The sequence below is a fragment of the Salmo salar genome, chromosome 29, assembly GCF_965601325.2.
Source record: "Salmo salar chromosome 29, fSalSal1, whole genome shotgun sequence".
Lineage (NCBI taxonomy): Eukaryota > Metazoa > Chordata > Actinopteri > Salmoniformes > Salmonidae > Salmo > Salmo salar.
Genome location: NC_138319.1, coordinates 44,530,843 through 44,675,021, shown reverse-complemented (window position 1 = coordinate 44,675,021; position 144,179 = coordinate 44,530,843). Strand labels below are relative to the sequence as shown.

Sequence of the window (144,179 nt, the reverse complement as noted above, 5' to 3'; positions counted from 1 at the left end):
TCCATAACAATTTATAATAGAATATCGAGTTTTAAGTTTGCGAAAAAAAGTTCCGTTTACCGAAAAAATAGGTTCCTATGGAAGCGAAATTTTCTAACCCGGGGCTAATTGTTGCCCATCACGAGAGAGGGTATGAGCCAAAATATGGGACCTCTAGCCCCCCGGGAAGTATTTTTAATCATTATTTGAAATTTTCAGAAATTAATCGAAAAAGTCACAGAGTGCCCACTTTTCATTTCGCTACTGTGGGCCTGGTATTTTTTTGGGTTACCAGGACTAATTGGGGCCCGGTACTATTTTGGGTTACCAGGACAAATTTTTTTAAACGGTTTTAAATACATATAGCGTGTATATAGAATTTCCACGCCCGTTGTTTGATAGCAAAAGTACATTTAAAAAGTCACTTGAGGGCGCCATAGATCAATTTATGGAGCTTTCAAATAATTGTCTGAAAAATGACTAAGTCCAAAAGTCTCACAAAATCGGCTATGTTTTTCTTCTCAGAAATTGCACTATGTTTTATGTTTGGGTTACCAGGACCATTTTTTAAAAAAGGTTTAAAATACTTTTAAAGGCCATCACCACCCCCAGGACACATGTTTCAGCACCCCACTGCTGTCCCATGTCACCCTAACCCTAACCCTAACCCTAACCCATAAAGAATGAGTGTTTTATGGAAGTTTTAAGGTTTTGGTGGGGACGTGTCCGTAGCATATGTGCACCTGGTATTACTTTGGGTTACCAGGGGTGAAATTTGAAAACGGTTTTAAATACTTATAAAGGGTATAGGGACCTACATACCCACCATTAGAGCACCATCCTGCGGGCTCAACTCAATGGGTTACAGCAAGAGGGAATTATATAGCTTTTTTTTGTCACCTGGGATAGATCATTTCTGATTTATGAGTGTTTTCATGTGTTTTTGGGTTAGCAGGCCAAATCATGTGATGGTATTATTTTGAGGTCAAAAGTCTTCAGAATGGTTTTAAATACTTTTAAATGGTACACACATAACCTTTCTATCTATGTGAGATACATACTGGAGCCCCATGTCACTGGGATAGATCATTTCTGATTTATGAGTGTTTTCATGTGTGTTTGGGCATTGGCCACACATCTTGTGGGCCTGGTGTTATTTTGGGTTACCAGGCCAAAAAAAAAGGGAGACAGAGCAGCCAACCTCCAGAGAGGCTGACTGCTCTGCCCCCCTTAAGGACAGTGGAACTACGGACCTCCAGGCCTCTAGGCCTTCACTCACTCTCCGGGGAACACCCATCTTTCCGGGCATGAGAGTAGAGCTTACTCCCTCAAACTACTATGCCCGGATAGGGAGCACCCTATAGGCGGTCCCATACCCCCCTCTCACACACCCCCCACCCGGGATGTTCCACAAGAGGGCGCCACTGGACATTTTAAACATCAATGTAAGTTAGTGACAGAGCTTTCTTGAAAAATGACTAAGTCCAAAAATTCTCTGAAATTGCACTATGTCCAGCTGTGGGCCTGGTATTATTTTGGGTTACCAGGTAGTGATAGCCTTCACCCACTCTCCGGGGAACACCCCTCTCTATGGGCATGACCTCCAGTGGGGGATACCCCCCACCACAAGCTCTTACACCATCCGAACCAGGGCACCCACCACCATCCGAACCAGGGCACCCACCACCATCCGAACCAGGGCACCCACCACCATCCGAACCAGGGCACCCACCACCATCCGAACCAGGGCACCCACCACCATCCGAACCAGGGCACCCACCCTTAAGCACCCTTCCTCGGACACTAAAGCATATAGCCCCGCTGTTACGAACCGCGTGCACCTGGTGATCCAAAACTTGCCTTTGTGCACCTGGTACCCCAAAACGGCCTATGTGCACCTGGTCACCCTGCAGCTTACCACTCAGAGACTAAGTCCACACCAGGATTACCAGGTGCTGGTGGTACTTTGCACCCGGGTACCCACCTTCTTTAGTCTGCTTGCCCACTCTCTCTCTGGGCCTCCGGACTCTGCCTCCTGGCCCTTCTCTGTGCACCTGGTTACCCTGCAGCTTACCACTCAGAGACTAAGTCCACACCAGGATTACCAGGTGCTGGTGGTACTTTGCACCCGGGTACCCACCTTCTTTAATATGCTTGCCCACTCTCTCTCTGGGCCTCCAGACTCTGCCTCCTGGCCCTTCTCTGTGCGCTTGGTAACCAGTTAGAAATAAGGGGGGAGGTGGAGGAAGACGCCTTCCGTCCCAAAAAAGCTTGGTTCGAAGGCTACATACCCGCCGGAGATCCCTTACCCCTTGTTACTGGGGCCGACGACCATCTTTCTGGGGAGATCGGCATAAATCGAGCCCAGCCCCATTTCACACCCTAGCCCGACCTACCCAGCCCTGCCCTTAGAACCAATCTTTACCCCGATGTTACGGATCTGACTCATCAACTTTCCTTAACATGCATTGTTCTAACATGCCAGAGGATGTTGCCCTTGGAGACCTGCTGCGGATATGGGTACGGCCCGACGTGAGATTTACACCCTCTCTTACGGATTTTCAAGGGCCAGCAAGAGCTCACCGGACGCCGCCGGAACTGCGACTCTTTCCAGGGCTTGGGCCCCTCTCTCGGGTTTCCCGCCCAGCTTCCGTGCTCACCGCGGTGATCGGACAACCGATTTGCACGTCAGGACCGCCCAGGCATAGTTCATCATCTTTCGGGTCCTATCGCACACGCTCACGCTCCACCTCCCCGACAGAGCGGGCGAGACGGGCCGGTGGTGCGCCCAACCTCGTAGGGCCGGGATCACACCTCAGCCAGCGCGCGCCGGCCTTCACTTTCATTGCGCCACGGGGTGTGTCGGAGAAAACACTCTGACTTGCGCGTGCGTTAGTCTCCTTGGTCCGTGTTTCAAGGGTCGGGAGTTGGGGAGGTTGCCCTCCTTTCCTCCGCCCTTCGCCAGAGCGAGAGGTCATAGTTCAAAGACAGGTAGGTTTAACTTTATGGGGGCCTCCGGGTGCTCCTCTGCCGCCGTCGCCGAAGCGCCGGTGGGGCCGGGGAGACATTAAACCCCCACCTGCGCCGGGGCGCAGAGCGGTTGACTGGGTTCCCAGTGCCGCGCGAGGATACTGGGTGATACTCAAGCCGCTTAAAAATGTGAGACCATTTCGGGAAGTCCCGGTTCACCGGACACCCCCAGTCCCCCTCGGTAGCGGCCTACACACCCACCCATCGGTGCGTCATCTAGCCGTGCCTAACAGGGAAAGGGGATGGAGCCAGTCGGGCGCATCCCAGGCAAAAAGGAACTGCGGGGAACCGGGCTAGGACCAGTTCACCCGCGCCGAGGGAAGGGAGAGGCGGGAGGCGTGAGCCCCCTACCCTACCCGACCCACAGCAGAGTTTGGTTTGTGTCGGGAGTGGGTAATTTGCACCCCTGCTGCCTTCCTTGGATGTGGTAGCCATTTCTCAGGATCCCTCTCCGGAATCGAACCCATAACTGATTTAATGAGCCATTCGCAGTTTCACTGTACCGGCCGTGTGTACTTAGACTTGCATGGCTTAATCTTTGAGACAAGCATATGCTACTGGCAGGATCAACCAGGTAGCCACTCACAACATAGAGGTTGTACCCGGGCACACTAAGCGGAGAACAGCCAGGGACCACTCCTATCCCGTGAGGGGAGGAGGCCCTAGGTCAATCCACCGTGCGCCCAGCGGGAGGCCCTGAACTGCCCGTGGCCGGAGCCACAGGTGCCGGGGCACCGCTTAATCAGGTATCTTGTCTTAGCTGGAGGGTTTATTCAGAACGCCATCAACGTGGATAAAAGACAGAGTTTGAGAAATACATGTGTTCCTGGCGCCGGTACGGTATGGGTGAACGTCATCCGCAGGCATCGCTACCTGGGTAGTCCACTCCCCACCAATGTAGGGCCACTGAGACAGATGGGCCGGCTAGATCTCGCACGAACGGAGCGCGGCTGAAGCTTGACATTAAGACAGGGATAACCGTCTCCGACAGGGGCTCCCCCGATAGAGGCAATTCCACGTGGGGCGGGAGGAACCGTCCGTCTGAACACCGACCAATGGCTGGCCGACAGGGGCCCTCCCAGGTGGAAACAGATTGCAAATCGGTCAGAAGATGTAAAACAGGCTCGACAACAGAGGACAACCATGGATACGCAACGTGTTGGAAGCTAGGGACGGACACATTCATGGGACAAGAACCATGGTCATGGAGTACCCAAACCCACAAGGTGATAGCTGGGATAGAGCACCTGTCCAGGACAGAGCTCAATATCCTCCCACCACCAAGCTGGGAAAATCGGATCAATACTTAGGACCAATCGGGCGCCGGAGGGATATGGTCCAAAGTACCCACGGTTCTGAGGGGCTTGTAACCCTCAAAAGTGTCCATAAAGCACTCCCTATTCGGCCTGAGTAGTAACGACCAATCAGGCGCAGAAGGGATATGGACCAAAGGAACCATGGTTCTGAGGGACAAGCAACCCTCAAAAATGTCCATAAAGCACTCCCTATTCGGCCAGAGTAGCAACCACCTATGGGTCGCCGAGGGAATGTGGTTCTCCAGGTGTCAAAAACCAGGTAACTCAAATCGCGCCGGCACCTGCTGCCCCACACGGCCACGAGTGTGTAAAAATAACTCACTCACACGGTTTCAAGGCTTTTCCCATGTCACGGTAGGACACTTTAAACTTGAATAAATCGAAAAGTACAACTCCAATCAGGATGGGGGTTTTTTTGCACGAAAGGGCACACGTAGACGAACATGTCCATCTAATTTAAACCGTTTTTCCATAACAATTTATAATAGAAAATCGAGTTTTAAGTTTGCGAAAAAAAGTTCCGTTTACCGAAAAAATAGGTTCCTATGGAAGCGAAATTTTCTAACCCGGGGCTAATTGTTGCCCATCACGAGAGAGGGTATGAGCCAAAATTTGGGAACTCTAGCCCCTCAGGAAGTATTTTTAATCATTATTTGAAAATTTCAGATTTTGGTCAAAAAAGTTACAAAGTGCCAACTTTTCAGTTCGCTTCAGAGACTAAGTCCAAACGTGCACCTGTTTTTTTTTTGGGTTACCAGGACCATTTTGGAAAAACGGTTTTAAATACTTATAGAGGGTATAGGGACCTCCATACCCACCCTTAGAGCACCATCCTAAGGGCCCAACTCAATGAGATACAGCAAGAGGGAATTATATAGCTTTTCAAAAAATCTTCAGAAAATCGGCTATGTTTTTCTTCTCAGAAATTGCACTATGTTTTGGTGGGGACGTGTCCGTAGCATTTGGGTAACCAGGGGTGACATTTTTAAAAGGGTCTAAATTACTTTTAAAGGCCATCACCACCCCCAGGATACATGTTTCAGCAACCCACTGCTGTCCCATGTCAGTGGGATGAAGAATGAGTGTTTTATGGAAGTTTTAAGGTTTTGGTGGGGACGTGTCCGTAGCATATGTGCACCTGGTATTACTTTGGGTTACCAGGGGTGACATTTTTAAAGGGTATACAGACCTATATGCCCACTCTGAGACCACCATAGGGGGGTTAGGGAGACCCCATAGGGGGGACCCCCACCCCCCACCAAGGTCACCTGGTAACCCAATACAATTCAATGACAGAGTCATACTTCTCTCTCATTGCACTAAGTCCAGCATGTGTACCTGGTGATTGAACTGGTTACCAAGGCTTACTCTCTCTACCCTGCCTGCCCACCTGCCTGCCCTCTATCTCGGCCTGTCTCTTCAGCTCAGTGCACCTGGTACCCCATAACACCCTGGTATTTCAGACCCTCAGGCCTCCATACATTCTCAACCGTGACCAAATGACACACAAAGACATGGGTGAATTTCAAATAAATGTTCTTTATTTATCAGTGAATCATGGGTTGATTTGTCCCTCAATTAGTGACCGCGCTCGGCTGGCGTTACGAGGCAAATCATGGTACCGGTAGTACCGTGCCTGCGTTTCCAGAGAATGACACATATGGTCAGCCACAGTTCCCCGGTCTGTAACCGAGCCTTGATTAAAGTTCAATGTAGCAACGCTTCGTCGAATTGTACCGAAGGTGACTTTACTTCCAATGCCAAACTCTGCAAATATCTGGCCCACATACTCACAGAGATTGCCGTACGGTTGACCGCAGGACGTGAAAAAGAAGAGTGTTGTGTCTGAGGTGATTCCACTCAGATTAGGCCTGATCTGATGGAATCGTTTAAGCCAAGTGTATTCCTGCTCAGATAGAACAACTCTGCACTCACCGAAGCTATAGTTCGTTTTGTGGCTTGAAATGCACATCTGATAACCCCCACTTTCCGGGGTTACTTCAGTAAATTCCCTCTCACTGAAGGTGGTGACTGGGGATCGTCGAGTGCCATTAAAGATGGCCAACCGGCTGGACATGAGAGCCGCAAACCTACGTCTATCAGCGCAGGTGGCTCGGACCTCCAGCCTACTGAGAACCGAAGGAATAGCTTGATTACTTAGCTCAACAAACCGGCTTAACTCCGCAGCGCTGAGCACCTCGTCCCTGCACCGTCTGCGGAATTTTGCCCTGTGTGTTGCCTGGCTCTGCCGCGAATCCCTGTCCATCTTTGCCAAGCAGAGTAACACCTTTCGAATTCCACTGGCTTTAGCCTGCAGACCTTTTGGCCGGAACTGAATAAGATAATTCAGGAAACTTCGAACATCAGCTCGGTACATTTTTAACGTGGATGGTGCCAAACAACGGTCTTCACATTCACCATACCACTCATACACACGTCTGTAGTTATCCAGAGAACACAGTCCTTCATCGGCCTTGCCCTCTGACATAAAGCGGAGGAATTGTCGTACTCTGGATAGACTGGTGCGACTATTGTCAATTCGTTTAACTGAAGGGTTTTTACCAATAGCAAAGTGTTCATATTCAGTCAAAATTCCATTCCTCCAACCTTCAATTCTGGAGGACACACCGCCGCCTTCATCACTCTCGCTCTCCGTGGAAGTCACCATGACGCAGCCTTGCTCCCTCGGTTCCGAGCATGGTTCACCACCGATCTGACTGGTTGACTGCACCGGCGCAGTCGCCGCCGCCTGCTCACTCTCGTCCCACAGCTGCTGATCCACCACCGCGGACTGCTCACCCTTGTCTACCAGCTGCTGCTCCACGGACAACTCACTTTCAACACAATGCAAATACCCAGGGTTCTCCCAGGGCTCCAGCCGCGGTGCAACACCGTTGTTAGGCTGCATACAATGCCATGATTCGGGCTGCTGTCTCTCAGTTGAATGCCGGCTAGATTGCATAGCACGCTTCCATTCTATAGTAGCAGGCTTAAGTGCATGGACAGACTTGAAATGTCGGTCTATCCGCACGATATTCTGCTTGGAGCAAAGCCCACAATCACGTTTTAGTCTGCTGTTCATAGCTTCTCTCTCCTGCCTTCCTGCGTGCGTGTATGTCTCTTTGTTTGCTCCACCAAACAACAACCTAACCCTAACCCCTAAACCCTAAACCCTAACCCTAACCCTAACCCCTGGTAGTTATAAAAAAATAAAAAATAAATATATATATATATAGAGAGAGAGATATATACCCTTAACCTAACCTTAACCCTAACCCTAACCCTTACCCTAACCCTTAACCTAACCCTTAACACTAACCTTAACCACTCTAAACACCTACTCTAACCTTAAACCTAACCTTAACCATCCCTTAACCTAACCTTAACCCTAACCTTAACCACTCTAAACACCTACTCTAACCTTAACCCTAACCTTAACCATCCCTTACCCGACGGACGGACGGTTCTAAGCCCAACCAACGCAACCCAGGGCACTTCTACCAGTGGGCAACTATGGGGTCTACAACTTTGGCCGGGTGCGCCTCGACCCCTCTGGCTGACGCGTCAGAGCAGTGGAGTGCACCCATGACGGTTTCCACGTGTCAGAGATGGAAGTGGATCAACCCGACCAAATAAATAGAAACCTAACCCTAACCCTAACCCCTAACCCTAACCCTAACCCTAACCCCACCTGCTCCAATATCCAATGATAGGCGTGGCGCGAATTACAAATTCCTCAAAAATACAAAAACTTCAATTTTTCAAACATATGACTATTTCACAGCATTTTAAAGACAAGACTCTCCTTTATCTAACCACACTGTCCGATTTCAAAAAGGCTTTACAGCAAAAGCAAAACATTAGATTATGTCAGCAGAGTACCAAGCCAGAAATAATCAGACACCCATTTTTCAAGCTAGCATATAATGTCACAAAAACCCAGAAGACAGCTAAATGCAGCACTAACCTTTGATGATCTTCATCAGATGACACACCTAGGACATTATGTTATACAATACATGCATGTTTTGTTCAATCAAGTTCATATTTATATCAAAAAACAGCTTTTTACATTAGCATGTGACGTTCAGAACTAGCATACCCCCCGCAAACTTCCGGGGAATTTGCTAACAATTTACTAAATCACTCACGATAAACGTTCACAAAAAGCATAACAATTATTTAAAGAATTATAGATACAGAACTCCTCTATGCACTCGATATGTCCGATTTTAAAATAGCTTTTTGGTGAAAGCACATTTTGCAATATTCTAAGTACATAGCCCAGCCATCACGGGCTAGCTATTTAGACACCCGGCAAGTTTAGCACTCACCAATATCAGATTTACTATTATAAAAGTTTGATTACCTTTTATTGTCTTCGTCAGAATGCACTCCCAGGACTGCTACTTCAAAAACAAATGTTGGTTTGGTCCAAAATAATCCATCGTTATATCTGAATAGCGACGTTTTGTTTGTGCGTCCCAGACACTATCCGGAATGGTAAATCAGGGTCGCGCGAATGGCGCAATTCGTGACAAAAAAATTCTAAATATTCCATTACCGTACTTCGAAGCATGTCAACCGCTGTTTAAAATCAATTTTTATGCAATTTATCTCGTAAAAAAGCGATAATATTCCGACCGGAATCTCCTTTTCGGCAAACAGATGAAAAATCACAAAGACGGGGGCGGCCAGGGCACGCGCCTAAGCCCACAGTCCCTTGATCGGCCACTTGAGAAAGGCGATAATGTGTTTAAGCCTGGGGCTGGGATGACGACATTCAGGTTTTTCCCGGGCTCTGGCGCCTATGGAAGACGTAGGAAGTGTCACGTTAGAGCAGAGATCCTTTGTAAAAGATAGAGATGGCAAAGAAGTTCAAGAAATGGTCAGACAGGCCACTTCCTGTAAAGGAATCTCTCAGGTTTTGACCTGCCATTTGAGTTCTGTTATACTCACAGACACCATTCAAACAGTTTTAGAAACTTTGGAGTGTTTTCTATCCAAAGCCAATAATTGTATGCATATTCTAGTTACTGGGCAGGAGTAGTAACCAGATTAAATCGGGTACGTTTTTTATCCAGCCGTGAAAATACTGCCCCCTAGCCATAACAGGTTAACCCGACGGACGGACGGTTCTAAGCCCAACCAACGCAACCCAGGGTACTTCTACCAGTGGGCAACCATGGGGTCTACAACTTTGGCCGGGTGCGCCCGGACCCCTCTGGCCCCTCTCCAATGCTGTGGAGTGCACCCATTCCCTTTCCCCCCCCTTCGGCTTCCACGTGTCAGAGATGGAAGTGGATCAACCGACTCAAAACTAGAACCCTAACCCTAACCCTAAACCCCAACCCCAACCCCTAACCCTAACCCCTAACCCCAACCCTAACCCCAACCCCAACCCTAACCCTAACCCTAACCCTAACCCTAACCCCTAACCCTAACCCCCCCTAACCCTAACCCCTAACCCCAACCCTAACCTAACCCTACCCTAACCCCTAACCCTAACCCCCCTAACCCTAACCCCTAACCCTAACCTAACCTAACCCTACCCTAACCCTACCCTAACCCTAACCCACACAGACAAGGAGCAAAGACCAACAGAACAACAGTATAGCCCACCGCTCTCTTTCACTATAATGGAAGCCTATGGACAATCGCTAACACAGACACACACCTTCAAAGGTAAGTACTTTAACACCTCCAAACAGGACCCCCTTACAGGAGCACCTACCTAGGAAGGTGGACGTCTGCCCTAAACACCCCTTGGACCCTGGGAAGGCCCACACTCAATATCGAAATGAACCTACTACAACCAAAGCTAATCGCTCCCAACACCCCATACAAGTCAATGGGAGAGAGAAAAGACAGCTAACTACTCATCTTCATTCACTTGCCATGACCACAAAACACCTCAGAAAGATCTCTACAGGGGCTGGCTCCAACCCCCCAAGTGTTCACCCTTGCTTCTGATACCTCCTGGACCTGCCACCCTCAGAAAATTAATATGGCACTTAAAACCAGAGAGGATGAGCCTACCGCTCCTTAACGCTAACACACAGATCTATGGCAGAACAACGGTCAGGACTACCATCTTTGGAGGACCAGTTGAGAGACTTCTACACCACCTAGGAACCTCATCAATGACTCTTTCTAATCCCACAGACTTTGACTCTTACCTCCAACACCTCCCATAGCGGAAACAGCACCCCAAAAGAGAAAGGTCACCGGGCCCAATGCAATTCTCCATTGTAATGGCCTTCACCATTGTAATCAATGGAGCTAACTCTCTACCCCAGAGCACTTGACCTCTAGATGACATGGACATCCCATGCAGGCCACCACAGGTACTGCGATCTGATTGGACGGAATAGCCATACCCTCACATGCACAATGCATGCTCGCATCATGCTCCAATGAGCATCCTCGACACCTCCTGGACCACACCCCTTTCCTCTATAAAAGAAGGGCATCATCTCAGACTCAGCACCACTTGGTAGAAGCACTTCAAGGAGACAACTTCATCCAGATACTAGCAAAGAGCAAGAGACCCACTGTAGAAGGTTCACCACACTATGACTAGATCTACCAGACCTCCACCCCCACTAACACTACACCTGCACCACACACACCTTTTTCCAGTCCGGAACGGGTAGCTCCCTAGTACCGACTAGGTCGGGGGTCGGCAACCCGCGACACTAGAGCCGCATGCGGCTCTTTAGCGCCGCCCTAGTGGCTCCCTGGAGCTTTTTCAAAAATATGAAAATGGAAAAAGATGGTGTGAATATATTTTTTGTTTTAATATAATTTATTATCCAATGCTGTAAAAATGTGTATAATAAATATTTAATTTCAACATTTCTGTCAACGAAGATTTACGTCATAGCCTGCGACACACGTTTCTTTCAGCTCGGCGTAGTGCCAGACAGGTGGCTGTTGCAAACAAACCGGCGGGTGTGTCATGGGCCATGGATCCCAAAGGGAAAAAGAGAAAGATGGCTGAGGAGAACAGAGGATTCCACAGTTCTTGGACCGAATCATTTGCTTTCATTGCCAATGCGGAAGGATTGCCTGCATGTTTGCTTTGTAATGAGAAGTTGTCAAATAACAAAAAGAGTAACGTGGAAAGACATTTCCATTCTTCCTGACAGTTATAGGAACATGAAGAAATATGCATTTGGAGTATTATCCATCTTTGGATCAACATACCTGTGCGAGCAGATATTCTCAAACATGAACTACATAAAATCCAAATACCGCACCCGCCTCACAGATGAGAGCTTGCAGTCCTGCGTGATTAAAGTTACATCTTACATGCCCGATGTTGAGAAGCTGTCCAGTGATGTCCGAAAACAGAAGTCACATTAAACGGGTAAGAACACAATCCTGTCATAGGCACATATTTAGTAACAAAGTGGCTGTTTTTATAAAGTGATTTCTGATTTTTGTCAGTATATATTTGGAATGACACATAGGGATATTATTGTGTTTTGTTGCTCAGGTCCGAGGATGGCTGCATTGTATTGTGCGTGTCAAAAGAGAAGAGGGTGCTGCTGCATTTTACCCTTGCACATTTGCAGAAAACTAAAGAGAAGAGGTTAACCTGTTAGGGCTAGGGGGCAGTATTGACACGGCTGGATAAAAAACATACCCGATTTAATCTGGTTACCACTCCTACCCAGTAACTAGAATATGCATATACTTATTACATATGGATAGAAAACACCCTAAAGTTTCTAAAACTGTTTGAATGGTGTCTGTGTATAACAGAACTCAAATGGCAGGTCAAAACCTGAGAGATTCCTTTACAGGAAGTGGCCTGTCTGACCATTTCTGGAACTTCTTTGCCATCTCTATCTTTTACTAAGGATCTCTGCTCTAACGTGACACTTCCAATTACAGGAGGCCTATTATGCACGTTGCACATTTTGTTGTTGTTTTTTCGAATCCTAAAATAAAAATGACATCAAATCTGATTTCTGTATTGTATTTCTATAATTTCATCAATGCAACGAAACATAATACATTAATATTATAATAGAAGTTAAACTTAAAGCACCATCATACAGCAGAGTAGTCACGTGGTGCGTCATTCTCTCCAGGATGCGCTGCAGGTAAAATAAACGTTTAATCATGAATGCTCATTATGTATTTGTAGCCTACTTATCATTTTGATAGTAGGCTAATATAGCTAATATAGACACTTACAGCATGTGTTGCCTTCATTATAAGGCTTATATAAGGCTTTTAATTTTTTGCGGCTCCAGACAGATTTGTTTTTTGTTTTTTTTGGTCCAATATGGCTCTTTCAACATTTTGGGTTGCCGACCCCTGGACTAGGTGAACCTTTTTCTACACTTTTGACTTCCTTTTTCTCCCTGCCACCTGAAGAAATCCAGCAGGCAGAAACATGACGTGGCTGGGACCCTCATACAGTGGGGGAAAAAAGTATTTGATCCCCTGCTGATTTTGTACGTTTGCCCACTGACAAAGAAATGATCAGTCTATAATTTTAATGGTAGGTTTATTTGAACAGTGAGAGACAGAATAACAACAAAAGAATCCAGAAAAACGCATGTCAAAAATGTTATAAATTGATTTGCATTTTAACGAGGGAAATAAGTATTTGACCTCAACAAGCTGTTCAAATAAACCTACCATTAAAATTATAGACTGATCATTTCTTTGTCAGTGGGCAAATGTACAAAATCAGCAGGGAATCAAATGCTTTTTTCCCTCACTGTAGATCCGTGGTGCAGCTGTAAGGAAGGCAGGGTCCAGGCCTACACCAATCTCCACCTCTGTTCAAAACATCACCCAGCAGAGGACACACCCGTCCAGCAGAACACCACCACTCTCCACGAGACTGACCCAGCCCAGACACCTCCTGTCTGAGACACCACGACTACTACACGGGCCATTGGTCCCCCTTGGTACAGGAAGATACCACCACAAGACATCCTACAGCAGGCACTCCCACAATACAGGGAGGCAGAGCAGACCAACAGAACAGGACCGAACAGCTCCTGCACCTCCACGTAGCACCTCCAACCCAGAGAACCACCACCACACAGAGAAGATTGAACACCACCACGCCCTGGGACCTCCTCCACGCTACACAACGGCTTCCACACACTCCAGGGAATCAAGAAACCCACCTACCTCCAGAGAAACACCTCCCCAGCGGCGAACTGATCCACCTCTGACTCAACACCACCACAGCAACACCTCCGGAACAGAGACTACACCGGCAGCAGCTTCAGCCAAGCCGCTGTGGCCACCACTACTACTACGGGTACCATGGACTACTCACCAGTCCCCAGCCCTTCTCCTCTCCTAAGACAATAGACCAGGAGCACCAACACAGAGGACTCCAAACAAGCAGCACCGAGACCCCTCTTCACAACACCAGAGGACATCTCCTCCTCCTCTTCCCTACCACCATTCCAGCAGGCCAGGAAACCAAGACTCAACATACTACCTCTGAGCCAACAACACTCCACCCCACCCTGGACAGAGACCACCACCTACCAGAACCTACAGACCCACCAGCACCAACTATCTACAAAAAACCCAAGAAACAAAGATACGCCTGGTACCTCTCCAAAAGACCAAGCCCCCTCCACCCTCCAACCTATCCTCCGACTTTGCTGAGACCATCAACCAACTCGCCACACTAGAAGAGGGGCTCTCCACTTTTCTGGACCTCACCACCAGCCCTCTAGTTTTCTCCGGATCCCCACTATCACCTCTTCACTCCACCGGACTACCATCCCCACTGGCTCCAGAGGATCAAGATAGCCTAGACAATGCCCTCCTCATGTGTGATGTGACAGAACTCTCCCAGCAGGCTAGAAGAGAGAACACAACAGCCACCAGACCCCACTCAACCCAGACACAAGAGGCACCACTACCCTCCACAAGGAAGAAGACCACCACTACAACCACTACCGTGCCACCTCCTCACCGCTGCCGCCGCCTCCTCCTCATCATCATCATCCCTCTCCACCTCCACCTTCTCATCCTCAATATGCTCCCATCACCACCATCACCATCCAAAAACCTCTGCCATTGCAGACCAACCCAACACCTGCACCTACCACATCCCATCATAAAAAACATGACAAACTCCAATCAACACCCTACTCAACAAGCTACAAAGCCAAGGGCAGACCCAGCAATGGGCCCCCAAGGCACTAGCCATTGAGGGAGCAACAAAAACACACGGAGGCAACAGCCCTCCTGTGTTTCAACCCATCCACTCTCCAATCAAGCCTCTCATCAACCTCAACTACAATAAACCCACTACAACCCACCAACAAACCCTATGACAGAGAGGACCTAAATACGCCTCCAACCTTCGGTCCCTTGGCCCCCCCAAATGGGCAGTCTGTGCGCTGAGCCTCCATAGCAAATCAGTCCCGTCCAAATCCTAACACCAAAGGGCGAAAACTACGATTAAAAGGTAACCATCCAAACACGCCTTTTGGACTGGACGGAGGGTCTTCCCCTCTCCAAATCTACCCTTCAACCACATCTTTAAGGCCTTCACGCGACCCTCGCCCCTGCTGCTCCAAGGGGCTCAGAGTTGGAGTGCACCTTGCCCATACCCGGGATAAGATGCTCTAACAAAGCGATGCTGCCCTACGCATATCCTAACCCTAACCCTCTTAAAAAAAACACCATACACTCTCACCGAAGAGTATACGGGTCTTGACTAGCAGCCAACGACACGCCTTCGCTCCCGGCAGAGCTACCCTGTAAGTCACTGGCCTGCTGATTCAGTACCATAACAGAATGAGTCGGGAAGTTCACCCTCTGACCGGATGGTGGCCCTCAATGTCTCCATCTTATCGATGGTGGTTATGATATTGTTGAGGACCTTGAGCGTGGCTGAGGTGCACCCATGACCAGCTCGGAAACCAGATTTCATAGCGGAGAAGGTACGGTGGGATTCAAAATGGTCGGTGATCTGTTTGTTAACTTGGCTTTCGAAGACCTTAGAAAGGCAGCATAGGATAGATAAAGGGCTGTAGCAGTTTGGGTCTAGAGTAGTTAGGGTTTTTATCTAGGATTCCCAGCCAGTGTTCCTATTGTGCACCTCTACCATGGCAGTGGCACTACATAACCATTTCCAGGCTTTAGTCAATCTAAATGATCAGGGTGAGTCTACTGGAGAAACTAGGAATATTCCTTCCTTGCCAGGTATAACCCTCACGAAGGGATATTATAGGGTAGGGTCTAGTTTCCTGAATTTCCGCCTGACTGACGTGCCCAAAGTAAACTGCCAGTTACTCAGGCACAGAGGCCAGGATATGCATATAATTGGTAGCATTGGATAGAAAACACTTTAAAGTTTCTAAAACAGTTAAAATAATGTCTGAGACTATAACAGAATTGATATGGCAGGCGAAAATCTGAAGAAAATCCGACCAGAATAACAAAAATGTAGCTCCCAGGCTCTTATTATGGAAACCTATTGTTTCTATGTTACGCCATCACCCAGATTGCAATTCCTATGGCTTCCACTAGATGTCAACAGTCTTTATTCAAGGTTTCAGGCTTCTTTTTTGAAAAACGAATTTGGAGTTTTTGTTAGCAACCTTCAGACATATTGCAGGAGTGATAGGCAAGTTGGAGAAACAACAAAACACACAGAAGGTTGTTCTATTATTGGGTCTTGTTAATGGTTTGAATCAGCAGTACACCACTGCAGTCAAGCAGTAGCAACAGCTACTGAATAAAACAGCTGAAGTTTTTCCTCATGCACAGGTTTAGGTTCCCATCATACATTTTTCGGATGCGCTTCCATGGGGAAAGCAGGAGGTACTGAATCAACTGAACAAGTACATTCAGAAAAATTGTACCGAACTATTGGATCTGAGAAAATATAGATTTCACGTAGTGCAGTACGATCCAATACATTGGGGACCAGATACAGCTGTAAACATTTTAAACTACTGGCTAGATCAGTTAAACCATTAAGAGGGGAAGAGTGTATTGATGTTACTCCCCAACACTCCAATGTACTTAACTTATCGATTACTTTAAGACTTACGTCGGCAGAACAGCAACTTCTGGAGAAGGGCCTTAGATATATCGCATGGAGCTCAGGAGGGATATTCACACCTGTAATAGGATATTAAAACTACTTGATCATTTTAATTAAAATACTGATAATAAAAGATTACCATTTATTGGTCCATCACATTGGGAACCCAAGCTGCAGGGAGTGTCTCATACAATGCAGACCTTAATTCAAAGGGACTCTACTTCTTTTAGTACATTTAGGTTTCATACGGCAGGGACAGATAATCTTACAAAGCAGGAACGTACAGCTTTAAAGTCCTTAAGTTGGGGATCTTATCCCGATATCGGGATTCATTGTCAAGAGACCATGGCGGGAAATTCAAAACTGCAAGAATCTAATAATTTCAATTTCTCAAACAATCAACTATTTCTCACAATTTGAAAGATAAACATCTCCTAAATCCAACCACATTGTCCGATTTCAAAGAGGCTTTACGGCGAAAGCATAAAGTTAGGTTATGTTAGGAGAGTACATTGAAAATAGCTGTGTGTAATGTTTTGTCAATTCAAAGACAGGCGTCACCATAAGCGGATAACCAGCTAGAATTATGCACCAACCTTTGACAATCTTCCTCAGATGACACTCCTAAGACATTATGTTACACAATACATGCATTTTTTGTTCCATCAAGTTCATATTTATATCCAAAAACAGCATTTTACCGAAGCGGTGAAAATCAGATTTTTTTTTTCTCTCAAATGCTTCCGGTGAACAACGTTACAAATCACAAAATTACTATTAGATAACATTGGTAAATTATAATATTGTCATTCAAATATTCATAGTTTAACATTTCGTAAATGCTACTGCAATGCCAGATTTCAAAATAACTTTACTGGGAAATCACAATTTGCAATAAACCGGGTGCTGTGCTAAGAACAATAGGCTAGGCTATACAGGTTAGCACCATCTTGTAACCATGTAATATCAAAATTACTATTGTCAATATTCCCTTACCTTTGATTATCTTCATCCATTGGCAATTCCAGGCATCCCAGGTCCACTGCAAATGTGGTTTCTTTCAACAAAGTTCATAATTGATGTCCCAATAACTCCAAGTTGTTAGCGCTTCGGTAGGCTACTAAAAAGTAGCGCGGGGGGGGGGGGGGGGGAGTCACGGCGAAAAGTAAAAAAAATAATCTATTTACATTGTTCAAACATGTCAAACGTTGTTTAGCATCAATCTTTAGAGCCATTTTTAACGTGAAACATCAGTAATGTTTCAACCCGACCTCTCCTGTGTCTTGAAAAACGTCTTTGAAAAATGTATCGCATCACATGATTACGCAGGTGCAGCCAATAATGAAGTGACGACATCCCAGGGAGGTCAACTTCTCTTCCTTGTCATCCGGTCTCTGTTCATCATAGACGCTTCAAACAACTTTATAAAGATCGTTGACATCTAGTGGAAGCCGTAGGAGTTGCGAAATGAATCCTTTCTCACTATGGTATCTATAAAACAATGACACTAAATAGACACTAAAAATTTTTTGATCTATTTTTCACAGGTTTTTGCCTGCAATATGAGTTTTGTTATACTTACAGACACCATTCAAACTGTTTTAGAAAATTCAGAGTGTTTTACATATTTTTTTCAAAATTTCTCAATACTGCCCCCGAGCCCCAACAGGTTAAGAATTCCAACATAGTTATAAAACCAGCAGATAAAGGATCAAATATTGTTATATTGGATAAAACCCAGTATCTGATAGAGGCGAAAAGACAATTGAGTAATTCTAAACATTATAGACCACTGACTCATTCATTGCAGTAGGAGACCCAGAGACAAATGAGGCAGATTATAGGAGAACTTTATGAGAATAATTACATTACAGACAAACAAATGTTTTACCTATATGGACCAGATACCCCACGCCCTAGACAATTTTATTTGTTGCTTAAAATCCACAAACCTCCTGAGACTTGGACAATCCCTTCTGAGGTTCCATGTGGTAGGCCGATTGTATTGGACTGTGGCTCGCAATCGTATAGAATAGCTGAGTACTTAGATTATTTTATAAATCCTCTGTCACGGAAACATCCAAGTTTCATTAAAGACACATATTGATATTGACTCTTTGTATACCAACATTGACACCAACTTGTGTCTTAGAGAAATGTAAGACATTTTCCATAGATATCCGGACATAGATAGACCTAATTAGGCATTATTACAATTACTAGAACTCAGCCTAACAAGAAATGACTTTGAATACAAGTCTAATCGTTTTCTTCAAATCCATGGTACAGCTATGGGGAAGAAGTTTACCCCGTCATATGCCAATATTTATATGGCTGAATGGGAACAATCAGCCTTCCCCAAATGTACAAAGCTTCCAATTTTGAATCTACGGTATTTAGATGACATATTTGGGTTATGGAGACATTCCCTCTCAGAAGTTATGGAATTTGTGCAGATTATGAATACACCTCATCCGTCAATCACGATTAAACATAATGTTCAGAAGGAAGAAATAGAATTTATGGACACTGAGGTATTTTTTGTAGAGGGTAGTGATAACATGAAGCAATTAGCAACAAAGGTTTATTTCAAACCTACGGACACTCATTCCCTCTTACACAAATCTCGTTTTCATCCAAAACACACCTACAGAGGACTGATAAAGTCTCAGTTTATCAGATTTCACAGGAATTGTACACAGAGAAAACATGTGAAGGAGGTTATAGGAATTATTTTTAAGGCTCTTAGGCCCAGAGGTTATTCTAAACGTTTCCTCCGCACTATAAGAGCAGAGGTGAACACTATGTTTGAACTGAACCTATATATGGGTGGACTAGTAACGATGGAAGTGTTATCCCATTTGTCACCGCATATTCACAGTCTTCTATGAAGTTTAACTCCGTAGTGAAGGATCATTTCCAGCAGACAAGGGAGGATGTGGAGGTTCTCCAACAATTCAGAGTAATATCAGCATATCGGCGAAATAAAAATTTGACAGATGTGCTGGTACACTCTGGTTTCAGGGAGAAGCCGGGGCGGAGTGGATCACATTTTAGACAAGTAAAATACATTCAGAATAAATGGTCGGGTCTAGGGGCTCCAGTATGGGAGGTTTTTCAATGAAGACCACCAACATTGTATATGGCATTGAATGTCTACAATGTAGAAAACTGTATATTGGAGAAACCAGGAACTCCTTGGAAGCCAGACTCAAACAACATCTATATCATATAAGTAAAGAGTCGGTTAAAACCACACTATACACCCACTTTAGATCTCATCCAGTAGTTCAGTTAAGAATAGCAGGGTTGGAATCTAACCAAGGGTGGTTGTTAACACACAGACAGATTAAGGAGCAATTTTGTATTCAAAAATTGTGTACTTGTGATCCCACGGGCATGAATGAAAAGTATTACATTTACATTTTAGTCATTTAGCAGATGCTCTTATCCAGAGTGACTTACAGTAGTGAATGCATACATTTCATACATTTTTTTCTCTGTACTGATCCCCCGTGGGAATCGAACCCACAACCGTGGTGTTGCAAACACCATGCTCTACCAACTAAGCCACACGGGTATTAGAGAACCCTAACCATTCTAATTCTAACCCTGACCTTAACACTAACCTTAACCATCCTAACCCTAGCCCTAATAATAACCCTAATCCTAATCCTAACCCTAACCTTAACCCTAAATTTAACCCCTATCCTAACCCTTACCTTAACCCTAATCCTAACCCTTTGGATTAAAAAATTGGGTACTAGTGATCCTACAGGCCTGAATGAATAGTATTAGAGAACCTTAACCATTCTAACTCTAACCCTGACCTTAACACTAACCTTAACCATCCTAACCTTAACCCTAACCTTAACCATTCTAACCTGACCCTAACCTTATCCTTAACCCTAACCCTGACCCTAGCTCCATAAAGATGTATCCTGAGGAGCTAGGTAATTAGAGAGCATGTGCCGGTGTACTGTCTGGGTGTTGCTTATCCTATTAGAGGAAAATGTTAATTTTACCTATCTTGATTCAGCCGTTAACGATCTAACAAAGCCATGCTGCCTTATGCATATCCGTTCCATATCTCTTTAAAAATAAATGCCAGACACTCCGAAGAGTATACAGGCCTTGAATAATGGCCAACGACATGCCTTCGCTCCTGGCAGAGCTACCTGTAAGCCACTGGCCTGCTGAATCAGTACCTTGACAGAATGAGTCAGGAAGTTCAGCCACTGGCCTGCTGAATCAGTACCTTGACAGAATGAGTCGGGAAGTTCAGCCATTGACCGGCTGGTGGCCCTCGATGTCTCCGATGGAGTGTTGGTGAAATGGGCTTGGGATCGCTCGGCGCGCCGGAACCTGGTTGGGGCCTCGGAACCTGGAAGGGAGACCAGGTGCAGTTTGACAGGGTTGATATAAAAACCAGCTTCGGACAGTCTGCGGACACCCGACCCACGATCCTGGAAGGGAGGGGCCTCACTCGTTCTTGCCATCTGAACCACTGAGTGCGAAGGACTGACACTTGGGGTGGATGCATGACAACCGTAGAGGAGGTTATACTTCCTGGGTTTTTGTCTGCTCAAACTCTCAAGGCCGACTGACTGACATGCTTGGGATGGACACATGGCAACCGACTGAGAAGCTGGGTTCCTGGAAGGGAGCAGCCCTCTATGGTTTTTGCCTGACCCTAAACCAAGTATGTATCTACAAGGATGATGGATAGAGCTCAAAGGGTGGATGCATGACAACTGTAGAGAAGGTTCACCTTCTGGATTTTTGTCTGCTCAAACCACAAGAACTCAATGACAGACCGTATTGGTATGGACACATGGCAAGCAACTGAGACCCCGGACTCACACAGGGTACACAACTCAACCGCGTTGCCTGATCCTACACCAAGCATCCTGGAAGGGAATTACTCTTCAATGTATTGATAAAGAAAAACATCCAGGACCAAATGACTGAGTGACACTTGGCCAACCAGCAGTGAAGGACAGTTCCGTGTGTGATTTCCTCTCTGGTGGCCCTTTTTCACAACCGTTGACACCTTGACCAATAGAAGGACTCCCCTAAACCTAACCCTAACCTTATCCCCACCCTTAACCTAACCCTAACCCCACCCTTATCCTAACCCTAACTCCACCCCTATCCTAACCCCACCATAATACTAACCCTAACCCCACCCTTAACCTAACCCTAACCCTACTCTTATCCTAACCCTAACCTCCACCCTAACCCTATCCCCTACCTGGACAAAAAAAAAGGATGTAGACAACTGAAACCAATGCACCCCGAAACCAACTCTACTGTAGTGGACAACTACAGGGTTCTACAACCTGAGCGGATCTGTGCCCGGACCCCTCGACACCCCCATTCAGCAAGCGGAGTGCAACCCTCCCCCCCAGTCTCTGCATTAGCTTGAAGGCATCAGATCGACCTTGTGGATTCCTTAAAATATCTTAACCCTAACCCTTAACCGTAACGTAACCCTAAAGCAAACCTGCTGACCTAAAACACAATCCTATTCAAAACCTAACCCTAACCACTAACTCTAACCCCTAACCCAGTTCACGTAGGGTCCAGTTCAGATGGGGTCCAGTTCAGATGGGGTCCAGTTAAGATGGGGTCCAGTTAAGATGGGGTCCAGTTAAGATGGGGTCCAGTTCAGATGGGGTCCAGTTCAGATAGGGTCCAGTTCAGATTGGGTCCAGTTCGGTTACTGTCCAGTTCAGATAGGGTCCAGTTCAGATGGGGTCCAGTTTAGATGGGGTCCAGTTTAGATGGGGTCCAGTTCAGATGGGGTCCAGTTCAGATGGGGTCCAGTTCAGTTACTGTCCAGTTCAGATGGGGTCCAGTTCAGATGGGGTCCAGTTCAGATTGGGTCCAGTTCGGTTACTGTCCAGTTCAGATGGGGTCCAGTTCAGATGGGGTCCAGTTCAGATGGGGTCCAGTCCAGATGGGGTCCAGCTTCAGATGGGGTCCAGTTCAGATGGGGTCCAGTTCGGATGGAGTCCAAATCAGATAGGGTCCAGTTCAGATGAGGTACAGTTCAAATAGGGTCCAGTTCAGATTGGGTCCAGTTCGGTTACTGTCCAGTTCAGATGGGGTCCAGTTCAGTTTGGGTCCAGTTTGGTTACTGTCCAGTTCAAATAGGGTCCAGTTCAGATTGGGTCCAGTTCGGTTACTGTCCAGTTCAGATAGGGTCCAGTTCAGATGGGGTCCAGTTTAGATGGGGTCCAGTTCAGATGGGGTCCAGTTCAGATTGGGTCCAGTTCGGTTACTGTCCAGTTCAGATGGAGTCCAGTTCAGATGGGGTCCAGTTCAGATTGGGTCCAGTTCGGTTACTGTCCAGTTCAGTTACTGTCCAGTCCAGATGGGGTCCAGTCCAGATGGGGTCCAGTCCAGATGGGGTCCAGTTCAGATGGGGTCCAGTTCGGATGGAGTCCAAATCAGATAGGGTCCAATTCAGATGAGGTACAGTTCAAATAGTGTCCAGTTCAGATTGGGTCCAGTTCGGTTACTGTCCAGTTCAGATGGGGTCCAGTTCAGTTTGGGTCCAGTTTGGTTACTGTCCAGTTCAAATAGGGTCCAGTTCAGATGGGGTCCAGTCCAGGTGGGGTCCAGTCCAGATGGGGTCCAGTTCAGATGGGGTCCAGTTTAGTTACTGTCCAGTTCAGATGGGGTCCAGTTCGGTTACTGTGCAGTCCAGATAGGGTCCAGTTCAGGTGGGGTCCTGTTCAGTTACTGTCCAGTTCAGATATGGTCCAGTTCAGATAGGGTCCAGTTCAGATTGGGTCCAGTTCGGTTACTGTCCAGTTCAGATGGAGTCCAGTTCAGATGGGGTCCAGTTCAGATGGGGTCCAGTTCAGATGGAGTCCAAATCAGATGAGGTCCAGTTCAGATGGGGTCCAGTTCAGATGGGGTCCAGTTCAAATGGGGTCCAGTCCAGATGGAGTCCAAATCAGATGAGGTCCAGTTCAGATGGGGTCCAGTTCAGATGGAGTCCAAATCAGATGAGGTCCAGTTCAGATGGGGTTCAGTTCAGATGGGGTCCAGTTCAGATGGAGTCCAAATCAGATGAGGTCCAGTTCAGATGGGGTCCAGTTCAGATGGGGTTCAGTTCAGATGGGGTTCAGTTCAGATGGGGTCCAGTTCAGATGGGGTCCAGTTCAGATTGGGTCCAGTTTGGTTACTGTCCAGTTCAGATAGGGTCCAGTTCAGATGGAGTCCAGTTCAGATGGGGTCCAGTTCAGATGGAGTCCAGTTCAGATTGGGTCCAGTTTGGTTACTGTCCAGTTCAGATGGAGTCCAGTTCAGATGGGGTCCAGTTCAGATGGGGTCCAGTTCAGATTGGGTCCAGTTCAGATAGGGTCCAGTTCAGATGGGGTCCAGTTCAGATTGGGTCCAGTTCAGATGGGGTCCAGTTTGGTTACTGTCCAGTTCAGATGGGGTCCAGTTCAGATGGGGTCCAGTTCAGATGGAGTCCAGTTCAGATGGGGTCCAGTTCAGATGGGGTCCAGTTCAGATGGAGTCCAGTTCAGATGGGGTCCAGTTCAGATGGGGTCCAGTTCCAATGGGGTCCAGTTCCAATGGGGTCCAGTTCAGATGGGGTCCAGTTCAGATGGGGTCCAGTTCAGATGGGGTCCAGTTCCAATGGGGTCCAGTTCAGATGGGGTCCAGTTCCAATGGGGTTCAGTTCCAGATGGGGTTCAGTTCAGATGGGGTTCAGTTCAGATGGGGTCCAGTTCAGATGGAGTCCAGTTCAGATGGGGTCCAGTTCCAATGGGGTCCAGTTCCAATGGGGTCCAGTTCAGATGGGGTCCAGTTCCAATGGGGTCCAGTTCAGTTGGGGTCCAGTTCCAATGGGGTCCAGTTCAGTTGGGGTCCAGTTCAGTTGGGGTCCAGTTCAGATGGGGTCCAGTTCTGTTGGGGTCCAGTTCCAATGGGGTACAGTTCATATAGAGTTAATTAATTTGTAGAAATGGAACATCCAAGTCATGTTTCTATTCCTGTAGTAATGCTGTAGTCACGGTGATGTTGGTAGATAGCTTCCGTGGACACTTTGGACTCTTCAGTGCTGACTAATAGCTCTATTTACCTCTGTGGTCATATAGCGTGTGTGTGTGTGTGTGTGTGTGTGTGTGTGTGTGTGTGTGTGTGTGTGTGTATATGTGTGTGTGTTTGTGCAGATTTTGACCCTATCTTGAATATAGAGGAAAGGTCAGCGTGCGTGAACACGCACACACACACACATACAAACACACACACTGACCTACACACACATACAAACACACACACTGACCTACACACACATACAAACACACACACTGACCCACACACACACACACACACACATACAAACACACACACTGACCCCACACATACAAACACACACTGACGCACACACATACAAACACACACACTGACCCACACACACACACACACATACAAACACACACACTGACCCACACACACACACACACATACAAACACACACTGACGCACACACACACACACACATACAAACACACACTGACGCACACTGATGCATAAATACACACTGACGCACACACACATACAAACACACACACTGACACACACACACACATGTTGACCTCTTATACAATTAGACAATAACACAGATATGAAAGCATGCAGACAGAGATGGGGACGGATCTGGGGTGTATCATTGGGTCAGGGGACGTGGTGGTGTGTGCGGGTGTGTGTGTGTGTGTGAGTTTTATTGGGTGTGGGGGCATGTCTGTGTATTGGTGCCTGTGTGTGGGTGTGTGTGAGTTTAGGGGTGGTGGTTAAAACTCCTATCATCGTGATAACGTGTCAAATGCCAGCGGGTGCAGACAGAGAAACACAGAGAAACCAACGACAGACACTCATCTCTCTTGTCTTCTCTCTCTCTCTCTCTCTCTCTTGTCTTCTCTCTCTCACCTCTCTCTTGTCCCCTCTCTCTCGCACCTCTCTCTTGTCTTCTCTCTCTCACCTCTCTCTTGTCCTCTCTCTCTCACCTCTCTCTTGTCTTCTCTCTCGCACCTCTCTCTTATCTTCTCTCTCTCACCTCTCTCTTGTTCTCTCTCTCGCACCTCTCTCTTGTCTTCTCTCTCTCACCTCTCTTGTCCTCTCTCTCTCACCTCTCTCTTGTCTTCTCTCTCTCACCTCTCTCTTGTCTTCTCTCTCGCACCTCTCTCTTGTCTTCTCTCTCTCACCTCTCTTGTCCTCTCTCTCTCACCTCTCTCTTGTCCTCTCTCTCTCACCTCTCTCTTGTCTTCTCTCTCTCACCTCTCTCTTATCTTCTCTCTCTCACCTCTCTCTTGTCCTCTCTCTCTCACCTCTCTCTTGTCTTCTCTCTCTCACCTCTCTCTTGTCCTCTCTCTCTCGCAATCTTCTCTCTCTGTTTTCTCTCAACTCTCTCTCAATCTCTTTCTCCTCTCTCTCACACTCTTCTCTCTCAATCTCGCACTCAATCTCTCTATCTCTCTCTCTCTCTCTACTTTCTTTATGGAGAGTTATTCTCTCCTCCACAGTTCTTACCAGAGTTCTATGCTTTTCTCTGGCTTCAGGAAGCTGCGCTCTGATAGGAGGTTGTGTGATGTTGTCTTGGAGACGGGAGGTGTGTCCTTCCCGTGTCACCGCGTCCTATTGGCCAGTTCCAGCCAGTATTTCTGGTGTTTGTTTGGTGAGAAGACGGAGGAGAGGATAGCTGCTAGCATTAGACTCCCGGCGCTAACTCCTGCAGGACTAGAGACAGTTCTGGACTTCCTGTACTCTGGATGGCTCAGCCTATCAGCTGCCTCACTGCCTGTTGTTCTGGAGACTGCCAGGTACCTTCAGGTGGACACAGCTGTGTCGCTATGTGAGCGTTTCCTTAGCGACGGGCTGTCGCTGAGGACCTCATGTTTCTATGCCAACCTGGCTGAGCACCACTTCCTGCCTGACGCGCTGGCAGCTGCCAATCAAATCATCGCCATGGAGATGGCCACTTTGCTACGGGAGGACAGGGAGGGGCTTCTGGGGCTGAACGTCCAATCACTAACGGATGTGCTGGACAGGGAGGAACTACCCGGTGTCAAGGAGGTGGAGCTACTGAAACTTGTGCTGGATTGGCTGGATGCTAACCAGCCTCTCCCATTGGTCCGCTGTAACCTGCTGCTCAGCCGACTCCGTTTTGGATTGGTTACTCCCTCTGACATCACAACACTAAGCCCTGCCCACACCAACATGAACACGCCCCTGATGAGGAGTAAGGTGACGCAGGCGCTGGAGTATCATTGGCTGGGCTCAGCTAGACCAATAAGACAGAGCCGACACTCCTCCCTCAGAGCAGCAGCCAATCATGTGCTCCTGGTGGGGGGCGGGCTCAGCACTGATTGGCCGCAGCAGCAGGTGCTCACCTTCGACCTTAGAGACAGGAAGTGGTCATCATTGAACGCTGGTCTCCCACGACGACTGAAGAACCACTGTGTGTGCTGCGTCGGGGGGTTCCTGTTTGTGATTGGAGGAGAAGAGGTGAAGGGCGGAGCAGAGGGGGGTGAAGGGAAGTCTGTTACTATGACGACAACTAATTGTGTGTGGCGGTACGATCCTCGCTTTGCATGCTGGGAGGAAGCGGACCCCATGCTGGAGAGGAGATCCCAGTTCAGCTGCTGTGTTGTAGACCATGTCATCTACACTATAGGGGGAACACACACACACTCAGACACACACTCCTGCCTGGCCTCAGTGGAGTTCTATGACATGGCAGCAGGTCATTGGAGGAAAGGAATTTCTGTGCCCCGCCCCCTTTATGGCCACGCCTCGGTCACCCTGGGAACTGGAATCCTAATGTCTGGTGGTAGCCATGGCAACCAGGACCGTACACAGGTCAGTAACCACGAGGGTAATCAGGGCAACTGTGAGGTCCTCTTCCTAGATATGGTTGCTAGGGGTGGAGTTTGGGAGAAGCGAGCACCGATGTCCATTGGCCGTTTCGGTCACCGCATGGCAACTGTTGCCGGATGTGTCTACGCGTTACTAGGAATGTACGAGCACTACTGCGATATTGAGCGATATGACTCACTCGCTGACCAGTGGACACGCTTACGCCCAGTACTCATTGGCTCGTTCGACTACGGACTGGTGACAACAGAAAATGGGAGGCTGCTGCTGTTCGGAGGCAGGAAATGGCGGGATGGACAGGAAGTGAGCGTAGCAAGTGTTCTAGAATATGACACAGAGAGAGACAGTTGGGCTGAGATCTGTCAGCTACACACTCCTCTGACTGGAACACAATGTGTTGTGATGGCTCTGTTAGACTAACACTCCTCTGACTGGAACACAATATACAGGAAGTAGAAAATAACATGGCTATATACAGGGAGTAGTAAATAACATGCTATATATACAGGAAGTAGAAAATAACATGGATATATACAGGGAGTAGAAAATAACATGGATATATACAGGGAGTAGAAAATAACATGGATATATACAGGGAGTAGAAAATAACATGGCTATATACAGGAAGTAGAAAATAACATGGCTATATACAGGAAGTAGAAAATAACATGGATATATACAGGGAGTAGAAAATAACATGGCTATATACAGGAAGTAGAAACTAACAGGACTATATAGAGGGAGTAGAAAATAACATGGATATATACAGGGAGTAGAAAATAACATGGCTATATACAGGAAGTAGAAAATAACATGGCTACAGTGGTTCTTCCTTTAAAAGTTGCGTTGTACTGCAGCACAGCTTGAGGGCTGCTGCAGAATATTATTGCACGTTATTTAAGTGTCAGCCATTGTTGCCATTAATGCTAGTTAGTGCTAGTTTGACCACTAGAGGGAATCTTTGAGAAGCATTTGACTGTATTAATATTGGCTGGACTAAAAAATGTTTTTTTTTTGTAAGAACATAGTATATGTGATTGATTTAGCTTAATTCATTTGATTAATATTATGGTGTTTCTATTCCAAGAAAAATGAAAAATGAAACCCTCAGGGTTTCCATTAGAAAAATATGGCACTGTACTAAGTGACTGCAAGTGAAGAGGAAAATAATCGTAACATTTCCACACCCTAATTGTAGGCTAACCAATACCCAAACGGAGATTCAGTGAAAATTAAAATCTCATTGATTTACCAAGACCAGTCCCCATGCTCAGAGCAGCACGAAACGCTGTTGAAATGGTTGACCACACGCGGGTAGGCTATTGCTTCAAATCCTATCATAACAATTGGATGACTTTGGGTGTTCCAGTAAGCAACTATTTGTTGCCTTCATTAGACTACTTTATTCAGAAAAATTCATCTGTAACTCTGCCAAGCCTATAAGCAAAGATGAACTGGTGAAGGCCATCAAGACGTTTTGGCTTGAGAAACTGATGATACAACAATGCAACAAATACATTGATCATCTCAGCAAGGTTTTGCCAGTGGTCGTGGATCTGGGGGGAAGTGCAACTAAAATGTAGCTGAGATGTACTGTACAGTAGTGGAAATAAACATCTGCATTTTGAAAGTCTTTTTTATCATTATTTTATTAACGAAAGCATAAAGATGTTGATGAACATATACTGTGTAAAACTTTAGAGTACTTAAGCATCGAATACATTGCAAGTTGGGTGGATATTCACACCTACAGTAGCCGGGCTATTAAACTAATCGTTGGATAACAGATCGGCTCTCGCAACTCATTAAGAGGAGTGTCACGCCCTGACCTGAGAGAGGCATTTTGTTTCTCTATTTTGGTTAGGTCAGGGTGTGATTTGGGTGGGCATTCGAGATTTGTAGTTCTTTGTTCTATTCTATGTTTTCTATTTCTATGTTGTCAGGTTCTAGTTTTGTATTTCTATGTTGGGTTTTGTTTGGGATGATCTCCAATTAGAGGCAGCTGGTCCTCGTTGTCTCTAATTGGAGATCATACTTGAGTTTATTTGAGTTTATTTTATTTTTACAGGGACAGTGCACATTAATCAACGTTTCGCTTAAGTAGGGGTATTTTCCACCTGGGTTTGTGGGAGATTGTTTTTGAGTAGTGTATGTTTCACCTCTGCGTCACGGTTTGTTGTTTTTGTTCTTTAGTTTATGTTTTGCATAGTTTCACAATGTAAATAAAATGTGGAATGACACACACGCTGCACTTTGGTCCGCTTCTCCTTCCTACGACAGCCGTGACAAGGCGGCTTCTTTCTTCAATGTGCTTTAAATGACATTAATAATGGAACACACCCAACATGAGCAGATGAACTTGGTCAAAATATTTATTTATTAAAGACCATCAGAAAGAATGTTGGTACTTATTTGTTTTGATCCAAAACCATTTACGAGTAAATAATCCAATAATAATTGGTATTACATGGCTCTCGGAACTCATTAAGAGTTCTATATGAAAATACTTGCAGATCAATTAATTCTAAATGAATATCTAAAGGGTGCTTTTTGTTAGGGCAAATCTGGTCTGTGAGAATATCTAAGGGGCTTTTATATAATTACAATGCAGGGTTAATAATATTAATAATCGTTGGATAACAGATCGGCTCTCAGAACTCATTAAGAGGTGGCTTGTATCTTCAATATGCTTTAAATGCCACAATGTCACAAATAATGCAGACAAATCATCGCTGGACTCTTTCATTCCGTTTCTTCTTCACATCAGCGAAGAAAGACTCTGTGTTTCAGAAACTCACTTTATATAGAGGGGCTACTGTCACGTTCTGACCAGTAAAGGGGTCATTTGTTATTGTAGTTTGGCCAGGACGTGGCAGGGGGGTATTTGTTTTATGTGGTTCGGGGTGTGTGTTTATGTAGAGGGGTGTTTGTTTAGAGTTTCCGGGGTTTTGGTCTATGTTCTATGTTAGTGTATTTCTATGTCTGATCTAGGGTGTTTAGTTCTATGTTTAGTTAATTGGGATTGGGGCCTTCAATTGGAGGCAGCTGTTTCTCGTTGCCTCTGATTGAAGGTCCTATATTTAGGGGTGTGTTTGTTATGGGTATTGTGGGAGGTTGATTTTGCATTACTGTTTGTCGTCTGTTCGTTTTCTTGTTCTTGTTTGTGTTCAATAAATGTTAAAAATGAGCACTCAACCCGCTGCGCCTTGGTCCACTTCCTACGACGGCAGTTACAGCTACAGTATCACTCTTTCACACTGTGGTAAATAAAGCCGTTTAGAATGATTTACTTCTGTTTTTAGAGGGTGAGAATCCAAAAGCCCACTGTGCCTAATTTTAGAAAAAATGTCAGTCCGATAGATCAGCGTTCTAACTTCCCCTACATTTGTGTTTTGTTACATTTGCTACAGTTTGTGTGCTTATTTATTGGTGGAGATATTTTATTCTGCAATGTTCGTTTGACAACCATCCACTTTGTTATATCAGATTTGTTGAATGTGCGCCAATCCCCACGGACTGCGTTCCATTGACCTCTTTACTGCATTTATTATAATTGGAAGGGCAGACCGTTATAATACTCTGCATTGGAAGGGCAGACCGTTATAATACTCTGCATTGGAAGGGCAGACCGTTATAATACTCTGCATTGGAAGGGCAGACCGTTATAATACTCTGCATAGCACAAATCCTACAACCACTAACTACTAACCATCAGTAATGTTCTGTTTGATCTTTATTTCAATATTTCTGCTTTATGAGTTCTGAGAGCAGATCTGTTATCCAACGATTATTATTATTATTATTAGTAACCCTACATTGTAATTATATAAAAGCACCTTAGATATTCTGGGTTTTTATTTACAGTAGTGATGGACAACTGGAGGCATTTTGTTTTTCACAAGCGTTGCAGGCTGTGAATTCTGCAAACAAGTCAACCTAACTAAAAAATACATTTTGTTGATTGCCATGGTGAATAATCCAATTACAATTGATAGGACACATAAAAGGAAACATCAAAGAGTTTACCGGAATCCCTAAATGAAAATACTGGCAGATCAATTAAATATCCTTGTACAGTAGTAGATCTAATTAAATTCAGAGGATTATAAATTAATATCTAAGGGGCTTTTATACACTTATAATGCAGGGTTAATAATACATTAATATACTTGTAGGGGTTGATGCATTTTTTGTTGTTGGGGCAAATCTGGTTTTAGAGTATTTAAGCATTGCATTGCATCAAATCAAATTTATTTATTTAGCCCTTCGTACATCAGCTGATATCTCAAAGTACTGTACAGAAACCCAGCCTAAAATCCCAAACAGCAAGCAATGCATGTGAAAGAAGCACGGTGGCTAGGAAAAACTCCCTAGGAAAAACTCCCTAGAAAGGCCAAAAACATAGGAAGAAACCTAGAGAGGAACCAGGCTATGAGGGGTGGCCAGTCCTCTTCTGGCAAAACATGGTCAAGATGTTAAAATGTTCATAAATGACCAGCATGGTCAAATAATAATAATCATAGTAGTTGTCGAGGGTGCAACAAGCACGTCCGGTGAACAGGTCAGGGTTCCATAGCCGCAGGCAGAACAGTTGAAACTGGAGCAGCAGCACGGCCAGGTGGACTGGGGACAGCAAGGAGTCATCATGCCAGGTAGTCCTGAGGCATGGTCCTAGGGCTCAGGTCCTCCGAGAGAAAGAAAGAAAGAGAGAAAAAGAGAATTAGAGAGAGCATATTTAAATTCACACAGGACACCGGATAAGACAAGAGAAATACTCCAGATGTAACAGACTGACCCTAGCCCCCCGACACAAACTACTGCAGCATAAATACTGGAGGCTGAGACAGGAGGGATCAGAAGACACTGTGGCCCCATCCGATGATACCCCCGGACAGGGCCAAACAGGTAGGATATAACCCCACCCACTTTGCCAAAGCACAGCCCCCACACCACTAGAGGGATGTCTCCAACCACCAACTTACCGTCCTAAGACAAGGCCGAGTATAGCCCACAAAGATCTCCGCCACGGCACAACCCAAGGGGGGGGGCGCCAACCCAGACAGGAAGACCACGTCAGTGACTCAACCCACTCAAGTGACGCACCCCTCCTATGGACGTCATGGAAGAACACCAGTAAGCCAGTGACTCAGCCCCTGTAATAGGGTTAGAGGCAGAGAATCCCAGTGGAGAGAGGGGAACCGGCAAGGCAGAGACAGCAAGGGCGGTTCGTTGCTCCAGCCTTTCCGTTCACCTTCACACTCCTGGGCCAGACTATACTTAATCATAGGACCTCTGAAGAGATGAGTCTTCAATAAAGACTTAAAGGTTGAGACTGAGTCTGCGTCTCTCACATGGGTAGGCAGACCATTCCATAAAAATGGAGCTCTATAGGAGAAAGCCCTACCTCCAGCCATTTGCTTAGAAATTCTAGGGACAATTAGGAGGCCTGCGTCTTGTGACCGTAGCGTACGTGTAGGTATGTACGGCAGGACCAAATCGGAAAGATAGGTAGGAGCAAGCCCATGTAATGCTTTGTAGGTTAGCAGTAAAACCTTGAAATCAGCCCTTGCCTTAACAGGAAGCCATAAATTGCAAGTTTGCCCATTTTGTCCTTTAGGCTACTCTTTACAATAGGACTCAACTCTGATTGACCGCAACATCTACAGTGGTACAAATATATTATTGAATTCGATTAAAAAAAAACGTTTAAAATGTTTACGTTTAAACCTCTTCACTATAGGGGGCAGTATTTTCACAGCCGGATGAAAAACGTACCCATATTAAACGGCTTACTACTCGGGCCCCAGGAACTAGAAGATGCATATTATTAGTAGATTTAGATAGAAAACACTCTGAAGTTTCTAAAACTGTTTGAATAATGTCTGTGAGTATAACAGAACTCATATGGCAGGCAAAAACCTGAAAAAAACCCGAACAGGAAGTTTGACCTCAGATGGCTGTAGTCATTTCAAATGAAGTTCTATCTAAACTACAGTGTATGTGATGTCATATTGCACTTCCTAAGGCTTCCACTAGATGTCAACAGTCATTAGAACCTCGTTTGAGGCTTCTAGAATACAATTTGATTGAATAATACCCGGAACAGTATGTGGTCGGGCTGGGGTCATTGACTTACCTTGCGCGCGCTCACGAAGGATTAGCCATTTTTCTTTTTCTTTTGTAATGAATCTGCTATTGTCCGGTTGGAATATTATCGCAATTCTACAATTATAACACCCTAAAGATTGATTGTGAACATGGTTTGACATGTTACTACAAACGCTGAGGGAACTTTATAACTTTTCGTCGACGGTGGAAAGATGCATTTTGGAATGGGGATCTGGACGCGCCATCAAAACTGATTTATTTCGACATAAATGATGGACTTTATCGAACAAATTAACATTTCTTGTGGAAGTGGGAGACCTTCCGAGTGCATTCAGCCGAAGATCAGCAAAGGTAAGATAATATTTTTAACATATTTCAGCGTTTTGGGGATGCCGTGGCTGGACGGCTAACTGAATAGCATGGTGCTCAGTACTCAGAATATTGAACAATGTGCTTTCTACGTAAAGTTATTTTGAAATCTGACACAGCGGGTGCATAAAAGAGTACTGTATCTATAATTCTTAAAATAATTGTTATGTGTTTTGTCAACGTTTATAATGAGTATCTTTGTAAATTCACCGGATATTTTGGGGTGAATACATTTTCTGAACGTCACGCGCCAATGTAAAATCATTTTTTTGGATATAAATATGAACTTGATGGGAACAAAAAATGCATGTATTGTCTAACATAATGTCCTAGGAGTGTCATCTGATGAAGATCGTCAAAGGTTAGTGCATAATTTTAGCTGGTTTTGTGCTTTTGGACGGATTACCTTGCTTTGAAAATGGCTGTCCTTGCTAAGAAAATGGCTGTGTTGTTGTTTTTTGCTGTGGTTGTATCCTAACATAATCTAATGTTTTGCTTTCGCTGTAAAGCCTTTTTGGAATCGGACAATGTGGTTGGATTCAGGAGAGGTTTATCTTTCAAATGGTGTAAAATAGACGTATGTTTGAGAAAATTCAATTGTGGTATTTTAGTTGTTTTTGTATTTTGCGCCATGCGATCCCATTGGCTGTTGGCTAGGGTTTCCGCTAGTGGAACGCCTATATGTAAGAAGTTAAGTAATCTTGCTTGTCTCAGAACAGCGCGAAATGGTGCTGAAATAGTTGCTTCAAATCCTATCAGTTTCAGTAAGCAACAATTTGTTGCCTTCATTAGCCTACTTTATTCTTAAAGAACTCAACACAGAGAAAAGAAAAGAGCCTTTAATAATTAAACAATAAAGCGATTGAATTCACAAATGCATTTGACTGTTTTTAATATTGGCCATCAACCAAAAACACTCCGTGGTATTCCTTACTTAAGGGAGAGCAGGCCATGTCCAGACTTTCTCGGTGACCTCAAGTACTCATAAACTCTGTCTTAAATGCTTTTTCGGGTTGCATCAGTCATGGACAGAAACTTCTGAGACACATTATTAATGATAAACACCCGGAGGTTCACTGGTAAGCCACATTTGCCTCAGGATCCATCCCAGTTGATATTCTGTGTCCACTCATGGTATCTCTCATCGGTTACACATCCTTGGAATTGCAGAACAGCATAGCGGTCCGAACGGTCCTTGCTGTACCCGGTGAGCAGTTCGTCAAGTTCTGTTGTCAGAAGAGGAATGGAAATGTCAGGGTGAACCGACGACCTGACGAACTCGCCACGTACGTTGACTCTGCCTGTCGGAGGTGGAGTTCCAGAGCTCACAGGTGTGCCTGGCATGTATTGTGACTCCATCTCGTTCCTCGCCCTCTTCAACGTGTCATTCTCCGCCTGACTTTCCGCCAATGTTGAGTGACTCTCCGCCAATGCCGCCTGGCTCTGGACCAATGCAAAAGCGGTCGCCTGTATCTCTTGCACTCAGATAATGTTCATCTTTCTGCTGGTCTGCCTTCAATGACTCGATCTCGGTCTTCAAAGTTTGAATCTGATGCATGTGCACCTTCATCAAATGACCAGAATGGTACCGCCCTGAGCCCCCATCGATTACAGTGGCCTATGATAGAAACGGTAGATGAATTAAGAATTAAAAGTGACTCCAACGCGCAAATGCTCCATACAGAAACACATTTTAAGAATCTATCAAAACTATCGCTTTCTTCGGAACCATGCTTTTTTCCGGTGTAACCCGTTGTCCAGCCCGTTGTCCAGCCCATTGTCCAGCCCGTTGTCCAGCCCGTTGTCCAGCCCATTGTCCAGCCCTTTGTCCAGCCCGTTGTCCAGCCCGTTGTCCAGCCCTTTGTCCAGCCCGTTGTCCAGCCCGTTGTCCAGCCCTTTGTCCAGCCCTTTGTCCAGCCCGTTGTCCAGCCCGTTGTCCAGCCCTTTGTCCAGCCCGTTGTCCAGCCCGTTGTCCAGCCCGTTGTCCAGCCCATTGTCCAGCCCATTGTCCAGCCCTTTGTCCAGCCCTTTGTCCAGCCCTTTGTCCAGCCCGTTGTCCAGCCCGTTGTCCAGCCCTTTGTCCAGCCCTTTGTCCAGCCCGTTGTCCAGGCCTTTGTCCAGCCCGTTGTCCAGCCCGTTGTCCAGCCCGTTGTCCAGCCCTTTGTCCAGCCCTTTGTCCACTGATCTCCACGGATGGATGTCAGCATGGTTGTATGCTCTGCAAAAACACATTTGTGTTTTTAGTACACAATTATTGATTTTATTACACAGTATGCCTACATATTGATAGGCTATATACATCTTTTAAACGAAAATGCACTGAAACCAAAATACATTAAGTTTTGGTGATCCTCTCAGCTCTGGCTCATTTTCAAGTCCTCTGGTGGTTACAGTCCTAACCCTGGAATGGGTAGCACCATAGAAAGAAGCTGGCTTGATAAACTGTTTATTTTGTATGTTCTCTTTGGTCTCAATGTAATTTGTTTAGATACATTAAGGGTAGAGTTTGGGGCGAGGTGAGGAGTACCGGAAAAGTGTGACTTTCAGGTTACAATAGGTATAATAAGTATACAGCAGATCACCAATTGTCCTCACTTTGATTATGCTGTAACAACATACTGTAGCACCATGACCAGGATCTCTACTCATTTAAGTGAGCAGATTAGGGCTTTCAGGAGAAACGGAACATCTACTGGAGACATTTCACAAAAACTGTTAGACTTGGGGATTATGGTCACGTACGGTGCTATTTGCAAACACTATCATCAGACGCCTGTGTTACATCGATTTTTACATGTGGTTGTGGAGATGGGGGAAGTACAACTAAAATGTAGTTGAAGTAAACATTGAATACTATAAGGGCACAGGGCGAGACCCAGATGCAGACATGGGAGGCAGATGGTTAGAGTCTCTGATATTTATTATAATCCAAGGGGCAGGCAAGAGAATGGTCATAAACAAGGTCACAGTCGAGGAGGTACAGAGTGGCAGGCAGGCTCGAGGTCAGGGCAGGCAGTATGGTCAGGCAGGTGGGTTCAGTCAACGCAGGCAAGGGTCAAAACCGGGAGGACTAGCAAAAGAGAGATAAGAAAAAGCAGCAGCATGGAAAAACACGCTGGTTGACAAGACGAACTGGCAACAGACAAACAGGGAACACTGGAATAAATACCCAGGGACTAATGGGGTAAACGGGTGACACCTGGAGGTGTGTGGAGACAATCACAAAGACAGGTAAACAGATCGGGGCGTGACAGCACCCCCCCCTCTAGGGGCGCCACCTGGCGGACAGAGGTGCCGGCGGTGAAAGTCGGTGATGAAGGCGGGGTCCAGGATGTCTTTAGTGGGAACCCAGCACCTCTCCTCCGGGCCATAACCCTCCCAGTCAACCAGGTACTGGAAACCCCTGCCCTGTGATCGATCCCTCAGGAGGCGTCTTACCATGTATGCTGGCTGACCATCGCTGACACGGGGGGGAGTGATGGGCCTAGAAACAGAAGATAAAGGACTTAGACAAGGGCTTAATCTTGAACACATGAAAAGTAGGGTGAACACGGAGGGTGCGGGGTAACAGCAGGCGAACAGCAGTGGGACTAAGGACTCTAGAAATGGGGAAAGGACCACTGAAACATGGGGAAAATTTGCGGGATTACACCCAGAAGGGCAGGTCCTGTGTGGACAGCCGTACCCTCTGCCCGACCCAATTGCAGGGAGCAAGAGTCCGGTGGCGGTCCGCTTGTCGACGATACCTGGAGGTGGTCTTGAGAAGAGCCGCCCGAGCACTTTTCCAGGTACGCCAATAGCGGCGGACGAACATCTGGGCTGAGGGTATGTTGACCTCAACTTCTTGCTCTGGGAAGAGCGGAGGCTGATACCCCATGGAGCATTCGAAGATGGAGAGTCCAGTAGCTGAGCAGGGAAGAGTGTTCCTAGCATATTCCACCCAGACCAGTTGCTGGCTCCAGGTGGTGGGGTTACTAGCAACGAGACACCGACGTGTCATCTCCATGTCTTGATTGGCTCGCTCCGACTGGCCGTTGGATTGGGGTTGAAACCCGGAGGACAGACTGGCCGATTTTTGATTGTAATGTCATTGAGGCCCCGGTAATCAATGCATGGACACAGGGTCTTGTCCTTCTTCCCCACAAAGAAGAATCCTGCGCCAGTAGGAGAGGCAGAAGGATGAACGCTCCCAACAGCCAGAGAGTCCGATGTACTCCACCATGGCCTTGGTCTCAGGACCAGACAGTGAATATAGCCGGCCTCAAGGCGGTGTGGTGCCCGGGAGGAGGTCAAAAGCACTATTGTAAGGACAATGTGGAGGAAGGGAGGTAGCATGAGCTTTGCTAAAAACCTCCAGGAGGTCATGGTACTCTGCGGGAATGGCAGAGAGAGCCAAGGCCATACTCAACCCTGGAGGCAGACGTTCCGGGGAAGGCTGCGCCGCCTTCAGGCAACGTGAATGGCAGAACGGGCTCCAACCCAGGATTGAACCCGTGGTCCAGTCAATATCAGGGTTGTGCTTCTGGAGCCAAAAAAATCCCAAAACAATAGGGATGTGGGGAGACTCATTAAGGAGAAGCTGTATTTGACTCACTGTGGTTTCCAGATACCCGCATATCAATGGAAACTGTGCTGTGCGTGACTCTTCCAATGGAGCGGCCGTCCAGTGCCCTGGCATCCATGGGAATGGAGAGGAGTTGAGTAAGGATACTTAGTTCCGATACCAGGGTAGCATCCATGAAACTCTCACCTGCCCAAGAGTCAATGAGCACCAGGAGAGACTTAAACTGGTCTCCCCACAGCAAGATCACATAAAAATAAAAAAAGAGTTTGGGTAATGGGAATTAGAGGGTCCCCAGTCAGGCTCACCAGTTTATTTGTACCTGCTAATGATTCAGGTCTCTTCACTGGGAAGGTGGCTATGTAATGCCCTACAGCACCACAATACAGACAACTATTGGAGCTTAGCCTGCATGAAAATTCCCTAGGTGATAATCTAGCTCTTCCCAGTTGCATAGGTTCCGGTGTATCTGACTTACCCGTCGTTGATGATTCGGGTGGCCTCGGATCCTGTCGGAAAAACAGCCTTCGGGGACTTCCGGATTCCTTCGGAGGTGAACGAGCCATAGCGGATGGACGAGTGTGACCTAGGCCAGACCTCTTCTCACTCCTGCTTTCCCGTAGACGTCCATCAATCCTAATGGTGAGAGTGATGAGGGAATCAAGGTCCACCGGTAACTCCTGAGCAGCTAGCTCATCTTTTATCACCTCTGATAATCCATGAAGGTATTGAATAGGGACTCCGGATTCCAGGCACTCTCGGCGGTCAACATGCAAAAGTCTACATCGTAGGCTGCCACACTACAGGAGTCTTGACGTAATTCAAGTAGTTTTCGAGCCGCCTCTCTCCCGGATACCGGAGAATCGAAAACCTTCCTCAACTCTGCCATGAAGTCTTCTAGATCATGAGAAATAGCGGATTGTTTCTCCCAAACTTCCGTAGCACAGGAGAGCACCCTTCCCGACAATAATGTAATAATGTACGCTATCTTCGACCGGTCTGAGCGGAACGAAGATGGTTGCAGTTCAAAAATGAGGGCGCAAGAAAACCCCGGCAGGTTCCAGGATCCCCAGAATATTGCTCCGGAAGAGGTAAGCTGGGTTCTCGGGGAGCCGGGGTAGGCTGTACAAACCCACCACTAATAGCAAAAAGGTTTTGGGTGGTTGGGGGGTCTCAGTTGTGGCGGGCTGCCTATGAGCTAACTCCCTGATTTGCTCCATCAAAGCCTTGAACCCTAGGTAGTGGCATTCCATCAGGGAACGAAGCCCTTCCAAAAGGTCCAGCAGTAGCTCCTCATGCGTCCCAATAGTGGCTCCCTGCAGGGAGACAGCGTGGTGGAGCTGGCCCAAGTCTGCTGGGTCTGTCATGGCCAGTTCGTACTATAAGGGCACAGGGCGAGACCCAGATGCAGACACGGGAGGCAGATGGTTTGAGTCACTGATATTTATTATAATCCAAGGAGCAGGCAAGAGAATGGTTGTGGACAGGCAAAAGATCATAAACAAGGTCACAGTCCAGGAGGTAAAGAGTGGCAGGCTGGCTCGAGGTCAGGGCAGGCAGTATGGTCAGGCAGGCGGGTTCAGAGTCAATGCAAGCAAGGGTCAAAACCGGGAGGAATAGCAAAAAAGAGATAAGAAAATGCAGGAGCACAGAAAACACGCTGGTTGACTTTACAAGACAAGACGAACTGGCTATTTTATAGATGACATCACCAAAGTCGAGGATCGGTAGGATGGTCAGTTTTACGAGGGTGTGTTTGGCAACATGAGTGAAGGATGCTTTGTTGCGATATAGGAAGCCGATTCTAGATTTAATTTTGGATTGGAGATGCTTAATGTGAGTCTGGAAGGAGAGTTTACAGTCTAACCAGACACCAAGGTATTTGTAGTTGTCCACGTATTCTAAGTCAGAGCCGTCCAGAGTAGCGATGCTGGATGGACTTGCAGGTGCGGGCAGTGATCGATTGAATAGCATGCATTTTGTTTTACCTGCATTTAAGAGCAGTTGGAGGCCATGGAAGTATGGCATTGAAGCTTGTCTGGAGGTTAGTTAACACAGTGTCCAAAGAGGGGCCAGAAGTATACAGAATGGTGTCGTCTGCATAGAGGTGGATCAGAGAATCACCAGCAGATAGATTTAGGTCTGTAGCAGTTTGGGTCTAGAGTGTCTCCCCCTTTGAAGAGGGGGATGACCGCGGCAGCTTTCCAATCTTTGGGAATCTCAGACGATACGAAAGAGAGGTTGACCAGGCTAGTAATAGGGGTTGCAACAATTTTGGCAGATAATTTTAGAAAGAGAGGGTCCAGATTGTCTAGCCAGGCTGACTTGTATGGGTCCAGATTTTGCAGCTCTTTCAGAACATCAGCTATCTGGATTTGGGTGAAGGAGAAATGGTGGGGGCTTTGACGGGTTGCTGTGGAGGGTGCCGGGCAGTTGACCGGGGTAGGGGTAGCCAGGTGGAAAGCATGGCCAGCCGTAGAGAAATGCTTATTGAAATTCTCAATTATTTATGGATTTATCGGTGGTAACAGTGTTTCCTAGCCTCAGAGCAGTGGGCAGCTGGGAGGAGGTGCTCTTATTCTCAATGGACTTTACAGTCTCCCAGAACATTTTTGAGTTAGTTCTACAGGATGCAAATTTCTGTTTGAAAAAGCTAGCCTTAGCTTTTCTAACTGCCTGTGTATATTTATTCCTAACTTCCCTGAAAAGTTGCATATCACGGGGGCTATTCGATGCTAATGCAGAACGCCACAGGATGTTTTTGTGCTGGTCAAGGGCAGACCGGTCCGGAGTGAACCAAGGACTATATCTATTCCTAGTTCTACATTTTTTGAGTGGGGCATGCTTATTTAAGATGGCGAGGAAGGCACTTTTAAAGAATAGCCAGGCATCATCTACTAACAGGTTGAGGTCAATGTCATTCCAGGATACCCCAGCCAGGTCGATTAGAAAGGCCTGCTCGCAGAAGTGTTTTGGGGAGCATTTGACAGTGACGAGGGGTGGACGTTTGGTTGCAGACCCATTACGGATGCAGGCAATGAGGCAGTGATCACTGAGATCTTGATTGAAAACAGCAGAGGTGTATTTGGAGGGCAAGTTAGTTAGGATGACATCTATGAGGGTGCCCGTGTTTACGGATTTGGGGTTGTACCTAGTAGGTTCATTGATAATTTGTGTGAGATTGAGGGCATCAAGCTTAGATTGTAGGATGACCGGGGTGTTAACCTCTATGGGCTAGGTGGGACGCTTGCGTCCCACCTACGTAACAGCCACTGCCAGCCTGTGGCGCGATTTTCAAAACCTTAAAAATCCTATTACTTCAATTTCTCAAACATATGACTATTTTACAGCCATTTAAAGACAAGACTCTCGTTAATCTAACCACACTGTCCGATTTCAAAAAGGCTTTACAACGAAAGCAAAACATTAGATTATGTCAGCAGAGTACCAAGCCAGAAATAATCAGACACCCATTTTTCAAGCCAGCATATAATGTCACCAAAACCCAGAAGACAGCTAAATGCAGCACTCACCTTTGATGATCTTCATCAGATGACAACCCTAGGACATTATGTTATACAATACATGCATGTTTTGTTCAATCAAGTTCATATTTATATCAAAAACCAGCTTTTTACATTAGCATGTGACGTTCAGAACTAGCATACCCCCCGCAAACTTCCGGGGAATTCGCTAACATTTTACTAAATGACTCACGATAAACGTTCACAAAAAGCATAACAATTATTTTAAGAATTATAGATACAGACCTCCTCTATGCACTCGATATGTCCGATTTTAAAATAGCTTTTTGGTGAAAGCACATTTTGCAATATTCTAAGTACATAGCCCAGGCATCACGGGCTCGCTATTTAGACACCCGGCAAGTTTAGCACTCACCATAATCATATTTACTATTATAAAAGTTTGATTACCTTTTGTTGTCTTCGTCAGAATGCACACCCAGGACTGCTACTTCAATAACAAATGTTGGTTTGGTCCAAAATAATCCATCGTTATATCCGAATAGCGGCGTTTTGTTCGTGCGTTCCAGACACTATCCGAAATAGTAAATGGCGCAATTCGTGACAATAAAATTCTAAATATTCCATTACCGTACTTCGAAGCATGTCAACCGCTGTTTAAAATCAATTTTTACGACATTTTTCTCGTAGAAAAGCGATAATATTCCGACAGGGAATCTCCTTTTCGGCAAACAGAGGAAAAAAATCCCAAAGGCGGGGGCGGTCGGGGTCACGCGCATAAGCCCAGTGTCCCTTGATCGGCCACTTGAGAAAGGCGATAATGTGTTTCAGCCTGGGGCTAGAATGACGACATTCTGTTTTTTCCCGGGCTCTGAGCGCCTATGGACGACGTGGGAAGTGTCACGTTAGAGCAGAGATCCTTAGTAAATGATAGAGATGGAAAAGAAGTTCAAGAAATGGTCAGACAGGCCACTTCCTGTAAAGGAATCTCTCAGGTTTTGACCTGCCATTTGAGTTCTGTTATACTCACAGACACCATTCAAACAGTTTTAGAAAATTTAGGGTGTTTTCTATCCATATGTAATAAGTATATGCATATTCTAGTTACTGGGTAGGAGTGGTAACCAGATTAAATCGGGTATGTTTTTTATCCAGCCGTGTCAATACTGCCCCCTAGCCCTAACAGGTTAAGCATATCCCAGTTTAGGTCACCTAGTAGCACGAGCTCAGAATATAGATGGGGGGCAGTCAATTCACATATGGTATCGAGGGCACAGCTGGGGGCAGAGGGAGGTCTATAGCAAGCGGCAACAGTGAGAGACTTCTTTCTGGAAAGGTGAATTTTTAGAAGTAGAAGCTCCAATTGTTTGGGTACAGACTTGGATAGTAATACAGAACTCTGCAGGCTATCTTTGCAGTAGATTGCAACACCGCCCCCTTTGGCAGTTCTATCTTGGAGGAAAATGTTATAGTTAGCGATGGAGATTTCAGGGTTTTTGGTGGTTTTCCTAAGCCAAGATTCAGACACGGCTAAGACATCCGGGTTTGCAGAGTGTGCTAAAGCAGTGAGTAAAACAAACTTAGGGAGTAGGCTTCTAATGTTAACATGCATGAAACCAAGGCTTTTACGGTTACAAAAGTCAACAAATGAGAGCACCTGGGGAGTGGGAGTGGAGCTAGGCACTGCAGGACCTCGATTAACATCCACATCACCAGAGGAACAGAGGAGAGGTAGGATAATGGTACAGCTAAAGGCTATACGAACTGGCCGTCTAGCACGTTTGGAACAGAGAGTAAAAGGATCAGGTTTCTGGGCATGATAGCATAGATTCAAGGCATAGTTTACAGACAAGGGTATGGTAGGATGTGACGACATTGGAGGTAAACCTAGGCATTGAGTTAATGATGAGAGAGATATAGTCTCTAGAGACTTAAACCAGGTGATGTCATCGCATATGTAGGAGGTGGAACAACATGATTGGTTAAGGCATATTGAGCAGGGCTAGAGGCTCTACAGTGAAATAAGACAGTAATCACTAACCAGGACAGTAATGGACGAGGCATATTGATATTAGAGAGAGGCATGCGTAGCCAAGTGAACATATGGGTCCAGTGATTGGTTGGGCTGACTGGGGACACGACGATTCAGACAGTTAGCAGGCCGATGCTAATAAGCTAACAGTTAGTAGGCCAGGGGTGGTCTAGATGCCGCCTCTTAATGAGTTTGGAGAGCCAATATGTTATCCAACGATTATTAATATTACTATTATTACTGAATGACAGAGCAAATCAATCAGATTTTTATTTGGCAATGTTAGGATTATTTTGTACAGCGGCATATTTTCCTAACTGAAACCCTTAATTAAATTGTCTTAATGAGTTCTGAGAGCCTGTCACGTCCTGGCCAGTATAAGGTTAATTGTTTTTGTAGTTTGGTCAGGACGTGGCAGAGGGTATTTGTTTTATGTGGTTCGGGGTGGTGTGTTTGTGTAAAGGGGTGTTTGATTTAGTATTTCCGGGTTTTTGGTTGATGGTCTATGTGTTTGTAGTCTATGGTTAGTCTGGTGTGTGTGTTTCTATGTTTGGTTAATTGGGGTTGGGACTCTCAGTTGAAGGCAGGTGTTGTCTATCTGCCTTTGATTGAGAGTCCCATATATTAGGGTGTGTTTGTGTGTGTGTTTTGTGGGTGATTGTTCTGTGCTTAGCCGTGTGCCTAGTCAGACTGTTATTGTCGTTCGTTCGTTCGTTCGTTCGTTCGTTCGTTTTTCGTGTTTGTTATTTTTGTATGTTCATTTTGAGAGTAATTAAAAATCAAGATGAGCATTCACATACCTGCTGCGTTTTGGTCCTCATTCACCGACGACAACCATGACAGAGCCGATCTGTTATCTAATGATTATTATTATTATTATAATTAACCCTGCATTGTAATTATATAAAAGCCCCTTAGATATTCTCACAGACCAGATTTGCCTTAAATTACCATTTTTGTAAATAAATTGATGTATGAGGAATCTATTGTACTGCTAATAGCCTATCATGGAAACATTGTTTGCATGATGGGCTACACCTGCTACAGTACGGTTGTGAAAAACAAGTGTTTGTAAACATGTTTTCAAAATGCCTCCAGCTGTCCATCACCACTGTAAATTAAAAACACAGCATCTTAAAAAAAATCACATAATACTTGTTTACATTCTTTATTTTAACCACAATGTCACAAAAAATGTAACACACACAACATGAGCAGATTAACTTGGTCAAAACAGTCAAAGCATTTTTCGTTAACTCCATAACCACCGAAAGTTTTTGTTGTTGTTGCCTGATGCAGGACTCTAGTGCCAGAGAAGAGACTCTCAGACTGAAAATGCCTCCATTAATTGCCACAGTTTAGACTACTAATAGATCAGCGTTCTAACTCCCCCTTGTGACAGTGTGGTACAATGACAGAATGACACCAACTACCACTAACAGTCACGGCATATTTAAGGAAGAACCACTGTATATACAGGGAGTATAAAATAATATGGCTAAATACAGGAAGCAGAAAATAACATGGCTATATACAGGGAGTAGAAAATAACATGGCTATATACAGGGAGTAGAAAATAATATGGCTAAATACAGGAAGCAGAAAATAACATGGCTATATACAGGGAGTGGAAAATAACATTGATATATACAGGGAGTAGAAAATAGCATGGCTATATACAGGGAGTATAAAATAATATGGCTAAATACAGGAAGCAGAAAATAACATGGCTATATACAGGGAGTGGAAAATAACATTGATATATACAGGGAGTAGAAAATAGCATGGCTATATATAGGGAGTAGAAAATAGCATGGCTATATATAGGGAGTAGAAAATAACATGGCTATATACAGGGAGTAGAAAATAATATGGCTAAATACAGGAAGCAGAAAATAACATGGCTATATACAGGGAGTGGAAAATAACATTGATATATACAGGAAGTAGAAACTAACAGGACTATATAGAGGGAGTAGAAAATAACATGGCTATATACAGGGAGTAGAAAATAACATGGCTATATACAGGGAGTAGAAAATAGCATGGCTATATACAGGGAGTAGAAAATAACATGGCTATATACAGGGAGTAGAAAATAACATGGATATATACAGGGAGTAGAAAATATCATGGCTATATACAGGGAGTAGAAAATAACATGGCTATTTATAGGGAGTAGAAAATAACATGGATATATACAGGGAGTAGAAAATAACATGGATATATACAGGGAGTAGAAAATATCATGGCTATATACAGGAAGTAGAAAATAACATGGCTATATACAGGGAGTAGAAAATAACATGGCTATGTATATGGAGTGGAAGACAACAGTTATATACAGGAAGTAGAAAATAATATGGCTATATATGTAACAGTGTAGCTTCCATCCTTCTCCTCGCCCCTACCTTGGCTCAAACCAGGGACCTTCTGCACACATCAACAACTGCACTCATGAAGCATCGTTACCCATCGCTCCACAAAAGCCACGGCCCTTGCAAATCAATTAAACCAATTATTTGTCTCCACAATGTCTGTGCGCAAGTCACTCCCCTCAGTGCGCTTGTCCAGGAGTGGGATCAAGAGGGGGTTTACTTGAGATGGGAATATCTAGAGTTGTCAATTGATATATGCCATTGGATGAGATGGTGTTTTTGTACTATGAAGTACCAGGAACGACATTAGAACCTCGTCATTAGCGACCAAACTGAACAATAATTTATAGCGAATGTTATCTGGCTAAGGGATAGTCCTTTCTAAAGTATAAGGTCCCTTTGAGAACAGTTCCTAAGATCTGTTGTTCGTCATGTACGTTGAGAGGGGTGGATCTTGGGTATAAAAGCTCTTGTACTTTTGTGTAATCACTTTTTCAATGGTTCATTAGAGATAGCACATCATTGAATGTCAAGTGCTTTTGCAAAAGCATCTTAATTATTAAAGATGTAGTTTACGTATAACTCTGACTGGTGTGTGAAGTTTGTAACTCTCCTCATTTGGTAATGCAGAACACACCTAGTAAGCAATACTATACACATTAAACAGTGAAATACTGTAGCTATGTTATCATAAAAATAAAACTCCAAGCTAGAAGAATCAGAAAGTTTTTGGATTTACAAACTACAGGCCACTAACCTGTTAGGGCTAGGGGGCAGTATTGACACGGCTGGATAAAAAACGTACCCGATTTAATCTGGTTACTAGTCCTGCCCAGTAACTAGAATATGCATATAATTATTGGCTTTGGATAGAAAACACTCCAAAGTTTCTAAAACTGTTTGAATGGTGTCTGTGAGTATAACAGAACTCAAATGGCAGGTCAAAACCTGAGAAGATTCTGTACAGGAAGTACCCTGTCTGACCATTTCTTGGCCTTCTTTGTCATCTCTATCCAAAACAAAGGATCTCTGCTGTTACGTGACACTTCCTACGGCTCCAATGGGCTCTCAGAAGGCGGCAAAAAGCTGAATCGTGGCTTTGCAGGCTCTGGCTGAAAAAAGTACCGCGTTTGGGTAGTGGCTGGTTACAGTACTGAGACTCAGGCGTGTGCCCGCGTCGACCGAATGCTTTGTTTTTTTTCCTCTGTTTACCGAAACGCAGATTCCCGGTCGGAATATTATCGCTTTTTTACGAGAAAAATGGCATAAAAATGGATTTTAAACAGCGGTTGACATGCTTCGAAGTACGGTAATGGAATATTTAGAATTTTTTTGTCACGAATTGCGCCATGCTCATGACCCTTATTTACACTTCGGATAGTGTCTTGGAACGCACGAACAAAACGCCGCTATTTGGATATAACGATGGATTATTTTGGACCAAACCAACATTTGTTATTGAAGTAGCAGTCCTGGGAGTGCATTCTGACGAAGACAACAAAGGTAATCAAACTTTTGTAATAGTAAATCTGACTTTGGTCAGGGCTAAACTTGGTCGGTGTCTAAATGGCTAGCCGTGATGGCTGGGCTATCTACTGAGAATATTGCAAAATGTGCTTTCACCGAAAAGCTATTTTAAAATCGGACACCTCGATTGCACAAAGGAGTTCTGTATCTATAATTCTTAAAATAATTGTTATGTTTTTTGTGAACGTTTATCGTGAGTAATTTAGTAAATTCACCGGAGGTTTGCTAGTTCTGAACGTCACATGCTAATGTAAAAAGCTGGTTTTTGATATAAATATGAACTTGATTGAACAAAATCAGCGTCTCGTCCCGTCAGCGGGATCAAAATCCAGGGAAAATCCAGGGAAAACTCCTAGCGACATTAGCATAACGAAATTATTATTATTATTTTTTTTTAATATAGGACTGTCTCATATCGTTTTATAGATACACCTCTCCTGAATCGACTCACGTCGTCCGATTTCAAAAAGGTTTTACAGGAAAAGCAAATCATTAGATTATGTTAGAGGAGTCCATCGTAAAAGCAGCAACATAGCCATTTTCCGACCAACCACATGCATCACAAATAACCAAAAAACAGCTAAATGCAGCACTAACCTTTTACAAACTTCATCAGATGACACACCTAGGACATCATGTTACACAATGCATGCATTCTTTTGTTCAATAAAGTTCATATTTATATATGAAAACAGCATTTTACATCGGCGTCTGACGTTGACTAACTATTTTCCCGTCAAATGCATCCAGGGAAACAGTGCTACAATTTACTGAATTACTATTCGAAAACATTTTTTAAATGTAATATTGTCATTCTAAGATTTATAGATGAATATCTCTTGAAAGCACCTGTCATACCAGATTTAAAAATAACTTTACTGGGTAATCACACTTAGCGATAAAAGGGGATGCGATACTCAGAAAATGAGCTAGTAAATACAGCTCGGCGCCATCTTGGAACAATCGCATATCACATCTAATGTTGTATAATATTGTCAATAATCCCTTACCTTTAGTTGTCTTCATCAGAAAGCACTTCCAGGAATCCCAGGTCCACAACAGATGTATTTTCGGTCGAAAAAGTCCATCCTTTATGTTCCATTAGCTTGCTGTTGTTAGCGCGTCTGAATGGTGTATCCAAAAACTCTGCCGGGCGCGCCACAGCCGTTTCGAAATAAAACATTTTTTTCCCATTTAGGTTCGTTCAAACATGTCAAACGTTGTATAACATAAATCTTCAGGGCCTGTTTCAACAAGAGAGCCAATAAGATTCGAGGGCGATGATTGCATTGTGTTTCAAAACGTTTCCAAAGGTGGGGGTAGACAGGGCCGCCGGCGTCATAATGGTGATGGCCCTCCCCTGTGACCAATTTCCAACGCGTCTCATTCACTGAGTTTCGACAGTAGAAGGCTCAAAACACTTTGTAAAGACTGGCGACATCTTGTGGAAGCAATAGGAAGTGCTCAAATAACGATAGCTCACGGTGTGAATAATAGGCAACGACGTGAAGTTGAGTCCACAATTCAGAATTCCACTTCCTGTTTCAATCGGTCTCGGGGTTTTGACTGCCATATGAGTTCTGTTATACTCACAGACACCATTCAAACAGTTGTAGAAACTTTAGGGTGTTTTCTATCCACAGGTATTAATTATATGCATATCCTAGCTTCTGAGTTTGATTAGTAGGCCGTTGAAAATGGGCACGAATTTTTTCCAAAATGCGCTGTGGCGCCCCCTATCCTAGGGTAACGTCAAGAGGATAACATAATGTCCTAGGTGTGTCATCTGATGAAGATCATCAAAGGTTAGTGCTGCATTTAGCTGTCTCTGGGTTTTTGTGACATTATATGCTAGCTTGAAAAATGGGTGTCTGATTATTTCTGTCTGGGTACTCTGCTGACATAATCTAATGTTTTGCTTTCGTTGTAAAGCCTTTTTGAAATCGGACAGTGTGGTTAGATTAACGAGAGTCTTGTCTTTAAAATGCTGTAAAATAGTCATATGTTTGAGAAATTGAAGTAATAGCATTTCTAAGGTATTTGAAAATCGCGCCACTGGATTACACTGGCTGTTGCGTAGGTGGGACGAATTCGTCCCGCCTAGCCCAGAGAGGCTAAGTACGCTGGTTTAACCTCTATGGGCTAGGTGGGACGCTAGCGTGCCACCCGTGGTGCACTCCATCAACAGCAGGTGCATTTCAAGAGTGGCAAATTTGAATCCAAATAAATGTCAAAATTCAAATTTTTCAAACATACAACTATTTTACACCCTTTGAAAGATAAACATCTCCTTAATCTAACCACGTTTTACGATTTCAAAAAGGTTTTACGGCGAAAGCATAAATTTAGAGTATGTTAGGACAGTACATTTACAAGAGTTGTGTGTAATGTTTTGTCAAGTCAAAGACAGGGTCACCAAAACCATAAAACCAGCTAAAATGATGCACTAACCTTTTACAATCTCCATCAGATGACACTCCTAGGACATTATGTTAGACAATGCATGCATTTTTAGTTCTATCAAGTTCATATTTATATCCAAAAACAGCGTTTTACTATGGCATTGATGTTGAGGAAATCGTTTCCCTCCAATAACCGGCAGTCAAGTCAGCGTCACAAATTAAATAATTAAAATGAGAAAACATTGGTAAAATATTATATTGTCATTTAAAGAATTATAGATTTACATCTCTTGAACGCAATCAACTTGCCAGATTTAAAAATAACCTTACTGGGAAATCACACTTTGCAATAATCTGAGCACTGCGCCCAGAAAAATACGCGTTGCGATACAGACTAGACGTCATGTTGGGGAGATCTAAAATTGAAAATACTATGTAAATAATCCATTACCTTTGATTCTCTTCATCAGATGTCACTTCCAGGTATCACAGGTCCATAACGAATGTAGTTTTGTTCAAAAAAGCTCATCATTTATGTCCAAAAATCTCCGTCTTGTTAGCACATGATCTAAGCCAGCCGGACTTCTCGTCATGAACGAGGGGAAAAAATATATTTACGTTCGTTCAAACATGTCAAACGTTGTATAGCATAAATCATTAGGGCCTTTTTTAACCAGAACATGAATAATATTCAAGGTGGACGAATGCATACTCTTTTATAACGTATTGGAACGAGGGTACCCAACATGAACTCGCGCGCCAGGTGTCTAATGGGCCATCATCGTTCCATGGCTCTTGTTCGGTCAGATCTCCCTCCAGAAGACTCAAAACACTTTGTAAAGGCTGGTGACATCTAGTGGAAGCAATAGGAAGTGCCAAAATATTCCTCAGCCCCTGTGTTTTTCAATGGCATAGGTTTAAAGGTAATACAACACATCAGGTATCCACTTCCTGTCAGAAAATGTCTCAGGGTTTTGCCTGCCAAATGAGTTCTGTTATACTCACAGACACCATTCAAACAGTTTTAGAAAATGTAGGGTGTTTTCTATCCATATGTAATAAGTATATGCATATTCTAGTTACTGGGTAGGAGTGGTAACCAGATTAAATCGGGTATGTTTTTTTATCCAGCCGAGTCAATACTGCCCCCTATTAAATGAAGATATGGATTTACAAACTATAGGCCACTAAGTACCCTGGTTTAAATGAAGATATGGATTCACAAACTACAGGCCACTAAGTACCCTGGTTTAAATGAAGATATGGATTTCTCACCCTTCCTGTAGGGTTGTGATAGGTCCATTTGCTGTCATCTAGTGGACATTTTGCTCTATTGCCATCAGCTATGTTTACACTCTTGTTGTTCATGTTTGCCTGTGTTCTAGTGCACTATGGAATATATTACTTTCTTATTCTTGACACTCCTCCCAGTCATATTTAAGGTTAGAACTACCTTTCTAAGTGTTCTGATACTTCTAGCTATGTCTACAGCTGCACCATCAAGAGCATCCTGACCAGAGTAGTACGGGTGTGGCTTCATGACAATGATTAAGAGCAGCTACTTACTGATTGGGCCTATCATGTTTATTTCATGTATGCTCCATTTTATTTTAGGATTAGAGATATCTGCTCCTTCATATCCATTATCTATATCTACATAATTACTCTAACTATCTATCAAATCAAAGTGTGATTGATAATATTGTAGAAGAATATTGCTTAATGTGTTGTAACGCCCTGGCCATAGAGAGGGGTTTTTGTTCTTTATTTTGGTTAGGCCAGGGTGTTACATTGGGTGGGCGTTCTATGTTCATTTTTCTATGTTTTTGTATTTCTTTGTTTTGGGCTGTGTGTGGCTCCCAATCAGGCAGAGCTGTAGTTCGTTGTTGCTGATTGGGAGTCACACATAAGGAGCCTGTTTTTCCTTTGGGTTTTGTGGGGGATTGTTTTCTGTCTATTCGTGGTTGCACCTGACAGTACTGTTTGGCTGTCGGTTTTCTTGTCTTTTTGTATAGTGTTCTTTCGTCATTAATAAATTCCTGAAGATGAACACTAACTCCGCTGCACCTTGGTCTACTCTCTCTTCAGACAGCCGTTACAGAATCCCCCACCAAAAACGGACCAAGTAGCGGAGGAAGGAGAAGCACCAGGAGAGGGGAAATACGGACTCATGGACTTTTGAGGAGATGGAGAGGTGCGTTCAGGATTCCTGGAGATGGGAGGAATTGTTCGACGGAGGTGGACCGTGGGCTCAGGCGGGGGAGTATCGCCGCCTGCAGTGGGAGATCGAGGCGGCGATAGCTGAGAGACGCTGGTACGAAGCGAGGGAGTGCAACAGGCACGAGAGGCAGCCCCCCAAAATAATTGGGGGGGGGGGGGGGGCACACGGGGAGTGTGGCGGAACCAGGAAGGAATTCTGGGCCAACTCCCCGTGCTTACGGCAGGCAGCGTGGTACTGGTGTCTCCAGTGCATGTGCATAGCCCGGTGCGCTATAGGCCAGCCCCCCGCAAGTGCCATGCGAGTGCAGGCATCGAGCCAGGATGGATTGTGCCAGCTCAGCGTGTCTGGTCTCCAGTGCGCCTTTTCGGTCCAGGTTATCCTGCACCGGCTCTGCGCACTGTGTCTCCAGGGCGCTGGGCGGGTCCAGTTCACCCAATGCCTGCGCTCCGCCCGTGCCGGGCCAAAGTGGGCATTCAGCCTGGAGTGTGGGTAAATGGCCTAAGTACCAGAACTCCAGTGCTCCCCCACAGCCCGGTTTATCCTGTGCCTCCTCCTCGGTCCAGGCCTCCAGTGGGTCTCCCCATCCTGGTCCGTCCTGTGCCTCCTCCTAGGACCAGGCCTCCAGTGGGTCTCCCCATCCTGGTCAGTCCTGTACCGCCTCCTAGAGCCAGGCCTCCTTCATGTCTCCCCGGCCTGATGAGTCCTGCGCCAGAGCCGCCAGAGCCGCCCGCCAGTCCGGAGCCGCCGGAGCCGCCCGCCAGTCCGGAGCCGCCGGAGCCGCCCGCCTGTCCGGAGCCGCCGGAGCCGCCCGCCTGTCCGGAGCCGCCGGAGCCGCCCGCCTGTCCGGAGCCGCCGGAGCCGCCCGCCTGTCCGGAGCCGCCGCCAGAGTCGCCCGCCAGCCGGTCGCCGCCATAGTCGCCCGCCAGCCGGTCGCCGCCAGAGTCGCCCGCCAGCCGGGCACCGCCAGGGTCGCCCACCAGTCCTCCGGCGCGGCCAGGGGCGCCACCTAAGTGGGCAACGCCGAGGGTGGAGCGGAGGCCACGTCCCGCACCTGAGCCGCCGCCACAAGAAGGCCCACCCGGACCCTCCCCTTCAGAGTCAGGTTTTGCGGCCGGAGTCCGCACCTTTGGGGGGGGTACTATAACGCCCTGGCCATAGAGAGGGGTTTTTGTTCTTTATTTTGGTTAGGCCAGGATGTTACATTGGGTGGGCTTTCTATGTTCATTTTTCAATGTTTTTGTATTTCTTTGTTTTGGGCCGTGTGTGGCTCCCAATCAGGCACAGCTGTAGTTCGTTGTTGCTGATTGGGAGTCACACATAAGGAGCCTGTTTTTCCTTTGGGTTTTGTGGGGGATTGTTTTCTGTCTCGTTCGTGGTTGCACCTGACAGTACTGTTTGGCTGTCGGTTTTCTTGTCTTTTTGTATAGTGTTCTTTCGTCATTAATACATTTCTGAAGATGAACACTAACTCCGCTGCACCTTGGTCTGCTCTCTCTTCAGACAGCCGTTACCTGTGTACAGTTTGAGAATGCTGTGTGCTTTTTTCTGAATTGAAAAACATGCCTCCCTCACACACACACACATTAGACCGAATATAAATACATTGTTTATTGTATGTATGCTCCATTTTATTTGAGGATTGTGTGCAATAAAGTACATTCACAGATAAAGCAACAGTTTAAAAAACAGAACATTTGAGCGTGCATAACTATTCACCCCCCGAAGTCAATACTTCGTAGAGCCACCTTTTGCAGCAATTACAGCTACAAGTCTCTTGGGGTATGTCTCTATAAGCTTGGCACATCTAGCCACTGGGATTTTTGCCCATTCTTCAAGGCAAAACTGCTCCTGCTCCTTCAAGTTGGATGGGTTCCGCTGGTGTACAGTGATCTTTAAGTCATACCACAGATTCTCAATTGGATTGAGGTCTGGGTTTTGACTAGGCCATTCCAAGACATTTAAATGTTTCCCCATAAACCAACTGTCACGATCTTGGAAATGAGCAGACCAAGGCGCAGCGTGAATTGAGTTCCACATCTTTAATTACAAAATGAAACTAGAAACAAAATAACAAAACTTAAAGACCGTGACGACGTAGTTCTCAAACACACTAACACAAACAATATCCCACAAAACACAGGTGGGAAAAAGGCTACCTAAATATGATCCCCAATTAGAGGCAACGATTACCAGCTGCCTCTAATTGGGAACGACACAAAACACCAACATAGACATACAATGACTAGAACACACCCCTAGTCATGCTCTGACCTAAACACCATAGAGAACCAAGGGCACTCTATGGTCGAGCCTTAACACCAATCAAGTGTTGCTTTAGCAGTATGTTTAGGGTCATTGTCCTGCTGGAAGGTGAGTCTCTGTCCTAGTCTCAAATCTCTGGAAGACTGAAACAGGTTTCCCTCAAGAATTTCCTTGTATTTAGTGCCATCCATCATTCCTTCAATTCTGACCAGTTTCCCAGTCCCTGCCTATGAGAGGTGTTGGGTTTGCACCAGAGATAGAGTTTTCCTTGATGGCCAAAAAGCTCAATTTTAGTCTCATCTGACCAGTGTACCTTCTTCCATATGTTTGGGGAGTCTCCCACATGCCTTTTGGCGAACACCAAACATGTTTGCTTATTTTTTTCTGGACACTCTTCCATAAAGCCCAGCTCTGTGGAGTATACGACTTATAGTGGTCCTATGGACAGATACTCCAATCTCCGCTGTGGAGTTTTGCAGCTCCTTCAGGGTTATCTTTGGTCTCTTTGTTGCCTCTCTGATTAATTCCCTCCTTGCCTGATCCATGAGTTTTGGTGGGCGGCCCTCTCTTGGCAGGTTTGTTGTGGTGCCATATTCTTTCCATTTTTTAATAATGGATTTAATGGTGCTCCTTGGGATGTTCAACGTTTCTGATATATTTTTATAACTCAACCCTGATCTGTACTTCTCCAGAACTTTGTCCCTGACCTGTTTGGAGAGCTCCTTGAACTTCATAGTGCCGCTTGCTTGGTGGTGTTGCAGACTCTGGGGCCTTTCAGACAGGTGTATATATACTAAGATCATGTGACAGATCATGTGACACTTAGATTGCACACAGGTGGACTTTATTTAATTAATTATGTGACTTCTGAAGGTAATTGGTTGTGTCAGATCTTATTTAGGGGCTTCATAGCAAAGGGGTGAATACATACGCACCACTTTTCCGTTTTTTTTTTTTTAAGTTATTTTTTTCTTTTCACTTCAGCAATATGGCATATTTTGTGTATGTCCATTACATGACATCCAAATAAAAATCCATTTAAATTACAGGTTGTAATGCAACAAAATAGGAAAAACACCAAGGGGGTGAATACTTTTACAAGGCACTGTATACACTACAGTTCAAAGTTTGGAGTCACTTAGAATTTTCCTTGTTTTTGAAATAAAAGTAATTTTTTTGTCCATTAAAATAACATCAAATTGATCAGAAATACAGTGTAGACATTGTTAACCTCTATGGGCTAGGTGGGACGCTAGCGTCCCCCCCGTGGTGCACTCCATCAACAGCAGGTGCATTTCAAGAGCGGCAAATTTGAATCCAAATAAATGTCAAAATTCAAATTTTTCAAACATACAACTATTTTACACCCTTTGAAAGATAAACATCTCCTTAATCTAACCACGTTTTACGATTTCAAAAAGGTTTTACGGCGAAAGCATAAATTTAGAGTATGTTAGGACAGTACATTTACAAGAGTTGTGTGTAATGTTTTGTCAATTCAAAGACAGGGTCACCAAAACCATAAAACCAGCTAAAATGATGCACTAACCTTTTACAATCTCCATCAGATGACACTCCTAGGACATTATGTTAGACATGCATGCATTTTTAGTTCTATCAAGTTCATATTTATATCCAAAAACAGCGTTTTACTATGGCATTGATGTTGAGGAAATCGTTTCCCTCCAATAACCGGCAGTCAAGTCAACACCACAAATTAAATAATTAAAATTAGAAAACATTGGTAAAATATTATATTGTCATTTAAAGAATTATAGATTTACATCTCTTGAACGCAATCAACTTGCCAGATTTAAAAATAACCTTACTGGGAAATCACACTTTGCAATAATCTGAGCACTGCGCCCAGAAAAATACGCGTTGCGATACAGACTAGACGTCATGTTGGGGAGATCTAAAATCGAAAATACTATGTAAATAATCCATTACCTTTGATTCTCTTCATCAGATGTCACTTCCAGGTATCACAGGTCCATAACGAATGTAGTTTTGTTCAAAAAAGCTCATCATTTATGTCCAAAAATCTCCGTCTTGTTAGCACATGATCTAAGCCAGCCGGACTTCTCGTCATGAACGAGGGGAAAAAATATATTTACGTTCGTTCAAACATGTCAAACGTTGTATAGCATAAATCATTAGGGCCTTTTTTAACCAGAACATGAATAATATTCAAGGTGGACGAATGCATACTCTTTTATAACGTATTGGAACGAGGGTACCCAACATGAACTCGCGCGCCAGGTGTCTAATGGGCCATCATCGTTCCATGGCTCTTGTTCGGTCAGATCTCCCTCCAGAAGACTCAAAACACTTTGTAAAGGCTGGTGACATCTAGTGGAAGCAATAGGAAGTGCCAAAATATTCCTCAGCCCCTGTGTTTTTCAATGGCATAGGTTTAAAGGTAATACAACACATCAGGTATCCACTTCCTGTCAGAAAATGTCTCAGGGTTTTGCCTGCCAAATGAGTTCTGTTATACTCACAGACACCATTCAAACAGTTTTAGAAACTTTAGAGTGTTTTCTATCCATATATAATAAGTATATGCATATTCTAGTTACTGGGTAGGATTAGTAACCAGATTAAATCGGGTAAAAAAAATTATCCAGCCGTGCAAATACTGCCCCCTAGCCCTAATTAATGTTGTAAATGACTATTGTAGCTGGAAACGGCAGATTTTTTATGGAATATCTACATAGGCGTACCGAGGCCCATTATCAGCAACCATCACTCCTGTGTTCCAATGGCACGTTGTGTTAGCTAATCCAAGTTTGTCATTTTAAAAGACTAGTTGATCATTAGAAAGCCCTTTTGCAATTATGTTAGCACAGCTGAAAACTGTTGTCCTGATTAAAGAAGCAATAAATCTGGCCTTCTTTAGACTAGTTGAGTATCTGGAGCGTCAGCATTTGTGGGTTTGATTACAGGCTCAAAATGTCCAGAAACAAAGGACTTTCTTCTGAAACTCATCAGTCTATTCTTGTTCTGAGAAATGAAGGCTATTCCATGCGAGAAATTGCAAAGAAACTGAAGATCTCATAAAACGCTGTGTACTACTCCCTTCACAGAACAGTGCAAACTGGCTCTAACCAGAATAGAAAGAGTGCACAACTGAGCAAGAGGAGAAGTACATTAGAGTGTCTAGTTTGAGAAACAGACGCCTCACAAGTTCTCAACTGGCAGATTTATTAAATAGTACCCACAAAACACCAGTCTCAACGTCAACAGTGAAGAGGCTACTCCGGGATGCTGGCTTTCTAGGCAGAGTTCCTCTGTCCAGTGTTTGTGTTCTTTTGCCCATCTTAATCTTTTCTTTTTATTGGCCAGTCTGAGATATGGTTTTTTCTTTGCAAATCTGCCTAGAAGGCCAGCATCCCGGAGTCGCCTCTTCACTGTTGACGTTGAGACTGGTGTTTTGCGGGTACCATTTTAATGAAGTTAGGGATTGGGGTTAAGGTTAGACCAGAATTACCGGAAGAGGCAATCCTCAAGAGGGGGCGACTCCTGTTTGTCGTTCCATCTTGGGTATCTGTAATGGCTTCCAAGGTTCTGGTCCGAGGCTCCCTATAGCAGAGTCAATCCTGCCAAGTGAATTTAGGGGAGCCCAGCGTGAATGGGACAGGGCCAAGGGCTCAAACCCCGTAAGTTCGGGCGTGTCGGGCCCATGTGGCTGCCCACCCACACGCAGGGCTGTCCCACGGTCTGAAGGCCCTAGCTGTGAGCCGCCACACCGAACCACCACAAGCCCATTTCACCAACACTCCATTGTAGCCACCAGGTTCCTCCAGGTCATTCTTGGCTAAACCTGGTATAGTCTGGTATAGATGTCTGTAGCTGATGGGGTGAGGTGTAGTCTGGTATAGATGTCTGTAGCTGATGGGGTGAGGTGTAGTCTGGTATAGATGTCTGTAGCTGATGGGGTGAGGTGTAGTCTGGTATAGTTGTCTGTAGCTGATGGGGTTAGGGTGAGGTGTAGTCTGGTATAGATGTCTGTAGCTGATAGGGTGAGGTGTAGTCTGGTATAGATGTCTGTAGCTGATGGGGTGAGGTGTAGTCTGGTATAGATGTCTGTAGCTGATGGGGTGAGGTGTAGTCTGGTATAGATGTCTGTAGCTGATGGGGTGAGGTGTAGTCTGGTATAGATGTCTGTAGCTGATGGGGTGAGGTGTAGTCTGGTATAGATGTCTGTAGCTGATGGGTTGAGGTGTAGTCTGGTATAGATGTCTGTAGCTGATGGGGTGAGGTGTAGTCTGGTATAGATGTCTGTAGCTGATAGGGTGAGGTGTAGTCTGGTATAGATGTCTGTAGCTGATGGGGTGAGGTGTAGTCTGGTATAGATGTCTGTAGCTGATGGGGTGAGGTGTAGTCTGGTATAGATGTCTGTAGTTGATGGGGTGAGGTGTAGTCTGGTATAGATGTCTGTAGCTGATGGGGTGAGGTGTAGTCTGGTATAGATGTCTGTAGCTGATGGGGTGAGGTGTAGTCTGGTATAGATGTCTGTAGCTGATGGGGTGAGGTGTTGTCTGGTATAGATGTCTGTAGCTGATGGGGTGAGGTGTAGTCTGGTATAGATGTCTGTAGCTGATGGGGTGAGGTGTAGTCTGGTATAGATGTCTGTAGCTGATGGGGTGAGGTGTAGTCTGGTATAGATGTCTGTAGCTGATGGGGTGAGGTGTTGTCTGGTATAGATGTCTGTAGCTGATGGGGTGAGGTGTAGTCTGGTATAGATGTCTGTAGCTGATAGGGTTAGGTGTAGTCTGGTATAGATGTCTGTAGCTGATGGGGTGAGGTGGTCTGGTATAGTTGTCTGTAGCTGATAGGGTGAGGTGTAGTCTGGTACAGATGTCTGTAGCTGATGGGGTGAGGTGTAGTCTGGTATAGATGTCTGTAGCTGATAGGGTGAGGTGTAGTCTGGTATAGATGTCTGTAGCTGATGGGGTTAGGGTGAGGTGTAGTCTGGTATAGATGTCTGTAGCTGATGGGGTGAGGTGTAGTCTGGTATAGATGTCTGTAGCTGATGGGGTGAGGTGTAGTCTGGTATAGATGTCTGTAGCTGATGGGGTTAGGGTGAGGTGTAGTCTGGTGTAGATGTCTGTAGCTGATGGGGTGTGGTGTAGTCTGGTATAGATGTCTGTAGCTGATGGGGTGAGGTGTAGTCTGGTATAGATGTCTGTAGCTGATGGGGTGAGGTGTAGTCTGGTGTAGATGTCTGTAGCTGATGGGGTTAGGGTTAGTCTGGTGGAAGTTGTAGTCCATCAGTTGATAAATACTCATAACTATATTAAGAAGAATACACAGCCTACACTGACACCTTGTTATGAGATCCTAAAACTGCATCTACTGCAATGTTTTCATGGTTGAAGTGTACATCAGTGTGTGTGTGTGTGTGTGTGTGTGTGTGTGTGTGTGTGTGTGTGTGTGTGTGTGTGTGTGTGTGTGTGTGTGTGTGGGTGTGTGTGTGTGACCTCCTCTGTGTCTCCTCTCTCCTCTTGACAGGATGTCCCGCCCCTGGACGCAGCGCTCCCATCGGAATATTCAGATTTACCTGATGGACAGGAGCAACAACCAATCAGACACACTCAACCCCCAAGAGGCCACATGTACATCATTCTAATTTTACTTATAGATCTCTGAGTATTGTGTGTATTGACTGATGTGTGTGTGAACCTGGTGTCTGTCTTGCCACAAAACCATCTGCTTTGGTTACAGACACTACATCCTGGTTTGGTCCTGTTCTATTAAGAGTATGGAAATGAAACACACACACACACACACACACACACACACACACACACACACACACACACACACACACACACACACACACACACACACACACACACACACACACACGGTGTGCTTAACATATTATGAATGTCTGTATTGTCTCATCTTATCTATGAACATAGACAGGGCTCTAACTCCCCTAGCTCCAAGATGAGATAGGGTGCAGGCCAGGCAGCAGGCTGTTAGCCAGCCTGCCAGCTTATTGGAGTCCGCCACTAGCACAGTCAGTGTAGTCAGCTCAGCTTTCCCCATTGAGACCGTGCCTGTGCCTCAATCTATGTCGGGCAAAACTAAACATGGCGGTGTTCGCCTTAACAATCTCACTGGAATAAAGACCTCCTCCAGTCCTGCCATTATTGAAATAGATTGTGGTAATCTCACATCTTAATAGGACTACTTAATGTTAGATCCCTCACTTCCAAGGCAGTCATAGTCAATGAACTAATCACTGTTCATATCCTTGATGTGATTGGCTTGACTGAAACATGGCTCAAGCCTGATGAATTTACTGTGTTAAATTAGGCCTCTCCTCCTGGTTACACTAGTGACCATATCTCCTGTGCATCCTGCAAAGGCAGAGGTGTTGCTAACATTTATGACAGCAAATAAAACAATAGTAAAAATACAGCATTTTCGTCATTTTAACTTTTAGTCATGAAATCTATGCAGACTACTTAATCACTTTTTATAGCTACTGTTTACAGGCCTTCTGGGCCGTTTCCTCACTGAGTTCCATGAATACCTGTCGGGCGTTGGGAGTTTTATTAACTGTTTCTGCTCCATCACTCTGTTTTAGTTTCTGATGCTGCTCCACTAGTCATTTTTAGTTTGTGTTGCTGCTCCATCACTCTGTTTTTGTAACTGTTGATGCTCCATCAGTCTGTTTTAGTAAATATTGCTGCTCCATCAGTCTGTTTTAGTTTCTGTTGCTGCTCCATCAGTCTGTTTTAGTAAATATTGCTGCTCCATCAGTCTGTTTTAGTTTCTGTTGCTGCTCCATCACTCTGTTTTTGTAACTGTTGATGCTCCATCACTCTGTTTTAGTAAATATTGCTGCTCCATCAGTCTGTTTTAGTTTCTGTTGCTGCTCCATCACTCTGTTTTTGTAACTGTTGATGCTCCATCACTCTGTTTTAGTAAATATTGCTGCTCCATCAGTCTGTTTTAGTTTCTGTTGCTGCTCCATCAGTCTGTTTTAGTTTCTGTTGCTGCTCCATCACTCTGTTTTTGTAACTGTTGCTGCTCCATCAGTCTGTTTTAGTTTCTGTTGCTGCTCCATCACTCTGTTTTAGTTTCTGTTGCTGCTTCATAACTTTCTTTTTCATAACTGATTCTGCTCCGTGAGTCATTTTTAGTTTCTGTTGCTGCTCCATGACTCCATTGTCGTAGCTGATGCTGCTCCATCACTCTTAGTTTCTGTTGCTGCTCCATGAGTCTGTTTTAGTAACTGTTTGTCACGACTTCCCATCGACGGGGCAATTGTGCGATATATCTCCTGGTAGACGCAGCACTTCCCAGGAGTCACGCGTATCCTCTGTCACAGGAGGAGACGGCGGCTATGGAAACATGTCTCCGAATCTCTGCGGCACGGATACATTCGGCCCTACACTTCACCTGCCTCCTCGAGTTTATTTTTTGTGAAGGATGGAGGTCTGCGCCCATGTATTGACTATCGGGGTATCAATCAGATCACTGTGAGGTACAGCTACCCACTGCCTCATCGCCAGTGCGATCGAGTCAATGCACGGGGCGCGCTTCTTCACAAAATTGGATCTCAGGAGCGCTTACACCCTGGTGCGTATCCAGGAGGGGGACGAGTGAAAGACGGCATTTAGTACCACCTCAGGGCACTATGAGTACCTCATCAAGCCATACGAGTTGATGAATGCTCCATCTGTCTTCCAAGCCTTTGTGGAGGAGATTTTCCGGGACCTGCACGGGCAGGGTGTAGTGGTGTATATCGACGACATTCTGATATACTCCGCTACACGCGCCAAGCATGTGTCCCTGGTGTGCAGGGTGCTTGGTCGACTGTTGAAGCATGACCTGTACGTCAAGGCTGAGAAATGTCTGTTCTTCCAACAGTCCGTCTCCTTCCAAGGGTACTGCATTTCCACGTCAGGGGTGGAGATGGAGAGTGACCGCATTTCCGCCGTGCGTAATTGACCGACTCCCACCACAGTAAAGGAAGAGCAGCAGTTCCTAGGGTTTGCCAACTACTACTGGAGGTTTATACGGGGCTTTGGTCAGGTAGCGGCTCCCATTACCTCACTGCTGAAGGACCAGTGCGACTACAGTGGTCGGCTGAGGCGGACAGGGCTTTTGGTCACCTGAGGGCTCTGTTTACCTCGGCTCCCGTGCTGGCTCGTCCGGATCCCTCTGTGGCGTTCATAGTGGAAGTGGACGTGTCCGAGGCTGGGATAGGAGCTGTGCTCTCTCAGCGCTCGGGTATGCCACCGAAGCTCCACCCCTGTGCCTTCTTTTCGAAGGAGCTCAGCCCGGCGGAGCAAAACTATGATTTGGGGGACCGGGAGCTGTTGGCTGTCAAGGCTCCGAAGGCATGGAGACATTGGCTTGAGGGGGCTAAACACCCTTTTCTCATCTGGACTGACCACCACAATCTGGAGTACATCCGGACGGCGAGGAGACTGAACCCTCGCCAGGCAAGGTGGGCCATGTTTTTTACTCGTTTTGTGTTCACCCTGTCCTACCGACCAGGTTCCCAGAACGCTAAGGCAGACACACTGTCCCTGATGTATGACACAGAGGAGCGGTCCATGGATCACACTCCCATACTCCCGGCCTCTTGCCTGGTGGCACCGGTAGTGTGGGAGCTGGACGAGGACATCGAGCAGGCGTTACGTACAGAGCCCACTCCCCTCCAGTGTCCAGCTGGGCGTATGTATGTTCCGTCTGCTGTCCGTGACCGGTTGATCTATTGGGCCCACACGTCACCCTCTTGTCATCCTGGCATCGGTCGGACAGTGCGCTGTCTTAGTGGGAAGTACTGGTGGTCCACCTTGGCCAAGGACGTGAGGGTTTGTTTCCTCCTGCTCGGTGTGCGCCCAGTGCAAGGCTCCTGAGCACCTGCCCAGAGGGAAGCCACAACGGCCGTGGTCGCACCTGTCGGTGGACTTCCTGACGGATCTTCCTCCTTCACAGGGCAACACCACGATCCTGGTCGTTGTGGATCAGTTTTCTAAGTCCTGCCGTTTCCTCCATTTGCCCGATCTCCCTACGGCCCGACAGACTGCGGAGGCCCTGTTCACTCACGTCTTCCGGCACTACGGGGTGCCTGAGGACATACTCTCTGATCGAGGTCCCCAGTTCACGTCCAGGGTATGGAGGGCGTTCATGGAATGTCTGGGTTTCTCAGTCAGCCTCACCTTAGGTTTTCATCCCGAGAGTAATGGGCAGCTGGGGAGAGTAAACCAGGATGTGGGTAGGTTTCTGCGGTCATATTGCCAGGACTGTTCATCCCCTGGGCAGAGATAGCCCAAAACTCACTCCGCCACTCCTCCACTAACCTCTCCCCCTTCCAGTGCGTACAGGGGTTTCAGCCGGTTCTGGCACCTTGGCATCAGAGCCAGATCGAGGCTCCTGCGGTGGACGAATGGTTTAAGCGCTTGGAGGAGACCTGGGGGGGGGTACCGTCACGACTTCTGCCGAAGTCGGTCCCTCTCCTTGATCGGGCAGAGTTTGGCGGTCGACGTCACCGGCCTTCTAGCCATCGCCGATCCACTTTTCATTTTCCATTTGTTTTGTCCTTGTCTTACATACCTGGTTTCATTCCCCCAATTACTTGTTCATTATTTAACCCTCTGTTCCCCCATGTTTGTTTGTGAGTAATTGTTTGTATGTAATACGGTCCGTTATTGTGGGCTAGATTATTGCGTTGTATTATTGATTCTTTGAGTAAATTACGTTTATTACTCATCTGCTGTCCTGCGCCTGACTCCTCTACACCAGCTACACACAGGCATATTAAACTGTTGCTGCTCCATCACTCTGTTTTAGTGTCTCTACCTGCTCCATCACTCTGTTTTAGTGTCTCTACCTGCTCCATCACTCTGTTTTAGTGTCTCTACCTGCTCCATCACTCTGTTTTAGTGTCTCTACCTGCTCCATCACTCTGTTTTAGTGTCTCTACCTGCTCCATCACTCTGTTTTAGTGTCTCTACCTGCTCCATCACTCTGTTTTAGTGTCTCTACCTGCTCCATCACTCTGTTTTAGTGTCTCTACCTGCTCCATCACTCTGTTTTAGTGTCTCTACCTGCTCCATCACTCTGTTTTAGTGTCTCTACCTGCTCCATCACTATGTTTTAGTGTCTCTACCTGCTCCATCACTCTGTTTTAGTGTCTCTACCTGCTCCATCACTCTGTTTTAGTGTCTCTACCTGCTCCATCACTATGTTTTAGTGTCTCTACCTGCTCCATCACTCTGTTTTAGTGTCTCTACCTGCTCCATCACTATGTTTTAGTGTCTCTACCTGCTCCATCACTCTGTTTTAGTGTCTCTACCTGCTCCATCACTCTGTTTTAGTGTCTCTACCTGCTCCATCACTATGTTTTAGTGTCTCTACCTGCTCCATCACTATGTTTTAGTGTCTCTACCTGCTCCATCACTCTGTTTTAGTGTCTCTACCTGCTCCATCACTCTGTTTTAGTGTCTCTACCTGCTCCATCACTATGTTTTAGTGTCTCTACCTGCTCCATCACTCTGTTTTAGTGTCTCTACCTGCTCCATCACTATGTTTTAGTGTCTCTACCTGCTCCATCACTATGTTTTAGTGTCTCTACCTGCTCCATCACTCTGTTTTAGTGTCTCTACCTGCTCCATCACTCTGTTTTAGTGTCTCTACCTGCTCCATCACTATGTTTTAGTGTCTCTACCTGCTCCATCACTCTGTTTTAGTGTCTCTACCTGCTCCATCACTATGTTTTAGTGTCTCTACCTGCTCCATCACTCTGTTTTAGTTTCTGTTGCTTCTCCATGACTCTGTTTTATTTACTGTCTGGCTCACAGACCTGTGATTAGCTTCAGGGGTTTGTGTGTGTGTTTGTTCTCCATTCTCCTGAAAATGGTGTCAGCATACTCATTAAAAATATATATTTTTAACACAAACGCTGTGTGAAATTAATCTTAAATTTCATGTTTTACCCCAGTAGGTTAGTCTGTAGTTTTCAGTCTGGTATAGTGTTGTAGTTTGGTTTAGTGCTGTGGTCTGTAGCCATATTGTTTTTATTGTAGGCAGCAGTACCCCTACTAGCAGTTGGAACCAGTCGAATACATTGTGACCTGGTGGAAACTAAATGTAGACACATCTGCCCACTGCTTTTGCTCTCCATGGCAGACTCTGTGTGTGTGACGATGATGGATGAGTGTCTTTTGATTAAGGTAGTGATATGGAAGGGGGAACAGAGGAGTGAAAGAGCTGACACCTACACACTGACCTACACACTGCTCTGTGTGTTTGTTTGCGTGTGTCATGCGTCTGTCTGTGTGGCTGCATGTAGTGTGTATGACAGAGACCGTGCCACTGTGTAGAACTAAGATATCATTTATTGCAACAGTCTGCTGAGGAATCCATCATCTCCTAGAAACCATTTTGATTATAAGGGAATTTCAAACAATTAAAACGTCACAATATTCTGATGTCATCACAGTCCACCGAATACATTCGGATGATATCACAACCCACCATACACATTCTGATGACATCACAACCCACCATACACATTCTGATGACATCACAGTCCACCATACACATTCTGATGACATCACAGTCCACCATACACATTCTGATGACATCACAGTCCACCATACACATTCTGATGACACCACAACCCACCATACACATTCTGATGACACCACAACCCACCATACACATTCTCCAGATTGTGTCTTGTTCACATTGACAGTTAAAGATGTAAAAGGCAGCAGAGCTGTAACAGAGCTGTAACAGTGCTGTAATGTTATGATGTCTATTGGTGCGTTAATAAATTCACTCTGACTATCTAATCCTATTCCAGAGCACTCATCGTCTGAGTGTACCAGAGTCCAAAATAACTAATTCATTTATGAGCACCCATTGAATATGATCGGTGTCAGTAAACGTTGGCAAAGAAATGTAAATATATTGTTGTCTGCAGCACAATTACAGTCACCAATGCTTTGGATAACAAGAAAACATCCTAACCAGCTCTGCTATGGTGAATGATCAGAGTGAGGTGTTCTGGAAGTAGCTAGCTAGCTAGCCAACTTTAGCCAGTTATGTTGGGCGCATGACAGCTGTTGTTAGGTCAGAACGCTCTGATTAACCCTTCACCACCTGAGTGTCCAGTGTGAGCTCTGATTTCTCCAAGAGTGAAACGCTCTGAATTGACTAATTCTGCACTCCAGATTGAATTTACGAACAAACCCTATAACTAGTCTGGTTGTAGTCTTTTCTTTATGAGGTAACACAGAGACCTATAGCTACTAGGGCTGGATGTATTATTGCTATATTCAGTTCACTCCAATTCAGTCTATCGCTAACCCTAACTTCACTGTAAGGGAAATTAAACCAGTTATGGGTTTGTTGAAGTGGATGGCCTATTGCAGGTCACTCGTCTGGTATAGTTGTCTTAAGATGATAGGGTGAGGTGTAGTCTGGTATAGATGTCTGTAGCTGATGGGGTGAGGTGTAGTCTGGTATAGATGTCTGTAGCTGATGGGGTGAGGTGTAGTCTGGTATAGATGTCTGTAGCTGATGGGGTAGGGTGAGGTGTAGTCTGGTATAGATGTCTGTAGCTGATGGGGTGAGGTGTAGTCTGGTATAGATGTCTGTAGCTGATGGGGTGAGGTGTAGTCTGGTATAGATGTCTGTAGCTGATGGGGTGAGGTGTAGTCTGGTATAGATGTCTGTAGCTGATGGGGTGAGGTGTAGTCTGGTATAGATGTCTGTAGCTGATGGGGTGAGGTGTAGTCTGGTATAGATGTCTGTAGCTGATGGGGTGAGGTGTAGTCTGGTATAGATGTCTGTAGCTGATGGGGTGAGGTGTAGTCTGGTATAGATGTCTGTAGCTGATGGGGTGAGGTGTAGTCTGGTATAGATGTCTGTAGCTGATGGGGTGAGGTGTAGTCTGGTATAGATGTCTGTAGCTGATGGGGTGAGGTGTAGTCTGGTATAGATGTCTGTAGCTGATGGGGTAGGGTGAGGTGTAGTCTGGTATAGATGTCTGTAGCTGATGGGGTGAGGTGTAGTCTGGTATAGATGTCTGTAGCTGATGGGGTGAGGTGTAGTCTGGTATAGATGTCTGTAGCTGATGGGGTGAGGTGTAGTCTGGTATAGATGTCTGTAGCTGATGGGGTGAGGTGTAGTCTGGTATAGATGTCTGTAGCTGATGGGGTGAGGTGTAGTCTGGTATAGATGTCTGTAGCTGATGGGTGTGAGGTGTAGTCTGGTATAGATGTCTGTAGCTGATGGGGTGAGGTGTAGTCTGGTATAGATGTCTGTAGCTGATGGGGTGAGGTGTAGTCTGGTATAGATGTCTGTAGCTGATGGGGTGAGGTGTAGTCTGGTATAGATGTCTGTAGCTGATGGGGTGAGGTGTAGTCTGGTATAGATGTCTGTAGCTGATAGGGTGAGGTGTAGTCTGGTATAGATGTCTGTAGCTGATGGGGTTAGGGTGAGGTGTAGTCTGGTATAGATGTCTGTAGCTGATGGGGTTAGGGTGAGGTGTAGTCTGGTATAGATGTCTGTAGCTGATGGGGTTAGGGTGAGGTGTAGTCTGGTATAGATGTCTGTAGCTGATGGGGTGAGGTGTAGTCTGGTATAGATGTCTGTAGCTGATGGGGTGAGGTGTAGTCTGGTATAGATGTCTGTAGCTGATGGGGTGAGGTGTAGTCTGGTATAGATGTCTGTAGCTGATGGGGTGAGGTGTAGTCTGGTATAGATGTCTGTAACTGATGGGGTTAGGGTGAGGTGTAGTCTGGTATAGATGTCTGTGGCTGATGGGGTGAGGTGTAGTCTGGTATAGATGTCTGTAGCTGATGGGGTGAGGTGTAGTCTGGTATAGATGTCTGTAGCTGATAGGGTGAGGTGTAGTCTGGTATAGATGTCTGTAGCTGATTGGGTGAGGTGTAGTCTGGTATAGATGTCTGTAGCTGATAGGGTTAGGTGTAGTCTGGTGGTAGTTGTAGTCTATCAGTTGATGATGTACGTTGGGTCTGGTATTTGTAGTTCATCAGTAGAAGATGCAGGGTGGATCTGGTAGTTGTAGTTCATCTGTAGAAGATGCAGGGTAGGGCTTGTTGTCCATCAGTAGAAGATGTAGATTGGTTCTGGTAGTTGTTCATCAGTAGGACATGCAAGGTCGATCTTATTGTTAGTCAGTTGAAGATGCAGGGTGAATCTGGTAGTTGTAGTTCATCAATAGAAGCTGCAAGGTCAATCTTGTAGTTCATCAGTAGAAGATGCAGGGTGGATCTGCTAGTTGTAGTCCATCAGTAGAACATGCAGGGTGAATCTGGTAGTAGTAGTCCATCAGTAGAAGATGCAGGGTAGATCTGGTAGTTGTAGTCCATCAGTAGAAGATGCAGTGTGGATCTGCTAGTTGTAGTCCATCAGTAGAAGATGCAGGGTGAATCTGGTAGTAGTAGTCCATCAGTAGAAGATGCAGTGTGGATCTGGTAGTTGTAGTCCATCAGTAGAAGATGCAGGGTGGGTGTGGTAGTTGTAGTCCATCAGTAGAAGATGCAGGGTGCATCTTGTAGTCCATCAGTAGAAGATGCAGGGTGGGTGTGGTAGTTGTAGTCCATCAGTAGAAGATGCAGGGTGGGTGTGGAAGTTGTAGTCCATCAGTAGAAGATGCAGGGTGGGTGTGGAAGTAGAAGATGCAGGGTGCATCTTGTAGTCCATCAGTAGAAGATGCAGGGTGGGTGTGGTAGTTGTAGTCCATCAGTAGAAGATGCAGGGTGGGTGTGGAAGTTGTAGTCCATCAGTAGAAGATGCAGGGTGTATCTTGTAGTCCATCAGTAGAAGATGCAGGGTGGGTGTGGTAGCTGTAGTCCATCAGTAGAAGATGCAGGGTGGGTGTGGAAGTTGTAGTCCATCAGTAGCAGATGCATGGTGTATCTGGTAGTTGTAGTCCATCAGTAGAAGATGCAGGGTGGGTGTGGTAGTTGTAGTCCATCAGTAGAAGTTGCAGGGTGGGTGTGGTAGTTGTAGTCCATCAGTAGAAGTTGCAGGGTGGGTGTGGTAGTTGTAGTCCATCAGTAGAAGATGCAGGGTGGGTATGGAAGTTGTAGTCCATCAGTAGAAGATGCAGGGTGGTTGTGGGTCTGATTAACCGGTAGTACTCCTCGAGTATCCCCAACAGTACACATTTTATTGTATCCCTGGACAAGCACACCTGATTCAGTACTGGAGGACAAGTTGGGAAACAGCTGTAGGACACAGAAACATAAAGACTTAGCCAGGTAATTTTTTTCATATTTTAATGTCACCTCTATTTAACCAGGAAGTTCTTTGGAGGGAGAGTGCAGGCAGACAGCACCATACAGTGTTCACAAAGTTACGCATTAAAAACAACAACAGTCCATAGACACAACATACACTACCAAGACACAAACCATATATTTCCAGGGCCAAACAGGAAACTTTTGTACTCATAACCCAAATAAGTACTCATAACCCAAATGAGTATTCATAACCCAAACATACGCCGCCAAACATACCCTCGTAAAACTGACTATCCTACCAATCCTCGACTTCGGCGATGTCATCTACAAAATAGCCTCCAACACTCTACTCAGCAAACTGGATGCAGTCTATCACAGTGCCATCCGTTTTGTCACCAAAGCCCCATATACCACCCACCACTGCGACCTGTATGATCTCGTCGGCTGGCCCTCGCTACATATTCGTCGCCAGACCCACTGGCTCCAGGTCATCTATAAATCTATGCTAGGTAAAGCTCCGCCTTATCTCAGCTCACTGGTCACCATAACAACACCCACCCGTAGCACGCGCTCCAGCAGGTATATCTCACTGGTCATCCCTAAAGCCAACACCTCCCTTGGCCACCTTTCCTTCCAGTTCTCTGCTGCCAATGACTGGAACGAATTGCAAAAATCGCTGAAGCTGGAGACTTATATTTCCCTCACCAACTTTAAACATCAGCTATCTGAGCAGCTAACTGATCGCTGCAGCTGTACATAGCCCATCTGTAAATATCCCATCCAATCTACCTACCTCATCCCCATATTGTTTTATTTACTTTTCTGCTCTTTTGCACACCAGTATTTCTACTTGCACATCATCATCTGCACATCTATCACTCCAGTGTTAATTTGCTTATTTGAATTTACTTCGCTACTATGGCCTATTTATTGCCTTACCTCCTCATGCCATTTGCACACACTGTATATAGACTTTCCTTTTTTTCTATTGTGTTATTGACTGTACACTTGTTTATTCCATGTGTAACTCTGTGTTGTTGTTTGTGTCGCACTGCTTTGCTTTATCTTGGCCAGGTCGCAGTTGTAAATGAGAACTTGTTCTCCACTAGCCACCTGGTTAAATAAAGGACTTGTTCTCAACTAGCCTACCTGGTTAAATAAAGGACTTGTTCTCAACTAGCCTACCTGGTTAAATAAAGGACTTGTTCTCAACTAGCCTACCTGGTTAAATAAAGGTGAAATATAAAAGAAAAAAGCACAAAACCTTAATTCTTGCGATACCGGTATTTGGAATATTGTGTGTAGGATAATGGCAGAGGATGTTAACCTGGTTAAATAAAGGTGAAATATAACCCCTAAGAAGTACTCATAACCCAAATAAGTACCTATAATCCAAATAAATTCCCATAATCCCTAATAAGTACTCATAACCTAAATAAGTACTCCCTAAATAATAACCCCTAATAAGAATAATACACAGCCCACACTGACATATTGTAGTGAAATCCTAAAACTGCATCTACTGCAATGTTTTTCATGGTTGAAGTGGACATCAGTGTGTGTGTGTGTGTGTGTGTGTGTGTGTGTGTGTGTGTGTGTGTGTGTGTGTGTGTGTGGTGTGTGTGTGTGTGTGTGTGTGTGTGTGTGTGTTTGTACCAGTGTGTGTACCAGTGTGTGTCAGTACCAGTGTATGTGTTAGTCCTTGGTGACCCATCGTAGTTCACTCTTGACGTTCTGCAGCTCTGATAGGTTGACTGCTGGACCAGGAAGCTTCATCGATCCTGGCAATGGCTTCTTCTCCTCTGGTGACAGGGCCGTGGCTTCCTGCAGGGGGTCTGGGGGAGGAGCCTGTACAAAAAGAGTTTCCTATTGTGTATTTACAGTTGAAGTCTACATACACCTTAGCCAAATACATTTAAACTCAGTTTTTCACAATTTCTGACATCTAATCCTAGTAAAAATTCCCTGTCTTAGGTCAGTTAGGATCACCACTTTATTTTAAGAATGTGAAATGTCAGAATAAAAGTAGAGAGAATGGTTTATTTCAGGTTTTATTTATTTCATCACATTCCCAGTGGGTCAGAAGTTTACATACACTCAATTAGTATTTGGTAGCATTGCCTTTCAATTGTTTAACTTGGGTCAAACGTTTCGGGTAGCCTTCCACAAGCTTCCCACAATAAGTTGGGTGAATTTTGGCCCATTGCACCTGACAGAGCTGGTGTAACTGAGTCAGGTTTGTAGGCCTCCTTGCTCGCACACACTTTTTCAGTTCTGCCCACACATTTTCTATAGGATTGAGGTCAGGGCTTTGTGATGGCCACTCCAATACCTTGACTTTGTTGTCCTTAAGCCATTTTTCCACAACTTTGGAAGTATGCTTGGGGTCATTGTCCATTAGGAAGACACATTTGCGACCAAGCTTTAACTTCCTGACTGATGTCTTGAGATGTTGCTTCAAAATATCCACATAATTTTCCATCCTCATGATGCCATCTATTTTGTGAAGTGCACCAGTCCCTCCCTGCAGCAAAGCACCCCCACAACATGATGCTGCCACCCCCGTGCTTCACGGTTGGGATGGTGTTCTTCGGCTTGCAAGCGTCCCCCTTTTTCCTCCAAACATAACGATGGTCATTATGGCCAAACAGTTCTATTTTTGTTTCATCAGACCAGAGGATATTTCTCCATGTGCAGTTGCAAACCGTAGTCTTGCTTTTTTATGGCAGTTTTGGAGCACTGGGTTCTTCCTTGGTGAGCGGCCTTTCAGGTTATGTCGATATAGGACTCGTTTTACTGTGGCTATAGATACTTTTGTACCCGTTTACTCCAGCATCTTCACAAGGTCCTTTGCTGTTGTTCTGGGATTGATTTGCACTTTTCGCACCAAAGTACGTTCATCTCTAGGAGACAGAACGCGTCTCCTTCCTGAGCGGTATGACAGCTGCGTGGTCCCATGATGTTTATACTTGCATACTATTGTTTGTACAGATGAACGTGGTACCTTCAGGCGTTTGGAAATTGCTTCCAAGGATGAACCAGACTTATGGAGGTCTACAATTTTTGGGGGGCTGATTTCTTTTGATTTTCCCGTGATGTCAAGCAAAGAGGCACTGAGTTTGAAGGTAGGCCTTGAAATACATCCACAGGTACACCCCCAATTGACTCAAATCATGTCATTTAGCCAATCAGAAGCTTCTAAAGCCATGACATCATTTGCTGGAATTTTCCAAGCTGTTTAAAGGCACATCAACAGTGTATGTAAACTTCTGACCTCCTGGAATTGTGATGCAGTGAGTCAGAAGTTAAATAATCTGTTTGTAAATAATTGTTGGAAAAAGTACTTGTGTCATGAACAAAGTAGATGTCCTAACCGACTTGCCAAAACAATAGTTTGTTAAAAAGAAATTTGTGGAGTGGTTGAAAAACGAGTTTTGATGACTCTAACCTAAGTGTATGTAAACTTCCGACTTCAACTGTATGTTCTCAAGCCATATTAGTGTGTTTGTTTGTGTGTGTGTGTGTGTGTGTGTGTGTGTGTGTGTGTGTGTGTGTGTGTGTGTGTGTGTGTGTGTGTGTGTGTGTGTGTGTGTGTGTGTGTGTGTGTGTGTGTTTGTGTGTGTGTGTGTCTGACCTCCTCTGTGTCTACAGTCTCCTCTCTCCTCTTGACAGGATGTCCCGCACCTGGACGCAGCGCTCCCATCGGAATATTTAGATTTGCCTGATGGACAGGAGCAACAACCAATCAGACACACTCAACCCTCAACAGGCCACATGTACAGCGTTCTAATTCTCTGTCCTTTCTCCTGAAATGCATTCGTTCACTCCTCAGCATTCGTTCACTCCTCAGCATTCGTTCACTCCTCAGCGTTCGTTCACTCCTCAGCGTTCGTTCACTCCTCAGCGTTCGTTCACTCCTCAGCATTCGTTCACTCCTCAGCATTCGTTCACTCCTCAGCATTCGTTCACTCCTCAGCATTCGTTCACTCCTCAGCATTCGTTCACTCCTCAGCACACATTTAAGAGCATTGGATTGGTGTAAACCTGCTCTAGACTCTTTGCAAGTTATATACTTATAGATCCCTGAGTATTGTGTGTATTGACTGATGTGTGTGTGAACCTGGTGTCTGTCTTGCCACAAAACCATCTGCTTTGGTTACAGACACTACATCCTGGTTTGGTCCTGTTCTATTAAGAGTATGGAAATGAAACACACACACACACACACACACACACACACACACACACACACACACACACACACACACACACACACACACACACACACACACACACACACACACACACACACACACACACACACACACACACACCGGTGTGCTTAACATATTATGAGTGTCTGTATTGTCTCATCTTATCTATGAACATAGACAGGGCTCCTACTCCCCTAGCTCCAAGATGAGATAGGGTGCAGGCCAGGCAGCAGGCTGTTAGCCAGCCTGCCAGCTTATTGGAGTCCGCCACTAGCACAGTCAGTGTAGTCAGCTCAGCTTTCCCCATTGAGACCGTGCCTGTGCCTCGATCTATGTCGGGCAAAACTAAACATGGCGGTGTTCGCCTTAACAATCTCACTGGAATAAAGACCTCCTCCATTCCTGCCATTATTGAAATAGATTGTGGTAATCTAGGCTCAAGCCTGATGAATTTACTGTGTTAAATTAGGCCTCTCCTCCTGGTTACATTAGTGACCATATCTCCTGTGCATCCTGCAAAGGCAGAGGTGTTGCTAACATTTATGACAGCAAATAAAACAATTTACAAAATGACTGGGTTTTCGTCTTTTTAGCTGCTAGTCATGAAATCTATGCAGCCTACTCAATCACTTTTTATAGCTACTGTTTACAGGCCTCCTGGGCCGTTTACAGCGTTCCTCACTGAGTTCCCTGAATTCCTATCAGACCTTGTAGTCATGGCAGATAATATTCACATTTTTTTATGACTTCAATATTCACATAGAAAACTCAACAGACCCAGTCCAAAAGGCTTTCGGAGCCATCATCGACTCAGTGGGTTTTGTTCAACATGTCACCCGACCAACGCAGTGCCGAGTCATACCCTGGATCTGTCCCATGGGTTAAATATTGTGGATCTAAATGTTTTTCCTCATAATCCTGGACTATCGCACCACCATCTTATTATATTTTCAATTGCAACAAATCATCTGCTCAGACCCCAACCAAGGATTCAACCTAAAGACTCCCTCCACCTACCCAAGGATGTCGGAGTACAGTTACCACCTAACCAAGGAGCTAAAATAAAATAAAAATTCCTGTGATGTTTCACAAAAGTTCTGAACCTTTCTATTCTCATAGTTTCTAGAGATTGTAAATTAAAGAGAAACATTTTTGCTTAAAGTATTATTATATTATTGATCAATTGACTATGCCTTTTCAAATCACCCAGTAGTGCTATCTGCAGGGTTAGCTCCAGGTAAATGTTGCTATTCTTCAACCATTCCTGGACCTGCGACCAAAAACAAGCTACATATGGATAGTACCAAAACAAATGATCTAATGACTCGGTCTCTTCACAGCAAAATCTGCAGAGCTGGGATGGTTCTATCCTCCATATATATAACATTCTATTGGTTGCAAGAATTTTGTTTAAAAATGTAAATAGAAAAATTCAACGTTTTGAATCAGACGTTGTTTTGCGTATATCAATTGGAACGGAAATGGCGCTCCACCAAACTGGAAGTTTTCCGACTAGCTTGGAATGACAATACCGTGCAATATCCAGAAGCCCTCACAGCTGCTTGATCAGCCTACTTTTTCAACCTAATTGAGGAGAATAAAAACAATCAAACATTTACATATTTTTGATACTGTCACAAAGCTAACTAAAAAGCAGCATTCCCCAAGTGAGGATGGCCTTCACTTCAGCAGTGATGAATTGATGATCTTCTTTGATGAAAAGATCATGATCATCAGAAAGCAAACTATGGACTCTTCGTTGAATCTGCGTATTCCTCCAAAACGTAGTTATCCTGAGTGCATAGAACTGCCAGGACCTAGGATCAATAGAGACACTCAAGTCTTTTATGCTCTCTCGACACATTCACCAAATAGTCATGGCCTCTAAACCAGCTGCTTACTGGACCCAATTCCAACATAACTACTGAAAGAGCTACCTCCTTTGCTAGGCCCTCCTATGTTGAACATAATAAACAGCTCTCTATCCTCTGGATGTGCACCAAACTCACTAAAAGTGGCAGTAATAAAGCCTCTCCTGAAAAAGCCAAACCTTGACCGGCCTATATCTAATCACCCATCCCCCTTAAACATTTTAGAAAAAGCTGTTGCAGCAACTTACTGCCTTCCTGAAGACAAATAACGTATATGAAACACTCCAGTACATTTTATGACCCCATCATAGTACTGACTGCACTCGTGAAGGTGGTAAATAACCTTTTAATGGCGTCAGACCAAGGCTCTGCATCTGTCCTCGTGCTCCTAGATCTTAGTGACACTTTTGACACCATCGATCACCACATTCTTTTGGAGAGATTGGAAATCATAATTGGTCGACACTGTCACGTGGGCTCCCTCTCCGGCCTCCAGGTCACCAGGCTGCTCGTTATGGCGCACACCTGTCTACATCATTACGTGCATCAGCATATGATGACACTCACCTGGACTCCATCACCTCCTTGATTACCTGCCCTTTATATGTCACTCCCTTTGGTTCCTTCCCTAGTCGTCATTGTTTCTGCTCCATGTCTGTGCGTTGTCTGTGTTTCTTAATTTGTATTATGTTGTGTTTATTTATTAAAACACTCACTCCCTGAACTTGGTTCCCGACTCTCAGCGCACATCGTTACATACATGGACAAGTTCTGGCCCGGTTTAAATCTTATCTTATATCAGTTTGTCTCTGTGGAGGGTTTGTCCTCTGAAAAATAAATTGTAAGTTTCAGTGTTCCTCAAGGTTTCGTTTTAGGACCACTATTGTTTTCACTATATATTCTACCTCTTGGTAATGTCATTCGGAAACACAATGTCAACTTTCATTGCTATGCAGATGACACACAGCTGCACATTTTGAAGAAACATGGTAAAACCCTAAAATTGCCTACCCTGGAAGTCTGTGTGTCAGTCATAAGGAAGTGGATGGTGGCAGAGATGCTAGTTCTAGGTCCATAGAAATAACGAGATCTGTTGTTGGATCTGACAATTCATCTTGATGGTTGTACAGTCGTGACAAATAAAACTCTGAAGGACTGCGTTACTTTGGACCCTAATCTCTATTTTGATGAACAGCTTTTTTCCATTTTCTTAACCTTGCAAAAATCTTAAACGTTTTGTCAAAAAATGAATCAGAAAAGCTAATCCACGCTATTATCACTTCTAGATTAGACCACTGCAATGGACTACTCTCTGGCTACCCGGATAAAGCACTAAATCAACTTCAGTTAGTGCTAAATATGGCTGCTAGAATCTTGACTAGAACCTGAAAAATGTATGATATTGCTCCAGTGCTAGCCAATCTACACTGACTTCCTGTTAAGGCTAGGGCTGATTTCAAGGTTATACTGCTAACCTACAAAGCATTACATGGACTTTCTCGTACTTATCTCTCTGATTTGGTCCTGTTGTACATACTGTACCTACACGTACGTTATGGTCACAAGACGCAAGCCTCCTTATTGTCCCTAGAATTTCTAAGCAAACAGCTGGAGGCAGGGCTTTCTCATATAGAGCTACATTTGTATGGAATCGTCTGCCTATCCATGTGAGAGACTCAGAATCGGAGTCTTTATTGAAGACTCATCTCTTCAGTATGTCCTATGATTGAGTGTAGTCTGTCCCAGGGGTGTGATGGTGAAAGGTAAGGCACTGGAGCGACGAACTGCCCTTGCTGTCTCTGCCTGGCTGGCTCCCTTCTCTCCAATGGGAATCTTTGGTCTAACCCTGCACCAACTCTGTTCCTGGACAGCTACAAAGCTACAGGCTTTAGTTTAAATCCTGCATGAGACTGGGTCCTGGAGAGCTACAGAGCTACAGGTTTTAGTGCTAGTCCTGGTACTGGAGAGCTACAGGTTTTAGTGCTAGTCCTGGTACTGGAGAGCTACAGAGCTACAGGTTTTAGTTCTAGTGCTGGTCCTGGAGAGCTACAGGTTTTAGTTCTAGTACTGATCTGGAGAGCTACAGAGCTACAGGTTTTAGTGCTAGTCCTGATCCTGGAGAGCTACAGAGCTACAGGTTTTAGTTCTAGTGCTGGTCCTGGAGAGCTACAGAGCTACAGGTTTTAGTTCTAGTACTGATCTGGAGAGCTACAGAGCTACAGGTTTTAGTGCTAGTCCTGATCCTGGAGAGCTACAGAGCTACAGGTTTTAGTTCTAGTGCTGGTCCTGGAGAGCTACAGGTTTTAGTTCTAGTACTGATCTGGAGAGCTACAGAGCTACAGGTTTTAGTGCTAGTCCTGGTACTGGAGAGCTACAGAGCTACAGGTTTTAGTTCTAGTGCTGGTCCTGGAGAGCTACAGGTTTTAGTTCTAGTACTGATCTGGAGAGCTACAGAGCTACAGGTTTTAGTGCTAGTACTGGTCCTGGAGAGCTACAGGTTTTAGTTCTAGTGCTGGTCCTGGAGAGCTACAGGTTTTAGTTCTAGTGCTGGTCCTGAAGAGCTACAGGTTTTAGTTCTAACCCTACACTAGCCCTGGTTGTGGAGAGCTATAGAGCTACAGGCTTTAATCCTGGTCCTGGAGGGCTATGGAGCTACAGGCTTTAGTTCTAGTCCCGGTCCAGAAGAAATATAGAGCTACAGGCTTTAGTTCCAGTCCTGGTCCTGGAGAGCTACAGAACTACAGGCTTTAGATCTGACCCTGGTCCTGGAGAACTACAGAACTACAGGCTTTAGTTGTAGTCCTGGTCCTGGAGAACTACATAACTACAGGCTTTAGTTGTAGTCCTGGTCCTGGAGAACTACAGAACTACAGGCTTTAGTTGTAGTCCTGGTCCTGGAGAACTACATAACTACAGGCTTTAGTTGTAGTCCTGGTCCTGGAGAACTACAGAACTACAGGCTTTAGTTGTAGTCCTGGTCCTGGAGAACTACATAACTACAGGCTTTAGTTGTAGTCCTGGTCCTGGAGAACTACAGAACTACAGGCTTTAGTTGTAGTCCTGGTCCTGGAGAACTACAGAACTACAGGCTTTAGATCCAGTCCTGGTCCTGGACAGCTACAGAGCTACAGGCTTTAGATCCAGTCCTGGTCCTGGACAGCTACAGAGCTACAGGCTTTAGATCCAGTCCTGGTCCTGGACAGCTACAGAGCTACAGGCTTTAGATCCAGTCCTGGTCCTGGACAGCTACAGAGCTACAGGCTTTAGATCCAGTCCTGGTCCTGGACAGCTACAGAGCTACAGGCTTTAGATCCAGTCCTGGTCCTGGACAGCTACAGAGCTACAGGCTTTAGATCCAGTCCTGGTCCTGGACAGCTACAGAGCTACAGGCTTTAGATCCAGTCCTGGTCCTGGACAGCTACAGAGCTACAGGCTTTAGATCCAGTCCTGGTCCTGGACAGCTACAGAGCTACAGGCTTTAGATCCAGTCCTGGTCCTGGACAGCTACAGAGCTACAGGCTTTAGATCCAGTCCTGGTCCTGGACAGCTACAAGCTTTATATCTAATCCTGGTCCTGGAAAGCTACAGAGCTACAAAGCTACAGAGTTATTGTCTTTAGTTCTGGACCTAGTCCTGGATAGCTTTCCAAGTTATTTCAAACAAAAAATCTAATGTGATGTTGATGAATCATTGTGGAAAACTATTTGGATTTGAAAAAAGTCATCAACGTAAGGACATTTACTATTTTTGTCACCTAAATCCAATGACATGGGGACATTTTTGGTTGATTTCACATTGAATTCACGTTTGTTGACAACTCAACCGAATGTAAATCAAAGCTAAATGTTGAACTGATGTCTGTGACCAGTGGGAGAGCTACAGGTTGTATCTCTAACCACACTAGACCAGTGGGAGAGCTACAGGTTGTATCTCTAACTACACTAGACCAGTGGGAGAGCTGCAGGTTGAATCTCTAACCCAGCTATAACTACACTAGACCAGTGGGAGAGCTGCAGGTTGAACCTCTAACTACACTAGACCAGTGGGAGAGCTACAGGTTGAATCTCTAACCACACTAGACCAGTGGGAGAGCTACAGGTTGTATCTCTAACTACACTAGACCAGTGGGAGAGCTACAGGTTGTATCTCTAACTACACTAGACCAGTGGGAGAGCTACAGGTTGTATCTCTAACTACACTAGACCAGTGGGAGAGCTGCAGGTTGAATCTCTAACCCAGCTATAACTACACTAGACCAGTGGGAGAGCTACAGGTTGTATCTCTAACTACACTAGACCAGTGGGAGAGCTACAGGTTGAATCTCTAACCACACTAGACCAGTGGGAGAGCTACAGGTTGTATCTCTAACTACACTAGACCAGTGGGAGAGCTACAGGTTGAACCTGTAACTATACTAGACCAGTGGGAGAGCTACAGGTTGAATCTCTAACCCAGCTGTAACCACACTAGACCAGTGGGAGAGCTACAGGTTGTATCTCTAACCCAGCTGTAACTACACTAGACCAGTGGGAGAGCTACAGGTTGTATCTCTAACTACACTAGACCAGTGGGAGAGCTACCGGTTGTATCTCTAACTACACTAGACCAGTGGGAGAGCTACAGGTTGAACCTCTAACCCAGCTATAACTACACTAGACCAGGTGGGAGAGCTACAGGTTGAACCTCTAACTACACTAGACCAGTGGGAGAGCTACAGGTTGAACCTCTAACTACACTAGACCAGTGGGAGAGCTACAGGTTGTATCTCTAACCCAGCTATAACTACACTAGACCAGTGGGAGAGCTACAGGTTGTATCTCTAACCCAGCTATAACTACACTAGACCAGTGGGAGAGCTACAAGTTGAATCTCTAACCCAGCTATAACTACACTAGACCAGTGGGAGAGCTACAGGTTGTATCTCTAACTACACTAGACCAGTGGGAGAGCTACAGGTTGTATCTCTAACTACACTAGACCAGTGGGAGAGCTACAGGTTGAATCTCTAACTACACTAGACCAGTGGGAGAGCTACAGGTTGTATCTCTAACTACACTAGACCAGTGGGAGAGCTACAGGTTGAACCTCTAACCCAGCTATAACTACACTAGACCAGTGGGAGAGCTACAGGTTGAACCTCTAACCCAGCTATAACTACACTAGACCAGTGGGAGAGCTACAGGTTGAATCTCTAACTACACTAGACCAGTGGGAGAGCTACAGGTTGAACCTCTAACCCAGCTATAACTACACTAGACCAGTGGGAGAGCTACAGGTTGAACCTCTAACTACAGTAGACCAGTGGGAGAGCTACAGGTTGAACCTCTAACCCAGCTATAACTACACTAGACCAGTGGGAGAGCTACAGGTTGAACCTCTAACCAGCTGTAACTACACTAGACCAGTGGGAGAGCTACAGGTTGAATCTCTAACCCAGCTGTAACTACACTAGACCAGTGGGAGAGCTACAGGTTGTATCTCTAACCCAGCTATAACTACACTAGACCAGTGGGAGAGCTACAGGTTGTATCTCTAACCCAGCTATAACTACACTAGACCAGTGGGAGAGCTACAGGTTGAACCTCTAACCCAGCTATAACTACACTAGACCAGTGGGAGAGCTACCGGTTGAACCTCTAACTACACTAGACCAGTGGGAGAGCTACAGGTTGAACCTCTAACCCAGCTATAACTACACTAGACCAGTGGGAGAGCTACAGGTTGAACCTGTAACCCAGCTATAACTACACTAGACCAGTGGGAGAGCTACAGGTTGAACCTGTAACTACACTAGACCAGTGGGAGAGCTACAGGTTGTATCTCTAACCCAGCTATAACTACACTAGACCAGTGGGAGAGCTACAGGTTGAACCTCTAACTACATTAGACCAGTGGGAGAGCTACAGGTTGTATCTCTAACCCAGCTATAACTACACTAGACCAGTGGGAGAGCTACAGGTTGTATCTCTAACTACACTAGACCAGTGGGAGAGCTACAGGTTGAACCTCTAACTACACTAGACCAGTGGGAGAGCTACAGGTTGAATCTCTAACCCAGCTATAACTACACTAGACCAGTGGGAGAGCTACAGGTTGAACCTCTAACCCAGCTATAACTACACTAGACCAGTGGGAGAGCTACAGGTTGAACCTCTAACTACACTAGACCAGTGGGAGAGCTACAGGTTGAATCTCTAACCCAGCTGTAACTACACTAGACCAGTGGGAGAGCTACAGGTTGTATCTATAACTACACTAGACCAGTGGGAGAGCTACAGGTTGTATCTCTAACTACACTAGACCAGTGGGAGAGCTACAGGTTGTATCTATAACTACACTAGACCAGTGGGAGAGCTACAGGTTGTATCTATAACTACACTAGACCAGTGGGAGAGCTACAGGTTGTATCTCTAACTACACTAGACCAGTGGGAGAGCTACAGGTTGTATCTCTAACCCAGCTATAACTACACTAGACCAGTGGGAGAGCTACAGGTTGTATCTCTAACTACACTAGACCAGTGGGAGAGCTACAGGTTGAACCTCTAACTACATTAGACCAGTGGGAGAGCTACAGGTTGTATCTCTAACCCAGCTATAACTACACTAGACCAGTGGGAGAGCTACAGGTTGAACCTCTAACTACACTAGACCAGTGGGAGAGCTACAGGTTGTATCTCTAACCCAGCTATAACTACACTAGACCAGTGGGAGAGCTACAGGTTGAACCTCTAACTACATTAGACCAGTGGGAGAGCTACAGGTTGTATCTCTAACCCAGCTATAACTACACTAGACCAGTGGGAGAGCTACAGGTTGTATCTCTAACTACACTAGACCAGTGGGAGAGCTACAGGTTGAACCTCTAACTACACTAGACCAGTGGGAGAGCTACAGGTTGAATCTCTAACTACACTAGACCAGTGGGAGAGCTACAGGTTGTATCTCTAACTACACTAGACCAGTGGGAGAGCTACAGGTTGTATCTCTAACCCAGCTATAACTACACTAGACCAGTGGGAGAGCTACAGGTTGAACCTCTAACCCAGCTATAACTACACTAGACCAGTGGGAGAGCTACAGGTTGAACCTCTAACTACACTAGACCAGTGGGAGAGCTACAGGTTGAATCTCTAACCCAGCTGTAACTACACTAGACCAGTGGGAGAGCTACAGGTTGTATCTCTAACCCAGCTATAACTACACTAGACCAGTGGGAGAGCTACAGGTTGTATCTCTAACTACACTAGACCAGTGGGAGAGCTACAGGTTGAACCTCTAACTACATTAGACCAGTGGGAGAGCTACAGGTTGTATCTCTAACCCAGCTATAACTACACTAGACCAGTGGGAGAGCTACAGGTTGAACCTCTAACTACACTAGACCAGTGGGAGAGCTACAGGTTGTATCTCTAACTACACTAGACCAGTGGGAGAGCTACAGGTTGTATCTCTAACTACACTAGACCAGTGGGAGAGCTACAGGTTGTATCTCTAACTACACTAGACCAGTGGGAGAGCTACAGGTTGTATCTCTAACTACACTAGACCAGTGGGAGAGCTACAGGTTGAACCTCTAACCCAGCTATAACTACACTAGACCAGTGGGAGAGCTACAGGTTGAACCTCTAACCACACTAGACCAGTGGGAGAGCTACAGGTTGTATCTCTAACTACACTAGACCAGTGGGAGAGCTACAGGTTGAATCTCTAACCCAGCTATAACTACACTAGACCAGTGGGAGAGCTACAGGTTGTATCTCTAACTACACTAGACCAGTGGGAGAGCTACAGGTTGAACCTCTAACTACACTAGACCAGTGGGAGAGCTACAGGTTGAATCTCTAACCCAGCTATAACTACACTAGACCAGTGGGAGAGCTACAGGTTGAACCTCTAACCCAGCTATAACTACACTAGACCAGTGGGAGAGCTACAGGTTGAACCTCTAACTACACTAGACCAGTGGGAGAGCTACAGGTTGAATCTCTAACCCAGCTGTAACTACACTAGACCAGTGGGAGAGCTACAGGTTGTATCTCTAACCCAGCTATAACTACACTAGACCAGTGGGAGAGCTACAGGTTGTATCTATAACTACACTAGACCAGTGGGAGAGCTACAGGTTGTATCTCTAACTACACTAGACCAGTGGGAGAGCTACAGGTTGTATCTCTAACCCAGCTATAACTACACTAGACCAGTGGGAGAGCTACAGGTTGTATCTCTAACTACACTAGACCAGTGGGAGAGCTACAGGTTGAACCTCTAACTACATTAGACCAGTGGGAGAGCTACAGGTTGTATCTCTAACCCAGCTATAACTACACTAGACCAGTGGGAGAGCTACAGGTTGAACCTCTAACTACACTAGACCAGTGGGAGAGCTACAGGTTGTATCTCTAACCCAGCTATAACTACACTAGACCAGTGGGAGAGCTACAGGTTGAACCTCTAACTACATTAGACCAGTGGGAGAGCTACAGGTTGTATCTCTAACCCAGCTATAACTACACTAGACCAGTGGGAGAGCTACAGGTTGTATCTCTAACTACACTAGACCAGTGGGAGAGCTACAGGTTGAACCTCTAACTACACTAGACCAGTGGGAGAGCTACAGGTTGAATCTCTAACTACACTAGACCAGTGGGAGAGCTACAGGTTGTATCTCTAACTACACTAGACCAGTGGGAGAGCTACAGGTTGTATCTCTAACCCAGCTATAACTACACTAGACCAGTGGGAGAGCTACAGGTTGAACCTCTAACCCAGCTATAACTACACTAGACCAGTGGGAGAGCTACAGGTTGAACCTCTAACTACACTAGACCAGTGGGAGAGCTACAGGTTGAATCTCTAACCCAGCTGTAACTACACTAGACCAGTGGGAGAGCTACAGGTTGTATCTCTAACCCAGCTATAACTACACTAGACCAGTGGGAGAGCTACAGGTTGTATCTCTAACTACACTAGACCAGTGGGAGAGCTACAGGTTGAACCTCTAACTACATTAGACCAGTGGGAGAGCTACAGGTTGTATCTCTAACCCAGCTATAACTACACTAGACCAGTGGGAGAGCTACAGGTTGAACCTCTAACTACACTAGACCAGTGGGAGAGCTACAGGTTGTATCTCTAACTACACTAGACCAGTGGGAGAGCTACAGGTTGTATCTCTAACTACACTAGACCAGTGGGAGAGCTACAGGTTGAACCTCTAACCCAGCTATAACTACACTAGACCAGTGGGAGAGCTACAGGTTGAACCTCTAACCACACTAGACCAGTGGGAGAGCTACAGGTTGTATCTCTAACTACACTAGACCAGTGGGAGAGCTACAGGTTGAATCTCTAACCCAGCTATAACTACACTAGACCAGTGGGAGAGCTACAGGTTGAACCTCTAACTACACTAGACCAGTGGGAGAGCTACAGGTTGTATCTCTAACTACACTAGACCAGTGGGAGAGCTACAGGTTGTATCTCTAACTACACTAGACCAGTGGGAGAGCTACAGGTTGAATCTCTAACCCAGCTATAACTACACTAGACCAGTGGGAGAGCTACAGGTTGAACCTCTAACTACACTAGACCAGTGGGAGAGCTACAGGTTGAATCTCTAACCCAGCTATAACTACACTAGACCAGTGGGAGAGCTACAGGTTGTATCTCTAACCACACTAGACCAGTGGGAGAGCTACAGGTTGAACCTCTAACCCAGCTATAACTACACTAGACCAGTGGGAGAGCTACAGGTTGTATCTCTAACTACACTAGACCAGTGGGAGAGCTACAGGTTGTATCTCTAACCCAGCTATAACTACACTAGACCAGTGGGAGAGCTACAGGTTGTATCTCTAACCACACTAGACCAGTGGGAGAGCTACAGGTTGTATCTCTAACCCAGCTATAACTACACTAGACCAGTGGGAGAGCTACAGGTTGTATCTCTAACCCAGCTATAACTACACTAGACCAGTGGGAGAGCTACAGGTTGAACCTCTAACCCAGCTATAACTACACTAGACCAGTGGGAGAGCTACAGGTTGTATCTCTAACCCTGCTATAACTACACTAGACCAGTGGGAGAGCTACAGGTTGTATCTCTAACTACACTAGACCAGTGGGAGAGCTACAGGTTGAATCTCTAACCCAGCTATAACTACACTAGACCAGTGGGAGAGCTACAGGTTGTATCTCTAACCACACTAGACCAGTGGGAGAGCTACAGGTTGTATCTCTAACTACACTAGACCAGTGGGAGAGCTACAGGTTGTATCTCTAACTACACTAGACCAGTGGGAGAGCTACAGGTTGTATCTCTAACTACACTAGACCAGTGGGAGAGCTACAGGTTGTATCTCTAACTACACTAGACCAGTGGGAGAGCTACAGGTTGTATCTATAACTACACTAGACCAGTGGGAGAGCTACAGGTTGTATCTATAACTACACTAGACCAGTGGGAGAGCTACAGGTTGTATCTCTAACCCAGCTGTAACTACACTAGACCAGTGGGAGAGCTACAGGTTGTATCTCTAACCCGCAACTACACTAGACCAGTGGGAGAGCTACAGGTTGTAGTGCGGAGGTCTCTCTGTCGTGTCATTTATATTTTAAACAAAATAACTACTGTAGATGGATTCAAAACAGTTCTATATTTTATTGAGAGAAATAAACCAACACACACACACACACACACACACACACACACACACTCACACACTCCTACCTGCAGGGCTTTGACGTTGGACGATGGTTTAGACATGCTGCTCGTTCAGTCAGTCAACTATCCTGCAGGAAATACAAAGCATTGAGGGTTAGGGTTAGAGTCAGACAGGTGAGAGAGACTGGCTCAGATCAAACTGATGAGATTAGACCAGACAAGACTGGGGAGAGACTGTGTGTGTGTGTGTGTGTGTGTGTGTGTGTGTGTGTGTGTGTGTGTGTGTGTGTGTGTGTGTGTGTGTGTGTGTGTCTGTGTGTGTCTGTGTGTGTGTGTGTGTGTGTGTGTGTGTGTGTGTGTGTGTGTGTGTGTGTGTGTGTGTGTGTGTGTGTGTGTCTGTGTGTGTCTGTGTGTGTGTGTGTGTTGAGGGTGGGGGGGGGGGGGGCATTGCTGTCATGTGGTTTCAGGGGCCTGGGATAGTCTTTCAGTTGCCTGGCGACTCCCAAAGAGAGAGGCAGGTACAAAACTCTGAATAATTTAACAGACAGAGGGAGTATAGATAGAGGGGGAGAGAGAGAGAGAAGAAAGAGAGGAGAGATAGCGAGGGGGAGAGAGCGTGGGGGAGGGATAGAGGGAGAGAGAGAAAGTTAGAGAGAGTGGGAGAGGGAGAGGGAGGGGGAGGGAGTGGACAGAGAGGGAGGGAGAGAGAGAGAGGGGGGAGAGAGAAGAATCCATAGAATCTACTGCCAGTGTGCCTTTCTCCCTCTTTTCTTGCACCTTTTACACTTTGTAGTGTGTGAAACTACACAATGTCTTGCGGGAACCTGCAAAATGTTATTGCAACACATTATTTCGATACATTGTAAAAAATTCTGTATTTTCCCACTCTACCCCTGCCAGGTGCAAATTGGGGGAGGGACACAACAAATAAATAGCTTTGCATGTGTGGCTCCTTATCACAATCAATCAGTACGGCAAAAAATGATCTCTGCTTAGAGGGCCTTAGAAAATAAATATGCAGAGAGAAAAGTCAGAGTGGAAGGAGGATGAAGAATTTTCAGAATATGAGGATCATGTCTATGTCAATTCGGAGTCTGACAGTGAGTTGGAAGAAGAGGATGAGGTCGACCCTCAGCCAGCCCCAGGACCAGCCCTTCAGCAACCAGCTCATCATCTGCCTGCAGGAGGAGAATTATGGATGTCAAAACATTTTGAAATGTAATGGTCTTCTTGCCCAAGGAATGAGCCACCCCTCAGTTGCCAATGTGATAAGGATGCAACCAGGGCTGAAGCAAATGCCAGGTACTCATGTGCAGGACATAAAGTCTTCTTTTGAAATGTTCATCCCAGACACTATCCAGAAAATCATTCTGGACTGCATTATTTTGGAGGGAAGGCGTGTTTTTGGAGAGAGATGGAAGGAGATGGACCAAACTCACTTACATGCATACTTTGGGGTTCTTATCATTGCTGGTGTTTTCAGATCAAATGGGGAATCCACAGAATCCCTGTGGGATGCAGAAACTGGCAGAGAACTTTTCTGTGCAACAATGTCTCCGGGAAACTTCCACATTATTTTCAGGATTATCCGCTTCCCTGGATTAAACCTTCCCCTGTTTTACAACCCTGGGCCCAACGTTACTGTTGATGAGCAGCTTATGCCATTTAGGGGCCGCTGTCCCTTCAGGCAGAACATACCGTCTAAACCCAATGGAATAAAGATCTGGGCTGCCTGTGATGCTGCTTCATCATATGCGTGGAACTTGCAAGTGTCTACTAAAATCAAATATCAAATATCTACTGTTTGCTGATGATCTGGTGCTTCTATCTCCAACCAAGGAGGGCCTACAGCAGCACCTAGACCTTCTGCACAGAATCTGTCAGACCTGGGCCCTGACAGACCTGGGCCCTGACAGACCCTGGGTCCTGAGAGTAAATCTCAGTAAGACAAAAATAATGGTGTTCCAAGTAAAGTCCAGTTACCAGGACAACAAATACAAATTCCATGTAGACACAGTTGCCCTAAAGCACACAAAAAACTATACATTCCTCAACCTAAACATCAGCGCCACAGGTAACTTCCACAAAGCTGTGAACGATCTGAGAGACAAGGCAAGAAGGGCCTTCTACGCCATCAAAAGGAACATAAAATTTGACATACCAATTAGGATCTATGCTAAACTTACTTGAATCAGTTATAGAACCCATTGCCCTTTATGGTTGTGAGGTCTGGGGTCCGCTCACCAAACAATAATTCACTAAATGGGACAAACACCAAATTGAGAATCTGCATACAGAATTCTGCAAAAAAATCCTCTGTGTACAACGTAAAACCCCAAATAATGCATGCAGAGCAAAATTACAGCAATACTTGCTAACTGTCAAAATCGAAATTCTACAACCACCTAAATGGAAGCGATTCCCAAACCTTCCATAACAAAGCCATCACCTACAGAGACATTACCCGGAAAAGAGGACCCTAAGCAAGCTGGTCCTGGGGTTCTGTTCATTAACACAAACAGACCTCACAGAGCCCCAGGACAGCAACACAATTAGACACAACCAAATCATGAGAAAACAAAAAGATAATTACTTGACACATTGGAAAGAATTAACAAATAATCTGAGCAAACTAGAATGCTATTTGGCCCTAAACAGAGAGTACATAGTGGCAGAATACCTGACCACTGTGTCTAATCCTAAACTTAAGGAAAGCTTTGACTATGTACAGACTCAGTGAGCTTAGCCTTGCTATTGAGAGCATCAGACCTGGATCTCAAGAGAAGACAGGCTATGTGCACAATGCCCACAAAATGATGTGGAAACTAAGCTGCACTACCTAACCTCCTGCCAAATGTATGACCATATTAGAGAGACATATTTCCCTTAGATTACATAGGCCTACATAGAATTTCGAAAACAAATCCAATTTTGATAAACTCCCATATCTATTGGGTGAAATACCACAGTGTGCCATCCGAACAGCAATATTTGTGACCAGCTGCCACAACAAAAGGGCAACCAGTGAAGAACAAACACCATTGTACATAGCACATATTTATGTTTATTTATTTTCCCTTTTGTACTTTAATTAACTATTTGCACATCGTTAAAACACTGTTTGTAGCCATAATATGACATTTTAAATGTTTCTATTCCTTTGGAACATTTGTGAGTCTAATGTTTAATGTTCATTTTGTATAGTTTATTTCACTTTTGTTTATTATCTACAGTGCATTTGGAAGGTATTCATACCCCTTGACCTTTTCCACATTGTTTTTACGTTACATCCTTATTCTGAAATAGATTACATAATTTCTTTCCCTCATCAATCTACAATCAATACCCCATAACGACAAAGCAAAAATATGTTTTTAGAAATTGCAGCAAATGTATTACAAATAAAAAACTTAAATATCACCTTTACGTAAGTATTCAGACCCTTTACTCAGTACTTTGTTGAAGCACCTTAGGCAACAATTACAGCCTTGAGTCTTCTTGGGTATGACGCTACAAGCTTGACACGCCTGTATTTGGGAAGTTTCTCTCATTCTTCTCTGCAGATCCTCTTAAGCTCTGTCAGGTAATTTCAGGTCTCTTCAGAGATGTTAGATCGGCTTCAAGTCTGGGCTCTGGCTCAAGTCCGGGCTCTGGCTGGGCCACTCAAGGACATTCAGAGACTTGTCCTGAAGCCACTCCTGCATTGTCTTGGCTGCGACCTTAGGGTTGATGTCCTGTTAGAAGGTGAAGCTTCACCCTAGTCTGAGGTCCTTAGGGCTCTGGAATAGGTTTTCATCACAGATCTCACTGTACTTTGCTTCATTCATCTTTCCATTGATCCTGACTAGTCTCCCAGTCCCTGCAGCTGAAAAACATCCACACAGCATGATGCTGCCACCACCATACTTCACCGTACGGATGGTGTCAGGTTTCCTCCAGACGTGACGCTTGGCATTCAGGCCAAAGAGTTCAATCTTGGTTTCATCAGACCAGAGAATCTTGTTTCTCATGGTCTTCGAGTATTTAGGTGCCTTTTGGCAAACTCCAAGAAAGCTGTCATGTGCCTTTTACTGAGTAGTGGCTTCCATCTGGCCAATCTACCATAAAGGCCTGATTGGTGGAGTGCTGCAGAGATGGTTGTCCTTCTGGAAGGTTCTCCCATCTCCACAGAGGAACTCTAGAGCTCTGTCTGAGTGACCATCGGTTCTTGGTCACCTCCCTGACCAAGACCCTTCTCCCCCGATTGCTCAGTTCAGCTTGGCAACCAGCGCTAGGTAGAGTCTTGGTGGTTCCAAAACCTCTTCCATTTAAGAATAATGAAGGACACTGTGTTCTTGGGGACCTTGAATTTACCACAGGTGGACTCTAATCAAGTTGTAGAAACAATGCACTGTCGTGCATGAAAAGCCCAGGAGGCCGGACGTTTCTGAGATACTGGAACTGGCGCGCCTGGCACCGACAATCATACCACGCTCCAAATCGCTTAGATCACTCTTTTTGCCCATTCTAACGTCCAATGGAACAGTAACTGAATGCCTCAATGCCTGTCTGGGGTGGCGTACCTAATAAACTGGCCACTGAGTGTATATTATATTCCGGACTCTGACATTGCACGTTCTGATATTTATTAATTTCTTTCTTTTTACTTTTGGATTATGTGTGTATTGTTTTGTATTGCTTTCTATGTATTATTGCTGCACAAGCATTTCGCTGCACCTGTGATAACATCAGCAAATCTGTGTATGGGACCAATACACTTTGATTTGATTTATAGGCCTACTGCTGTGTCTGATCTCCACGTTCCATGTGCTCATTTCTTTATCGCAATGACTCACGGTGAATCAATTTGGCCATATGGCAGAGGCTGGTGCTCTCGCATTCGTCGACTTTTGGTAGAAATGGTAGGATAAATTGTACATAAGCTTCTCCAAGCTTGAAACTCAATCAGCTACCCATGTTGTCAGGCATCGCATTTTCTTGGAAAATACAGTTCGCATGTTCTTCTTCACCACGATCAGCTCAGAAATGGACAAATACAGATTTTAAATGACTAATTATATTGACACTACAGCCCACTGAGTGAAACTCCCGGACAGCAGTTGTGAGTAGCCTAATTTGATTCCATAGGCTGTTGTCCATTTTACTTTTACCTTTCCTATTTTTAGGGTTTGTTCATTCATATTCACATCGAAGAGTATTCTGATTTGATAGGGTGCCATTTAGGCTATTTGATCGAAATCAAGCGTGATGTAAAAAAAAATCGAATTAAATCACATGTTATTGGTCACATACACATATTTAGCAGATGTTATTGCGGGAGTAATGAAATGCTTATGTTCCTAGCTCCAACTGTGCAGTAATAACTAACAATTCACAACAACACACACAAATCTAAAAGTGAATGAATGGAATTAAGAAATATATAAATATTAGGATGACTGAACAAAATGACTAATAGCGTGTAGCACTCACTTGTAAATAGAGTATAAATATATTATATACTATACAAAATTAAATAAATATATATATATATATATATATTTTTTATTTTTTTTTATTTTTTTTTATTTCACCTTTATTTAACCAGGTAGGCAAGTTGAGAACAAGTTCTCATTTACAATTGCGACTTGGCCAAGATAAAGCAAAGCAGTTCGACACATACAACAACACAGAGTTACACATGGAATAAAACAAACATACAGTCAATAATACAGTAGAAAATAAGTCTATATACAATGTGAGCAAATGCAGTGAGATAAGGGAGGTAAAGGCAAAAAAGGCCATGGTGGCAAAGTAAATACAATATAGCAAGTAAAACATATATGTGATGGGATGTATAGACATGGACAGTATGTGGATATAATATTTAGTATATCTATAGAATACGTAGGATAGAATAGTATATATATGTGATGGTATATGTACAGCAATAGTTAAATAGGATGGCCTTGACTAGAATACAGTACCGTAATTTCCGGACTATTAAGCGCACCTGAATATAAGCCGCACCCACTGAATTTAATTTTTTTTTTTATTTTGAACATAAATAAGCTGCACATGTCTATAAGCCGCAGGTGCCTACTGGTACATTGAAACAAATTAACTTTACACAGGCTTTAACGAAACACGGCTTGTAACAAAAATAAATAGGCTTTAACGAAACACGGCTTGTAACAAAAATAAATAGGCTTTAATGAAACACGGCTTGTAACAACAACAAAAAATATTTGCAGTAAGCTTTAGTTGTCTTTTTGCACTGAGTCAATTCCTCACGCTGCTGTTTCCAACGTCTTATCATCGACTCAGTAAGACCAAGCTCCCGTGCAGCAGCTCTATTTCCTTTCCCAACAGCCAGATCAATCGCCTTCAACTTGAAAGCTGCATCATATGCATTTCTCTGTGTCTTTGCCATGATGAGGGTGACAAAATGACTACCGTAATCAGAATGATGGGAAGTTTGAGAGCGCTCGATTTAATCTAAACAGTAAACAAAAAAGTTGTTTGACCTTAACCCGTTCGGCAATTTCATTGGTCTAATGAAAGCTTCATGCCTGAGCACGTCACAGAATGTGTTTTTTTGGAGAAAAAAAATGTGAAAGCGGGAAAAATCCATATATTTGCCGCGTCATTGTTTAAGCCGCGAGGTTCAAAGCCTGGGAAAAAAGTTGCGGCTTATAGTCCGGAATTTACGGTATATACATATGAAATGAGTACAACAGTATGTAAACATTATTAAAGTGACCAGTGTCCGATGTCTATGGTCATAGGTCAGCAGATTCTAAGGTGCAGGGTTGAGTAACCAGGTGGTAGTCGGGGAGGGTACTGGGTAGGAGGTTGGCTAGTGATGGCTATTTAACAGTCTGATGGCCTTGAGATAGAGGCTGTTTTTCAGTCTCTCGATCCCAGCTTTGATTCACCTGTACTGACCTCGCCTTCTGGATGATAACGGGGTGAACAGGCTGTGGCTTGGGTGGGTGATGTCCTTGATGATTTTTTTGGCCTTCCTGTGATGTCCTGGAGAGCAGGCAGTGTGCCCCCAGTGATGCGTTGTGCATACCGCACCACCCTCTGGAGAGCCCTGTGGTTGCAGATGGTGCAGCTGCCGTACCAGGCAGTGATACAGCCCGACAGGATGCTGTCAATCGTGCATCTGTAAAAGTTTGTGAGGGTCTTAGGGGCCAAACCAAATTTCTTCAGCCTCCTGAGTTTGAAGAGGCGCTGTTGCGTCTTCTTCACCACACTGTCTGTGTGGATGGACCATTTCAGATTGTTGGTGATGTGTACACCGAGGAACTTGAAGCTTTTCACCTTCTCCACTGCAGCTCCGTTGATGTGGATGGGAGGGTTCTCCCTCTGCCGTCTCCTGAAGTCAACGATCAGCTCCTTCGTTTTGCAGAAATTATTTTCCCTGCACCACTTCGCCAGGGCCCTCACCTCCTCCCTGTAGGCTATTTCGGCATTGTTGGTAATCAGGCCTACCACTGTTGTATCATCTGCAATCTTGATGATTGAGTTGAAGGCGTGCATGGCCATGCAGTCATGAGTGAATAGGGAGTACATGAGAGGGCTGAGCACGCACCCTTGTGGGGCCCCTGTGTTGATGATCAGTGTAGTGGAGGCATTGTTTCCTACCTTCACCACCTGGGGGCAGCGCGTCAGAAGTACAGGACCCAGTTGCAATGAGTGGGGTTCAGACCCAGGGCCCCGAGCTTAATGATGAGCTTGGAGGGTACTATGGTGTTGAAGGCTGAGCTGTAGTCAATGAACAGCATTCTTACATAGATATTTATCTTGTGCAGTGCGATGGTGATTGCATTGTCCATGGATCGATTGGGGTGGTATGCAAATTTCAGTGGGTCTAGGGTGTCAGGTAAGGTGGAGGTGATATGATCCATAACTAGCCTCGCAAAGCACTTCATGATGACAGGAGTGCTACACGCTATTAGTCATTTTGTTCAGTTACCTTTGCTTTCTTAGGAACAGGAATCTTGAAGCAAGTGGGGACAGCAGACTGGGATAGGGAGAGATTGAATATGTCCGTAAACTCTCCAGGAAGCTGGTCTGCCATGTTCTGAGGACACGGCTAGGGGTGCCGTCTGGACCGGCAGCCTTGCGAGGGTTAACACACTTAAATGTCTCACGTTGGCCACTGTGCTATTCTCAAAGTGGGCGAATAAGTTGTTTAGCTTGTCCGGTAGTAAGATGTCGGTGTTCACAACATGGCTGGTTTTCCCTTTGTAATCCGTGATTGTCTGGAGTCCCTGCCACATACGTCTCGTGTCTGAGACACTGAATTGCGACTCCGCCTTGTCTCTGTCCTGACCTTTTGCTTGTTTGATTGCATTACAGAGGGCATAACTGCACTGTTTGTATTAAACCATATTCTCAATCACCTTGCCATGGTTAAATGTGGTGGTTCGAGCATTCAGTTTTGCGCGAATGCTTCCATCTGTCCACGGTTTTTGGTTTTGGTAGGATTTAATCATCACAGTGGGAACACCATCCCCTATACACTTCTTGATGAACTCAGTCACAGTGTCAGTGTATACGTCAATGTTATTCTCAGAGGCAACCTGGAACATATCCCTGTCCACGTGATCAAAACAATCTGAAGCATGGATTCCGATTGGTCAGTCCAGCATTGAATAGACCTTAGCATGGGTACTTCCTGTTTGAGTTTCTGCCTATAGGAAGGGAGGAGCAGAATGGAGTTGTGATCTGATTTGCTGAAGGGAGTGCGGGGAGGGCCTTGTAGACATCCCAGAAGGGTGAGTATCAACGGTTGAGAGTTTTTAAAGTGTGAGTACTACAGGCAATGTGTTGATTGAACTTTGGTAGTGTTTTCTTCAGATTTGCTTTGTTAAAGTCCCCCTGCTAAATGCAGCCTCAGAATATGCATTTTCCAGTTTGAAACAAGTCCAGTGTAGTTCCTTGAGGGCCGTCGTGGTATCGGCTTGAGGGGGGATATACATGGCTATGACAATAACCGAAGAGCATTCTCTTGGGAGATAATACGGCCGACATTTTACATTTTAGTCATTTAGCAGACACTCTTATCCAGAGCGACTTACAGTAGTGAATGCATACATTTCATACATTTTTTTCTTTTTCTTTTTCTCCGTACTGGTCCCACGTGGGAATCGAACCCACAACCCTGGCGTTGCAAACACCATGCTCTACCAACTGAGCCACACGGGACCCCACATTTGCCTCACATTTGATGGTGAGGCATTCTAGGTTGGGTGAACAAAAGGACTTGAGTTCCCACAATCACAACATGAGTAGTTAATCATGAAACATGTCCGCCTATCTTTTTCCCAGAAAGTTCTTTTTTCCTGTCTGCACGATGTACTGAGAACCCAGCTGGCTGTTTGGACGGGACAGTATAGCTGGAGAGAGCCATGATTCCGTGAAACAGAGTATGTTAAAGTCCCTGATGTCTCTCTGGAAGGAGATCTTCGCCCTGAGGTGGTCTACTTTATTGTCCAGGGACTGAACATTATAGAGTAATATACTCGGAAGCGTTGGATTCAATTCGTGAGTCGTATTTCTGGTCGGAATGCTGGTGAGTTACCATCGCTCTAATATCCAAAAGTTATTTCCGGCTGTATATAATAACGTAAAAAACATTCTGGGCTAATAATGTAAGAAAAAGCACTGAAAAAAATACAGCGAATATACTGTACAAATAGTGCAAAGTTACTTAGCAGCTAGAAACAGAGCTGCGAAGTCTATCAGAGCCATCTTGGTGAGTGTGTGTCTCATGAGATTGTCATAAATTTGGTCACCCTGTAGGCTACAGAAAAGTCCACAGAGGCAATATACTCTTTCTTCCATACAGGCTACATGATTAATGTTAGATGACTACAGGGCTGTGTCTCTTCAACAGGACCATGGAGAGGATCACTGGGCATGGACACGATACATATTTTGTGTCTCTGCCCTTGGCAAAGTGGGTACTGCTTATCATGTTCACCTTAATAGCCCATATGCCACTTGCTGAGAGAAGTTATCATTGTTTTGGGGCAGAATTATGTGACTTTTTTGTGTTGTTGGTCAGTTTATCCCTGAAAATACCTCCCTCATCAATATGCTGCTCTAAGAGGCCGCCTAATCCTGCCTAATGGGTGGGATGGCCCTGGGTTAAGCGCTTTGCTCAAGGGCACAACGGCAGGCAATGGCCTCTAGAATTTGACACCAGCAACCCTCTGGTTGCCAGCTCATTTACCGTCAGATTTTTCCCGTCGGACCCTGAATTCAAACTGGCAACCCTCCAGTTGCTGGCTCACCTCTCTAACCTGCTAGGCTACCTGCTGCCCCCTACATGCCAGTATGCAACACTCTTAAACAATTCCCCCAGGGAAGAGGAAATTATCCTTTAAGGTAAATCTTTAATGGAAGCAAGATGCTTTATTCAACCGGGCCCTGGTCTGTTGTCTGGTCTGGTTGTCTGGTCTGTTGTCTCGACTGTTGTTTGAAACACATTCAACCCTCAGTCAACTACTTCATATAATCTCTAGAGTTGTTGAGTGCTAGCTGGCTAAGCAGAGATATGTATAGGTATCCCCCTTTCCCATTTATGCTATCACAATGTCTTGCCGGCTAACCTGTGGGCTATGCTATCACAATCGCTAGCTGGCTAACCTGTGTTCTAAGTTGTCTCAATGACTAGCTAGCTAACCTGTGGGCTGTGCTAGCTCGATGACTAAGCAAACCTGTGGGCTATGCTATCACAATGACTAAACTAAACTGTGGGCTATGCTATCCTAATGACTAGCTGGCTAACCTGTGGGATATGCTATCAGAATGACAAGCCAGCTGACCTGTGGGCTATCACAATGACTAAGCTAACATGTGGGCTATGCTATCACAATGACTAGCTGGCTAACCTGTGGGCTATGCCTGTTACCTAGCGTTGAAGCTATTCTATCTCAATAGTCTGTTAACTAGCTAGCCAGTATTACTCTCTCTGTCTCTCTATCTGTCTCTCGCTCAAGGTAAAGGGTTCGATATATTTAGCCCAGCAGGCCTTGGTTACCGTAACCAGGGTGTTGTTTACACAACATGGGGCTTTGCTGCTCTAACACACACACTCCAGGACGTAGATATACTTTATATACCCAGACAGAGAGCCTTGAGTGGGGAGGACAGGACAGCTGCCCCCTAACACCCCACTTATCCCTCACACACACACATACCAGATCCACATCACACGGTCCATTTTTCAAAATATCATGCTACATTAAATCCACATTAAAAACAGATGCAGCTTTGTAACAATGGTAATCTCTCTCTCTCTCTGTGTGTGTGTGTGTGTGTGTGTGTGTGTGTGTGTGTGTGTGTGTGTGGTGTGTGTGTGTGTGTGTGTGTGTGGTTGAGAGAAAGTGTTGTGTGTTTTTTGTGTGCGAGTTAGAGCTATGACAGAGTTATATTGATCATATAAAATAGGTAGTTTTTTCAAACTTTAGTAGCTACTAAAAGTGATTTAAAGTTCATAAAATGATTTAGAACTGATTATAGCAGTATTCTATGGTGAAAGATACATGGTATTCTATAGTGAAAGATACATGGTATTCTATGGTGAAAGATACATGGTATTCTATGGTGAAAGATACATGGTATTCTATAGTGAAAGATACATGGTATTCTATAGTGAAAGATACATGGTATTCTATAGTGAAAGATACATGGTATTCTATAGTGAAAGATACATGGTATTCTATGGTGAAAGATACATGGTATTCTATAGTGAAAGATACATGGTATTCTATGGTGAAAGATACATGGTATTCTATGGTGAAAGATACATGGTATTCTATGGTGAAAGATACATGGTATTCTATAGTGAAAGATACATGGTATTCTACAGTGAAAGATACATGGTATTCTATAGTGAAAGATACATGGTATTCTATAGTGAAAGATACATGGTATTCTATAGTGAAAGATACACATGGTATTCTATAGTGAAAGATACATGGTATTCTATAGTGAAAGATACATGGTATTCTATGGTGAAAGATACATGGTATTCTATAGTGAAAGATACATGGTATTCTATGGTGAAAGATACATGGTATTTGTTGTGTATGATAGGCCAGAAGGCTAAACTGAAAAACCATAATTGTAACTTAAGCCTATATTAAATTTAAACTCTACAAATTACAGATGGTGGAATTGCAAAAACACTTCAGTGCAAAGGTGGTTATTTACATAGTGATTTCCAAAACAACAGTACTGCAAAAGTATAAACATAAATGATGAGGCCAGCTAACTAGTGATTTCCCATCAACGTATCAATGGAAACATTTAAACTGATAGAGGAACCATATGTAGGATAACCCCTCCCATCAGAACATTTCAAACTCATTCATTCATTTATCAAGCCGTTATACACATCAAAGCATACATTTTCCACTCAGATAATCATATCATTAATTATATTCATTGTACAATAGCAATCGGCTTCTCATTTTTGTATGTTTTTTAAATTTTATTTAACCTTTATTTAACTAGGCAAGTCAGTTAACCGGTCTGGGCTAGGGGGCAGTATTTTCACGGCCGGATGAAAAACGTACCCAATTTAAATCTGGCAAAGAGATGGCATTCAAGACATGTTAATCTATAAGTCTTTGAATGACAATATTACATTTTAACAATGTTTTTGAATAGTAATTTTGTAAATTGTAGCGCTGAGCATCGGAAGCATTTGAGGGAAAAGATTTTCTGAACGTCATGCGCCGATGTAAAATGCTGTTTTTATACATAAATATGAACTTTATCGAACAAAAAATGCATGTGTTGTGTAACATGATGTCCTAGGAGTGTCATCTGATGAAGGTTGTCAAAGGTTAGTGCTGCATTTAGCTGTGTTTTGGGTATTTGTGATGCATGCTAGTTGCTTTGAAAATGGCTGTGTGATTATTTCTGGCTGAGTACTCTGCTGACATAATCTAATGTTTTGCTTTTGCTGTAAAGCCTTTTTGAAATCGGACAACGTGGTTCGATTCAGGAGAGGTGTATCTATAAAACGGTGTAAAATAGTCATATGTTTGAGAAATTGAAGTTATAGCATTTATGAGGTTTTGCATTTAGCGCGACGCGATTACACTGGCTGTTGATTAGGGTGGGACGCAAGCGTCCCACTGGCCCAGACAGGTTAAACAGGTTACTACTCTGGCCCAGAAACTAGAATATGCATATTATTAGTAGATTTGGATAGAAAATACTCTGACGTTTCTAAAACTGTTTGAATGGTGTCTGTGAGTATAACAGAACTCATATGGCAGGCAAAAACCTGAGACAAATCCAAGCAGGAAGTGGAAAGTCAGAGAATTGTAGTTCTTCTTTTGATTCTCTATCGAAACTACAGTGTCTGTGGGGTGACGTTGCACTTCCTAAGGCTTCCATTGGCTGTCAACAGCCTTCAGAAAATAGTTTGAGCATTCTCCTGTCACTGGGCAGATAGTAGGAGCTCAGTTACTGAGTGGTCTGCCCGGCAACAAAGGGAGTGGATATGCGCAGTCACACTAGCTCGCTGTTCCTTCTTTTTCTTCTAGAATGAATATGCTATTGTCCGGTTGGAATATTATCGCAATTTTACGTTAAAATACCATAAAGATTGATTTTAAACAGCGTTTGACATGCTTCTAAGTACGGTAATGGAACATTTTGACTTTTCGTCTCTGGTTCCCCGCTCGCGCGTTATGCCTTTGGATAAGTGATCTGTACGCACGAACAAAACGGAGGTATTTGTACATAAATATGGATTATTTTGAACAAAAACAACATTTCTTGTGGAAGTAGCAGTCCTGGGAGTGCATTCTGACGAAGATCAGCAAAGGTAAGAGAATATTTCTAATACTAATTCTGAGTTTAGGTTGCCCCGAACTTGGCGGGTGTCTGTATAGCTCTCTGTGATGGCTGAGCTATGTACTCAGAATATTGAAAAATGTGCTTTCTCCATAAAGCTATTTTAAAATCTGACAAAGCGGTTGCATCCAGGAGTAGTCTATCTATAATTCTTTAAATAATTGTTATATATTTTGTCAACGTTTATGATGAGTATTTTTGTAAATTGATGTACACATTCACCGGGAGTTTTGGTGGGAATACATTTTCTGAACATCACGCGCCAATGTAAAATACAGATTTTTACATGTATTGTGTAACATAATGTCCTAGGAGTGTCATCTGATGATGATCGGCAAAGATTAGTGCTTCATTTAGCTGTGTTTTGGGTTGTATTGACACATGTCCTTGCTTGGAAAATGGCTGTGTGATTATTTTTGTCTATGTACTCTCCTAACATAATCTAATGCTTTGCTTTCTCTGTAAAGCCTTTTTGAAATCGGACAATGTGGTTACATCAAAGAGAAGTGTATCTTTAAAATGGTGTAAAATAGTTGTATGTTTGAGAAAGTTGAATTATGACATTTTGTTGTTTTTGAATTTGCCGCCCTGATATTTCACTGGCTGTGGGTGGGATGTCCCACGTAGCCCATAGAATTTAAGAACAAATTCTTATTTACATTGATGGCCTACCTCATAACTCATTATAAACTGGGTGGTTCGAGCCCTGAATGCTGATTGGCTGACAGCCATGGTATATCAGACCATATACCACGGGCATGAGAAAACACTCATTTGTACTGCTCTAATTACATTGGTAACCAGTTTATAATAGCAATAAGGCACCTCGGGGCTTGTGGTATATTGCCAATATACCACGGCTAAGGGGTGTATCCAGGCACTCCGTGTTGCGTCGTGCATATTAAGAACTGCTTTTCTGACCACTTTTCTCCATTACATCACCAGATTCCTGCCATAAGCTCTGGACCATTGCACTGGATCATCGCAGCTAGCTAGCTGCTACTGAGTGGCCCAGCCTTGAGCCAGGCCCATCTCCCGGCCTGCTCAGTGGACCCTATGATCACTCAACTACACAGCTGATGTCTCCCGGACTCTTAACTAAACGACTAGAAGCCACTACATCACCGGATTCCTGCCATAAGCTCTGGACCTTTGCACCGGATGCGTCGGAGTGGCTATAGTGGCTTACACCCTTGTCCCGAAGCTAGCACCAGTTAGCCTCGAGCCAGGCGCCTCTTCCGGCTAGCAAACTAAATTACTCCAGCTACAATACCTCTTTTGCCAATTGGCCTGGACCCTTTGTCGACATGGAGCCCCGCCGATCCATTACGACTGGTCTGCCGATGTGATTCCGTCCGTTGTGCTCTCAACCGGCCTTCGCCGGACGTCGGTGATGCCCTTGTCCCAAAGCTAGCACCAGTTAGTCTCGAGCCAGGTGCATCTCCCGGCTAACGTAGTAACGACTACCTAACAGCTTCCCTGTTTCATCTTTTGCTGTTCACTAGACCCTATGATTACTTGGCTACATAGCTGATGCCTGCTGGACTGTTCATTAATCACTGTACTCCATTTTGTTTATTTTGTTTATCTGTCGGCCCTTGCCTCGAACTCAGGCCCTGTGTGTAGTTAACTGACCCCTCTCTGCCCATTCATCGCCATTTTACCTGTTGTTGTTGTCTTAGCTGATTAGCTGTTGGTGTCTTACCCGTTGTTGTCTTAGCTAGCTCTCCCAATCAACACCTGTGATTGCTTTATGCCTCGCTTTATGTCTCTCTCTAATGTCAATATGCCTTGTATACAGTTGTTTGGGGTAGTTATCATTGTTTTATTTTACTGCCCTTTTGTCCCACCCCCCACACATGCGGTGACCTCACCTAGCATAACTAGTGCCTCCAGAGATGCAACCTCTCTTATCGTCACTAAATGACAAGGTTTACCTCCACTGTACCCGCACCCTACCATACCCCTGTCTGTGCATTATGCCCTGAATCTGTCCTTCCACGCCCAGAAATCTGCTCCTTTTATTCTCTGTTCCCAACGCACTAGACGACCAGTTCTGATAGCCTTTAGCCATATCCTCATCCTACCCCTCCTCTGTTCCTTGGGTGATGTAGAGGTTAACCTAGGCCCTGTGTGTTCCCTGGCGCTCTCATTTGTTGACTTCTGTAACCATAAAAGCCTTGGTTTCATGCATGTTAACATCAGAAGCCTCCTCCCTAAGTGTGTTTTACTCACTGCTTTAGCACACTCCGCCAACCCTGATGTCCTTGCCGTGTCTGAATCCTAGTTTAGGAAGGCCACCAAAAATTCTGAAATTTCCATCCCCAACTACAACATTCTCCGTCAAGATAGAACTGCCAAAGGGGGAGGAGTTGCAATCTACTGCAGAGATAGCCTGCAAAGTTCTGTCATGCTTTCCAGGTCTATGCCCAAACAGTTCGAGCTTCTAATTTAAAAAATGAATCTCTCCAAAAATAAGTCTCTCACGGTTGCCGCCTGTTATAGACCCCTCTCAGCTCCCAGCTGTGCCATGGACACCATATGTGAATTGATTGCCCCCCATATATCTTCAAGGTTTGTTCTGTTAGGTGACCTAAACTGGGATATGCCGTCCTACAATCTAAGCTAGATTCCCTCAATCTCACACAAATTATCAAGGAACCCTCCAGGTACAACCCTAAATCCGTAAACATGGACACCCTCATAGATATCATCCTGACCAACCTGCCCTCCAAATACACCTCTGCTGTTTTCAATCAGGATCTCAGCGATCACTGCCTCATTGCCTGCATCCGTTATGGGTCCGCGGTCAAACGACCACCCCTAATCACTGTCAAACGCTCACTAAACTAACAAAAAACACAATCGGTTGGGGACACGTAAAACATCTGCCTTCTTCTCTGGCGCCACTTGTGATCTTATACATTTACATAACCCCACCGCTACTGACATGGTGTCTTCCAGTACTCCCATTCACATGGACATGCAATTCAGGAAAGGCACTAAAAAAGCCAGTCCGATTTCCGTAGCTAGGGTCCTTATTCCAGCATAGCCGGAAGCTACAAAGAGGGAGAGAGAGGAACAGAAACAAACAAACAGAGTGCTCATCCATAGCATTGACAAGTACAATAAATGTCACTTAAATTCGGGATAGGTAGTCCACCATGACATTTTCTTTTCCTGCCTTGTGACGTACACAGAACAAGAAGGGCTGGAGCTCCAGATACCACCTGGTCATGCGAGCATTCCGGTCCTTTATGGTCTGGATCTAGGTCAGGGCTCTCTGGTCCGAGTGCAGGTCAAATTCTTTCCCAAGCAGGTAGTACCGAAGGCTGTCTAGCGCCCACATCATAGACAGGCACACCTTCTCAATGGTCGAATATCTAGTTTCCCTGGGCAAGAGCTTCTGACTCATATATAGCACGGGGAGCTCTTCTCCTGGCTCCCTTAGGCCAGTACAGCTCCAATTCCTACAGCCGAAGCATCCAACTGTACAAGGAACCTCTTCTGAAAATAAGGGCTCTGGAGAACAGGGGATGAGCACAGACATTTTTTTGCATCATGAATGCTTCCTCAAACTCCTCAGTTCACTTCACAGGTTTGCCACCTTTGATGTGAGGTTGGTCGGGGGAACTGCGATGGTGGAGAGCTGGGGAATGAATCAACGGTACCACCCTGCCAGAGCTAGGGAGGACTTCACCCTTACCCAGCTAGTAACCCAGGTACTGTTTCACCCACTCACACATCTCCTGTTTCACCCACTCACACATCAGGAGGTTAAGCGTGAGGCCTGCATCATGGATCTTCCCCAGGACTCTGCTAAGATGCTATATGTGCTCTACCTATATCAGGATTGGCTGTAGATCACCACATCATTCAAGTAGGCAGCACAGCAATCGTCACAGTCATGGAGGACCTTGTCCATCAGCCTCTGGAAGTTGCAGGGGCCCCATGAAGCCCAAACTTCATAACCTTGAACTGGAACAGGCCCATCGGCATCCGGAAGGCAGTGTAAGACCTGGACTTTTTGTCCAGGGTAACCTGCCAGTACCCTTTGCAGAGATCCTTGCGGACCCGGCTCTCAATACCCCAGACTAGTGTGACTGCTAGACAGGAGGTAAGGAGGATGGTCTCAGGGTCAGATGGTATAGCAGTGGAACTATACAGGTGGGAGAGGGCCTCAGGCTTCACATTCTTGGACCCAGGGCAGTAGGCAATGGTAAAATTTAATCAAGTGAATAACAGAGCCCAACGAGCCTGCCTTGAGTTGAGGCGCTTGGCGGTGCGGAGATATTCCAAATTCTTATGGTCGGTCCACACTAAGAACGGATGTTCCGCCCCTTCAAGCCAGTGCTTCCACTCCTCCAGCTCCATCTTGACCACCTAAGTTCCCAATTTTCCATGTCATAGTTCATCTCAGCGGAATTGCGATGATGGGAGAGGAAAGTGCAGGGATGCAGTTTTTGGTCCTGGAAAGAACATTGGGACAGGACAGCCCCCACTCCAATGTCTGAGGCATCAACCACCACGAACTGACGGGACGGGTCCGGATGGATGAGGATGGGGACCACGTCATACAGAACCTTGGGAGAGGTGAATGCAGAGAGGGGGGCAGGCCAGGGTGCTGTAGCCCTTAATAAAGCGTCAGAAGAAATGAGCAAATCCCAGGAAACGTTGCAACTGCACTCTGGATGTGCGTTGGGGCCAATCCACCAATGCTCTCACCTTGTCAGGATCCATCTGAATGTTCCCTGCAGCGATGACATATCCCAGAAAGGAGATAGTGGAACGATGGAACTCACATTTCTCCACTTTAACAAACAGCTGGTTCTCCAAGACTCACTGGAGGACTTGTCGGACATGGAGAACATGCTCTTGAGCCAACCGGGAAAAGACAAAGATGTTGTCAAGATAGACAAACACAAACCGGTTAAACATGTCACAGACCACATTACTGACCAGGGCCTGGAACACTGTGGGAGTGTTGGTCAGACCAAACGGCATAACGAGGTACTTGTAGTGTCCGCTAGCCATGTCGAAGGCTGTCTTCCACTCGTCTCCTTCCGGTTTCTGAACCAGGTGGTAGCCATTCCGAAGGTCCAACTTCTAAAAGATGGTTGTCCCCTAGAAATGCTCGAAAGCCGAGGAGTGGTACTGGGTAACAATTCTTAACAGTGATGTCATTGAGGCCCCGGTAGCCGATACACGGGTGCAGGGTTTTGTCCATCTTTTCCACACAAAAAAACCCTGCACCGGCAGGGGATGCAGAAGGCCGCATGAATCCTGGCAGCTAGAGAGTCCTCAATGTATACCTCCATGGTCTTGGTCTCTGGGCCAGACAGAAAATAAAGCCACCCTTGAGCTGGTGTGGTGCCCGGGAGGAGGTCAATAGTGCAATCGTAGGGTTGATGCCAAGGAAGGGATGTGGCACCAGCCTTGTTGAAAACCTCCCGGAGGTCCTGGTACTTCGTGGGATGGTGGAGAGATCCGAGGCTACCCAAGCCTGCAGAAGGACGTACAATGGCAGGCTGTGCCACCTTAAGGCAATGTGTGTGGCAGAACTGGCTCCAACACAGGATAGAACCAGTATCCCAGTCGATCAGGGGGTTGTACCTCTGGAGCCATGAAAATCTGAAGACCACAGGAGTATGAGGAGATTCAATTAGTAGAAACTGTATCAACTCACTGTGGTTACCCGACACTCGCAGGTTAATGGGAACCATTCTGTGAGTGACCCTGCCAAAGCTCTGGCATCTATGGGAATGGAGAGCGGTTGAGTAGAGATACCCAGCTCAGATACCAGGGCATGAAGCCTACTGATGAGCCTGGTCTTTTTACTGGACAGGTGGAAAATGTAATGTCCTGTAGTACCACAATACATGCAACTGTTGGAACTCAGCCTGCATAAACGTTCACTAGGAGACAATATAGCCCTGCCCAATTGAATGGGCTCAGGAAGAGATGAGTCGCCAGTCCTCGATGATCCCCAAAGCGGCTCGGTTGATTTCGGATTCTCTTGGGAATGCAGGCACCTGGGACTTCCGAGGTTCTTCGGAGGCGAGGGAGAAACCGTGGACGAGCGAGTGTGGCTGAGAACAGACCTCCTCTCCCTCTTGCGTTCCCGCAGGTGCCCATTGATCCTTATTGTCAAGGCTATGAGGGAGTCGAGGTCCCTGGGTAACTCCCGGGCTGCGAATTCATCTTTGATTTCCTCCAATAATCTATGAAGGAGGGCATGGAACAGGGACTCCGGGTTTCAGGCGGCAAGCATGCGAAAGTCTATCGCGTAGTCTGCCACACTGGGGGAGTCTTGACGCAGGCGAAGTAGCTTCCGAGCCACCTCTTTCCCAGACGCCGGGGAATCGAACACCTTTCTTACCTCCGCCACAAAATCCTCCAGACTAAGGCAAACGGCGGATTGTTGATCCCACACCGCCGTAGCCCAAGCGAGCACCCTTCCAGACATCAGCATTATAAGATACTCTATCTTTGACCGGTCTGAAGGCAACAAAGAGGGCTGTAGCTCAAAGATGAGGGAGCACTGGGAGAGAAATGCCCGGCAGGTTCCAGGATCTCCAACATAGCGCTCCGGAGGAGGTAAGCGGTGTTCTTGGGAAGCCGGAGTAGGCTGGGGAGAATATTGCTAGTAGCGTGGTTACTGAGTGCCCAGGAGGTTTCCATTGTGGCTTGCTCCAGTAATGAGTTGAACATATTGTCATGGCGTTCCCCCAAAGTATGGAAACCCTTCATAAGGTTTTGAAGTAGCTCCTCATGTCTTCCAATGGTGGCTCCTTGCAGGGAGACAGCATTGTGGAGCTGGTCTGAGTCTGCTGAGTCAGTCATGGCTAGTTCGTACCATCACGACTTAGGATATGAGCCAGATCCAGACACAGGAGGCAGATAGTACAGTTCTCAGATAAGGGCAGGTCGAGGACAAGCAGATGTTCTTAATCAGGTCAGAGACAGGCAGGTAGGTACAGGATGGCAAGCAGGCTCAGGGCAGGCAGGCAGGCAGAATGGTCAGACCCTTGAAAACTAGGGAACAAAAACTTGAGAAACGGGACAACACGCTGGTAAGACCTGACAAGACAAGACAAACAGAAATGCAGGTATAAATACACAGGGTATTTAGGGGGAAAAAAGGAGACACCTGGTGGGGGGTGGAGACAAGCACAAGAGAGGTGAAACAGATCAGGGTGTGACATTTGCAGTATGTTTAAACATCAGTTTACATTGAGGGCCAGAAGAAACAGGAGCCTGAGGTAGGTCTTATGTTGCCCTAGGTGGCCTGCCCATGGAACAGTATGTTTAAGGTTGAGAACAAGGGGTCTACAACTAGACGGCACCACTACCTTCCTATCTGCTTCTGACCTAAGGTAGAGTATGTGGTTGTCTACTGTCTAAATCCCCCACATGAAGATTGGCTGTCCCAGGCATTGTCAAACAAAAGTTTCAAGGTTGGATCAGACTTCTGAAGTGTAGCAATATTTTGGGGATCATCCCATTGTACCTCTACCCAGACATATCAGCAACAGGTATAGGGGTCGCCACATTCTTCTCAAGACTTCGCTGGTGGCGTGACATTCTGGGCCTTTTGGTTCCCCACTTGCACAGACTATCACACAAGTCAGGTAGATGTTGTAAACCAGTTTTGGCACGAGTGAAAATTGAGCATGACACATGAAAATCAGACTGGCAAACTAACTGCTCATATAGTTGAGCCCTGCATTTCCAACAGATCAGAAAGTACAGGCACATCCCTCCCCAAAATCAACTCAAAAGGTAGATTCTCCATTATCCCAACTTTCAGGAGGTACATCTGACCCTGAATCTCAACTGTGAGCTCAGCTATGGGCTGCTGCAACTGGTCACCGTGGACACAATGGTTCAGTGTCTGGTGACCGCAATCAATGCAATTGCCAGGTACATAACATATTCCGATCAAAGACAGGGAACTGCCGGTGTCAAGCATTGCAGTAAGACTTTTACAATTCCCTTTTACAGGTACCAAGACTGACTCTTCCCCACTCTGCCTATGCTGAACACCATCCCCCTCTCTGAGCAGATATCAGTAACCTGAGAGCTTGGATTTACGTGGTGGACACATTGAAGCTTTGTGCCCTTGCTGCTGACAGTAAATCAGGTCAGGCCACTCCTTTCAGAATGAACTGCATGATCCCTTACATCCCTCCTCCCAGACACAAACCCCTCAGATTTACCTACACCATCTCTGGTGTCTCTAATGTCCCTTGTGCCCCTTGTGTCTCTAAATCTCCTTGGAGTGGGTGCTGCAGGTCGTGGTTGGACCCCTTTACTTGCGTTAAGGTACTGCAGTGCCAGCTTTGCCTCCATAAGCCCATCCTTGGACCCAGGTCCGAGTATCATGTGGGAGAACTTGCAGAAGTTGCTTGAGGATGACGACATCACCAATCTCGTCCCGCATCTTCTCATCCGGTCGAACCCATCGTTGGTAGAGGCCCTTGAGGCGGTGGTATGTCTCCATCAGTGAATCATCCGACGGCGTCGATGCAGCTCTGAGGCGTTGATGGTAGGTCTCCGGGAGATGTTTAACTTCACCAGCAGCGCACCCTTCAAGTTCTTGTAGACGTTGGACAACCCCTCTTCCTTCACTGTGTAAGCCTCTAGGCCTTGCCAGTGAGCAATGGGACAAGTTTACAGGCCCATTGTACCTCTGGCCACCGTCACATCTTGGCCAGTCGTTCAAACCTCAGCAGGCAGTTTTCAATGTCTTACCCCTGGTGGTATGAAGAGATCTTCAGCTCCTTCCTCAGGAATGCTGGAGGGTGGATGTTTGCGCTGCTGGACTGGTCTCCTGGTGCTGTGGTTGGCCTCATCACTGCTTGGGGTCCCTGCTGCGTCGATCCTCCATCGTCCTGGTGTTGGCAGACCTAATATTGGGCTCTCACTGATGAGGTCCACTTGGCGAGGAGATGTGAGGATAGATTGTTGTAGGAACTCTTGCTTGTCCTGACCTCTGTTTTTATTATTTATTTTTAAACGGCTGATGTTTGTATGTTACCCGGGGAATTAGCTGGTGGATAAATATTTTCTCAAGTGTACTGAGACTTATGTTTTGTTGTATACTGAACAAAAATATAAACTCAACATGTAAAGTGTTGGTCCCATGTTTCATGAGTTGAAATAAAAGATCCAAAATATGTTCCATAAGCACAAAAATATTATTTCTCTCAAATTTTGGGCACAAATTTGTTTACAACCCTGTTAGTGAGCATTTCTCCTTTGCCAAGATAATCCATCCACCTGACAGGTGTGGCATATCAACAAGCTGATTAAACAACATGATTATTACACAGGTGCACCTTGTGCTGGGGTCAATAAAAGGCCACTCTAAAATGTGCAGTTTTGTCACACAACACAATGCCACAGATGTCTCAACTTTTGAGAGAACGTGCAATTGACAAGCTGACTGCAGAAATGTCCAACAGATCTGTTGCCAGAGAATGTTATGTTAATTTCTCGACCACAAGTCGCCTCCAACGTCATTTTAGAGAATTTGGCTGTACATCCAACCGGTCTCACAACCGCAGAACACGTGTAACCATGCCAGCCCAGGACCTCCACATCCGGCTTCTTCATCTGCGTGATCATCTGAGACTAGCCACCTGGACAGCTGTTGAAACTGTTGGTTTGCACAACCAAAGAATTTATGCACAATCTGTCAGAAATCGTCTCAGGGAAGCTCATCTGTGTGCTCGTCATCCTCACCAGGGTCTTGACCTGACTGCAGGTCTGCATCGTAACCGACTTCAGTGGGCAAATGCTCACCTTCGATGACCACTGGCACGCTGGAGAAGTGTGTTCCTCACAGATCCTGGTTTTGACTGTACCGGACAGATATGTGTATGACGTCGTGTGAGCGAGCAGTTTTGCTGAACAGAGTGCCCCATGGTGGCGGTGGGGTTTTGGTATGGGGCAGACATAAGCTGCAGACAACAAATATAATACAATTTTATTGATGGCAAATTGAATGCACAGAGAGACCGTGATGAGAGAAGGCTGTATCACAACCTGACCGTGATTGGGAGTACCATAGCGCGGCGCACAATGGACCTAGTGTCATCCGGGTTTGGCCGGTGTAGGCCGTCATTGTAAATAAGAATTTGTACTTAACTAACTTGCCTAGTTAAATAAAGGTTAAATAAAAAATTAAAACATTTAAATATCCTGAGGTTCGTTGTCATGCCATTCATCCACCGCCATCACCTCATGTTTTAGCATGATAATGCACGGTCCCATGTCGCAAAGATCTGTACACAATTCCTGGAAGAAGATAATGTCCCAGTTCTTCCGTGGCCTACATACTCATATGTTACCCACTGAGCATGTTTGGGATGCTCTGGATCGACGTGTACAACAGCATGAAGAGGAGTGGGACAACATTCCACAGGCCACAATCAACAGCCTGATCAACTCTATGTGAAGAAGACGTGTCGCACTGCATGAGGCAAATGGTGGTCACACCAGATACTGACTGGTTTTCTGATCCACGCCCCTACCTTTTGTTTAAGGTATCTGTGACCAACAGATGCATATCTGTATTCCCAGTCACGTAAAATCCATAGATTAGGGCCTAATAAATGTTTTTAAATTGACTGATTTCCTGTAACTCAGTAAAATCTTAGAAATTGTTGCATGTTGCATTTATAATTTTGTTCAGTATACATCAAATAAATGTAATAATATGAATAATAATGGTGATGATGATGATCTCAGTCAGAATCTACCAGAGGGTTAGTTCTACAAAGGAATCTAGCCAGGATCAGTTAGCTTCACATTGCAGCTCAGGCTTCATCCGTACTACAATGGTGGATATTGCTCGTCTGCCTACCACTAACTCCAGCAAGCTTGTAACTGCACATGCATGTTGCACATAGCCAAACTATTCATTGAGACAATGCTGAAACATCAATCCAAATGAAAGTAAAATTAAAGAAAAGTTATCTTTGCAAATTCAGCAGTCTATGGTTGAAAATAGGCTTTTAGAAGTGCCTTTATTTTATTTCTACTCATTAATGTCGTCTTTGTTGTGGTTACCAATGCACAAGCAACTTTTATCTCCTATTGATAAAATCATTGTATTAAGTCATACAAAAGTTTTACTGTGCGTAAATGCATTCTGTCCTTACTAAATGTGTCATGTCATCCGTATTTTAATTACAATTTTTTTTACGCAAAAAAACATTTGATTAGTAAAATATTGAATAAGTAGTCTTCCTCAAATGAAGGGGATGATGACACAATCATTGCTAGAGGGAGAGAATCTAATTTCATTGGTTCTCAACTCGTGGCTCAGACACTTCATTTAGGATAAATGGAGTTAGCCCTGAGTTAGCCCTGAGTTAGCTCTGAGTTAGCTCTGTGTTAGCCCTGAGTTAGCCCTGAGTTAGCCCTGAGTTAGCCCTAAGTTAGCCCTGAGTTAGCTCTGAGTTAGCTCTGTGTTAGCTCTGAGTTAGCCCTGAGTTAGCCCTAAGTTAGCTCTGAGTTAGCTCTGTGTTAGCTCTGAGTTAGCCCTGAGTTAGCCCTGAGTTAGCCCTGAGTTAGCTCTGAGTTAGCCCTGAGTTAGCCCTGAGTTAGCCTGCCCTGGAGCAGGTTAGTTCTGAAGGACTTGTTGCCATAGCTGGCTGAAAGGTCAGCCACTTTCATGGTACAGGTTATCCTGAGCTGAACTCAGAGTTGCCAAAGTTACCTCAGTAACTCCTCAGACCTGATTCATAGTACAAGGCTCTGGACATCAAGATAGCTTTACACGCACAGAGCGAGGGAGACACACACACACACACACACACGTATTTCTCTGAGTCTCTTACCTGTTGATGTAACCTCTCTGACGTTTGATCCCAGTTACCTTTAGTTGACCTTTATCTCTCTTTCTCTCTCGCTCTCCCTCTTCCTGTAACCTCTAACTTTTGATCCCAGTTCCCTTCAGTTCTCTCTCCTTCTCTCTCTCTCTCTCACTCTCTCTCTCTCTCTCTCTCTCTCTCTCTCTCTCTCTCTCTCTCTCTCTCTCTCTCTCTCTCTCTCTCATTGGCAGTAAGATTCTTCCCATATCTGGGATTTGTTCTAACTATAAATAGCAGAGAAATACACAGAGGGGACCTGCTTTCTGTCCACACACACACTCACACATATATACACACACACTCACACATATATACACACACTCACACATACAAAAAACTCACAAAGATAGACACACACACACACTCACACATATAGAAACACACACACTCACACACACATATAGAAACACACACACTCACACATATAGAAACACACACACTCACACACATAGACACACATACACACACACAAACATACACACACACACACACACACACACACACACACACACACACACACACACACACACACACACACACACACACACACACACACACACACACACACACACACACACACACACACACACACACACACACACACACACACGCACTCATGCGCACGAGCATATACTCATAAACACACAATCCTCACTCAAACATGTCCTCCTCTCACAGTTAACTACTGAGTTAAGTCTGACAGTGAATGGACCTAACATGTTCAAGCCAATCTTTTACCTAAATATAAAATGGCATTGCCCTATTTCTATTCTGAGTTGCACACACACACACACACACACACACACACACACACACACACACACACACACACACACACACACACACACACACACACACACACACAGTGTTTACGGGGGTATGTGTGTGTCAGGTCTCTTACCTCCTGCTGCGCTCTGTGCCTGTTTTTTTTCAGGTCCTCTCCAGCAGACTGACCTGATTCTGCTCCGTGTGGTTGGCTCTCAGACACAAAGCTCCGCCCCAAAATGAAACTCTGGGATTATAGAATGACAACGACTAGAAGAGACTCATGAAACATGAACAGTTGATTTAACATTACAAGACAGTGGTGTAAATTGTCATGAGAACGTCACAAGATGCCAGACATTAACGACTAATAGAAGGTTGATCAGGCATATAAAACATCTCAACTCTCTCTCCCTGGCTTCTCCCTCTCTCAACAGGTAAACTAACTCATAACTCTCTGTCTTTCCCTCTCCCTGGCTTCTCCCTCTCTCAACAGGTAAACTAACTAATAACTCTCTGTCTTTCCCTCTCCCTGGCTTCTCCCTCTCTCAACAGGTAAACTAACTAATAACTCTCTGTCTTCCTCTCTCCCTGGCTTCTCCCTCTCTCAACAGGTAAACTAACTAATAACTCTCTGTCTTTCTCTCTCCCTGGCTTCTCCCTCTCTCAACAGGTAAACTAACTAATAACTCTCTGTCTTTCCCTCTCCCTGGCTTCTCCCTCTCTCAACAGGTAAACTAACTAATAACTCTCTGTCTTTCTCTCTCCCTGGCTTCTCCCTCTCTCAACAGGTAAACTAACTCATAACTCTCTGTCTTTCTCTCTCCCTGGCTTCTCCCTCTCTCAACAGGTAAACTAACTCATAACTCTCTGTCTTTCCCTCTCCCTGGCTTCTCCCTCTCTCAACAGGTAAACTAACTCATAACTCTCTGTCTTTCTCTCTCCCTGGCTTCTCCCTCTCTCAACAGGTAAACTTACTAACTCCCTCTCTTTCTCCCTCTCCTTTTGTTTCTCCTCTCTCCTTCTCTCGCTAGACTCGACCATGATATGAGCCAGCTCCCTAGCCTCCACTCTCTCTACACACACACACACACACATAAAAGGTTATCTGAGATCAGATAGCAGTTGTCTGACTGGTGACCATTGCTTCCTGTCCATTTTGTCACTTAAGGCTCAGATAGGGAATAGAGGGTCCAGGTAATTTATAACCGTTGCGTAAATTTCATACTAAATTTCATCGTGCAACTTTTCTGAAAAGTCAGAAAATATTGTGATTTATAAACTTGGCGCAGACTGTACATATGCATGTTTCCCGTTATAAATTAGACCTGTCGTGAAACTGTGCGGGTCTGAACAAGCATTAAAACTCCACCTGGAAAACACCCTCCATTCACCTTTTATGGTGACAATAACACCCTGCATTCACCTATTATGGTGACAATAACACCCTGCATTCACCTATTATGGTGACAATAACACCCTGCATTCACCTATTATGGTGACAATAACACCCTGCATTCACCTATTATGGTGACAATAACACCCTGCATTCACCTATTATGGTGACAATAACACCCTGCATTCACCTTTTATGGTGACAATAACACCCTGCATTCACCTATTATGGTGACAATAACACCCTGCATTCACCTATTATGGTGACAATAACACCCTGCATTCACCTATTATGGTGACAATAACACCCTGCATTCACCTATTATGGTGACAATAACACCCTGCATTCACCTATTATGGTGACAATAACACCCTGCATTCAAATCAAATCAAATCCAACTTTATCTGTCACATGCGCCGAACATAACAAGTGTAGACTTTACCCGTGAAATGCTTACTTACAAGCCCTTAACCAACAGTGCAGTTCAAGAAGAGTTAAGAAAATATTTACTAATTAGACTAAAATAAAAAGTAAGAAAATAAGAATAACAAGGCTATATACAGGGGGCACCGAGTCAGTGTGGAGGCTATATACAGGGGGCACCGAGTCAGTGTGGAGGCTATATACAGGGGGCACCGAGTCAGTGTGGAGGCTATATACAGGGGGCACAGAGTCAGTGTGGAGGCTATATACAGGGGGCACCGAGTCAGTGTGGAGGCTATATACAGGGGGCACCGAGTCAGTGTGGAGGCTATATACAGGGGGCACCGAGTCAGTGTGGAGGCTATATACAGGGGGCACAGAGTCAGTGTGGAGGCTATATACAGGGGGCACCGAGTCAGTGTGGAGGCTATATACAGGGGGCACCGAGTCAGTGTGGAGGCTATATACAGGGGGCACCGAGTCAGTGTGGAGGCTATATACAGGGGGCACCGAGTCAGTGTGGAGGCTATATACAGGGGGCACCGAGTCAGTGTGGAGGCTATATACAGGGGGCACCGAGTCAGTGTGGAGGCTATATACAGGGGGCACCGAGTCAGTGTGGAGGCTATGTACAGGGGGCACCGAGTCAGTGTGGAGGCTATATACAGGGGGCACCGAGTCAGTGTGGAGGCTATATACAGGGGGTACCGAGTCAGTGTGGAGGCTATATACAGGGGGCACCGAGTCAGTGTGGAGGCTATATACAGGGGGCACCGAGTCAGTGTGGAGGCTATATACAGGGGGCACCGAGTCAGTGTGGAGGCTATATACAGGGGGCACCGAGTCAGTGTGGAGGCTATATACAGGGGGCACCGAGTCAGTGTGGAGGCTATATACAGGGGGCACCGAGCAGTGTGGAGGCTATATACAGGGGGCACCGAGTCAGTGTGGAGGCTATATACAGGGGACACCGGTACCGAGTCAGTGTGGAGGCTATATACAGGGGGCACCGAGTCAGTGTGGAGGCTATATACAGGGGGCACCGAGTCAGTGTGGAGGCTATATACAGGGGGCACCGAGTCAGTGTGGAGGCTATATACAGGGGGCACCGAGTCAGTGTGGAGGCTATGTACAGGGGGCACCGAGTCAGTGTGGAGGCTATATACAGGGGGCACCGAGTCAGTGTGGAGGCTATATACAGGGGGCACCGAGTCAGTGTGGAGGCTATATACAGGGGGCACCGAGTCAGTGTGGAGGCTATATACAGGGGGCACCGAGTCAGTGTGGAGGCTATATACAGGGGGCACCGAGTCAGTGTGGAGGCTATATACAGGGGGCACCGAGTCAGTGTGGAGGCTATATACAGGGGGCACCGAGTCAGTGTGGAGGCTATATACAGGGGACACCGGTACCGAGTCAGTGTGGAGGCTATATACAGGGGGCACCGAGTCAGTGTGGAGGCTATATACAGGGGGCACCGAGTCAGTGTGGAGGCTATATACAGGGGGCACCGAGTCAGTGTGGAGGCTATATACAGGGGGCACCGAGTCAGTGTGGAGGCTATGTACAGGGGGCACCGAGTCAGTGTGGAGGCTATATACAGGGGGCACCGAGTCAGTGTGGAGGCTATATACAGGGGGCACCGAGTCAGTGTGGAGGCTATATACAGGGGGCACCGAGTCAGTGTGGAGGCTATATACAGGGGGCACCGAGTCAGTGTGGAGGCTATGTACAGGGGGCACCGAGTCAGTGTGGAGGCTATATACAGGGGGCACCGAGTCAGTGTGGAGGCTATATACAGGGGGCACCGAGTCAGTGTGGAGGCTATATACAGGGGGCACCGAGTCAGTGTGGAGGCTATATACAGGGGGTACCGAGTCAGTGTGGAGGCTATATACAGGGGGCACCGAGTCAGTGTGGAGGCTATATACAGGGGGCACCGAGTCAGTGTGGAGGCTATATACAGGGGGCACCGAGTCAGTGTGGAGGCTATATACAGGGGGCACCGGTACCGAGTCAGTGTGCAGGGGTACAGGCTAGTTGAGGTAATTTGTACATGTAGGTGGGGGTGAAGTGACTATGTGTCACGTTCTGACCAGTATGAGGGTTATTTTGTTAGTGTAGGCTGGTCAGGACGTGGCAGAGGGTATTTGGTTTATGTGGTTCGGGGTGTGTGTATTATGTAGAGGGTAGTTGATTTATGTTTCCGGGGTTTTTGGTCACTGCTCTGTTAGTCTATGTTCTGTCTAGTTGGTCTGTTTCTATGTTTAGTTAATTGGGGTGTGGACTCTCAATTGAAGGCAGGTGTTGTCTAGTTGCCTTTGATTGAGAGTCCTATATATTAGGGTGTGTTTGTGTTTGTATTTGTGGGAGGTTGTCACTTGAATTGCTGTTGTATGCCTTCAAGTCTGTATTCGTCGTCTATCGTTTTGTTGTGTTTTGTTTGAGTAAGTGTTTTCATTAAAAAGTTAATTATGAGCACTCAACCCGCTGCGCCTTGGTCCATTCCTGACGACCGTCGTTACACTATGCACAGATAATAAACCTTTAATGGTGACAATAACACCCTTCATTCACCTTTTATGGTGACAATAACACCTTTCATTTGCTGTATTTTTTTTTTATTTAACCAGGCAAGTCAGTTAAGAACTAATTCTTATTTACAATGATCAACAAAATGTAGTTTAGCAATAGATTATTTGGTGTTTATGTCCTGCTTTGGTATAGGCTCTGAGATTAAATAGGCAGTGATGTCACGCTCCTATCCTGCCTTGGTATAGGCTCTGAGATTACATAGGCAGTGATGTCACGCTCCTATCCTGCCTTGGTATAGGCTCTGAGATTACATAGGCAGTGATGTCACGCTCCTATCCTGCCTTGGTATAGGCTCTGAGATTACATAGGCAGTGATGTCATGCTCCTATCCTGCCTTTTTTTAAAATGGTGCCGGAAGAAATGGCAGCAGTGTTATGGCGCCTAACCAGTTGTGTTACTATGTGGGGTTTTTTCACATTATTTGTAACTTACATTGTACATAATGTTTCTGCAACCATATCTTATGGCAAAAAAAGAGTTTCTGGATATCAGGACAGCGATTACTCACCTCGGACTAGACTAAGATTTTTTCTTCAACAAGCAGGACACACAGGACATTCTCCGAACACCCGACAAGGCCAAAATCCCAGTTATTGGCAAGAGGAAGAGACGCAGGTACAGAGGACACAGAGCGGGGTGCCTCGTAAGGATCAGCAGAAGGCGAGTGGGAAAGCTGCCGTTACCGTCAATATTACTCGCCAACGTGCAATCATTGGACAATAAATCAGACGAGGAACAATCACAAATATCCTACCAACGGGACATCAAAAACTGTAATATCTGATGTTTCACGGAATCGTGGCTGAATGATGATATGGATATTCAGCTAGTGGGATATACGCTGCACCGGCTAGATAGAACAGCAAACTCCGGTAAGGCGAGGGGGGGGGGGGGGGGGTCTGTGCATAATGTAACAACAGCTGGTGCATGAAATCTAAGGAATTCTCTAGATTTTGCTCGCCAGAAGTAGAATATCTTGTGATAAAATGCAGACCCCACTATTTGCCTACAGAGTTTTCAGCTATACTTTTTCGTGGCTGTTTATTTACCACCACAGACGGATGCTGGCAATAAGACCGCACTCAGTCAGCAGTATAAGGAAATAAGCAAAAAGGAAACCGCTCACCCAGAGGCGGCGCTCCTAGTGGCTGGAGACTTTAATGCAGGGAAAATTAAACCAGCTCTACCTAATTTCTATCAACATGTTAAATGTGCAACCAGAGGGAGAAAAAAATCTAGATCACTTGTACTCCACACACAGAGACGAGTACAAAGCTCTCCCTCGCCCTCCATTTGGTAAATCTGACCATAATTCTATCCTCTTGATTCCTGCTTACAAGCAAAAATTAAAGCAGGAAGCACCAGTGACTCGGTCTATAAAAAAGTGGTCAGATGAAGCAGATGCTAAACTACAGGACTGTTTTGCTACCACAGACTGGAATATGTTCCGGGATTCTTCCGATGGCATTGAGGAGTACAGCACATCAGTCACTGGCTTTATCAATAAGTGCATCGAGGATGACATCCCCACAATGACTGTACGTACATACCCCAACCAGAAGCCATGGATTACAGGCAACATTCTCACTGAACTAAAGGGTAGAGCTGCCGCTTTCAAGGAGCGGGACTCTAACCCGGAAGCTTATAAGAAATCCTGCTATGCCCTCCGATGAACCATCAAACAGGCAAAGATTCAACACAGGGCTAAGATTAAATCGTACTACACTGGCTCCGACGCTTGTTTTATGTGGCAGGGCTTGAAAACTATTACAGACTACAAAGGGAAGCACAGCCGCAAGCTGCCCAGTGACACGAGACTACCAGATGAGCTAAATCACTTCTATGCTCGCTTCGAGGCAAGCAACACTGAGACATGCATGAGAACATCAGCTGTTCCGGACGACTGTGTGATCACGCTCTCCGTAGCCGACGTGACTAAGACCTTTAACAACCTGTTGGGGCTAGGGGGCAGTATTTGCAAGGCCGGATAAAAAAACATACCCGATTTAAACTGGTTACTACTCTTGCCCAGAATCGAGAATATGCATATAAATAGTAGATTTGGATAGAAAACACTCTAAAGTTTCTAAAACTGTTTGAATGGTGTCTGTGAGTATAACAGAACTCATATGGCAGGCCAAAACCTGAGAAGATTCCATACAGGAAGTTCCCTGTCTGACAATTTGTTCTCCTTCTGTGGCATCTCTATCGAAAATACAGCGTCTCTGCTGTAACGTGACATTTTCTAAGGCTTCCATTGGCTCTCAGAAGGCGCCAGAAAGTGGAATGAGGTCTCTCCAGTCTCTGGGCGAAAAACAGCAGGAGATTTTGTGAGTGGTCAGGCTGAGAACAGTGACACTGGAGATGCGCATTCATGTGAATTCTCCATGTTTTTCTTTCTCTCTTTGAATGAATACAACGTCGCCCGGTTGGAATATTATCGCTATTTTATGAGAAAAATAGCATAAAAATTGATTTTAAACAGCGTTTGACATGCTTCTAAGTACGGTAATGGAATATTTTGACGTTTTTTGTCACGAAATGTGCTCGTGCGTCACCCTTCGGATACTGACCTGAACGCATGAACAAAACGGAGCTATTTGAATATAACTATGGATTATTTGGAACCAAAACAACATTTGTTGTTGAAGTAGAAGTCCTGGGAGTGCATTCTGACGAAGAACAGCAAAGGTAATCCAATTTTTCTTATAGTAAATCTGAGTTTGGTGAGGGCCAAATTTGGTGGGTGTCAAAATAGCTAGCCGTGATGGTCGGGCTATGTACTCAGAATATTGCAAAATGTGCTTTCGCCGAAAAGCTATTTTAACCTCTCTAGGGTCGGTGGGACGAAATCGTCCCACCTACGTAACAGCCAGTGTAATCCTGTGGCGCGTTATTCAAATACCTTAGAAATGCTATTACTTCAATTTCTCAAACATATTACTATTTTACACCATTTTAAAGACAAGACTCTCGTTAATCTAACCACACTGTCCGATTTCAAAAAGGCTTTACAACGAAAGCCAAACATTAGATTATGTCAGCAGAGTACCCAGCCAGAAATAATCAGACACCCATTTTTCAAGCTAGCATATAATGTCACATAAACCCAAACCACAGCTAAATGCAGCACTAACCTTTGATGATCTTCATCAGATGACACACCTAGGACATTATGTTATACAATACATGCATGTTTTGTTCAATCAAGTTCATATTTATATCAAAAACCAGCTTTTTACATTAGCATGTGACATTCAGAACTAGCATAACCCCCCGCAAACTTCCGGTGAATTTACTAAATTACTCACGATAAACGTTGACAAAAAACGTAACAATTATTTTAAGAATTATAGATACAGAACTCCTCTATGCACTCGCAATGTCTGATTTTAAAATAGCTTTTCGGTGAAAGCACATTTTGCAATATTCTAAGTAGATAGCCCGGCATCACAGGGCAAGCTATTTAGACACCCACCAAGTTTAGCCCTCACCAAAGTCAGATTTACTATAAGAAAAATGTTATTACCTTTGCTGTTCTTCGTCAGAATGCACTCCCAGGACTTGTACTTCAATAACAAATGTTGGTTTGGTTCAAAATAATCCATAGTTATATTCAAATAGCTCCGTTTTGTTCATGCGTTCAGGTCAGTACCGTACTTCGAAGCATGTCAACCGCTGTTTAAAATCAATTTTTATGCCATTTTTCTCGTAAAAAAACGATAATATTCCGACCGGGAATCTGTGTTTTAGTACAAAGAGAGAGAAAATAAAAACATGGGGTCGCCTCGTGCACGCGCCTCAGTCTCATAGTACTCTGACCGACCACTATCCAAACGCACTAATGTTTTTCAGCCAGGGGCTGCCTCGACATCATTCAGCTTTTTCCCGGGTTCTGAGAGCCTATGGGAGCCGTAGGAAGTGTCACGTTACAGCAAAGATCATAAGTTTTCAATAAAAAGAGTCGAGAAGCCCAAGGAATGGTCAGAGAGGGAACTTCCTGTACAGAATCTTCTCAGGTTTTAGCCTGCCATGTGAGTTCTGTTATACTCACAGACACCATTCAAACAGTTTTAGAAACTTTAGGGTGTTTTCTATCCAAAGCCAATAATTATATGCATATTCTAGTTTCTGGGCAGTAGTAATAACCAGATTAAATCGGGTACGTTTTTTATCCGGCCGTGTAAATACTGCCCCCTAGCCCTAACAGGTTAAAATCTGACACCACGATTGCATAAAGGAGTTCTGTATCTATAATTCTTAAAATAATTGTTATGTATTTTGTGAACGTTAATCGTGAGTAATTTAGTAAATTTACCGGAAGTTTGCTGTGGGTATGCTAGATCTGAACATCACATGCTAATGTAAATAGCTGGTTTTTGATATAAATATGAACTTGATTGAACAAAGTATGCATGTATTGTATAACATAATGTCCTAGGAGTGTCATCTGATGAAGATCATCAAAGGTTAGTGCTGCATTTAGCTGTGGTTTTGGTTATTGTGACATATGTGCTTGCTTTGAAAATGGCTGTGTGATTATTTTTGGCAGGGTACTCTCCTGACATAATCTAATGTTTTGCTTTTGCTGTAAAGCCTTTTTGAAATCGGACAATGTGGTTAGATTAACGAGAGTTGTCTTTAAAATGGTGTAAAATAGTCATATGTTTGAGAAATTGAAGTAATAGCATTTTTGAGGAATTTGTATTTCGCGCCACGTGATTCCACTGGCTGTTGACTAGGCGGGACGCAAACGTCCCACCTTGCCCAGGGAGGTTTTAAACAGGTCAACATTCACAAGGCTGCGGGGCCAGATGGATTACCAGGATGTGTGCTCTGGGAATGTGCTGACCAACTGGCAGGTGTCTTCACTGACATTTTCAACATGTCCCTGATTGAGTCTGTAATACCAACATGTTTCAAGCAGACCACCATAGTCCCTGTGCCCAAGAACCCGAAGGCAACCTGCCTAAATGACTACCGACCTGTAGCACTCACGTCTCTAGCCATGAAGTGCTTTGAAAGGCTGGTAATGGCTCACATCAACACCATTATCCCAGAAACCCTAGACCCACTCCAATTTGCATACCACCCAAACAGGTCCACAGATGATGCAATCTCTATTGCACTCCACACTGCCTTTTCCCACCTGGACAAAAGGAACACCTATGTGAGAATGCTATTCATTGACTACAGCTTAGCGTTCAACACCATAGTACCCTCAAAGCTCATCACTAAGCTAAGGATCCTGGGACTAAACACATCTCTCTGCAACTGGATCCTGGACTTCCTGACAGGCCACCCCCAGGTGGTGAGGGTAGGTAGCAACACATCTGCCACGCTGATCCTCAACACTGGAGCCCCTCAGGGAAGCGTGCTCAGTCCCCTCCTGTACTCCCTGTTCACCCACGACTGCGTGGCCAGGCATGACTCCAACACCATCATTATGTTTACAGATGACAGAACAGTGGTAGGCCTGATCACCGACAATGACGAGACAGCCTATAGGGAGGAGGTCAGAGACCTGGCCGGGTGGTGCCAGAATAACAACTTTTCCCTCAACGTAACCAAGACTAAGGAGATGATTGTGGACTATAGGAAAAGGAGGACCGAGCACGCCCCCATTCTCATCGACGAGGCTGTAGTGAAGCAGGTTGATGTCCACATCACCAACAAAGTAGAATTGTCCAAACACACCAAGACAGTCGTGAAGAGAGCACAACAATGCCTATTCCCCCTCAGGAAACTAAAAAGTTTTGGCATGGGTCCTCAGATCCTCAAAAGGTTCTACAGCTGCAACATCGAGAGCATCCTGACTGGTTGCATCACTGCCTGGTACGGCTATTGCTCGGCCTCCGAACCGCAAGGCACTACAGAGGTAAGTGCATACGGCCCAGTACATCACTGGGGCTAAACTGCCTGCCATCCAGGACCTCTACACCAGGCGGTATCAGAGGAAGGCCCTAGAAATTGTCAAAGACCCCAGCCACCCCAGTCATAGACTGTTCTCTCTACTACTGCATGGCAAGCGGTACCGGAGTGCCAAGTCTAGGACAAAAAGGCTTCTCAACAGTTTTTACCCCCAAGCCATAAGACTCCAAAACCCCTCTTTTACACTGCTGCTACTCTCTGTTTATCATGTATGCATAGTCACTTTTTTTTTTACCCCCTAATTTCGTGGTATCCAATTGGTAGTTACTGTCTTGTCTCAACGCTACAACTCCCGTATGGACTCGGGAGAGGCGAAGGTCGAGAGCCATGCGTCCTCCAAAACACAACCCAACCAAGCCGCACTGCTTCTTGACACAACGCACATCCAACCCAGAAGCCAGCCGCACCAATGTGTAAGAGGAAACACCGTACACCTAGCGGCCTGGTCAGCGTGCACTGCACCCGGCCCGCCACAGGAGTCGCTAGTGCGCGATGAGACAAGGATATCCCTGCCGGCCAGCCCCTCCCTAATCCGGACGACGCTGGGCCAATTGTGCGCCGCCCCATGAGCCCAGAATCTCTGGTGGCAATGTCTGCACCACCCGGGAGGCCCTATGCATATTCACTTTAACTATACATTCATGTACATACCACCTCAATTGGGCCGCACAACCAGTGCTCCCGCACATTGGCTAACCATGCTATCTGCATCAGCCCGACTAACCGGTGCCTGTATATAGCCTCGCTACTGTTATAGCATCGCTACTGTATATAGCCTCGCTACTGTTATTGTTCACTGTCTTTTTATTGTTGTTTTTATTTCTTTAATTACTTATTGTCCACCTAATACCTTTTTTGCACTTTTGGTTAGAGCCTGTAAGTAAGCATTTCACTGTAAGGTCTACACCTGTTGTATTTGGCGCATGTGACAAATAAACTTTGATTTGATGTGATTTGATTTGGTATAGGCTCTGAGATTAAATAGGCAGTGATGTCACGCTCCTATCCTGCCTTGGTATAGGCTCTGAGATTACATAGGCAGTGATGTCACGCTCCTATCCTGCCTTGGTATAGGCTCTGAGATTACATAGGCAGTGATGTCACGCTCCTATCCTGCCTTGGTATAGGCTCTGAGATTACATAGGCAGTGATGTCACGCTCCTATCCTGCCTTGGTATAGGCTCTGAGATTACATAGGCAGTGATGTCACGCTCCTATCCTGCCTTGGTATAGGCTCTGAGATTACATAGGCGTGGCATAATTAACGTGGCAGGTTAGGATAATTAACGTGGCAGGTTAGGATAAATAACGTGGCAGGTTGGGATAATGAACATGGCAGGTTAGGATAATTAACGTGGCAGGTTAGGATAATTAACATGGGCAGGTTAGGATAAATAACGTGGCAGGTTAGGATAATGAACGTGGCAGGTTAGGATAATGAACATGGCAGGTTACGATAATTAATGTGGCAGGTTAGGATAATTAACATGGCAGGTTAGGATAATTAATATGGCAGGTTAGGATAATGAACGTGGCAGGTTAGGATAATGAACATGGCAGGTTAGGATAAATAACGTGGCAGGTTAGGATAATGAACGTGGCAGGTTAGGATAATGAACATGGCAGGTTAGGATAAATAACGTGGCAGGTTAGGATAATGAACGTGGCAGGTTAGGATAATGAACATGGCAGGTTAGGATAAATAACGTGGCAGGTTGGGATAATGAACATGGCAGGTTAGGATAAATAACGTGGCAGGTTAGGATAATGAACGTGGCAGGTTAGGATAATGAACATGGCAGGTTAGGATAATTAACGTGGCAGGTTAGGATAATTAACATGGCAGGTTAGGATAATTAATATGGCAGGTTAGGATAATGAACGTGGCAGGTTAGGATAATGAACATGGCAGGTTAGGATAATGAACGTGACATGTTTAACGTGATGTTTGGATAATTAGGGTTAGGATAATTAACATAACATGTTAGGATAATTAACGTGAAATGTTAGAAAAATGTACCTGACAGGTTAGGATAATTAATGTGACATGATAGGATAATTAACGTGGCAGGTTACGGTAATTAACACAGTAGGTTAGGTGAATTAACTTAACAGGTTAGTAGAATGAGGTTAAGGTTAGGAAAATGGTTACTCCAACTATCCAAAATGGTAGATGTGACGATCGTCATAAGGAGTAGACCAAGGTGCAGCTTGTTGAGTGCTCATAATAAATATTTATTATACTCAGAACACTATATAAAACAATAAACAAACAAACACGAATGTCACGTTCTGCAGGCTTCACTGAGCAATACAAAAACAAGATCACCACCCAGGTGGAAAAAAACCCCTACTTAAGTATGATCTCCAATTAGAGACAACGAGGACCAGCTGCCTCTAATTAGAGATCATCCCAAACAAACCCAACATAGAAATACAAAAACTAGAACCTGAACATAGAAATACAAAACATAGAAAAACACCCCCTGTCACACCCTGACCTACTCTACCATAGAAAATAACATCTTACTATGGTCAGGACGTGACAGTACCCCCCCCCCCCCCCCCAAAGGTGCAGACTCCGAATGCAACTAAAAAAACTAAAAAAACAAAAGCGAGGGTAGGGTGGGTAACAAGTGTCTATGGCTGCTCTGGTGCAGTACCCAGAACCTTCTCATCCAGCGAATCCTCCAGTAAAGGAGGCGGCTCTGGTTCGGGGCGTAACTCCCGCTCCGCCCGCTGATCCCTCTGCTTCTGTGCCACCGGACCGTGGATCATCGCCGGAGGCTCCGTACTGCAGACCGCCGCTGGAGGCTCCGTACTGCAGACCGCCGCTGGAGGCTCCGGGCTGCAGGCCGCCGCTGGAGGTTCCGGGCTGCAGGCCGTCTCAGGAGGTTCCGGGCTGCAGGCCGTCTCAGGAGGTTCAGGGCTGCAGGCCGTCTCAGGAGGTTCTGGGCTGCAGGCCGTCTCAGGAGGTTCTGGGCTGCAGGCCGTCTCAGGAGGTTCTGGGCTGCAGGCCGTCTCAGGAGGTTCCGGACTGGGGACCGTCGCTACAGGCTCCGCACCCTGGATCACCACTGGAGGCTTTGTGCCATGGATCATTTCTACAGGCTCCGGGCCATGGACCATCCCTGGAGGCTTCGTACGTGGAGCCGGAACAGGTCTCACTGGACTAGGGAACGTCTCTGGAGGCTCTGGACTAGGGAACGTCTCTGGAGGCTCTGGACTAGGGAACGTCTCTGGAGGCTCCGGACTAGGGAACGTCGCTGGAGGCTCCAGACTAGGGAACGTCGCTGGAGGCTCTGGACTGGGGAACGTCGCTGAGAGCTCTGGACTAGGGAACGTCGCTGGAGGCTCCGGACTAGGGAACGTCGCTGGAGGCTCCGGACTAGGGAACGTCGCTGGAGGCTCCGGACTAGGGAACGTCGCTGGAGGCTCTGGACTGGGGAACGTCGCTGAGAGCTCTGGACTAGGGAACGTCACTGGAGGCTCCGGACTAGGGAACGTCGCTGGAGGCTCCGGACTAGGGAACGTCGCTGGAGGCTCCGGACTAGGGAACGTCGCTGGAGGCTCCGGACTAGGGAACATCGCTGGTGGCTCTGGATTGGGGAACGTCGCTGAGAGCTCTGGACTAGGGAACGTCGCTGGAGGCTCCGGACTAGGGAACGTCGCTGGAGGCTCCGGACTAGGGAACGTCGCTGGAGGCTCCGGACTAGGGAACGTCGCTGGAGGCTCTGGACTGGGGAACGTCGCTGAGAGCTCTGGACTAGGGAACGTCGCTGGAGGCTCCGGACTAGGGAACGTCGCTGGAGGCTCCGGACTAGGGAACGTCGCTGGAGGCTCCGGACTAGGGAACGTCGCTGGAGGCTCTGGACTGGGGAACGTCGCTGAGAGCTCTGGACTAGGGAACGTCGCTGGAGGCTCCGGACTAGGGAACGTGGCTGGAGGCTCCGGACTAGGGAACGTCGCTGGAGGCTCTGGACTAGGGAACGTCGCTGGAGGCTCTGGACTGGGGAACGTCGCTGAGAGCTCTGGACTAGGGAACGTCGCTGGAGGCTCCGGACTAGGGAACGTCGCTGGAGGCTCCGGACTAGGGAACGTCGCTGGCACAGGACGAACTGGGCTGTGCAGGCGCACTGGCGACACAGTGCATAGCGCCGGCGCAGGATATCCTGGACCGAGAAGGCTAACTGGAGACCAGGAGCGCTGAGCTGGCACCACCCTTCCTGGCTGAATGCTCAACCTAGCTCGGCAAATGTGGGGCGCGGGCACAGATCGCAGCAGGCTGTGAATGCGCACTGGCGACACAGTGCGCATCACCGCATAACACGGTGCTTGCTTCTTCACTCGCTCCCCACAGTAAGCACAGGGAGTTGGCTCAGGTCTCCACCCTGACTCTGCCAATCTCCCCGTGTGCCCCCCAAAACATGTTTTGGGGCTGCCTCTCGCACTTGTCTCGTGGTTGGCACTATAGTGCCTCGTAGTATCGCCGCTCCGCTCTTGCTGCCTCGATTTCCTCTTTAGGGCGGCGATACTCCCCAGCCTGCCTCCAGGGTCCTTTCCCATCCAATATCTCCTCCCAAGTCCATTTGTCCTGCTGATCACACTGCTTGGTCCTTTGGTGGTGGGAGATTCTGTCACGGTTGTCGAAAGGAGAAGCGGACCAATGTGCAGCGTGTGTGTTGTTCCACATTTTATTTACACTGTGAAACTATGCAATACATAAATAAACAGAATGACAAAAACAACAAACCGTGACGCAGAGGTGAAACATACACTGACTCAAAAACAATTTCCCACAAACCCAGGTGGGACAAACACCAACTTAAATATGACCTCCAATTAGAGACAACAATGACCAGCTGCCTCTAATTGGAGATCATTCCAAACACAGCCCAACATAGAAATCCAAAACTAGAACAACCCAACATAGAAATACAAAACTAGAACATAACAACATAGAAAAACTAAACTAGAAAACCCCCCTGTCACACCCTGACCTACTCTACCATAGAAAATAACAACTTACTATGGTCAGGACGTGACAGTAACACACAGAAGACATGAATTCAGATTGGAGGAATGGTTTTGATGTAACACACAGAGGAAATGGATTCAGATCGGTGGAATGGTTTTGAAGTAACACACAGAGGAAATGGATTCAGATCGGTGGAATGGTTTTGAAGTAACACACAGAGGAAATGGATTCAGATCGGTGGAATGGTTTTGAAGTAACACACAGAGGAAATGGATTCAGATCGGTGGAATGGTTTTGAAGTAACACACAGAGGAAATGGATTCAGATCGGTGGAATGGTTTTGAAGTAACACACAGAGGAAATGGATTCAGATCGGTGGAATGGTTTTGAAGTAACACACAGAGGAAATGGATTCAGATCGGTGGAATGGTTTTGAAGTAACACACAGAGGAAATGGATTCAGATCGGTGGAATGGTTTTGAAGTGACACATACTGCATATGAATGGAGTCAGGGTATTGTTTTGGTTTTAACAAGTGGAAGACATGATTGCTCTTTGACATCATATGCTCATACGTTCTTACTGATTTCAACTTAGCACTCTAGAGTTTAGAGTGACTATTGATGTGCCTTGAGGAAAATGATCTTGGACAGTCAGCATAAAGATATAGTGTGTTATGTGGTTCTATTGAAGTAGATTCCTTACATTGGGTAAATAGAGGAGACCAGTTGAAGAGGTCTGGACTGTATTAACGATAAACATTAAGAGATCAAATAGCAGGTTTTAATCTTAACAGCCTAAACATGTGACTGACTGAGCGATTGACTGAGTGACTGAGTGAGTGAGTGAGTGAGTGAGTGAGTGAGTGAGTGAGTGACAGAGTGAGTGAGTGAGTGACTGAGTGACTGAGTGACTGACTGAGTGACTCGATGACTGAGTGACTGACTGAGTGACTGACTGACTGACGGAGTGACTGACTGAGTGAGTGAGTGAGTGACTGACTGAGTGAGTGAGTGAGTGAGTGAGTGAGTGAGTGAGTGAGTGAGTGAGTGAGTGAGTGAGTGAGTGAGTGAGTGAGTGAGTGAGTGAGTGAGTGAGTGAGTGAGTGAGTGAGTGAGTGAGTGAGTGAGTGACTGGATGACTGAGTGAGTGACTGACCATCCATGATATCAAAACTATTGTTTTAACCATGTTATGAGGCTGTATAGTGTTTGCTTACATTTTCTTTGTTTACAAACATTGGAGTAAAACAATATAATATGTTGGGCTCTGATGGAGTGTGACAGTTGAACTAAAGCTCATGAGGAATTTGTACGTTATATTCTTCCAAACTGAGTGGGTATATACCATTAGAAGGTTCTCTAATTAAACATGTTCCCGCATATAAATACTTAGGCATTAGGATTGATACGGATTTGACGTTTAGATAACCTATACAGTAGATGAGCTGGTTAAAAAGATAACATTTATAGTTGGCTTTCCTACAGAAACAGATCATGCCTTTCTCTAAACAGTAGGAAGCAGATTATTCAGTCAACCTTTTATCTGTTCTTGATAATGGTGATATTATTAATCAAAGTGCAGCTGCTACTGTACTACTCTTAAACCTTTGGATGCCATCTCCCATAGCGCCCTTCGTTTTGTTACAGGTGAAAGTTTTGATACTCATCACTGCATCCTGTATCTATAGGTTGTCTGGACTTCGCTAAAGACCCATAGATGTCTACACTACTCCCTTTTTGTATACAAGGCCCTACCTCATAAACTTCCGTCTTATCTAACTTGAAGTATAGACCCCTGAGTTGCCTAACCTGTTCACAGGATTGGTTAACTCTTAAGGTTCCTAGGGTCTCCACCGAGCTAGCTAAATCTGCTTTTAGTTTTTATGCACCATATTACTGGAACAAAATTCAAAATACATTTCATCTTGCGGTTCTGGTGCTGTTCAGGCAATTTAAAGTAATCATTAGGAACTTATTTGTGGAGAAGATAAAGTTTTTCTGGGTGATTTGTGATGTTTTATTTGTGCTTTCCATGACTGTGTTTTTGTATTTATATATAAGTAACAGGGTTGAAATAGACATCCTTAGATGCATGAGTTTTGTCGTAATTAAGCAGCCAGGTTAAGTGTGTGAATGTATAGTTGTGGGGCCACCTGCTGTATTATTTGTGCAACTGCATCTCTGTGCATATAAACTCAGCAAAAAAATAAACGTCCCTTTTTCAGGACACTGTCGTTCAAAGATAATTAGTAAAAATCCAAATAACTTCACAGATCTTCATTGTAAAGGTTTTAAACACTGTTTCCCCATGCTTGATCAATGAACCATAAACAATTAATGAACACGCCTGTTGTAAGGCAGGTCCTCACCAGACATCACCGGCAACAACGTCGCCTACGGGCACAAACCCACCGTCGCTGGACCAGACAGGACTGGCAAAAAGTGCTCTTCACTGACGAGTCGTGGTTTTGTCTCACCAGGGGTGATGGTCGGATTCTGCGTTAATCGTTGAAGGAATGAGCGTTACACCGAGGCCTGTACTCTGGAGCGGAATCGATTTGGAGGTGGAGGGTCCATCATGGTCTGGGGCGGTGTGTCACAGCATCATCGGACTGAGCTTGTTGTCATTGCAGGCAATCTCAACGCTGTGCGTTACAGGGAAGACATCCTCCTCCCTCATGTGGTACCCTTCCTGCAGGCTCATCCTGACATGACCCTCCAGCATGACAATGCCACCAGCCATACTGCTCGTTCTGTGCGTGATTTCCTGCAAGACAGGAATGTCAGTGTTCTGCCATGGCCAGCGAAGAGCCCGGATCTCAATCCCATTGAGCACGTCTGGGACCTGTTGGATCGGAGGGTGAGGGCTAGGGCCACTCCCCCCAGAAATGTCCGGGAACTTGCAGGTGCCTTGGTGGAAGAGTGGGGTAACATCTCACAGCAAGAACTGGCAAATCTGGTCCACTCCATGAGGAGGAGATGCACTGCAGTACTTAATGCAGCTGGTGGCCACACCAGATACTGAATGTTACTTTGATTTTGACCCCCCCCCCCTTTGTTCAGGGACACATAATTCAAATTCTGTTAGTCACATGTCTGTGGAACTTGTTCAGTTTATGTCTCGGTTGTTTAATCTTGTTATGTTCATACAAATATTTACACATGTTAAGTTTGCTGAAAATAAACGCTGTTGACAGTGAGGGAACATTTCTTTTTTTGCTGAGTTTAAGTATATACAATAATGAAATCCCCTGGTCCCAACATACATGGCAAGTCAAGAAAAGCAAATGTAACTTGTCCCCACTGCAAACTGAAGTTAAATAAGAAAAACTTCATAACACATTTATGAAGAAAGCATACACATTGCTTTGAAACAGTGTCAAAGGAAAGATTTTAGGCATGTGAGCACATTGATGTGAGAAATGGTGTGTTTGCAGTCGAAAATAAATGTTCTGGTCCAGCAACACCCATACATGATGTGAAAAATACTTGGGCTAATTCAGTTCCAACTGTGTTCAAAACTGTTATGCATGCTGGACTATAAAAAGCTGTTGAATTGTACTTTTTCTTTACTTTCACATACACTGTGTTCACAGAAACATTGCTCAGATCTTGTCTCCTGGACCTTGGAGGACTTTGGTGTGGATGATGTTCAGGTTAGATATTCCTTTAAATTATTCCACTGAACTGTACCATTTGATTATCATTCCTTTATTGAAAAGTGTACCTTGTTCACACCACAGGGCCTAGCAAAGCAAGGTTTCTCAAACAACTGTGGGGTGTTTGTTTTGATGGTAAGATGCTGGCTATTCACTATATTATATTAGTCCTATTTTCTGTTCTAACGTTTGAAAAGTTATTATCATTTCTATGCTTGCAGCTTGCAAAGCACACTTGTTATTGCTCATACTTTTTCTTGTTTATTATTCTTGACACTTTTTGGGACCTATTTCCTACAGTTTTTACACTACATTCACTATTCATACACTACATACACTATTCATACACTACATACACTATTCATACACTACATTCACTATTCATACACTACATTCACTATTCATACACTACATTCACTATTCATACACTACATTCATTCACTATTCATACACTACATTCACTATTCATACACTACATTCACTATTCATACACTACATACACTACATTCACTATTCATACACTATTCATACACTACATTCACTATTCATACACTACATTCACTATTCATACACTACATTCACTATTCATACACTACATTCACTATTCATACACTACATTCACTATTCATACACTACATACACTATTCATACACTACATTCACTATTCATACACTACATTCACTATTCATACACTACATACACTATTCATACACTATTCATACACTATTCATACACTACATTCACTATTCATACACTACATACACTATTCATACACTACATTCACTATTCATACACTACATACACTATTCATACACTATTCATACACTATTCATACACTACATTCACTATTCATACACTACATTCACTATTCATACACTACATTCACTATTCATACACTACATACACTATTCATACACTATTCATACACTACATACACTATTCATACACTACATACACTATTCATACACTATTCATACACTACATACACTATTCATACACTACATACACTATTCATACACTACATTCACTATTCATACACTACATACACTATTCATACACTACATACACTATTCATACACTATTCATACACTACATACACTACATTCACTATTCATACACTACATACACTATTCATACACTACATACACTATTCATACACTATTCATACACTATTCATACACTACATTCACTATTCATACACTACATACACTATTCATACACTATTCATACACTACATACACTATTCATACACTATTCATACACTACATTCACTATTCATACACTACATTCACTATTCATACACTACATACACTATTCATACACTATTCATACACTACATACACTATTCATACACTACATACACTATTCATACACTATTCATACACTACATACACTATCCATACACTACATTCACTATTCATACACTACATACACTATTCATACACTATTCATACACTACATACACTATTCATACACTATTCATACACTACATACACTATTCATACACTACATTCACTATTCATACACTACATTCACTATTCATACACTACATACACTATTCATACACTATTCATACACTACATACACTATTCATACACTACATACACTATTCATACACTATTCATACACTACATACACTATTCATACACTACATACACTATTCATACACTACATTCACTATTCATACACTACATACACTATTCATACACTACATACACTATTCATACACTATTCATACACTACATACACTACATTCACTATTCATACACTACATACACTATTCATACACTACATACACTATTCATACACTACATACACTATTCATACACTACATTCACTATTCATACACTACATACACTATTCATACACTACATACACTATTCATACACTACATACACTATTCATACACTACATACACTATTCATACACTACATTCACTATTCATACACTACATACACTATTCATACACTATTCATACACTATTCATACACTATTCATACACTACATACACTATTCATACACTACATTCACTATTCATACATCAAACTCCTGTAGAGCTGGACGCTGATGTGACTTCTTGGGGGGGGGGGGGGGGGTGTTATTGTTTTTATGATTTACTATTATCATTATTGTTGTTATCATAACTATCAAACTTAACAACATGCTCTTTGTTAACTTAGTACGCGCTGTACATTGCAATGGAAGCACAGTGTGATTTCACTGAGGTATGTATGAAATTCTCATCACTAGTGGATGTAATGTTTTTTGGGATACCCATCCGATTGTGTGATTTTCTTTTTCAAAGGAAAACATGCAGCACATTAGGCAACAGTGGTGCCTGGTTCTCCTGCAGAACTTTCCCATGCTGTAAGTCTTGAACATTATAAAAACGTTTCATTTGCATCCTTAAAATCCCTTGTTTCACTGTAGCCAGACTGACATTACACACATCCAATATGAACATATATTAAGGTATGTCATTCACTCACTAAGGTCTGAAGAAGAGAGGCTGAAAGATGGGAAAAGGCGGCGAAAACAAAACACTACAGGTAGGAGGTGTCCTATGATGAGTGATATAGTCCTAAACCAATGTTTAAAGACTTAACCCCCCCCTCCAATATATTTCAGGAGGATGCAGAAGACACCCCGGGGAAGACCTCATTACAGCCCACCATGGACTGGATGAACAGGAAAATATTCTCCTCAAGGAACCATTTACTTAGAGATTATGAGATGTTCTACGTGGAGGCAGTTGACTACAAGACAATTACTGTCTGCCTCTTCTGAGGAGCAGGAGTGAAGCCATTTTTGAGAAGTGGTCAAACCTTGTTTTTGTTTGCTGTGTTAATTGTTTCAGTTGTTAAATGTGTTGTTAAGTAAAGATGACGTAGAAGTCAGCTGAGTCTCTGATCTCTTTACTGGAGCTGGTATAACTTAATGTAAAGCCCATTCAGCTTGTCCGTATATCTATATGGTGTAGTCCTTCTCCATTCTCACCAGGACAGTAAATAGCATTATAAATCAGGACAGGTAGTAACTTTGTGTGTGTATCCTCAATGAAATAATATAATTACAAAGTTATTACATTTATCAACACAATTTTAACAGTACATGACATACATAAGTCTGACTGTGACTGTGTTCAGTGTGTGACTGTGTTCAGTGTGTGACTGTGTTCACTGTGTGTCTGTGTTCAGTGTGTGACTGTGTTCAGTGTGTGTCTGTGTTCAGTGTGTGACTGTGTTCAGTGTGTGTCTGTGTTCAGTGTGTGTCTGTGTTCAGTGTGTGTCTGTGTTCAGTGTGTGACTGTGTTCAGTGTGTGTCTGTGTTCAGTGTGTGTCTGTGTTCAGTGTGTGACTGTGTTCAGTGTGTGTCTGTGTTCAGTGTGTGTCTGTGTTCAGTGTGTGACTGTGTTCAGTGTGTGTCTGTGTTCAGTGTGTGACTGTGTTCAGTGTGTGTCTGTGTTCAGTTTGGATTCACTGTGTGTCTGTGTTCAGTGTGTGACTGTGTTCAGTTTGGATTCAGTGTGTGTTCAGTGTGTGACTGTGTTCAGTGTGTGACTGTGTTCAGTGTGTGTCTGTGTTCACTGTGTGTCTGTGTTCAGTGTGTGTCTGTGTTCAGTGTGTGTCTGTGTTCAGTGTGTGTCTGTGTTCAGTGTGTGACTGTGTTCAGTGTGTGACTGTGTTCAGTGTGTGTCTGTGTTCAGTTTGGATTCACTGTGTGTCTGTGTTCACTGTGTGTCTGTGTTCAGTGTGTGTCTGTGTTCAGTGTGTGACTGTGTTCAGTGTGTGACTGTGTTCAGTGTGTGACTGTGTTCAGTTTGGATTCAGTGTGTGTTCAGTGTGTGACTGTGTTCAGTGTGTGACTGTGTTCAGTGTGTGACTGTGTTCAGTGTGTGTCTGTGTTCAGTGTGTGACTGTGTTCAGTGTGTGTCTGTGTTCAGTGTGTGACTGTGTTCAGTGTGTGACTGTGTTCAGTGTGTGTCTGTGTTCAGTGTGTGTCTGTGTTCCGTGTGTGTCTGTGTTCAGTGTGTGACTGTGTTCAGTGTGTGACTGTGTTCAGTGTGTGACTGTGTTCAGTGTGTGTCTGTGTTCAGTGTGTGACTGTGTTCAGTTTGGATTCAGTGTGTGTTCAGTGTGTGACTGTGTTCAGTGTGTGACTGTGTTCAGTGTGTGACTGTGTTCAGTGTGTGTCTGTGTTCAGTGTGTGACTGTGTTCAGTGTGTGTCTGTGTTCAGTGTGTGACTGTGTTCAGTGTGTGACTGTGTTCAGTGTGTGTCTGTGTTCAGTGTGTGACTGTGTTCAGTGTGTGTCTGTGTTCCGTGTGTGTCTGTGTTCAGTGTGTGACTGTGTTCAGTGTGTGACTGTGTTCAGTGTGTGACTGTGTTCAGTGTGTGTCTGTGTTCAGTTTGGATTCACTGTGTGTCTGTGTTCACTGTGTGTCTGTGTTCAGTGTGTGTCTGTGTTCAGTGTGTGACTGTGTTCAGTTTGGATTCAGTGTGTGTTCAGTGTGTGACTGTGTTCAGTGTGTGACTGTGTTCAGTTTGGATTCAGTGTGTGTTCAGTGTGTGTCTGTGTTCAGTGTGTGTCTGTGTTCAGTGTGTGACTGTGTTCAGTGTGTGTCCGTGTTCAGTGTGTGTCTGTGTTCAGTGTGTGACTGTGTTCAGTGTGTGTCTGTGTTCAGTGTGTGACTGTGTTCAGTGTGTGACTGTGTTCAGTGTGTGTCTGTGTTCAGTGTGTGACTGTGTTCAGTGTGTGTCTGTGTTCCGTGTGTGTCTGTGTTCAGTGTGTGACTGTGTTCAGTGTGTGACTGTGTTCAGTGTGTGACTGTGTTCAGTGTGTGTCTGTGTTCAGTGTGTGACTGTGTTCAGTTTGGATTCAGTGTGTGTCTGTGTTCAGTGTGTGTCTGTGTTCAGTGTGTGACTGTGTTCAGTGTGTGACTGTGTTCAGTGTGTGACTGTGTTCCGTGTGTGACTGTGTTCAGTGTGTGACTGTCAAAATTAAGATGGTCAAAGAAGTGGGCGGGGCCAACTGTTTGACTCCGCCCGGGCCGAATTGCACCCTCCAGGCAGGGGGACCCCGAATTGACTTGTGCAGCTCTGAAAGCTACTCTATTGTTTCAGTTTTTCAGGGACAAGAAATGTGTCCTACTGTAATGGAAATTATATGATTAAAGGTTTGACTAAATGATTTCACCCTGAAAAGGTATAACCGAGTGATTATAAGACGAATGTACTAATGTGTGTGTGTGTTGGAAAAGTTTAAGCTTAATGATTTAGCAATATAGGCAAGACATTCAAGGGAAAAGGGGAACTGTTAACAGACAGCATACAACTTGTGACCACTGTGAAACTGATAACAGGAAGAAGGTCTCCCCACCCAGAGAGGGGAGAAACCATTAGGCTAGCACTAGATTATGTAACATGGGGCAGGATATGATAAGCAATGTATGTGATGGAGAAGACTTGTAAACAAGCATTGACAGTGTTAAAGAAGAGGAGGGGCATTTGTAAGGGGTATGACATATGATAGGACCAAATTTTACATTTACATTTAAGTCATTTAGCAGACGCTCTTATCCAGAGCGACTTACAAATTGGTGCATTCACCTTATAATATCCAAATGTCAGGTATAAAAGGCTGTGTACATTGTATGATATTCAGAGCTCTCGTGAATAAACTTGGTTGACTATTGTAGGCTGGGCCTCCGTCTGTGGCATTTAACCAGAACCTTACAAACTCTGGGGTGCAGACTGAGTAGTTTAATTGAAGTTCAGTTTATGAACATTGGGAACAAAATTCTCATAACACCTACCTAGCCTACAACAACACAATGTAATGAAGAATGTTATCATTGTTTTCAAGTGAGTACAACACTCTAGTCTAGGCTGTAAACTGCTGTGAATAGCCAATGTTATTTGGATAACCACTCAAAAGCTTGGCATTTTGAATGAATATTCATCACTTCAAAGTAAGTGCATCTTGAATGCCTGACTGGGAACCCATTTGGATTAGTTATGTTTTTTGTTTTTTTATCAGCAGTTTAGCCTACAAGGTCCAGGCACATTAGCAGGATAGTAATATGATGTATCAGCTAACAGAAACATGGTAATACAGGGATTTCTAGTGGGGCACATTAATTATGATAATACGAGCGCATTGAGGAAGTTGTATCCATCTTTTCCGAGTTTGGCTTCCGAGTTTTAAAAGCGTTTGAATATTAGGTGGATAAGTAACTGTTCAAAAGCAACTGGCTACTGAAGGGGAATGTGCAGATGTGCATATGGCAGCATGTTCGACCGTGCGTCAAGAATTCAGCAGAGCAAGTTTGTATGAAGGTCGGGTTATTAAATGGGTAAATAGTTCAATAGTAATATGCTCTAAAACACTCTGGTGACAAACAAACTTTGCTGCCCTGTTTCCAATTGTCCACATGGCTGGTAGAACCTATTCAAGACGTAAATACATTTCGAAAATGTAAAAAAAACGGTATTATTAGCGTTAGCTAACGTTAGTTGGCTAGCTATTTAGCCAACTTTACATACTGCATAGATAGCTGGCTAAGTTAATTAAATATCACCAGCTACCTAACTTAATATTAGCTATCTTGATGTATTTATCACTGTAAAAAAACAAACTCCAAATGCATTTGTAGGTATCTAGCTAAGAGCCATGGAGGAGGGTGAAAGGATCATGTTTGCAGCCCTAACTTTCTAAGTGAGAGAGTAGGCTTTCCTGGATAGGGCAGGTACTTTTGTGTAGTTCCAGTCCCTAGAAGTAAGGATGGAGATAATAGTAACATAATATTCAGTGCTGTGTAATTTGAGTATTATGAAATCTGTTTCTTGTGAGGTTTTCTGTCCTCAGATACAGAGAGCTGTGAAAGCCTGTCTACAGATGAAGAGGTCCCAATGAAGAGCAGTGGTTCTCACTCCTGGTCCTGGGGACTCAAAGAGGGGCACATTTTTGTTTTGCCTTAGCACTGCACAGCTGATTCAAATGATCAAGTCATCATCAAGCTTCAAGAGGTATTTATGTATTCATTTGTGATGCTATCCTTGATACAATCCTGTTATTGTCACATACTACACATGAACATGTGTGTGCCCATGCATCTATCAATCCAATGTTATCATGATTTGTTATCAGGGATATTATACTTTAGTAATCCACAATGACCTGGTGACGTAAAAGTAAAATAATGACATTATCTTCCATATTCCTACAGATACCTTGTAACTGGAGATCCCTTCAGAACGATTGCCTACAGTTACCGTGTAGGGCACTGCAAGGTTGGGTGACCAGGGTCATCTAGGACTGCCTCCTGGAGGAATTCATGTGTGTGAAGGCTACCTGTGTCCTGCGTAACTTCATGAGGATGGACACGAGGACCAGGAGGGGATCTGCAGCTCGCCGCCGTGTGCCAGAGGAGAAGTCTGCTGCTCTGCAGGAGGGTTCGAGGATGGGGACCAACAACGCAGCAAGAAAGGCAATCTGTGTGCGGAAGATCTTCAACTCCTACTTCTTCGAAGAGGCTGCTGTTCCCTGGCAACACCATAGACTACACTATGGAAAACCAAAGGCTCTTTTAAGAGCCATCCACATCGCAATAAGAGTATTCTTCCATTTACTGAGCTATGTCAACTGTAGTTATTCAATTCCCAGTTTCTCTTCCTTTGATTTCTACTTCTCAGGTGAGGGTGCTGTTTAGGTTAGGGTGTGATGTCTGTACAAAAACAAAACAGGCTATTTTAAATCACCCATATTGAAAATGTTTTGAACAATTAGACACCCTATAACCCATTCACTCATGTATCAATCTGACTGATGGATTGTGTTGTGCAGTAAGCAGGCTCAGGTGTATAACCGTGGCTCTTTCCACCTTGAAAGAATAGGAAAGAGGACCGACTATGGAGAATAGTAAGACACTTCATTATTTCTATAACTACGCTATATTGATTGTCCTCGTGTGTCCGTTCATGTTTTTCAGCATAAAGTACTATGCAGCCACTTAGTGTGGACACCAGGTGAGGCCACACACAGATTCCTGTTGAACACTGTCTCTTTAACTGCCTGCGGCTATGGAACCCTGACCTGTTCACCGGACGTGCTTGTTGCACCCTCGACAACTACTATGATTATTATTATTTGACCATGCTGGTCATTTATGAACATTTTAACATCTTGACTATGTTCTGTTATAATATCCACCCTGCACAGCCAGAAGAGGACTGGCCACCCCTCATAGCCTGGTTCCTCTCTAGGTTTCTTCCTAGGTTTTTGGCCTTTCTAGGGAGTTTTTCCTAGGGAGTTTTTCCTAGCCACCGTGCTTCTTTCACATGCTTTGCTTGCTGTTTGGGGTTTTAGGCTGGGTTTCTGTACAGCACTTTGAGAATATCAGCTGATGTACGAAGGGCTATATAAAAATAAATTTGATTTGATTTGATTTGAACTACCTTGTTTTCTCAATAACAGTCTCTCTCCTTCACTTCATCCCTCTCTCCCCTTCTCCCTAAATCCTCTAGGTTATATCAGTTGTGTCGGTGAATCCCTGCTGCATCTGAACTGGCTACATAGCATGATCAGAGGTGAGAGGTCACTTGGTCGGGTCAACATGAAGTATTGTTAGATGCTTTACATTGAAATATAGAGATTAGTAGTCCAAGAGTTAATAATCCAAGGTCAGTTTTGCATTTCACCTCCTGATAATTATGATGACTGACAGCGTTAGAATAAAAAAAATACAAGGCTTAAACATGCTCTCTCCATCTGTTGGTATGTTTTGATGTGAGAGAGGATGCCAACCCCCAGTCCCGTCATCACCACGTTACCCGCTCTTAACATAACCTTCGGGCCAACTGGGAGCCCAAGGCTGGTTAGGAAACGCCACTAGAGACACTATTATGTAATTGTGATGAACTGAGAGAATATTAGGGGTAGCACAGTGATTCATTAATCATATGCTGCCTTCCCTGCTCCTACAGTTGAAGTCGGAAGTTTACATACACCTTAGCCAAATACATTTAAACTCAGTTTTTCACAATTCTTGATTTTTAATCCTAGTAAAAATTCCCTGTCTTAGGTCAGTTAGGATCACCAATTTATTTTCAGAATGTGAAATGTCAGAATAATAGTAGAGAGAATGATTTATTTCAGCTTTTATTTCTTTCATCACATTCCCAGTGAGTCAGAAGTTGTCACGTCCTGACCAGCAGATGGAGCTAGTGTTTTAGTTTTGGGGTCAGGACGTGGCATGTTTGTGTTGGGGAAGTTTGTATTGTTGATTGGGACTTCCAATTGAAGGCAGGTGTGTTGAGTTGCCTTTGATTGGAAGTCCTATATAGGTGTGTGTGTTTTTCTTTGGGGTTGTGGGTGGTTGTTTTTGCACTGCGTTTCTAGCCTGCAGAACTGTCACTGTTGTCACCTTTTTGTGTTGTTAAGTGGATGCTTTACTCCTTATTTTTAATTAAAGATGAGTATTCACATACCTGCTGCGCCTTGGTCCATTTATGAAGACAGCCGTTACAGAAGTTTACATACACAAAATTAGTATTTGGTAGCATTGCCTTTAAATTGTTTAACTTGGCTCAAATGTTTCGGGTAGCCTTCCACAAGCTTCCCACAATAAGTTGGGTGAATTTTGGCCCATTCCTCCTGTCAGAGCTGTTGTAAATGAGTCAAGTTTGTAGACCTCCTTGCTCGCACACGCTTTTTCAGTTCTGCCCACACATTTTCTATAGGATTGAGGTAAGGGCTTTGTGATGGCCACTCCAATACCTTGACTTTGTTGTCCTTAAGCCATTTTGCCACAGCTTTGGAAGTATGCTTGTGGTCATTGTCCATTTGGAAGACCCATTTGCGACCAAGCTTTAACGACCTGACTGATGTCTTGAGATGTTGCTTCAATATATCCACATAATTTTCCTCCCTCATGATGCCATCTATTTTGTGAAGTGCACCAGTCCCTCCTGCAGCAAAGCACCCCCACAACATGATGCTGCCACCACCGTGCTTCATGGTTGGGATGGTGTTCTTCGGCTTGCAAGCATCCTCCTTTTTCCTCCAAACATAACAATGGTCATTATGGCCAAACAGTTCTATTTTTGTTTCAACAGACCAGAGGACATTTCTCCAAAAAGTACGATCTTTTGTCCCCATGTGCAGTTGCAAACCGTAGTCTGGCTTTTTCATGGCGGTTTTGGAGCAGTGGCTTCTTCATTGCTGAGCGGCCTTTCAGGTTATGTCAATATAGGACTTGTTTTACTGTGGATATAGATACTTTTGTACCTGTTTCCTCCAGGATCTTTACAAGGTCCTTTTCTGTTGTTCTGGGATTGATTTGCACTTTTCGCACCAAAGTACGTTCATCTCTAGGAGACAGAAAGCGTCTCCTTCCTGAGCGGTGTGACGGCTGCGTGGGCCGATGGTGTTTATGCTTGCGTACTATTGTTTGTACAGATGAATGTGGTACCTTCAGGCATTTGGAAATTGCTCCCAAGGATGAACCAGACTTGTGGAGGTCTACAATTTTTTTTCTGAGGTCTTGGCTGATTTCTTTTTATTTTCCCATGATGTCAAGGAAAGAGGCACTGAGTTTGAAGGTAGGCCTTGAAATACATCCACAGGTACACCTCCAATTGACTCAAATGATGTCAATTGGCCTATCAGAAGCTTCTAAAGACAAGACATCATTTTCTGGAATTTTCCAAGCTGTTTAACTTCTCTGGGCTAGGTGGGACGTGACCGTCCCACACTATTCAACAGCCAGTGACATAGCATGGCGCGAAATACAAAACAGCAAAAATATCATAATTTCAATTTCTCAAACATACGACTATTTTACACCGTTTTAAAGATAAACTTCTCCTTAATGTAACCACATTGTCCAATTTCAAAAAGGCTTTACAGCGAAAGCAAAACATTAGATTATGTTAGGAGAGTACATAGACAAAAATAACCACACAGCCATTTTTCAAGCAAGGAGATGTGTCAATAAAACCCAAAACACAGCTAAATGAAGCACTAACCTTTCACGATCTTCATCAGATGACACTCCTAGGACATCATGTTACACAATACATGTATGTTTTGTTTGATAAAGTTCATATTTATATCCAAAAACAGCATTTTATATTGGCGCGTGATGTTCAGAAAATGTATTCCCACCAAAAACTTCCAAAAATACTCATCAACGTTGACAAAATACATAACAATTATTTTAAGAATTATAGATACAGTACTCCTTGATGCAACCGCTGTGTCAGATTTTAAAATAGCTTTTCGGCGAAAGCACATTTTTCAATATTCTGAGTACATAGCTCGCCATCAAAGCAAGCTATACAGACACCCGCCATGTTCTGGGGTCACCTAAACTCAGAATTAGTATTATAAATATTCTCTTACCTTTGCTGATCTTCGTCAGAATGCACTCCCAGGATTGCTACTTCCACAAGAAATGTTGTTTTTGTTCGAAATAATCAATATTTATGTCCAAATACCTCCGTTTTGTTCGTGCGTTCAGGTCACTATCCAAGGGCATAATGCGCGAGCGTAATTTGAGACACGAAAAGCCAAAATGTTCCATTACCGTTAGTAGAAACATGTCAAACGTTGTTTACAATCTATCTTTATGGTATTTGTAACGTAAAAATGCGATAATATTCCAACCGGACAATAGCGTATTCATTCCAGAAGAAAAAGAAGGAGGGGGCGCTATCGGGATCGTGCATCACCAAGTCCTTTGTCCACAGGCAGTCCACTCATTGACTGAGCTCCTATTCTCTGCCCGGTTACAGGAGAATGATGAAAAAACTTTCTGAAGGCTTTTGACAGCCATTTGAAGCCTTAGGAAGTGCAACGTGACACCACAGACACTGTAGTTTTGATAGGGATTCAAAAGAAGAACTACAATTCTCATATCTCCCACTTCCTGGTTGGATTTTTCTCAGGTTTTTGCCTGCCATATGAGTTCTGTTATACTCACAGACGACATTCAAACAGTTTTCTATCCAAATCTACTAATAATATGCATATTCTAGTTTCTGGGCCAGAGTAG

The 144,179-nt window shown here is 44.9% G+C and overlaps 3 protein-coding genes and 1 non-coding gene across 5 annotated transcripts; 1 reads left to right on the top strand and 3 right to left on the bottom strand.

Moving 5' to 3' along the window:
* The first annotated feature begins 25,226 nt into the window (after positions 1–25,226).
* On the top strand, positions 25,227–29,517 carry klhl34 (kelch-like family member 34). The gene has a single exon (XM_014181862.3). It carries the CDS (start codon positions 25,897–25,899, stop codon positions 27,691–27,693), a length of 1,797 nt encoding a protein of 598 aa, XP_014037337.2. The 5' UTR covers positions 25,227–25,896; the 3' UTR covers positions 27,694–29,517.
* A 5,943-nt stretch (positions 29,518–35,460) lies between these two features.
* On the bottom strand, positions 35,461–69,330 carry LOC145865699 (uncharacterized). The gene is made up of 4 exons (XM_082970640.1): positions 69,244–69,330; positions 68,059–68,613; positions 58,339–59,711; positions 35,461–35,968 (listed from the first exon to the last, which is right to left on the bottom strand). The coding sequence occupies exons 1-4, from the start codon at positions 69,328–69,330 to the stop codon at positions 35,461–35,463; spliced, it is 2,523 nt and encodes an 840-aa protein (XP_082826766.1).
* smpx (small muscle protein X-linked) lies at positions 68,392–113,677 on the bottom strand. 2 transcript variants are annotated; one of them, XM_014181868.3, is made up of 5 exons: positions 113,278–113,677; positions 86,689–86,750; positions 73,507–73,593; positions 71,557–71,720; positions 68,392–69,857 (listed from the first exon to the last, which is right to left on the bottom strand). In XM_014181868.3, the coding sequence occupies exons 2-4, from the start codon at positions 86,722–86,724 to the stop codon at positions 71,568–71,570; spliced, it is 276 nt and encodes a 91-aa protein (XP_014037343.1). In that variant the 5' UTR covers positions 86,725–86,750; positions 113,278–113,677; the 3' UTR covers positions 68,392–69,857; positions 71,557–71,567. The 2 variants fall into 2 exon arrangements, with proteins under 2 accessions (XP_014037343.1, XP_014037342.1); XM_014181867.3 differs by lacking the exon at positions 113,278–113,677 and adding an exon at positions 112,344–112,519 and having other exon boundaries at positions 68,393–69,857.
* On the bottom strand, positions 95,747–95,822 carry trnaa-ugc (transfer RNA alanine (anticodon UGC)). The gene has a single exon. It is a non-coding gene; the product is annotated as a tRNA-Ala (tRNA).
* Positions 113,678–144,179: the final 30,502 nt, after the last annotated feature.

What these genes read in the sequence shown, in the direction of transcription:
- klhl34 (XM_014181862.3), top strand. Translation starts at nt 25,897, where the DNA reads ATGGAGAGTTATTCTCTCCTCCACAGTTCTTACCAGAGTTCTATGCTT.
- LOC145865699 (XM_082970640.1), bottom strand. Translation starts at nt 69,330, where the DNA reads ATGGACTACAAGATGCACCCTGCATCTTCTACTTCCACACCCACCCTG. An exon ending in ACAACTTCCACACCCACCCT is followed by an intron (nt 68,614 to 69,243) that starts GCATCTTCTACT and finishes ATCAACTGATAG; the next exon opens with ACTACAACTACCACCAGACT. An exon ending in ACAGCTAGGGCCTTCAGACC is followed by an intron (nt 35,969 to 58,338) that starts GTGGGACAGCCC and finishes GTGTTTTTGCAG; the next exon opens with AGCATACAACCATGCTGACA.
- smpx (XM_014181868.3), bottom strand. Translation starts at nt 86,724, where the DNA reads ATGTCTAAACCATCGTCCAACGTCAAAGCCCTGCAG. An exon ending in CCAACGTCAAAGCCCTGCAG is followed by an intron (nt 73,594 to 86,688) that starts GTAGGAGTGTGT and finishes CCTGTCCATCAG; the next exon opens with GCAAATCTAAATATTCCGAT. An exon ending in AGACTGTAGACACAGAGGAG is followed by an intron (nt 71,721 to 73,506) that starts GTCAGACACACA and finishes CTTTTTGTACAG; the next exon opens with GCTCCTCCCCCAGACCCCCT.